The sequence below is a fragment of the Pseudophryne corroboree genome, chromosome 2 (assembly GCF_028390025.1).
Source record: "Pseudophryne corroboree isolate aPseCor3 chromosome 2, aPseCor3.hap2, whole genome shotgun sequence".
Lineage (NCBI taxonomy): Eukaryota > Metazoa > Chordata > Amphibia > Anura > Myobatrachidae > Pseudophryne > Pseudophryne corroboree.
The window spans coordinates 344,470,410-344,614,588 of NC_086445.1; the positions used below are offsets into that span (position 1 = coordinate 344,470,410).

At 44.9% G+C, this 144,179-nt stretch overlaps 1 long non-coding RNA gene across 1 annotated transcript; it reads right to left on the minus strand.

The window, feature by feature from the left end:
* Nucleotides 1-57,744: 57,744 nt before the first annotated feature.
* On the minus strand, nt 57,745-110,000 carry LOC135050794 (uncharacterized). The gene is made up of 3 exons (XR_010241825.1): nt 109,915-110,000; nt 75,728-75,800; nt 57,745-58,508 (listed from the first exon to the last, which is right to left on the minus strand). It is a non-coding gene; the product is annotated as an uncharacterized LOC135050794 (long non-coding RNA).
* Nucleotides 110,001-144,179: the final 34,179 nt, after the last annotated feature.

Consider the following 144,179-nt stretch of genomic DNA (forward strand, 5'->3'; position numbering starts at 1 on the left):
AGGGAAACATCGGTGGTAGAGTGGATCTTGATCCAGAGGCTTTAGGCTGTCCCAGGATGCATTGGGGCCTCCTCTATAAGTCCAACTCCAGGCACTGTGAGCTCAGTTTCAGTTGGTGTCTGCAGCAGTAGGTCACATAACAGGTGGACTGCACTAAGCAGCCCAGAAAAAGCTTTTTCTGACAGAAAATTTATTCAAAACTGGGCTGTCAGCGCTGTATGTCTGTATGACATTCAGTGCAGTGGCTCCATCACCTCCCAAGCGGCGTTGTATACTCCCGTGGCTTGTTCCCAGGTGCTTGCGCAGAGATGCTCTGGCTTTAGACACATGGTCACAGTCGCTCTCCTGGATCACGTGGCTGCAACGGGGAGGAGGTAAGAGGGTCCCCCAGGCAGGACCCACCATTAAATCGCATTCCATCCACGACCTAGGGAGACGGGTCGTGGCACTGGCGTGGACACTGTCACCGAGCAGGGACCCCACTAGACCACCAGTGCAATAGAGCACAGTTTGGGTGTACTAATGCCCCATTTAGTAAGGCTCGCTAGTACCTGGGGTGGAAGTGTAATATAAAATTATTACTACCTTCAACTGGTGCTGCAGGAATACAAGTGTGCCAGAATGCTACCCGAAGTGAACAATACCTTCTCTTTCTCGTAGCTGTTGTTCCCAGTTCTGTCCTGTTCAAGTGTTCCCTTTGGAAAGATAGCAACCTGGGTTTGTGTAACGCACTGTACAATCTTCCTCTGGCTAATCCTGTTAAAATGATAACACTTCCAAATAACAAACTGCTTTTATTCATTGTTCTGGAACCTGTTATCACTGTATTCATCTAGACAGGCACTTAGCTAGCACCCAGTGGAACATACACGGTATAACCAATGTACAACAGAGATATCAACTTAAATGCAACTGGATACAATTTTGAGCCAAATAACAATACAGTTTAAATCGCAAATACCTTGAATACATGTATTCAATGACAATGAACTACTGTTGTATTAATTCCCCAATAAGTTCAACTTGCGCAGACTGATATAGAGCTCTGTTGTTGGTGCACTTGTATTGGGATTCTCATATAGCATAGAAAGAATGCATTCTACTGGTTACTGTAACTCTCTAGTTGTTGCCAATATCCTACAGGTTAAGATCCCTGTGAGCTTTTCTGTCATGTACCGTGGACTGTCCTCTGATGTGGAATATTTATGTAACTCCCTATACAATTCTGTAAAAGTTAATCAATATCTAGGAAATTTAATAGCAGGCTACTGAAGAAAAAGAATAATAGTATGCCCCTTCCTAAATAAGGCACTTTCCAATTCTTCCTCTGTCACTTTCTCTCTGAGGGCCTAATTCAGACCTGATCGCTGCTGCAGGTTTGTTAGCAGTTGGGCAAAACCATGTGCACTGCAGGTGTGGCAGATATAACATTTGCAGAGAGAGTTATATTTGGGTAGGTTATTTTGTTTCTGTGCAGAGTAAATACTGGCTGCTTTATTTTTACACTGCATTTTAGATTGCAGATTGAACACACCCCACCCAAATCTAACTCTCTGCAAATGATATCTGCCTCCCCTGCAGTGTACATGTTTTTGACCAACTGCTAACAAATTTGCAGCAATGATCAGGTCTGATTTAGACCGGGTTCTGACCCGGAATAGGTAGACACTGATATTGGGGCAGTCTTGGGATACCGGAGCCTGTAAACGCTGCAGTAACTCCCGGCACAGCTCCTACTCTCTCCGCCTTCTTAGCATCCATTCAATGGCTCCCCTCAGGTTCCCGGATGCCTTCCACCGAAGTCTTGTGCTGCTCTATAACCAGTATGTGAGTGTCCGGGGAGCACGTGTTGTTTCTGCAGCCCAACATCCACACTGTCACCAATTAAGTAAAGCTGAGGGTACCATGATGCATCTCTTTAAAAAATAACTAGTCCCCCTCCGCAAATATACTCTCCTGAGTCAGGGGCATAGGTGGCAGTCTACGAGCAGTTCATAGGGCACTTTATATTAACGGGATGCCACATAACATGGTGCCACATATGCCGCCTCTAGAATGATGTGTGTCCTCATGCAACATCACTTTGTTCACAGTCCTGAACAATAGTCCTTTACATTTTTTAACAAGTGTCCAGTTTTATCATTTCGCATTATATGGGTCAACCCAACATGTGAGCATTATATATATATATATATATATATATATATATACACTCCTTTAGCAGATACATATTGACGAATATAGTGAATAATTATATGTTTTTCCACATACATTTGTATGGTTATTCACATTTACAAAGGTATACGTTCAAATTAAATACATTTGGATCATATACTTTTACTCACGTTATCTCAAACGAAAGGTACCCCTGTTTTTACATTCTGATATCCAGGGCTGGCATATCACCCCCAGTTGCGCCATCAATAATGTAAGGGGCTTTATCACCTTCTATTGGCCCTTCCAATATAGACTCTGGGGGTACACGCGGGTCTGGACTCTGGGGCACTAAGCCTCCCATAAAGAGTAAGAGCTCAATGGGGTCATGTAGTGGTATGTCCTTGGGGGTTCTCCACCCTTCTGCCACAGACAAGTCCTGTCCTTCCTAAGGAATTCATGCAGTACAGCGTTTGAGTTGGTCTCAAGGCATGACACTGACCGGACCGTCTGAGACTTGGTGGATTTCATAGGATTATCGCTAACCTTCCAGTACTCTGATCACGATATAAGGGAAAGGTTTCCACATGGTATGCAGTTTTCTATAATGATGATTCCGCTTTCTCGAAACCGTATCCCCCAGTTGTAGCCGCAGACCAAATATGTCCATTATAATCTCTCTCTTGACACTGATGGACAATCTCTACTCTCTTTTCGATGATGGCTCGGGCTGTTTTGATCCTCCATTGATGCTCACAGACCCAGTCAGTTTTGAGCCTGTCAGGATAAGTCGCTGTGGGATTCAGCTCCAAGTCTTGGGGTAGTTTGCCTTGTTGGCCGAACATAAGGTAATAAGGTGTAAATCCCATGGAGCAGTGTTTCGTATTATTTTACAGGTAAGTGAGTTCGGGTAATAAAGTTGGCCACATTGACAAACTCCTTAACGTTTAACTCCATTTCCAATAATGGTTTGATTAGCTCGCTCGCACAGTCCATTCCCCCGTGCATGATAAGCTGTTGTTCTAACTTTTCGGCAGCCATAATAAGTGCAAAGTTCATGAAACAGTTGCGACTCAAAGGCAGGGCCCTAATTAGAAAGAATACAGGTGCAAATTCAGTAGGGATTGCAAAAAATTACAAATTAGCAAAAATGGCAAGAAAAATCAAAATTGCGAAAGCACGCCCAAACGGAAAAACTGCAACACTAATTTAATTTAACAAAAACAAGGTGGCCTTGTGAAATGTGCAAATATTGTGAAAACCATCCTAATAATCACAATTTTTGTGTACATATTACAAATGTACGCAATTTTTGTGTACATGTTTCCGATGTTGCATTTTTTGCTAACAACAGTGTTTTTCCCTTAAAAATTGCACAACCTACTTTCCTGCACCCAAATTAAAGAAACTACTCAACAATTGTAAATCAATTCAATCATCACTTAATTGGTCAAATGATCTTGTGGTAATTTAGCAATTATTATCTTAAAGACACCATAGTGTTTTTCTTCAAACATTGACTAATACCCATAACTGTGTTCAAATATATTCAACAAGAGAGAGTGTGAATTCTAGCCTCTAAACCCTACACAACAGCAATTATTGGTACACACTTTTTTGGAGTCAAAATATTTTAATTCGGAAACAGTAAAATTTTTATAAAAAAAAATGTGTTTTTTTTTATAGTGAAGTGGTCAAACATTACATATTATTGTTTCTTTGCTTTTATTTACATACCTTACTTTAAGGAATTATATGTAAATATTTGTATCAATAAGTATACAAATGGAGCAGAATTTGCAAAACTTGAAAATAAAAAGATGGTGTTGCTGTTCTTCAAAATATGTTTATGTGTGTAGTGCACAAATAAAATAAAAATAAAAGTATGTGGGTATGTTTTATTTAACATAAAATTGTTGGTTGTTTAAAAAAAATATTAGGAAGCTAAATGTCATTCAGCAGGTACTACTAAGCAAAATGCTTGTAAAGGTTATTTTACATTTGCTTCTATCAAATAGTGTGGTTGTCAAACCTCGATTGTTAGTAAAAGTAAACACAAATCGGTTAGTAACATATATTTTCACAATCAACATGTGATACAGAGTTAAACAATACCATACATGTTTCTAATTTCCAATACAGCTGAATGAAGTGATTTGTGGTCTGAGGTGTGAGCTTCTTCAGCTGGGTGTAACGAAGCAATGATTGCAGTATACATGCAGTCTACAACTGAGGCCAGCTTGTGCAATTTTTAAGGTAGACCTGTAGTCACTCAGAAACTGCACATCAGAAATGTGCGATCTGTTGTAAAAATTGCGAATGCACCGCCCATCGACCATCAGCATACGCCCACAACACGCCCCACAACACGCCCCTGATCATAGTTTTTGCAAGTCCAGTCCTTAAGTACGCCCCCTACCCGCTTACTTTTCATAGTGCATACGCAGCTTTTGCCAAGTCTCAGAAACAGTTTTTTTTCTCAGTTTTTGATATTTAAGTTGAAGAATTTGCGTTTTAACGCTTTTTTTTGCTAATTTTGCTGATTTGCGATCTTGCTGAATTAGGCCCACAGTCTGGATATCCATAGGGTCTGGTGAAGTGTTTAAGGAAAAGCTCAGCGGTGGTCTTGCAGTGAGGTTTTTAGCCGGCACCACCACAAGGAACTTACTGTAATGATCAGTCATAATGAGAGCATATTGATATCCGCAGGTGCTGGGTTCAAGCTTTACATGGTCCAGAGTGACAATCTGCAAGGGATATTGGGGGTCATTCCAAGTTGATCACTAGCAGCCGATGTTCGCTGCATAGCGTTCATTTAAAAAAATGGCAAAACTATGCATGCGTATGGGCCACAATACGCACGCGCAGTGTACGGGTACAAAGAGCATTGTTGTTTTGCACTGCTTCTAGCAACAATTCCATTCACACAGCCGATCGCAAGGAGATTGACAGGAAGTGGGGTTTATGGGTGTCAACTGACCATTTTCTGGTAGTGTTTGGAAAAACGCAGGCATGTCCATGCGTTTGCAGGGCGGGTATCTGAAGTCAATCCCGGGACCTTCGTCGCAGCAATCATCGCACGGAATAAGTAACTACAGGGCTGGTCTTGTTTTGCACAAAATGTTTTTGTGCTGCTCGGCTGCGCAGGCATTCGCACTCGTGCAAAGCGAAAATACACTCCCCCATGAATATGTGTTTGCACGGCTACTAAAAGTAGCTAGCGAGCGATCAACTCAGAATGAACCTCTTTTACTCTCGATGGGATGTAAAGGGTCTTTCTGATTACCATCGGGATGTCTCTTAAGATGCACGGCACACGGTCTCGGCACCATTCCCTAATGTCCTCCCTAATGCCAATCTAGAAGTATCTTCTCCTTAAGACTGCTTCTATTTTTGGGTGCCAAAGTGTCCATATTTATCATGGTAGGCTTCCAGCAGGAGGGTGGCCCGATCTCTTGGTACGATAACTTGAGTGATAGTCTGATGAGTTCCAAGGTCAATGCTAATGCGCACTAGAAGGCCTTGGTTCAGTTGAATATGATCACGATATCTCAACAAGCTCTCTAGTTCTGACTCCGCTTTAGCTCGTTGGGTTTTGTTCAACCAGCGTTGCTGTTGTAGTAGTGCCGTAAGTTCCTTCAACACTAGGCTTTGCTGCTGGACTCTTGCCTTGTCAATGGTGGATGTGTCACACTGAATGCCGTCAGATTGCAGATTGGCTGAAAAAGACAAGGGGTCTGACGTGACTGTCCTCTCTATTCTCGAGGGTTTAAACATTGGGTTCTCAACATTCTCATTTATGTCCCTACTCTACTCAGCAACATCTGTAGTGGGTAGCTGGGACAGGGCGTCAGCATTAGCTTTCAACTTTTTACTCTATAGGACACAGTGTAGCTAAAATTTGCCAGACAGTATACCCATCTCTGTTCAAGGGCTCCGAGTCGAGCAGTATCTAGATGAGCCAAAGGATTATTATCCGTCATAATAATAAACGGTGTGGCATCTAAATAATCTTTAAATTTTTTCGGTGATGGCCCAGATGAGAGCGAGCAACATCAGCTTAAAGGCGCTATAATTTTCACCGTTTCCCCCCATCCTGCAAAGGCCCCTGCTGGCGTATGCAATAACTCTCTCACGCCCATCCTGCCTTTGAGACAGCACAGACCCCAGTCCCCGGTGACTGGCGTCGATATACACCTGAATGGGTTTGTCATAATCAGGATAAGCAAGTAGAGGAGCTACAGTCGCTGTAGCCTTCAGCTTGTCAAAAACCTGTTGTTGTTGTTCTTTGCTCCAATCAACAAAGGATGGCCCTCTTCTTTCATGGCCAGATCTGCCTCTTAGGAGTTCATATAATGGGGCGGACACGTCGGCAAAGTGTTCCATAAATCGACGGTAGTAGCCCACAAATCCCAGAAAGCTTTGAACATCTCGGACTGTGCTGGGTACCGGCCAACCCTGAGCAACTCTTATTTTTTCCATGTCAGGCCTCACTCCTTCAGCGCTGACGATGTTACCCAGATACCGTACTTCTGGCTTGAGTTGGTGGCATTTTGCTGGCTTGAGTTTCAGCCGGGACTTGGCCAGTAGTTTGAACACTTCCTCCAAGTGCTGTAAATGCTCCTCATAACTTCTCAAAAAGATGATGATATCGTCAAGATATAGTAAAATTGTCTCAAAATTATGATGCCAAAGGCAGTGTTCTAAATAAGCCCATTGGGGTTGTGAAAGCTGTTTTCTCCCTATCTTCATGGTCCATTTGAATCTGCCAGTATCCACAAGTAATATCTAGTGTGGAGAAGAATGCTGCTGACTTTAGGACTGTCAATAACTCCTTATTTCAAGGAAGTGGATAGGCATCCTTATGCGTCACTGCATTTCATTTGTAATAGTCTTTGCAAAACAAGGGTCACCATCTTTCTTTTTCACAATCACCACCAGGGCCGCCCATTGGCTGTGATTTTTGTGATTAATTCCAGCTTACTGCATTTCGGCAATCATGTTTTGTATGGGCTGATACAATGCTGGAGGTAAAGGCCGGTGTTGCTCTTTGATTGGAGGAGTTGTTCCTGTAGGGATATGGTGATAAACTTTCTTAGCCTTCCCAAAGTCAGAAGGATACTGACTAAAAGCCACCGAATTCAGATGTACCACCTGCAGCACACCTTCTCTCTTGTCGTCTGGGGTATCCACATCACCAATTTATATCTCAGCCCACCATGAAGCCTCTTTAATTATATCCGGCGGTTCTCCTGCTGCTGCACATTTTGGGCTATAGTCACACCCTGTCCCACGATGTCCTAAAAATCTACTTGGCTTACTCTTGCCACTGGATAATGTTTGTAAAGGAATATAGGATAATTGTGTGGCTCTAGGAGGTGCACAAGCACTCTTTGATGTTTTACAGTCGCTAACATTCTTGCCACAGCAAATGGCTGTTGTGCATCATAGTCGCAGGATTCCAGCAGGGCCTCATAATCTCTTCCAAGGGGGCCAATCTTCATTTTACACAAAACCACATGCTTGGAGTTGGGCTTTAACAGAACAGGCTGCCAATCTGTAGCTGTAGCCTTTCCGATCTCCCCAAGGACATTGGTAAATCTATTCTGCTTCTCTAGCAACCGTACTGTCTGTTGTAAAGCCTTTCGCTCCCTAGGAGCAGCGGTCCTCATTTCACCTCAGAGAGCTTCTACCAGCTCATCGAGGCAGTTCTTCAGGACATTCATGCCCAAGATCACAGGAGGTAGATGTACGTTAGATGTAGTAGTAACTAGACACCCCTGTCAGTACAACTTGGCTTTACAAATCATCAGATCCGGTACCCAATAACCTTGATATGCGATTGGCTGTACGTTGCTGACCAGAATATGGAGCCAGGTCACTGGTGTAGTCACAATAGCAGTTTCTTCCCAGTGCTGAAGAAACTCTGTGGGTCGAATGGTCGACACTTGAGAGCCAGTATCCAAAAGTGCTGTTACTTCCACTCCATTGACCCGAATCTACAGATGTGGACATTCACCAATATACCTGTGCCACCACTCCTGTGACAATGGACCTATTAATGAGCTTCCTCCTGATGGTCAGTTCCTTGCCTTGGGGTCTCTCAGTTTAAATTAACATTGGGACAATTTCTCTCAATATGTCCACTCTGGTGGCAACCTCTGCAAATCGGCCTCCCCTGGGAGTCAAATTGATTGGTGGACAGTCAGCCTGATTCCCTGAGTACGTCCCAGTGAAGGCGACTCCTCTCACTGCGCCCTTGGTGCCATTCCCTGCGTCTTCATTGATCTTGTCCTCAGCCTGGGCTCATCCAACCTCTGTTCCATCCGAGCCAAGTTTAGTGTTAGTTCTGTAAGCTTACTTCCAAGAAGACTTACAGGATCTGACCCAGTTGGTGTTTGGGCCTGTTGGAGGACTGCTCCTCTCTGGGTCAGGGTTTCAAGCTTGGTGCATGGTTTAATGTCATTGGACCCTTCACCCTCAAGTTTTTCAGATGATGTGTCATCCTCTGCATCATCACTTTGATTCAACCTGAGTATTTGCAGTACGGTTTCCTTAAACTTGGAGAAGGAGCTATTTGGTTGCTGCCATTTCCACATTCACAGTTGTGAATGGATCGCTTATCCCTGAAATCCTTCTATAAACAGGTTGATTAGAGTCTCATTGGCCTGCCCAACCTCAAAAATCCTTTTGTTGGATGGAACGCCAACTGCCAGCAATATCGACTTCCTCAGTCGTCAGGACGTGCATGCCGGCGAGTGGAGTCTTCATCGAGAAGTTTTTTAACTCCTAGTGGACAAGTGCGGTCTATCAAACATAGACCTGATGGGGTCTCGACACAAGCAAAAGGTTCCAGTCTTTGGATCAAGGAGGATTTCTACTTCTAGTCGCTCTGGCGTGGCCCAGACGGCATTGGTTCTCAGACCTGCAGGGTCTATCGACAGAGTGTCCTCTTCTACTTCTCAGCACCCAGACCTCCTCATACAGGGCCCTTTTCTTTATCTGGACCTGGCCAGGCTGGCTTTGATGGCGTGGCTCTTGAAGCATCACTCCTAAGAGCCAAAGGATTCTCCGAGGCGGTCATCCAAACTATGTTAAAAGCCCGTAAACTGGCTTCAGCTCAGACTTATTACAGGGTCTGGAATTCTTACTACACCTGCTGTGCTTATAAGAATTATGATGCATACAGATTCAGAACTTCAGGAATTCTGGCTTTTCTGCAAAGAAGCCTGGACTTAGGCCTTCATCTGGCCTCCCTCAAGGTTCACATATCTGCCTTGTTGGTATGGTTTCAGAGAAAAATTGTGCCTATACCTGACATTAATACATTCACACATTCACTCAGGGTGTCTTACAGATTCAGCCTCCCTATGTCCCTCCTGTGGCTCCAGGGGATCTGTCACTTGTCCTGAATGCCCTTCAAGAGTCTCCATTTGAACCTCTTGAGATGGTGGACCTTAAATGGCTCACGGCAACGGGTTTGTTTTTACTGCCTATTGCCTCTGCTAGAAGGGTGTTGGACTTAGGGCCTAATTCAGACCCGATCGCTGCTGTGCGTATGCACAGCAATACGCAGGCGTGTCGGTCCACAGCGACGGGGAACAACGGGATGGTGCAAACAAAGTGATTGAACTGGCGATTGCAAGGTGACTAACAGGAAGAGGCCATTTGTGGGTTAAAACTGACTGCTTTAGAGGAGTATCCGGAAAAACGCAGGAGGATCCAGCTGTTTGGAGGGAGTGTTTCTGACGTCAGCTCCGGCCCTGATCATCGCAGCAACTGAGTAAGTCCTGGCTGTGCAGAGACTGCACAAACTTATGTTTGTGCAGATCTCTGCACATGCAATCGCACACCTGCACAGCAAATTCCCCCTCCCCCTGTAGGCGGCGACCTACCTGATCGCAGTGATGCAAAAAATGCACCCTAGCGATCAGGTCTGAATTACCCCCTTAGGCTCATTGTCCCATAGTCCACCCTTTCTAATATCTCATTGTGACCCGACAGTTCTTGGAACTCGCCTAGGTTATTTACCTAAGGTGGTGTCATCTTTTCACCTTAACCAAGAGATTGTGGTTCTGGCCTTTATCTCTTCTGATTTGTCCTCCAAAGAGCAGTCTTTGGATGGGGTACGGTCTCTGTGTATATATGTGGAGAGGACTGCCTCAATCAGGAGGTCAGACTCCCTTTTTGTCTTGTTTGGTTTTCACAAATGTTGCTGGCCTGCGAATAAGCAAACCTTGGCCAGATGGATTAGAATGGTGATTGCACAAGCTTATGCGCAGGCTGGTCTCCCAGCTCCTGCTGCTATTAATGCCCATTCTACTCGGTCTTTTGGACCTTCTTGGGCGGCTCGCCATGGCGTGTCCGCAGAACAATTGTGCAAGGCGGCTACGTGGTCCTCTGTGGCGCGTTTATTAGGTTCTATGCCCCTGATACTTCCGCCTCCCAGGATGCTTCCTTTAGACGCCAGGTTCTCATACCCGCTAAGGTGCGTCCCCTCCCTTTAGGAACTGCTTTAGCACATCCCCGATTTTTCCCCGTGGAAACCAAAGTAACCTGTTGCAGAAGAAGAGAGTTATGGTAGACTTACCATTGTTAAACCTCTTTCTGCGCAGTACATTGGGTTCCACAGGAGGCCCACCCTGACGCACCTAACTTCTATGGGTTTGTATGACATTAGCCGCTGGTCCCTTCTCCTGTCGTAAGAATGTGGTTCTATGTGACTTACATCTACCTTCTCTCTTACCTGCTTCTGCATTGGACTGGTTAATGAAACTGAGCTCGCAATGCCTGGAGGTGGGGTTATAGAGGAAGCCCCAATGCATCCTGGGACAGCCTAAATCTTTAGCCTGTTGGTGCCTCTGGATCAAGGTGCCTCTACCTCTGATGTTTCCCTGTGGAACCCAATGTACCTCGCAGAAAGAGAGTTAACAATGGTAAGTCTACCATAACTCTCCTTTTTTCATATGCACCACCTGTCTGTAAATGTATTACACTATGTTGCAAAACCAGAGCATCCAATATGCCCATTTACCTTTGCCCCCATCACCACCATTTACCAATTTACCCCCCATACAGCATCCATTAGACTCCCTCATCCAACACCCATTAACCTATTGCTCTCCAAGAATCCGTCAATCAATAAACCGTCCCAGAACCCATTAACACATTCATCCATACTATCAGCGCCCATTTAATTCTCTCCACTAGGAACTCATTTATCCATTCACCACTATCCCTTTCAAATAAATTAATCAATTCACCCTCACAGCACCCATTAATACATTTGTTCACTGTCAGCAAACTTTAACCTCCCCCACCAAGCACCTATTAATCCATTCACCCCAAAAACTCATTAACCCCTCAAAGCACAAATTACCCCCATCATCTAGCACCTTTGAATTCTTTCATTCTCAACACCATTTAACCCACCCACAGCATAGCACCTAATAATTCATTCACTCCAAACACTCATTAACCCCCTCGCTTCACCCAATAACATATCTCCACCTAACTCCTATTCATACAGTCACTCTCTGCACCAGTTAACCCCACTCTCACATCACCAGTTAACCTCAATCACACCCCAAGATGCCATGAAAATGTTCCCTTGTCTGCCTGACTCCTGCTGCTCATTCAGCTCCTTGTTCTTCTTTTAAAGCCTGGGAGGAGGAGCTTGCATAATTGGTGTCAGAGGGAAGGGGTGGAGAGGGAAGTTGGCAGGAAGCCCACGTTGTTGCTTGCAGGCTGCACCCAACTGATAACACTGATGCCAGAGGAGCAGGCTGCAGCATGTATGAAAGAATAATAGCTGATACAGCTGTAAACATGTTTTTCACCAGCAGTAAGCATAATAAGGATATCAGAGACACCCTTCATATTTCTCACAGGCATTCTCAGTGGGCTGCCCCCTCAGGTCCCAGAGCCCCTAGGCAGCTGCCTAAAGCTGCCTATAATGGCAGAATCAGACATGCTTAGCAGGGTGTCACACAAGTTTAACTAGTTCCTCAGTTCTCTTCATCATTCACAGACATGTGCTTTACACATATATTACACTAGGCAGTGGTGAACTTCCCCTTAGGCACGTGCCTAGGAGAGCACTTCTTGTTTTAGAACGGTCAGACCGAAATTTACCAGTAACTGCAAAATTTTTCCACTCTGCTGTACCATATGGCTTCTTGAGTGGAATGGAAATGAGTAGGACTGCCACTGTAAGTAAGGGCATAGCTACCTTAGGTGCAGGAAGTGCAGCTGCTATGGAACCCTGAGCTAAGATAGGACCACCTTCCCTGTCAAAGTAACGTTTTACAGTATATACATTTTTCACCATTACAAACTTTTGCCTTGGGGCCTACAATATATTTAGTTATGCCCCTGTATCTTTTCCTTGTAATGTGGTATAAAATGTGATATAACTTGAGGGCATTATAATGTTACATAATATGAACTGGGGCACCGCAATGTGGCACAATACGAACTGGAGGCACTTTATTGTGACTATGTGAACTGGGGACACTGTACTATATGTAATAATGTGAATTGGGGGTACCATGTTGCATAATGTGTACTGGTAGTCCTACAATGTGACATAAATAACATGAACAAAGGGGCTACTATGGTTCAGAAAATGCGCTATAGAAGCATTGTGATAGGGAACCATTAAAAAGGTTGCTATGAGGCCCACAAAGTCCTGGCTACGCACCTGCCTGTAAGTTGTTCTACTTAGTAAATATGCATACATAATTAAAAATAAAACGAAATGTTTTACAGTAGTTCATGGCTTTTTTCTTATTATTTTAAATTGGCAATCATCAAATGAAGGCTTATAACCAATCAATGAAACTAATAAATTAGGCATAGGGGGGCAGCCGTTACTGTTGTGCCTTTGGGCACCATGACCCCTATATCCGCCCCTGACAAGGGGTTATGCTGTTTTCTGTTTTCCCAATTGATACTATGGGGTAAATTTACTAAGGTGGGAGTTTTTTTTAGAACTGGTGATGTTGCTCATAGCAACCAATCAGATTCTACTTAACATTTATGTAGCTGCTTCCAGAAGATAATATATAGAATCTGATTGGTTGCTCTGGACAACATCACCAGTTCTAAAAAAAAAACTCCCACCTTAGTAAATTTACCCCACAGTATCAATTGGGAAAACAGAAAACAGCATAACCCCAAAGAGAGATATTTAGTATAAAATAGGGCGACTGTTGAAAATATTGCGTATACATATATTATTTGATATTACCTTTCTACCTAAGCAGACTTAAGGCGCGTACACACTTAGCAATATAGTAAACGATATTGCTTATTTACCCCCTCCTGAGTGATATTGTTTACTATAGTATATCGCACAGAGTGTATGTAGCTGACGTGGCCGATGCTCGGCCCCATGGGTCGTTAACGACCCTCGGTGTCGGCCGTACATGCAGCTCAATTTGCCGTTTTGGACTCATCGTCCAAGATGCATGTACAGCCCGACCGCAGCATGACATCACTGTGCGATGTCACTAGTAATATCACACAGTGTGTGTGCTGGGAGGGGACACTCTAGGCGATGACGCTCACGGAGCACATCGCCTAGTATGTACCCACCTTTGTTGGTCTTCAGGACAAGTATGATTTTCTTTTTTAACATACAAAAACATTTTTTTCTTTTACGTGTCTTATCTAGGGAAAACCCCAGACAAAAATCACACAAAAAAATATTTTCCATGATTTTTTTCAGGTAACTTGTAGATATTCCAGGTAATCCCAGAAAACTACCATAAAATGTTTATACAGTAGTTCTCATAAATATAGGGTGAAACACTATGTGCATTTTTCACTTTTACATAATATTTTTTCACCAGGAAAGATCTTTATGAGTCTGTGATCTAAATGTACTATGCCATCAGTTTCAGCATATTGGGATCAGCCACTGAATGTCGACAGGTTTTAGCTTGTAAACACAGAATTTGCTAAAGGTTATTTTAAATTTCTAAGCTGAACCTGCCATTGATCCCCATCGGTTTCCAGAAGGGTTTTGTAGTGCTGCAGAGATTCTGTGTATAGTGATGCAGCCATGTTCTTTATATGTAAAAAATAAATTAATAAAAAATAAAATGTGGGCCCCTCCCGCACATACAGTACACACACTTTAAAATGAAACATTGCTTCAGCCGGAATGTGGTTATGTGACCGGCACACACTATACCAATGCCGGAATCCGAGCGCAGCAAGCCACCGAGCCCCGCAAAAGGGCTTCATCTCACTCGCCCACCGCCGAGGAATCTAAACACCGTGATCCCGTCGTCGGTATGGTGACCGGCAGTATCCCAACCTCCAGTCACCCATACCCAACCCCTTCAGCCTGTGCTGGTAGCAGAGATTTCAGGAACACACCCCATTCTTTGTTCCCTTGACATTTCCATTACAAGCACTAGGTATCAGGAGCAGATTTGGGGTGAGGGTGCCCTAGGCACTATGGTAATGGCTGCCCCCGCCTGTCTAATGTTATTATTTTTATTGATTGGTTATACATTCTTATTTGATAATAGCCAATTTAATAGAATAAGAATAAAAATCCACTAACTATGACATTTTTTTTATTTTAATTATATATACATATATACTGAGTGGTATATGGGACAGTACAGTGGAAATATTTTGCAGTTACTGGTACTTTTTGGGCTGACAGTACCAACATAAGCATCCAAGTGCCGCCTCCAAACAAGTGCTGCCCCTAGGCATGTGCCTCGTGTGCCTAATGGGTAACTCACCACTGCTAGGCATCATTACCAGCCAGGACTGATGTCACTATAGCAGGAGTATACACAATGTCAGTTCCCCATGCCATAACTATGCCGTGGGGGAATCAGCCCTGTGCTGCTAGATCTAAGGTTCATCCCAACACACCTGGGCTGTAGGTGTAAGGGTGATAAACATTGTTAAATCTTAGAAAATATCAGATTCCAACTGACACATTACAGGCTGATAATGGTTAGTGCTGGTAATGGATATTTCAGGGGTACTGAATACTCTTTCTTTCCCACTAGCAATCCACATGATTTTTCCGCTAGCAGTTTAGGCTGGAGTGTTATTGCCTGTTTAAAATTTGGCGATAAGCACCACTCCTTTTTACCAAAATATTTCTATTTATAAATATAAAAAACACCATGGCTGCATGCTCTGCATACAGAAATCCTGTCAGTTTTGTAAACTCGATGCTTATTAAATTTCCCCCAGAGACACCAATAAGTTTCCCTATTTTGATTATTAATCAGTCCAATGCAAAATGTATCAATGCAACAGCAGTTGTTAGATCCATGTAAGCAATGATCTAATAGTAAAGCCTTACATGGTAAGCTGATTCACCTAACCTGCCAACCTGGAGGAAATCCCTTGTAACTACTGGCATTTCCTTTGCCAATTTCATTGTCACCCCCATCCAAAAATAGTTGCCATATTAGTTACATTTTAATCCACTTGAACACTTCGGGTGGTGTCCAATTAGCTCCCAAGAGCAGGGCCTTCTCCCCTCATGTGTCCTTCCTTTCATTATCTTTTACTCAATACTCTCTTTGGTGGCACCTAACATCTGGTGTTCTGTTTATATCTTCTACCTGTCTTATATTGTCTCATACTTTTTTTGTTCTTGCTTTGCTTATTTGTTTATGTACTCTGTAATGGGCGCTATGGATCCCTTGTGTCGCCATACAGTCATTTATAAGTAAAAGATAATAATAATACTCAATAGTAATGCTGAAAATTTGACAAACCTACTATAGTCTCCAGGGACAAACCAATAAGGTAGAAACATCAAACTGGATCTTTTCTCATTGAAGTGAATTCAGCTTCAGTTCATGATGTTGTTAATAATGTCCTGATTCAGTATATGGGGGATATTCAATTATCCGCAAATTCGCGGCAATTTTGCGCCCGAAAATTTTTCGCGCCAATCGGCCGAAAATTGCCGCGAAAACGCTCCGTTTTTCGACCTATTCAATTCCGACCGGGTTTCACGTGAAAATTCTTGCAGTGAAAAGTGCAGGTGAAAATGGGGAAATCAGCCTGTACCCCAAAAAATGCTAAACTAACATAGGAAAACAGAAGAGAAGTGTGTTAGAGATCACATTAGAGCGTTTTTGGACACTTAAATTGTGTGAAATGGCTGTTATATGCATTTTTTTAAAAATGCAAAAAAATTATAGAAAGCAATTTTTTTTGAGCAAAATAAATGCTCTCATTAAATTTTGGGTACATGAAAATGGGTATAAGTATATATTTGGGTCATTTTAGGGTACTTTAAAAAAAAGTGGAAACAGACCGATTACTCCCATCTGCAAGCCTAAAAAACACCTGTCCCACTCATAAAGCACCCCAATATACCTGTCCCATACCTTGAACCCCAATTTCCATGACTTTTTACTTTTTCACCCCAAAATTGACATGTCATTATTGGCCAATTAAAAAATATTAAAAACTTCAACGTGCCTAATTAGTCATTAAGGGGGGTGTCCCAGGAGTTCTGTACCATATCCAAAGATTTTTACCTTAAAATAGTGACTTTTCCCAACTTTTCACCTGCTTCAGAGAAGGTGAAGTGAAATTAGTGAAAAAATGATCACCGATAAATTTTCCAGGATAATTGAATAGCATGTAATTGCGTTTCACGTGAAAAGTCCGTTTTTTCACCCGAAAACCGGACTTTTCACATGAAAAGTCCGTTATCACTGCTAATTGAATATACCCCAAATATGACTGCTAATATAAAATATTGTTAGAAAATATATGAACTATTCTACGGAATAAGAAAGGAATGGAAACAAATATTATTAAAAAATGTGTGTTATACCATTAGGAAATTAATTCCTGAAAAGTTACCTTTACTGCAAATATACCCCTGGCATCATCATTAATCAAAGTTAGGGCTGCTAATCTCGTGGAATTAATCCCAATATCCTCAAACAGCAAAAACAATATAAAAACAATGAGACTGCACTTCTGACTTTGATGAAAATTTTATCAATAATTAAAACATATACAATATATAGATACCGGCCAGTATCTTAAAATTACACATACAAAATATGATTAGAATATTGATACAAATGAGCCCCTGAGCCTTGGTAATATAATAGCCCAAAATTTCTGCACAAACAATTTCATTTTGATCATAAGCCTCTAAACAAGGTGTTTTATTAAATCTCTGTCCCAATGAGGCCTCCACTTAAGATAATTCAAACTTTGAATCCATGCTTGAAAATGGGTTAATATAGCACAGTTAGTAAGGCATGCAGCTTTCTCCACAGTATTAAGACTTCTAAAGCGGTTAGTAATTCAATTATAAGCATTCATGCAATGCAGCACATGGGTTAAGATAAAATCCAGCAACATGAAGATTATATCCAATCCAGCAGACAATTAGGGCACACCATGCAATTGAACCAATTTGATACCTCTCCCCGTGGCATTTCTTCCCGGGATGACACGCTGGTGGATGGACTGCTGCTTCTCTCCCCTTGGCACTGGGGTCTGGCAGTGAAACAATTAGCTGGCCGGCTCAAGAATGTTTAGAATGAGCAGGTGAATGCTGCAACAGTTAGAATAGTGTCCTCTCCTACAAACACATTTCACCGCCTTCGGGCTGGTGCCAGCGGCTTCCTCAGTGTTAGAAAAAACACCTGCCCAGAGGCGGAGAAACGTATTTGTAGAAGAGGACACTAATTAGGATGGCTAATTGTTTCACTGCCAGACTCGAGTGCCAAGGGGAGAGAAGCAACAGTCCATCCACCAGCGTGTCATCCCGAGAAGAAAGGTGTTTGCTGTTACAGCCACGGGGAGAGGTATCAAATTGGGTGCATCGCATGGTGTACCCTAATTGTCTGTTGGATTGGATATAATCTTCATGTTACTGGATTTTATCTTAACCCATGTGCTGCATTATATGAATTCTTATGATTGAATTACTAACCGCTTTGGAAGTCTTAATACTGTGGAAAAAGCTACATGCCTTACTATCTGTGCTATATTAACCCGTTTTCAAGCATGGATTCAAAGTTTGAATTATCTTAAGTGGAGGCCTTATTGGGACTGAGATTTAATAAAACACCTTGTTTAGAGGCTTATGATCAAATAGGAATTGTTTGTGCAGAAATGTTGGGTTATTATATTACCAAGGCTCAGGGGCTAATTTGTATTAATAATGTGATCATATTCTGTATGTATAATTTTAATATACTGGCCGGTATCTGTGTGTTGTATATGTTTTAATTATTGATAAAAATTTTCATCAAAGTCAGAAGCGCAGTCTCATTGTTTTTATATTGAAAATGTACCTGTTGCTTATTAAAAGAATATTTTGTCATTGGCCTTCTGTTTTCATTGCTTTAAGCCTTTTGCAGAATCACAAATACTGAAAAATTGTTCATAGCACTTTCCTCTTATTTACTGTTACAAACACTTGTTACTATGGGAATATCTATCTCCAGGTTGCTTAGGTAACAGCTATAAAAAAAAAAAAAAAAAAGACTGGATCTATAGAAAAGATCTTTTTGACAGTCTCTGGGCAACAACGTAAAGCTTCTCTGAAGCATTTAGTTAGGTAAGTATATCTTTACCAAAATAATGTATATTATAAAAAAGTAAGTAGGGAGGAAATATATCCATTATATGACCAGCTGCAGGGCCTGTTATTACCCACCCCAGTTCTAGACAGAAGTACTCCCTGTCAAATATGTACAGATTAATAGAACATACTATAAAACTACAAAAACAAGCTTACTTATATGCTATAAACAGTAAACACTTAGAACGGTGCCCTGTTCAGTAATTTTACTTTCTTTTCTCCAAATCTGCCACATTCAGAACCACAGAGCTCTCAGTCTGTAACTGCCAATTAGTAAAAATATATATAGTTAGATATAACCCCAGCAATTTGCACTGTATGTGTCAGTAATTTTCCTTGCAAGCTCCAGAAAGAAAGGTTCCATCCCATAAGCTGCAGGCATGTCTTGTCCATACTGCTGAATATAGGGTAGTTTGAAGTACACTTGGCCACAAGCCTTTGCAATTTTTTCCAGCAGACAAAGTAATTGTGAAATATTTATGTTGGCTCAAAACATACTGTATTCAAAAGGTTTTTTGTTTTTGTTTTGTTTGTTTTTTAATAACACAACTTGCTTAGAATATAGCACATACTTGCCTACTCTCCCAGAAGCTGCAGGAGGCTCCCATTTTTTGAGGTAGCCCCCTGCACCCCCGGAAGAGTAGGCAGGTCTCCCGCATCCTACTCGCACCCTAGTGATGTGGGCAGGATGAAGAGATACTCTCCCATATTCGCAGGTCCGTGGGGTGGGGAAGGGGCTAAAATTATGCAAATTGCCCGCGAATCGCGGCTTTTTGCGATGTGGGGTGGGGTTTGATGATGTCACAACCCGGCCCCACCCCCGAAGTCTCCTGCAGCGCCTCCTCTCTGGGCTTCTTTGGAGAGGGGACATTTAAGGTAGGCAAGCAGGATATAACAGCTTTTATACTTTTCTTTGTGTAGTTACACAAGTAGACATAAATATTGAAGATTAAAATGCAGTAGACTTTGGTTGCTTTATATCCTCAATACGGGGAGGAGTTGCATAGTGAGGGATTCTGCTGCAAAGTACAGAGTAGGAGCTCCAATGTGTCTAGTTTTGTGGAGCACTACAAAAATTAGTTTTCATTTTGAAGATTATTGAAATGAGGGGAGAAGTCATATATCAACCCTACCCCACAAGCTCGCTGCCTAGGTGTCATCCTTGACTCTGATCTGTCCTTTGTTACCCACATTCAATCTGTCTCAAGATCATGTTACATGCGTCTAAAAAACATATCCAAAATACGACCATTCCTTACACAAGACACTGCTAAAACTCTAATCCATGCTCTCATCATTTCTCGCATTGATTATTGTAATAGTTGCCTAACTGGTCTTCCCAAAATGAGACTCTCATCCCTACAATCCATTCTGAATGCAGCTGCGAGGCTAATATTCCTCGCTAGATGTTCATCGTCTGCAGATCCACTCTGTCAGTCCCTCCATTGGTTACCTGTATTCTATCGTATTCATTATAAAATAGTTTTACTCACACACAAGGCCATTAACCAAACTACACCAACGTACATCACTTTGCTTATCTCAAAATATCTCCCAACCTGACCTCTTCGCTCTTCACAAGATCTGTGTCTCTCATCCACACTCATTACTCGCTCCCACTCACTATTACTGGACTTTCTTCGGGCTGCACTCACTCTGTGGAATGCCCTACCACGCACAATAAGACTCTCCTCTAGTCTACAAACCTTCAAGTGTTCCCTGAAAACTCACCTCTTCAAGCAAGCGTATCAAATTCCTGTACCACCCACATAACTTTAATAAACTCTCCTATCAAATTGCATCCACTCTGCACAGTCCACATATATCCTCACATGTCTTCTCATTCTTCACTTTCCCTTCCTCTCGACCCCGGTTCATCATTGCTATGCGACCATATCATACAGCCCACCAAGAACCTTTGCAATCTGGTGGACGACTCTGCAATAGATAGCACCTATCCTTGTGTACCCATGCCTATTTCCCTATAGATTGTAAGTTTGCGAGCAGGGACTTGCTATCTCTATGACTGTTTGTTATTACTAGAGATGTGCACCGGAAATTTTTCGGGTTTTGTGTTTCGGTTTTGGATTCGGCTCAGCGGCCGTGTTTTGGATTCGGACGCGTTTTGGCAAAACCTCCCTGAAAAATGTTTGTCGGATTCGGGTGTGTTTTGGATTTGGGTGGGTTTTTAAAAAAAAACAACCTCAAAAACAGCTTAAAGCATAGAATTTGGGGGTAATTTTGATCCTATAGTATTATTAACTTCAATAACCATAATTTACACTCATTTCCAGGCTATTCTGAACACCTCACACCTCACAATATTATTTTTAGTCCTAAAATTTGCATGGAGGTCGCTGGATGACTAAGTTAAGCGACCCAAGAGGGCGGCACAGACACCTGGCCCATCTAGGAGTGGCACTGCAGTGTCAGACAGGATGGCACTTAAAAAAATTGATGCAACGATAAATAAAAAATAAAAAAAGAGGTGCAAGTTGGAATTGTCTTTGGGCCCCCCCACCCACCCTTATGTTGTATAAACAGGACATGCACACTTTAACAAATCCATCATTTTAGCCACAGGGTCTGCCACACGACTGTGGCTGAAATAACTGGTTGGTTTGGGTCCCCACCAAAAAAAGAAGCAATCATTCTCTCCTTGCTCAAACTGGCTCTACAGAGGCAAGAGGTCTACCTCATCATCATCCTCCGATTCCTCACCCCTTTCACTGTGTACATCCCCCTCCTCACAGAGTATAAATTCGTCCCCACTGGAATCCACCATCTTAGGTCCCCGTGTACTTTCTGGAGGCAATTGCTGGTGAATGTCTCCACAGAGGAATTGATTATAATTAATTTTGATGAACATCATCTTCTCTACATTTTGTGGAAGTAACCTCGTACGCCGATCGCTGACAAGGTGAGTGGCTGCACTAAACACTCTTTCGGAGTACACACTGGAGGGGGGGGGGGCAACTTAGGTAAAATAAAGCCAGTTTTTGCAAGGGCCTCAAAATTGCCTCTTTTTCCTGCCAGTATACGTATGGACTGTCTGACATGCCTACTTGGATGCCGTCACTCATATAATCCTCCACCATTCTTTCAATGGTGACAGAATCATATGCAGTGACAGTCGACGACATGTCAGTAATCGTTGGCAGGTCCTTCAGTCCGGACCAGATGCACTCGCTCCAGACTGCCCTGCATCACCGCCAGCGGGTGGGCTCAAAATTCTTAGCCTTTTCCTCGCAGCCCCAGTTGTGGGAGAATGTGAAGGAGGAGCTGTTGACGGGTCACGTTCCCCTTGAGTTGACAAGTGTCTCACCAGCAGGTCTTTGCAGCTCTGCCAGAAAGAGAGATACAACGTAGGCTTTAAACCTAGGATCGAGCACCGTGGCCAAAATGTAGTGCTCTGATTTCAACAGATTGACCACTCGTGAATCCTGGTTAAGCAAATGAAGGGCTCCATCCACAAGTCCCACATGCCTAGCGGAATCGCTCCATTTTAGCTCCTCCTTCAATCTATCCAGCTGCTTCTGCAAAAGCCTGATGAGGGGAATGACCTGACTCAGGCTGGCAGTGTCTGAACTGACTTCACGTGTGGCAAGTTCAAAGGTTGCAGAACCTTGCACAACGTTTAAATCATTCTCCAGTGTGCTTGAGTCAGGTGCATTCCCCCTCCTTTGCCTATATCGTAGGCAGATGTATAGACTTGAATGGCCTTTTGCTGCTCCTCCATCCTCTGAAGCATATAGAGGGTTGAATTCCACCTCGTTACCACCTCTTGCTTCAGATGATGGCGGGGCAGGGCAGGAGTGTTTGCTGGTGCTCCAGTCTTCGGCACGTGGTGGCTGAATGCCGAAAGTGGACCGCAATTCTTCGGGCCACCGGCAGCATCTCTTGCACGCCCCTGTCATTTTTTAAAAAATTCTGCACCACCAAATTCAATGTATGTGCAAAACATGGGACGTGCTGGAATTTGCCCACATGTAATGCACGCACAATATTGGTGGCGTTGTCCGATGTCACAAATCCCCAGGAGAGTCCAATTGGGGTAAGCCATTCTGCGATGATGTTCCTCAGTTTCCATAAGAGGTTGTCAGCTGTGTGCCTCTTATGGAAAGCAGTGGTACAAAGCGTAGCCTGCCTAGGAATGAGTTAGTGTTTGCTAGATGCTGCTACTGATGCTGCCGCTGCTGTTCTTGCTGCGGGAGGCAATACATCTACCCAGTGGGCTGTCACAGTCATATAGTCCTAAATTTGCCCTGCTCCACTTGTCCACATGTCCGTGGTTAAGTGGACATTGGGTACAACTGCATTTTTTAGGACTTTGGTGAGTCTTTTTCTGACGTCTGTGTACATTCTCGGTATCGCCTGCCTAGAGAAATGGAACCTAGATGGTATTTTGTACCGGGGACACACTACCTCAAGAAATTCTCTAAGTCCCTGTGAACTAACGCCGGATACCGGACGCAAGTCTAACACCAACACAGCTGCCAAGGCCTGAGTTATCCGCTTTGCAGCAGGATGACTGCTGTGATATTTCATCTTACTCGCAAAGGACTGTTGGACAGTCAATTGCTTTCTGGAAGTAGTACAAGTGATCTTCCGACTTCCCCTCTGGGATGATGATCGACTCCCAGCAGTAACAACAGCAGCGCCAGCAGCAGTAGGCATTACACTCAAGGATCCATCGGAGGAATCCCAGTCAGGAGAGGACTCGTCAGACTTGCCAGTGACATGGCCTACAGGACTATTGGCGTTCCTGTTTAAGGAGGAGGAAATTGACACTGAGGGAGTTGGTGGTGTGGTTTACGGGAGCTTGGGTACAAGAGGAAGGGATTTAGTTGTCAGTGGACTGCTTCCGCTGTCACCCAAAGTTTTTGAACTTGTCAATGACTTCTGATGAATGCGCTCCAGGTGACGTATAAGGGAGGATGTTCCTAGGTGGTTAACATCCTTACCCCTACTTATTACAGCTTGACAAAGGCAAAACACGGCTTGACACCTGTTGTCCGCATTTCTGTTAAAATAATTCCACACCGAAGAGGTGATTTTTTTTTGTAATTTGACCAGGCATGTCAATGGCCATATTCATCCCACGAACAACAGGTGTCTCCCCGGGTGCCTGACTTAAACAAACCACCTCACCATCAGAATCCTCCTTGTCAATTTCCTCCTCAGCGCCAGCAACACCCATATCCTCATCCTGGTGTACTTCAACAGTGACATCTTCAATTTGAATATCAGGAACTGGACTGTGGGTGCTCCTTCCAGCACTTCCAGGGGGCGTGCAAATGGTGGAAGGCGCCACCTCTTCCCGTCCAGTGTTGGGAAGTTCAGGCATCGCAACCGCCGACACAATTAGACTTTCCTTGGGGATTTGTGATTTAGAAGAACGCACAGTTCTTTGCTGTGCTTTTGCCATCTTAACTCTTTTCAGTTTTCTAGTGGGAGGATGAGTGCTTCCATCCTCATGTGAAGCTGAACCACTAGCCATGAACATAGGCCCGGGCCTCAGCCGTTCCTTGCCACTCCGTGTTGTAAATGGCACATTGGCAAGTTTATGCTTCTCCTCAGACGCTTTTAATTTATATTTTTGGTTCATTTTACTTAACTTTCGTTTTTTGGATTTTACATGCTCTCTACTATGACATTGGGCATCGGCCTTGGCAGACGACGTTGATGGCATTGAATCGTCTCTGCCATGACTAGTGCAGCAGCTTCAGCACTAGGTGGAAGTGGATCTTGATCTTTCCCTATTTCACCCTCCACATTTTTGTTCTCCATTTTTTAATGTGTGGAATTATATGCCAGTAATATTATTATATCAATAGCAATGGCCTACTGTACTGTACAACTATATACTGTTGGTCACCAAAATGCTGCACTGTACTACTATATATACTGCTCACAAATATGCAGCACAGATATGGAATGGATACTTGCAGTGACACAGAGCTGCAAGATACAGCAATGGCCTACTGTACTGTACAACTATATACTGTTGGTCACCAAAATGCTGCACTGTACTACTATATATACTGCTCACAAAAATTCAGCACAGATATGGAATAGATACTTGCAGTGACACAGAGCTGCAAGATACTGCAATGGCCTACTGTGCTGTACAACTATATACTGTTGGTCACCAAAATGCTGCACTGTACTACTATATATACTGCTCACAAAAATGCAGCACAGATATGGAATGGATACTTGCAGTGACACAGAGCTGCAAGATACAGCAATGGCCTACTGTACTGTACAACTATATTCTGTTGGTCACCAAAATGCAGCACACTGAGCACAGATATTTGCAGCACACTGAGCACAGATATGGAGCTTTTCAGGCAGAGAACGTAGATATTTGCAGCACACTGAGCACAGATATTTGCTGCACACTGAGCACAGATATTTTCAGCACACTGAGCACAGATATGGAGCTTTTCAGGGAGAGAACATAGCCACATCCTCTCCGTTCAATCTCCAATGCACGAGTGAAAATGGCGGCGACGTGCGGCTCTTTATATAGAATACGAATCTTGCGAGAATCCGACAGCGGGATGATGATGACGTTCGGCCGCGTTCGGGTTAACCGAGCAAGGCGGGAAGATCCGAGGCTGCCTCGGAACCGTGTAAAATAGGTGAAGTTCGGGGGGGTTCGGATCTCGGAGAACCGAACCCGCTCATCTCTAGTTATTAACCAGTTTTGTTGCAGTATATCATTGTTATTTGCAATTGTAAAGCAATTGCATCTATGTGTATTCAGCACAATACCCTCATGCCTCTCCAGCCTCACTCCCATTTCTCTCTATCTCCAGCCCCCTACATGTCTTTCAACCTCATCTCCCCCATGTTTCTCAGCCTCATTTCCTCCCTTTGTCTCTCAGCCTCATCCCCCTCTGTCTGTCTAGCACATCCCCGGCTCTCTCTCTAGCACATCACCAGTGTCTCTAAACCTCATCCCCCTCTGTCTCTCCAGCACATCCCCCTCTGTCTTTCCAGCACATCCCCCTGTGTCTCTGGGAACGCACAGTCCACTCCCCTCAACACACACATCCTTTGTTTCTCCACCCCTAGCCCCTGCCCCGTGTTTCCCCAGCTGACACATTCATTCTGATACCTGCTTCTCTGTGCAGCTCCGTTGAGACTCAACAGTGCAATATCATGAGGTCACGTGTGCTGTGCAAGGAAAAAATAAAAACTAAATTGCACCGGCCACCCTGCTGCCAGCAACCTGTTACCTGACTCAGGTTAAATCCCCAAAGGGAGGGGAAAGAAAAAAATAAATCAGTTTTTGTGCGGTGCACACAACCCAATATCCAATATATTAAAATTAATTTCTTTATTGATAATTCGTTAAAAAATCCCTATATTGTTCGCACTTATAGGCAAAAATGCCACAATTAATGTTTATAGATTTTATGTATAATTGAGATAATTTATCAGACTAATATTGTCCTTTATTTATAATCAAGCGAAGTAATAAAAGATAGTAAGGAAGGTGAGAAAGAATGAAAAATAAGTGAATAAAGATTAAAAACAAAGCTGGTGTGTCGAGTGCATTTTGTATTTATATTATGAGATAATCCTAATGTGCGTGGACCGTACTAGTTCCTACTATGTTGTATTGAAATTAAACGTTCTCACTGGGAGATCTGTGGATAGTTGAATTCAATAATATTCATTAATAAGATGTATTCCATAGGTACAGTGTAGTATTAATAATTGTGATAATGAATATATGTCAATTTACAGATGACTTCAAACAGAAAACAAATCCTGTATTTTAATAATTATTGAAAATTCCACAAGATCCTACCCATGGGATGTTACATATTATGCCTGCAAAGTTTGTTTATTAGAGATGATTTATTATATGTTTTATTGTAGTGCAACAAATATATATATAAGGTGAGAGCCAAATCATTCACTGTGACACCTAAAATTATTGCACTGCCCACATCTCGTATTATATAGGCACAGTTGCCTTGGTAGTACTGGCAGCCTGGACTGTGAATCTGCTATAATATACTATTAATATAATATCATATGTTGTTAAACCACCATATTGTGTTTACCATATGATCTGTAGCTCAGAAAAAACCTAAATATGGTCAATTGATTAAGTAGTTGGGGCTAACGAGCTCCTATATAATCATCTGATGCTGCACTTAGTATAATATGCACGATGTATATGTATCAATGTGCAGTCTGCAGTTACAACTAGTGCCTCTATGATTGAATTATTGCTTTGGCAATGAACACATAGGATTATTAATCACTGCAGCTGCTACCACATAATTCAGAGTATCGTCACGGATATTTCATATATAGTGACCTCATATGTTATAAAACTGAATCAGCATATTTAATAAACCATTAGGTATTCACTCTAACGGTTACTATACAGTACAGCACGTCAGTGAGATGTCACAATGGAAGTTCTTAATTCCTAAAACTACTGCTGTGAGTTTGACAGTGCCGTGGTTGATTTCTAATTTCTAACAGTCACATATGTTTTACAACAAGACGGGCAGTTGCACCGCTCGTCAGGTACGCTGTCTACAGGCTACAAACTGGACAGGTGCAAATGCCAATAAATCTTTAATGCCTGCAGGATTATGTCTAGTGATTGTTTAAAAGAGAAACTCTATCACCAAAGTAGGAAATTTGACGTATAATAAATCAACCCTTAAATGTTGTGCAAGAAAAAGAAAAAGAACAAGATGAGAGTTTGTGAGGATTAATTAGATGGTAAAAGGTTGATTAAATAGTAAAGGTGAAACAAATGAATGTATATGTAAGAATGGAATAGTAGAATAAACTTCATAATACTGTATGTGAGAAACAGGCAATACGGAAGTGGGTAGTACGGATGGTGTAATGGTTAGCATTACTGCCTCACAGCACTGAGATCATGGGTTGAAATCCCACCATGGCTCTAACTGTGTGGAGCTTGTATATTCTCCCCGTACTTGCATGGGTTTCCTCCGGGTACTCCGGTTTCCTCCCACAATCCAAAAATATACTGGTAGTTTAATTGGATCCCAACAAAATTAACTCTAGCGTAAATGTGTGTGTGTACATGTAGTAGGGAATATAGATTGTAAGCTCCTCTGGGGCAGGGACTGATGTGAATGGGCAAGTATTCTCTGTAAAGCGCTGCAGAATATGTGTGCACTATATAAATAACTGGTAATAAATAAATAATACACTCACCATTTCTTGTCTGTGAGTTTCTTTATTATTTAATTAAACTTGTTTGCATTTACTTTTGTAAGTGTACTGTGCAATCTAATTTTATCATGTATTGCACATTGCCTTATCTTTACAATATATGCTAAACCTTAAGGATGGAACTTATGGAGGGGCCAGGCAAGTCCCCCACTCTAGAGCTGCGAGGTATTAGTACTTTTTATTATTTTTTCTTCTTAAGGGGACGTGGTCATGCAATACCGGATTTGACCAAGCCACCTCTGTATCTTCTGAGTCTGCTGTATATTTATAGGAACTTCTACACTCTGGATAAGTGCAGAGATTTGTTTTATTCATTTGTAGAATGACTTTAACTGACTTTCTCAAGTTTCTGGAATTTATAAGAATTAAAATTTAGTTCCCTGGCTGACTGACTAACTGACAGACTGATCAACCCTTAGCCCAAACCTCTGGACCTGGAAACATGGAGATTATATTCCTTCCATGAAGTAAGTACTCACTAAGCAGGGATTCTTGCAGGGGGTGAAAGAGGGTAAAATGTATTTTCACTAGAGATGTGCACCAGAAATTTTTCGGGTTTTGTGTTTTGGTTTTGGATTCGGTTCAGCGGCCGTGTTTTGGATTCGGACGCGTTTTGGCAAAACCTCCCTGAAATTTTTTTGTCGGATTCGGGTGTGTTTTGTATTCAGGTATTTTTTTCAAAAACCCCTCAAAAACAGCTTAAATCATAGAATTTGGAGGTCATTTTGATCCTATAGTATTATTAACCTCAATAACCATAATTTCCACTCATTTCCAGTCTATTCTGAACACCTCACACCTCACAATATTATTTTTAGTCCTAAAATTTGCACCGAGGTCGCTGGATGACTAAGCTAAGCGACCCAAGAGGGCGGCACAAACACCTGGCCCATCTAGGAGTGGCACTGCAGTGGCAGACAGGATGGCACTTAAAAAAATTGGCCCCAAACAGCACATGATGCAAAGAAAAGAGAAAAAGAGGTGCACTGTGGTCCCTGGACGGCTAAGCTAAGCGACACAAAAACCTCAATATCACAGGAATTATTCGTTCTAATCAATGGTATTATTGGTCCAAATCACTGGAAGAAAATGACAAAATCACAGGAATTATTCGTTCTAATCAATGGTATTATTGGTCCAAATCACTGGTAGAAAATGACAAAATCACAGGAATTATTCATTCTAATCAATGGTATTATTGGTCCAAATCACTGGCAGAAAATGACAAAATCACTGGAATTATTCATTCTAATCAATGGTATTATTGGTCCAAATCACTGGAAGAAAATGACAAAATCACTGGAATTATTTGTTCTAATCAATGGTATTATTGGTCCAAATCACTGGAAGAAAATGACAAAATCACTGGAATTAAATGGCAATAATGTCGGGAATTATATCAAATGGCAGTACCACTGGACATATACGGAAGTGTCAGACAGGATGGTACTTAAAAAAATAGTCCCCAAACAGCACATGGGTGGTCATTCCGAGTTGATCGCTCGTTTTTTTTTTTTTGCAACGGAGCGATTAGTCGCTAATGCGCATGCGCAATGTCCGCAGTGCGACTGCGCCAAGTAAATTTGCTATTAAGTTAGGTATTTTACTCACGACATTACGAGGTTTTTTCTTCGTTCTGGTGATCGTAGTGTGATTGACAGGAAGTGGGTGTTTCTGGGCGGAAACTGGCCGTTTCATGGGTGTGTGCGAAAAAACGCTGCCGTTTCTGGGAAAAACGCGGGAGTGTCTGAAGAAACGGGGGAGTGTCTGGGTGAACGCTGGGTGTGTTTGTGACGTCAAACCAGGAACAAAACTGACTGAACTGATCGCAGTGGCAGAGTAAGTCTCGAGCTACTCAGAAACTGCTAAGAACTGTCTATTCGCAATTTTGAGAATCTTTCGTTCGCAATTTTGCTAAGCTAAGATTCACTCCCAGTAGGCGGCGGCTTAGCATGTGCACTGCTGCTAAAAGCAGCTTGCGAGCGAACAACTCGGAATGAGGGACATGATGCAAAGAAAAGAGAAAAAGAGGTGCACTGTGGTCGCTGGATGGCTAAGCTAAGCGACACAAACACCTCAATATCACAGGAATTATTTGTTCTAATCAATGGTATTATTGGTCCAAATCACTGGAAGAAAATGACAAAATCACAGGAATTATTCGTTCTAATCAATGGTATTATTGGTCCAAATCACTGGAAGAAAATGACAAAATCACAGGAATAATACGTTCTAATCAATGGTATTATTGGTCCAAATCACTGGAAGAAAATGACAATCACTGGAATCATTTGGCAAGATCACTGTAATTAATAATTAATTATAAATCACTGATATTAATTGGTAAAATCTCGCTATCGCCTGCCTAGTGAAGTGGAATCTAGATGGGATTTTGTACCGGGGACACAATAACTTCATCAATTGTCTAAATCCCAATGCACTAATGACGGAAAATGGGCGCATGTCTAACAGCGCACTGATTATACTGAGCACTGATTTTACTGAGCACTGATTATACTGAGCACTGATGATACTACGGAGAACTGACACTGAGCAGCGAGAACAGCACTGGACTATTGTACTGTAGTATACTGGTCACCACAATGCAGCACTGACACTGAGCACAGATATTAAGCACTGATCAGGATACTAGAAGTGACACAGAGCAGCAAGAAACAGCAATGGCCTACTATACTGTACTACTATATACTGGTGGTCACCAAAATGCTGCACTGTACTACTATATAGTATATACTGGTCACACAACAATGCAGCAGATATTGAGCACTGATCAGGATAGTAGAACTGAGTCTGACACTGAGCTGCAAGATACAGCAATGGCCTACTGTACTGTACTACTATATACTGGTGGTCATCACAATGCTGCACTGTACTACTATATTTTGCTCACAACAATGCAGCACAGATATGGATACTTGCAGTGACACGGAGCTGCAAGATACAGCAATGGCCTACTGTACTATACTACTATATACTGTTGGTCACCAAAATGCTGCACTGTACTACTATATACTGCTCACAACAATGCAGCACAGATATGTATACTTGTGGTGACACGGAGCTGCAAGATACAGCAATGGCCTACTGTACTGTACTGTACTGTACTACTATATACTGGTGGTCACCAAAATACTGCACTGTACTACTATATACTGCTCACAACAATGCAGCACAGATATGGATACTTGAAGTGACACAGAGCTGCAAGATACAGAAATGGCCTACTGTACTGTACTACTATATACTGGTGGTCACCAAAATGCTGCACTGTACTACTATATACTGCTCACAACAATGCAGCACAGATATGGATACTTGAAGTGACACGGAGCTGCAAGATACAGCAAAGGCCTACTGTACTGTACTACTATATACTGGTGTCACCAAAATGCTGCACTGTACTACTATATACTGCTCACAACAATGCAGCATAGAAATGGATACTTGAAGTGACACAGAGCTGCAAGATACAGCAATGGCCTACTGTACTGTACTACTATATAATGGTGGTCACCAAAATGCTGCACTGTACTACTATATACTGCTCACAACAATGCAGCACATATATGGATACTTGAAGTGAAATGGAGCTGCAAGATATAGCAAAGGCCTACTGTACTGTACTACTATATACTGGTGGTCACCAAAATGATGCACTGTACTACTATATACTGCTCACAACAATGCAGCACAGATATGGATACTTGAAGTGACACAGAGCTGCAAGATACAGCAATGGCCTACTGTACTGTACTACTATATACTGGTGGTCACCAAAATGCTCCACTGTACTACTATATACTGCTCACAACAATGCAGCACAGATATGGATACTTGAAGTCGCACGGAGCTGCAAGATACAGCAATGACCTACTGTACTGTACTACTATATACTGGTGGTCACCAAAATGCTGCTCAAAACAATGCAGCACTGATATGGATACTTGAAGTGACACAGAGATGCAAGATACAGCAATGGCCTACTGTACTACTATATACTGGTGGTCACCAAAATGCTGCACTGTACTACTATATACTGCTTGCAACAATGCAGCACAGATATGGATACTTGAACTGACACAGAGCTGCAAGATACAGCAATGGCCTACTGTACTGTACTACTATATACTGGTAGTTACCAAAATGCTGCACTGTACTACTATATAGTATATACTGGTCACACAACAATGCAGCAGATATTGAGCACTGATCAGGATACTAGAACTGAGTCTGACACAGAGCTGCAAGATACAGCAATGGCCTACTGTACTGTACTACTATAATATACTGGTGGTCACCACAATGCAGCACACTGAGCACAGAAATTGAGCTTTTCAGGCAGAGAACGTAACCACGTCCTCTCCGCTCAATCTCCAATGCACGAGTGAAAATGGCGGTGACTCGTGGTTCTTTATATGGAATACAAATCTCGCGAGAATCCGACAGCGGGATGATGATGTTCGGCCTCGTTCGGGTTAACCGAGCAAGGCGGGAAGATCCGAGGCTGCCTCGGACCCGTGTAAAACACGTGAAGTTCGGGGGGGTTTGGATCTCGACGAACCGAACCCGCTCATCTCTAGTTTTTACAGATTCCTCAATATCTCTTAGGCCTGATGAGATATCAACTTGGTTTAGCTTACAAAGGTTTCCCACACAAAAACATACTCTTCTTGAGTCGTTCAAAGGGGCAGAAATGGAGAAAAGGTCTGCATACAAATGGATGATGTGGTCCACTACCCTATAGTGTTCCTCAACATCCTCATCCCTCCCGGCCTCCCAACCCACAAGCTTCTCCTCAAAGTGGGGGTTCCAGTGATGTTACTGTGGAACCTCAACCTGCCCAAACTCTGTAAAGGCACCAGGCTGCAAGTGAAGGCCCTCCACAGGAACGTCATTGAGGCCACAATGTTCACCGACTGTTCTTGAGGAAGTAATTGTTCATACCCCACATACCACTGATGCTATTAGAGTAACTCTTCAAGTTCAAGAGGCTGCAGTTCCCCTAAAGGTCTGCTTTACAGTGACCATCAATAAGTCCCAGTCACTGAAGGAGGCAGGAATTATGTTGAGGGAAAACTGCTTCTCACATGGGCAGTCTATGTAGCGTGCTCCAGAGTAATCTCACTCAGTAGCCTGGTGATTCTAGCACCTGAGGGGAGAACCAATAATGTGGTTTACAAAGAGATCCTTAAGTACAGAAAAAAAGGTTAACCTTCTTAACCCACCTTCAATTCATTCATATTAAAAAAAATTAAATATCTTTACTTATTTAATCTTGATACTACCATGCTTCTGTACTCCAGAGGCATAACATTTACTAAAGCATATAAATTAAGTTGAGATTGGATGAAGGAAATGGAAACAGTAAATATTGAAGGTCTACCCAGGTGAAACCAGACACAGTGTGTATATATTATAAAAGACATCAAAAAGAAAAAGAAAAAGAAAAAGAAACGATGACTTCCAAATTAAACTGAAATAATATACAGTAGCTTAATCACATCTAAATCACTGTTATTTACTACAGCAGTAAAAAATCTCTCTCTGAGAACTTGCTTGGAACAATTTAGATAGATGAAAGTAGATTGAATAGCAATATCCAATAAAAGGCATAAAGCAGCAGTTCCAAACAAAGGGTGCTTGGAGCCATAAAGAAATATCCTTCTAGTCTGACATTCCCGCTGTATACTATAACACTTTCAACATCAGCACAATGGTTCTCCACCAGTGAATAGAAACATCACCATGCAGTGCCTGATGTAGAATTACTGTCACGATCCGGGTATCTGGACGCCATTACTTACCCTTCAGATGCCTCCTAAGGCGGGCTCAGCGTTCCAGGACCGGATTCCGCTGTTCCTGAGTTTCCACATGCAGAGTGGTCTTTTCATCAGCCGCGGCCTCCGCTGTGCCCGCGTGGTTAAATGTGCATCTATCAGCCTGGCGTCTCCTGTCTCCGGTGGCCGGCGCCGCCATTACTGTTTCCCAGACCACATGGATTACAAACCAAACTTCCCTCCAAGTGTCTGCATGGGCGCAGCCATCTTGGATTCTGTCATCTGATCATTTCCACCAATCTGCTGTCTGTGTTGTTGATTTGCATAATTGCCTAGCCAACCCCTTCCTTGCTGCAGGTATAAGTAAGCTGTACCTGAGCAAGGAAGACGTCAGTGCTTTGGTTGTCAAACCTAGTTCCTGTTTGTCTCTCTTCTATGATTGTCTTCCAGGTTCCAGCTCCTGTCTCAAGACTTCCACCATAGAGACCCGCACCAGCATTCCACCTGCGGTGTAGCCTGACTCTCCAATCCATTGTGGATTCATCTGTTTCCAGCTACAACACTACCTGCTTCCAGCCTCAGCTTCCAGCAGAGTACAGCTTCCCTTAAAGGGCCGGTGTCCTTTCTACACTTTACCACTCTCCACCGGAATTATTATTTCTCCGCTCTCAAGTTCTACATTTCAGTTCACATTTCATCGCTCCCAAAGTTCATTTATTATTTAACTGGTTCCAGCCAGTATCCACTCCGTGCTAACAACAGTCTGGTTCCAGCCAGTATCCACAGCAGCTGTTTTACCTTCAGCAACCCAGCTCTTCCTGGAACACCAGCTGGTACAATCCTGGGTTATCTCCATTGCTACAGCCGGGCCTGGTAAGGACTTTCCATCTAGAAGATCATAAGAACTATCTCACACTACCAGTGCCCTGTGGCTCCTGCCATGCTGTAGTACTCAGGAACTGTATTTATTCTTTGCTGACTTTTGCGTTTTCTTTTATTGCTGCTGTGATGCGGAGTGGTCATAATAAACATCATTGACTTTTATCTAAGTTGTCGTGGTCACGCCTTCGGGCAGTTATTGTTCATGTTACTTACATGTCCAGGGGTCTGATACAACCTCCCAGGTTCCGGTACATCTCAGCCCCTACAACTGAGGCTGCCTCCCGTCAGCTCAGGCCCTCAGTTGTGACAGTAAGCACTGACCTAATGAATCCAGCCGGAGACCAGGATCAAGCGGCCAGGCCGATGCAAGAACTGGCAGCCCGACTAGAACATCAGGAGGCTGCACAGGGCCACATCATCCGCTGTCTCCAGGATCTCTCTACTCGGCTGGATGGGATTCAGACAACTCTCCGTGGATCAGGCGCGTCTGGTGCGTCAACCACAGTGACTCCAGCTATAACCCCACCCACCTTACCCATTTCTGCTCCACGTCTTCATCTTCCAACGCCAGCAAAATTTGACGGATCTCCAAGATTCTGCAGGGGATTTCTCAACCAGTGTGAGATTCAGTTTGAGCTACAACCTGGCAATTTTCCCAGTGACCGTACAAAAATTGCCTACATTATTTCTCTTCTCAGTGGCTCAGCCCTTGATTGGGCATCACCGTTATGGGAGAGGTCCGACACCCTGCTATCTTCTTACACTGCATTTGTGTCAACATTCAGGCGCATCTTCGACGAGCCAGGCCGGGTAACTTCAGCTTCGTCTGAGATTCTCCGTTTACGCCAGGAATCACGTACTGTAGGACAATATCTTATACAGTTCCAGATCCTGGCATCCGAACTGGCATGGAACGACGAGGCCCTGTATGCTGCATTCTGGCATGGTTTATCCGAGCGTATTAAAGATGAGTTAGCTACCAGAGACTTACCCTCCAAGTTAGATGAGCTAATCTCACTTTGTACGAAAGTTGACTTACGTTTCAGAGAGAGAGCAACTGAGCGTGGAAGATCATCTGCTCCAAAATCTTCTACTCCTCCTCCTCGCCAACTGTCACCAACTACAGATGAACCCATGCAAATTGGCCGTTCCCGTTTAACTCCTGCTGAGCGCCGAAGACGTCTCTCCGAGTTTCTCTGTCTGTATTGTGCAGCTCCGTCTCACACCATTAATGCCTGTCCCAAACGTCCGGGAAACTCCAAATCCTAGCTCGCCAAGGAGAGGGCCGGCTAGGAGTAATGATCTCCTCTCCATCTCCTCAAGATTGTAACCTCCCAGTCTCGCTTCAAGTTGCTCAACGTTATCAGAACGTCATTGCCCTCCTGGATTCCGGAGCAGCTGGGAACTTTATTACTGAAGCCTATGTTAAACGGTGGTCCCTACCCACCGAGAGACTTCCTTCGTCCTTTTCCTTAACTGCTGTGGATGGCAGTAAAATTTTTGATACAGTTATTTCTCTAAGGACTCTACCAGTTCGTCTGAGAGTGGGAGTTCTTCATTCCGAACTTATTTCATTTTTAGTGATTCCAAGAGCCACACATCCTGTGGTCCTGGGCCTTCCATGGCTCCGTCTTCACAATCCTACAATTGATTGGACGACTACGCAAATCCTGGCATGGGGTTCCTCCTGTACTAAGACATGTTTGTTTAAAGTGTTGCCTGTCTGTTCTTCCTCCCCCAGGTCGTCTGATGTTCCACCTCCTCCATATCAAGATTTCACGGATGTGTTCAGTAAAGCTTCTGCTGATATCCTTCCTCCTCATAGAGAATGGGACTGCCCGATTGATCTCGTTCCAGGGAAGGTTCCACCTCGAGGCCGAACTTATCCGTTGTCTCTCCCCGAGACACATTCTATGGAGGAATACATTAAAGAGAACCTAGCAAAGGGGTTCATTCGACCTTCTTCTTCTCCAGCCGGCGCAGGCTTCTTTTTTGTAAAGAAGAAAGATGGTGGTCTGCGGCCGTGCATCGACTACAGAGGTTTGAACGACATTACCATCAAGAACCGCTATCCTTTACCCCTGATTACTGAGCTCTTTGACAGAGTTAGCGGAGCTACCATCTTTACAAAGCTGGACCTGAGAGGTGCATACAATCTCATCCGGATCCGTGAGGGTGACGAGTGGAAGACCGCATTTAACACCCGTGACGGACATTATGAGTACCTCGTCATGCCCTTCGGATTGAGCAATGCTCCAGCTGTCTTCCAGCATTTCGTCAATGAGATCTTCAGAGACATTCTATACCGTCATGTCGTGGTCTATCTAGATGATATCCTCATTTTTGCCAACGATTTAGAGGAACATCGTTTCTGGGTAAAGGAGGTTCTGTCCCGTCTCCGTGTCAATCATCTCTACTGCAAATTAGAGAAATGCGTCTTTGAAGTCAAGTCCATTCCGTTTCTAGGGTACATTGTGTCCGGTTCCGGACTAGAGATGGATCCTGAGAAACTACAAGCAATCCAGAATTGGCCGGTACCCTTAACCCTCAAAGGGGTCCAGAGGTTCTTAGGGTTCGCCAATTATTACCGAAAGTTTATACGAGACTTTTCCACCATTGTGGCGCCTATTACTGCTTTCACCAAGAAGGGTGCTAACCCGTCCAAGTGGTCTGAAGAAGCCATGCAAGCTTTTCATCTTTTAAAACAGAGGTTCATCTCTGCACCTGTCCTGAAACAGCCTGACATCGACTCTCCTTTCATCTTAGAGGTGGATGCCTCCTCCGTTGGAGTAGGAGCGGTGTTATCTCAGAGGGCTAAAGATGGTCATTTACATCCTTGCAGTTTCTTCTCACGGAAGTTCTCCCCAGCGGAGCGCAACTATGCCATTGGCGACCAGGAGTTGCTAGCCATCAAGCTCGCTCTAGAGGAGTGGAGATATCTGTTGGAGGGAGCTTCTCATTCAATCACCATCCTTACAGACCACAAGAACCTTCTATATCTAAAAGGCGCACAATGTCTCAACCCTCGTCAGGCCAGATGGGCACTTTTCTTTTCCAGGTTCGACTTTAAACTCCAGTTCTGTCCGGGCTCTCAGAATCGCAAGGCCGATGCCCTTTCCCGCTCATGGGAGCAAGAAAATGAGTCAGAGTCTTCAGACAAGCATCCTATTATAAATCCGTTGGCATTCTCCACGGTAGGGATGGACTCTACGCCCCCATCAGGGAAAAGTTTTGTGAAGCCGACACTAAGGAAGAAGCTCATGCATTGGGCCCATGCTTCCCGTTTTGCCGGACATACAGGTATCCAAAAAACCCTGGAGTTTATCTCTAGGTCCTATTGGTGGCCAACTCTGAAAAAGGACGTTTTGGAGTTTATTGCATCTTGCCCAAAGTGTGCTCAACATAAAGTATCTCGCCAGTCGCCTGCGGGGCAACTGGTTCCACTATCTGTTCCCCGTCGACCATGGACCCATTTGTCGATGGATTTTATTACAGATTTGCCCATGTGCAACAAGTTCAATACCATCTGGGTGGTAGTTGACCGGTTCACCAAGATGGCACACTTCATTCCTCTCACCGGTCTTCCGTCAGCTTCCAAGTTGGCTCAAGTATTCATACAAGAGATCTTCCGACTCCACGGTCTTCCAGAAGAAATTATCTCAGATCGAGGAGTTCAATTCACAGCCAAATTCTGGCGAAGTTTATGTCAAGTCCTCCAAGTCAAGTTAAAGTTTTCCACGGCTTACCATCCTCAGACCAATGGTCAAACTGAGAGGGTGAATCAGGACTTGGAGGCCTTCCTCCGCATCTATGTGTCCTCCTCTCAAGATGACTGGGTTCAATTACTTCCCTGGGCCGAGTTCTGTCATAACAACCAGTATCATTCTTCATCTTCCTCAACACCATTCTTCACCAACTTTGGATTCCACCCTAAAGTCCCTGAGTTCCAACCGCTTCCAGCAACTTCTGTTCCCGCAGTGGATATCACCTTGCATCAGTTTGCCAATATCTGGAAGAGCGTACGATCAGCTCTGCTCAAGGCATCGTTCAGGTACAAGAAGTTTGCGGATAAGAAGCGTCGAGCAGTTCCTGCTCTCAAGGTGGGTGATCGGGTATGGTTATCCACGAAGAATTTGAGGTTAAGAGTTCCCAGTATGAAGTTTGCACCTCGCTACATCGGTCCTTTTAAAATTGATCAAGTCATCAATCCTGTTGCTTACAGACTCCAGTTACCTCCCTTCTTAAAAATACCCAGGACATTCCATGTTTCCCTGTTGAAACCGCTAATCTTGAATCGGTTTCATTCCTCACTTCCACCAACTCCGAAAGTCCAAACTCAACGAGGCGTTGAGTATGAAGTGGCCAAGATCCTGGACTCACGTCACCGTTACGGTCAACTTCAGTATCTCATTGACTGGAAGGGCTATGGTCCTGAAGAACGCTCTTGGACCAATGCCTCTGACGTCCATGCTCCTGCCTTGGTCCGAAATTTCCACGCAAAGTTTCCTTTAAAGCCTAAGAAGTGTCCTGGGGCCACTCCTAAAGGGGGGGGTGCTGTCACGATCCGGGTATCTGGACGCCATTACTTACCCTTCAGATGCCTCCTAAGGCGGGCTCAGCGTTCCAGGACCGGATTCCGCTGTTCCTGAGTTTCCACATGCAGAGTGGTCTTTTCATCAGCCGCGGCCTCCGCTGTGCCCGCGTGGTTAAATGTGCATCTATCAGCCTGGCGTCTCCTGTCTCCGGTGGCCGGCGCCGCCATTACTGTTTCCCAGACCACATGGATTACAAACCAAACTTCCCTCCAAGTGTCTGCATGGGCGCAGCCATCTTGGATTCTGTCATCTGATCATTTCCACCAATCTGCTGTCTGTGTTGTTGATTTGCATAATTGCCTAGCCAACCCCTTCCTTGCTGCAGGTATAAGTAAGCTGTACCTGAGCAAGGAAGACGTCAGTGCTTTGGTTGTCAAACCTAGTTCCTGTTTGTCTCTCTTCTATGATTGTCTTCCAGGTTCCAGCTCCTGTCTCAAGACTTCCACCATAGAGACCCGCACCAGCATTCCACCTGCGGTGTAGCCTGACTCTCCAATCCATTGTGGATTCATCTGTTTCCAGCTACAACACTACCTGCTTCCAGCCTCAGCTTCCAGCAGAGTACAGCTTCCCTTAAAGGGCCGGTGTCCTTTCTACACTTTACCACTCTCCACCGGAATTATTATTTCTCCGCTCTCAAGTTCTACATTTCAGTTCACATTTCATCGCTCCCAAAGTTCATTTATTATTTAACTGGTTCCAGCCAGTATCCACTCCGTGCTAACAACAGTCTGGTTCCAGCCAGTATCCACAGCAGCTGTTTTACCTTCAGCAACCCAGCTCTTCCTGGAACACCAGCTGGTACAATCCTGGGTTATCTCCATTGCTACAGCCGGGCCTGGTAAGGACTTTCCATCTAGAAGATCATAAGAACTATCTCACACTACCAGTGCCCTGTGGCTCCTGCCATGCTGTAGTACTCAGGAACTGTATTTATTCTTTGCTGACTTTTGCGTTTTCTTTTATTGCTGCTGTGATGCGGAGTGGTCATAATAAACATCATTGACTTTTATCTAAGTTGTCGTGGTCACGCCTTCGGGCAGTTATTGTTCATGTTACTTACATGTCCAGGGGTCTGATACAACCTCCCAGGTTCCGGTACATCTCAGCCCCTACAACTGAGGCTGCCTCCCGTCAGCTCAGGCCCTCAGTTGTGACAATTACATGCAAATCAACTGCATTATGTGCTTGGAATACATGTAAAGCTTCACCTGTATACAGAGTGGTCGCAACACCCCGTATCGATCCTCTTATGAAGATAGCTGTCTACACAATCCCTAACCTTAGTGCAAGAGATCCATCTGAAATCAGATCTCTGTATACACTCACCTCAATAGCTCGCAATACCACCCACATGCCCATGACACACCTTCAGAACACAACCACAACTAGTTGCAGCTCATTATACTAACTCATGCAGTGTGGCTATGTACAACTCAAAATCACATCTAGTTGCTCAAAGTTGTGTTTGCTCAGTTATACAGCACAGTGCCAAAAAAAAATTCCAAAGTGTATTTGCAAAACAGAATTGCCGACAACTCTGCCCTTGCATATTTGAAATATAAACTATGATGGAGCTTTAAGCTGCAGATCTACTCGCAATTTTTGAGATATGCCTTTGCAAATTAAAGGGTATGTAGAAAGTCTGGAAGAGCGCACTTCACAGAGGTAGTAATATCACACAAAAATTCCAATACCCAATAGTCTAGCAGGGAGGAGTTGTTAACACTTAAAGAGCAGCATGATGAGTTATATTCCAACCAGGGACCTATATATGGGATTTGGATGTTCAACCAACTTTTGGTAATTTTCCACTGGCTGCTTTGCGTTTCTCTCACACTCAAAATACATACAGTACTGGTAGGTTAAATTGGATTCAGATCAATTGAAAACTTGCGTGTGTGCCTATGTGTGTCTGTGTGTTAACACACACAGATTTTAATCTCCATTGAGTCAGAAACTAAGAGGGAGATGTACTAAGCCTTAGAGAGTTTTAAAGTGAAGAGAGATAAATTACCAGCCACTCAGCTCCTGTCATGTTACAGGCTGTGTTTGAAAAATGACAGTTATTAGCTGATTGGTTTGTAGTTTATCTCTCTCCACGTTATCACTCTCTAAGGCTTTAGTACACCTGACCCTAATTAAATATTGTGGGTAAAGCGCTTCATAATTTGCTGCCACTGTTATAATTTGTAGGTGTTAGTATCTGTTTAACTTTGAACTGCATTCTACAGTAAGTCTCAATTATCAGGGCAAGTATCACTTAGCAGGCAATAGAGATCATAGGGATATGAGAAAAAGGCTATATACTATATATACTATATATAGGCTATATAAAGGTGTCACATCTAGGCACAAGACACTGAATGCTGGGGCAGATCTCCTAAAGTAGGCTGGAGTAGGATGATGTTATTCATGCAATGTATTAAAAAGTCAGAATGACTGTGACACCAGGCAGCCATTTCCAGGGCAGTAGAGAGCCTGGCTGGACCCAGGTACTTTTCAGGGTTCGTGGCTTAATCACAGGAGGTGAGGCCATACACCCTTAGAAAAAATATAGAAAAAAAAAATTGAGCGCCTCTCTGGCCACACTGCAGTCCTGAGGAGAAGAGCTGGCAGGTAAGGGGGAGGGGGCCCTAACTGGGCCCATCCATCAGACCTGGGCCTGGGTAATTAGTACCCTCTACTTCCATCTCTCGGCACCACTAGCCATTTCATGGGATTGTTGTCCACAAACTGTAGCAATCCATTTTGGCAGCCAAGCCACCAAACCCAAGAAATCCATGCTGGAAAGCAACTAAACACCTGCAGAGTCTAGGGAAGTGTCTTTTTTTCTTGTATGACACAATAGTAACCCTTGGATGTTCCAGCATCATGGGTGATACCACTGTTGAACTTAATTGCTGCTTGTGGCAGGCATAAGTAAATGTCATTAAATAACATTATCATTGGTTTGAAGCTGTTGTATACATTATGTGCTCTATGATATATTTTAGTTGTGTATAAAATTTTGGCTGTTTAAATGGGTTTAATAATCACAAAAAAATAAAATAAATGAAGCGCTGTACAACCAGAATATATATTATTGATTTAATATCACATTACAAACAAAAACATACAATTACATACACACGGACGGTGTTTAAAATATATAAATATAAATATCTCATAAAACACCAAAAATTCACGGTGATCAATTAATGATATATATGTGTCTAAACTACTTATATCAGACACCATAAAAAAAGTCTCTGTACCTAAGGGAGGTCCTTAGAGTGATCAGTCCATGATTAGTAATTAATAAATCACTGAAGCAATGTATTAACAGATGGTTGGTCTCAGTCCTTACTAGTGATGAGCGGGTTCGGTTTCTCGGAAACCGAACCCCCCCGAACTTCAGCCTTTTTACACGGGTCCGAGCCGTGCTCGGATTCTCCCGTGTGGCTCGGGTAAACCGAGCGCGCCCGAACGTCATCATCCCGCTGTCGGATTCTCGCGAGATTCGGATTCTATATAAGCAGCCGCGCGTCGCCGCCATTTTCACACGTGCATTGAGATTGATAGGGAGAGGACGTGGCTGGCGTCCTCTCCGTTATAGTCATAATAGAAAAGACTAAGAGTGACATTGTTATAATTGTGGGGAGGATTGGGGACGGGGAGCAGCTGTTAGGAGTACAGTGCAGGGTTTTGCTGATAGTAGTGAGAGTGACCACCAGTTTAATCTGTTCTCTGCCTGAAAAAAATGCTCCATACCATATCTGTGCTCAGTGTGCTGCATGATATATCTGTGCTGAGTGCACTGCTCACACTGCCTAATTGTGGGGACTGGGGAGCAGTTATAGCAGGAGTACAGTGCACAGTTTTGCCGACAGTGACCACCAGTCCAGTATACGTTTGTCTGCCTGAAAAACACTCCTGTGGTGGCTTTTTTTCTTTATACTAGTAGTTTAGCAGTCTGCTGACAGTGTCCACCAGGTCCATTTATTATACAGTATATTATATATATAGCAGTATGGTAGGCCACGGCTGTACCTACCTCTGTGTCGTCACTCGTCGTCCATAAGTAATAATAGTATACTATCCATCCATCTACATTGTATACCTATGGTGGCTTTTTTTTCTTCATACTAGTTTAGCAGTCTGCTGACAGTGTCCACCAGGTCCGTTATTATTATTCTGTATATATTATATATATAGCAGTACGGTAGGCCACGGCTGTACCTACCTCTGTGTCGTCACTCGTCGTCCATAAGTAATAATAGTATACTCTCCATCCATCTACATTGTATACCTGTGGTGGCTTTTTTTTCTTCATACTAGTTTAGCAGTCTGCTGACAGTGTCCACCAGGTCCGTTATTATTATTCTGTATATATTATATATATAGCAGTACGGTAGGCCACGGCTGTACCTACCTCTGTGTCGTCACTCGTCGTCCATAAGTAATAATAGTATACTATCCATCCATCTACATTGTATACCTGTGGTGGCTTTTTTTTCTTCATACTAGTTTAGCAGTCTGCTGACAGTGTCCACCAGGTCTGTTATTATTATTCTGTATATATTATATATATATAGCAGTACGGTAGGCCACGGCTGTACCTACCTCTGTGTCGTCACTCTTCGTCCATAAGTAATAATAGTATACTATCCATCCATCTACATTGTATACCTGTGGTGGCTTTTTTTTCTTCATACTAGTTTAGCAGTCTGCTGACAGTGTCCACCAGGTCCATTATTATTATTCTGTATATATTATACATATAGCAGTACGGTAGGCCACGGCTGTACCTACCTCTGTGTCGTCACTCGTCGTCCATAAGTAATAATAGTATACTCTCCATCCATCTACATTGTATACCTGTGGTGGCTTTTTTTTCTTCATACTAGTTTAGCAGTCTGCTGACAGTGTCCACCAGGTCCGTTATTATTATTCTGTATATATTATATATATAGCAGTACGGTAGGCCACGGCTGTACCTACCTCTGTGTCGTCACTCGTCGTCCATAAGTAATAATAGTATACTATCCATCCATCTACATTGTATACCTGTGGTGGCTTTTTTTTCTTCATACTAGTTTAGCAGTCTGCTGACAGTGTCCACCAGGTCCGTTATTATTATTCTGTATATATTATATATATATAGCAGTACGGTAGGCCACGGCTGTACCTACCTCTGTGTCGTCACTCTTCGTCCATAAGTAATAATAGTATACTATCCATCCATCTACATTGTATACCTGTGGTGGCTTTTTTTTCTTCATACTAGTTTAGCAGTCTGCTGACAGTGTCCACCAGGTCCGTTATTATTATTCTGTATATATTATATATATATAGCAGTACGGTAGGCCACAACTGTACCTACCTCTGTGTCGTCACTCGTCGTCCATAAGTAATAATAGTATACTATCCATCCATCTACATTGTATACCTGTGGTGGCTTTTTTTTCTTCATACTAGTTTAGCAGTCTGCTGACAGTGTCCACCAGGTCCGTTATTATTATTCTGTATATATATTATATATATAGCAGTACGGTAGGCCACGGCTGTACCTACCTCTGTGTCGTCACTCGTCGTCCATAAGTAATAATAGTATACTATCCATCCATCTACATTGTATACCTGTGGTGGCTTTTTTTTCTTCATACTAGTTTAGCAGTCTGCTGACAGTGTCCACATGGTCCGTTATTATTATTCTGTATATATTATATATATATATAGCAGTACGGTAGGCCACGGCTGTACCTACCTCTGTGTCGTCACTCGTCGTCCATAAGTAATAATAGTATACTATCCATCCATCTACATTGTATACCTGTGGTGGCTTTTTTTTCTTCATACTAGTTTAGCAGTCTGCTGACAGTGTCCACCAGGTCCGTTATTATTATTCTGTATATATTATATATATATATAGCAGTACGGTAGGCCACGGCTGTACCTACCTCTGTGTCGTCACTCGTCGTCCATAAGTAATAATAGTATAATATCCATCCATCTACATTGTATACCTGTGGTGGCTTTTAGTTGTGCGCAAAATATGGAGAACAAAAATGTGGAGGTTAAAAAAATAGGGAAAGATCAAGATCCACTTTCACCTCGTGCTGAAGCTGCTGCCACTAGTCATGGCCGAGACGATGAAATGCCATCAACGTCGTCTGCCAAGGCCGATGCCCAATGTCATAGTACAGAGCATGCAAAATCCAAAACACAAAAGATCAGTAAAATGACCCAAAAATCTAAATTAAAAGCGTCTGATTTGAGGAGAAGCGTAAACTTGCCAATATGCCATTTACGACACGGAGTGGCAAGAAACGGCTGAGGCCCTGGCCTATGTTCATGGCTAGTGGTTCAGCTTCACATGAGGATGGAAGCACTCAGCCTCTCGCTAGAAAAATGAAAAGACTTAAGCTGGCAAAAGCACAGCAAAGAACTGTGCGTTCTTCGAAATCACAAATCCCCAAGGAAAGTCCAATTATGTCGGTTGCGATGCCTGACCTTCCCAACACTGGACGGGAAGAGCTTGCGCCTTCCACCATTTGCACGCCCCCTGCAAGTGCTGGAAGGAGCACCCGCAGTCCAGTTCATGATAGTCAAATTGAAGATGTCAGTGTTGAAGTACACCAGGATGAGGATATGGGTGTTGCTGGCGCTGGGGAGGAAATTGACAAGGAGGATTCTGATGGTGAGGTGGTTTGTTTAAGTCAGGCACCCGGGGAGACACCTGTTGCCTGTGGGAGGAATATGGCCATTGACATGCCTGGTCAAAATACAAAAAAAATCAGCTCTTCGGTGTGGAATTATTTAAACACAAATGCGGACAACAGGTGTCAAGCCGTGTGTTGCCTTTGTCAAGCTGTAATAAGTAGGGGTAAGGACGTTAACCACCTCGGAACATCCTCCCTTATACGTCACCTGCAGCGCATTCATCATAAGTCAGTGACAAGTTCAAAAACTTTGGGCGACAGCGGAAGCAGTCCACTGACCAGTAAATCCCTTCCTCTTGTAACCAAGCTCACGCAAACCACACCACCAACTCCCTCAGTGTCAATTTCCTCCTTACACAGGAAAGCCAATATTCCTGCAAGCCATGTCACTGGCAAGTCTGATGAGTCCTCTCCTGCCTGGGATTCCTCCGATGCATCCTTGAGTGTACGCCTACTGCTGCTGGCGCTGCTGTTGTTGCTGCTGGGAGTCGATGGTCATCCCAGAGGGGAAGTCGGAAGACCACTTGTACTACTTCCAGTAAGCAATTGACTGTCCAACAGTCCTTTGCGAGGAAGATGAAATATCACAGCAGTCATCCTGCTGCAAAGCGGATAACTGAGGCCTTGGCAGCCTGGGCGGTGAGAAACGTGGTTCCGGTATCCATCGTTACTTCAGAGCCAACTATAGACTTGATTGAGGTACTGTGTCCCCGGTACCAAATACCATCTAGGTTCCATTTCTCTAGGCAGGCGATACCGAGAATGTACACAGATGTCAGAAAAAGAGACACCAGTGTCCTAAAAAATGCAGTTGTACCCAATGTCCACTTAACCACGGACATGTGGACAAGTGGAGCAGGGCAGACTCAGGACTACATGACTGTGACAGCCCACTGGGTAGATGTATTGCCTCCCGCTGCAAGAACAGCAGCGGCGGCACCAGTAGCAGCATCTCGCAAACGCCAACTCGTTCCTAGGCAGGCTACGCTTTGTATCACCGCTTTCCAGAATACGCACACAGCTGAAAACCTCTTACGGCAACTGAGGAAGATCATCGCAGAATGGTTTACCCCAATTGGACTCTCCTGGGGATTTGTGGCATCGGACAACGCCAGCAATATTGTGCGTGCATTACATCTGGGCAAATTCCAGCACGTCCCATGTTTTGCACATACCTTGAATTTGGTGGTGCAGAATTATTTAAAAAACGACAGGGGTGTGCAAGAGATGCTGTCGGTGGCAAGAAGAATTGCGGGCCACTTTCGGCGTACAGGCACCGCATACAGAAGACTGGAGCACCACCAAAAACACTTGAACCTGCCCCGCCATCATCTGAAGCAAGAAGTGATAACGAGGTGGAATTCAACCCTCTATATGCTTCAGAGGATGGAGGAGCAGCAAAAGGCCATTCAAGCCTATACATCTGCCCACGATATAGGCAAAGGAGGTGGAATGCACCTGTCTCAAGCGCAGTGGAGAATGATTTCAACGTTGTGCAAGGTTCTGCAACCTTTTGAACTTGCCACACGTGAAGTCAGTTCAGACACTGCCAGCCTGAGTCAGGTCATTCCCCTCATCAGGCTTTTGCAGAAGAAGCTGGAGGCATTGAAGGAGGAGCTAAAACAGAGCGATTCCGCTAGGCATGTGGGACTTGTGGATGGAGCCCTTCATTCGCTTAACCAGGATTCACGGGTGGTCAATCTGTTGAAATCAGAGCACTACATTTTGGCCACCGTGCTCGATCCTAGATTTAAAACCTACGTTGTATCTCTCTTTCCGGCAGACACAAGTCTGCAGAGGTTCAAAGACCTGCTGTGAGAAAATTGTCAAGTCAAGCGGAACGCGACCCGTCAACAGCTCCTCCTTCACATTCTCCTGCAACTGGGGGTGCGAGGAAAAGGCTAAGAATTCTGAGCCCACCCGCTGGCGGTGATGCAGGGCAGTCTGGAGCGAGTGCTGACATCTGGTCCGGACTGAAGGACCTGCCAACGATTACTGACATGTCGTCTACTGTCACTGCATATGATTCTGTCACCATTGAAAGAATGGTGGAGGATTATATGAGTGACCGCATCCAAGTAGGCACGTCAGACAGTCCGTACGTATACTGGCAGGAAAAAGAGGCAATTTGGAGGCCCTTGCAGAAACTGGCTTTATTCTACCTAAGTTGCCCTCCCTCCAGTGTGTACTCCGAAAGAGTGTTTAGTGCCGCCGCTCACCTTGTCAGCAATCGGCGTACGAGGTTACTTCCAGAAAATGTGGAGAAGATGATGTTCATTAAAATGAATTATAATCAATTCCTCCGTGGAGACATTCACCAGCAGCAATTGCCTCCAGAAAGTACACGGGGACCTGAGATGGTGGATTCCAGTGGGGACGAATTAATAATCTGTGAGGAGGGGGATGTACACAGTGAAAGGGGTGATGAATCGGACGATGATGATGAGGTGGACAGCTTGCCTCCGTAGAGCCAGTTTGTGCAAGGAGAGATTGATTGCTTCTTTTTTGGTGGGGGCCCAAACCAACCAGTCATTTCAGTCACAGTCGTGTGGCAGACCCTGTCGCTGAAATGATGGGTTGGTTAAAGTGTGCATGTCCTGTTTATACAACATAAGGGTGGGTGGGAGGGCCCAAGGACAATTCCATCTTGCACCTCTTTTTTCTTTCATTTTTCTTTGCGTCATGTGCTGTTTGGGGAGTATTTTTTTGAAGGGCCATCCAGCGTGACACTGCAGTGCCACTCCTAGATGGGCCAGGTGTTTGTGTCGGCCACTAGGGTCGCTTAGCTTAGTCACACAGCTACCTCATTGCGCCTCTTTTTTTCTTTGCGTCATGTGCTGTTTGGGGAGTATTTTTTTGAAGGGCCATCCTGCGTGACACTGCAGTGCCACTCCTAGATGGGCCAGGTGTTTGTGTCGGCCACTAGGGTCGCTTAGCTTAGTCACACAGCTACCTCATTGCGCCTCTTTTTTTCTTTGCGTCATGTGCTGTTTGGGGAGTATTTTTTCGAAGGGCCATCCTGCGTGACACTGCAGTGCCACTCCTAGATGGGCCAGGTGTTTGTGTTGGCCACTTGGGTCGCTTATCTTAGTCACACAGCTACCTCATTGCGCCTCTTTTTTTCTTTGCGTCATGTGCTGTTTGGGGAGTATTTTTTTGAAGGGCCATCCTGCGTGACACTGCAGTGCCACTCCTAGATGGGCCAGGTGTTTGTGTCGGCCACTTGGGTCGCTTAGCTTAGTCATCCAGCGACCTCGGTGCAAATTTTAGGACTAAAAATAATATTGTGAGGTGTGAGGTGTTCAGAATAGACTGAAAATGAGTGTAAATTATGGTTATTGAGGTTAATAATACTATGGGATCAAAATGACCCCCAAATTCTATGATTTAAGCTGTTTTTTAGGGTTTTTTGAAAAAAAACACCCGAATCCAAAACACACCAGAATCCGACAAAAAAAATTCGGTGAGGTTTTGCCAAAACGCGTTCGAACCCCAAAACACGGCCGCGGAACCGAACCCAAAACCAAAACACAAAACCCGAAAAATTGCCGGTGCACATCACTAGTCCTTATTGGTAATCGTATTTGTCATCAATGGTCATCCATCTCTGAAAACCACAGTCCCAATATAAATGCTGATCACTATAGGCCACCAGTTCTCAAACTCGGTCCTCAGTACCCCACACAGTGCATGTTTTGCAGGTCTCCTCACAGAATCACAAGTGAAATAATTAGCTCCACCTGTGGACCTTTTAAAATGTGTCAGTGATTAATTAATACATCTGTGCACCTGCTGGGTTACCTGCAAATAATGCACTGTGTGGGGTCCTGAGGACCGAGTTTGAGAACCACTGCTATAGGCAGTCAGCCAATTTAAATCAAACCTATTTCCACAGCTGTTAGTTGAACTTCTGTCACATGCATAACCATATGTTAGTGGTTTGAATAACCAGCAATGTCCATGATCAGAACTGTGATTAGTGCAGTCTATTCACAATCAGTGCACTTACTTATATTCACTTAGATTATTATACATCAACAAACACCCATAAATGGATGCTTAACCCTTGTGCTTAGGTTAAATCACTCTATTGTTGACATTGGTCCCTCGGTCGTCTTACTGTGTAATGGTTTCCCCATGCAGCTGTAAATGGCATTGGAACAACTTTCCTTGGGGTCCCGCCACACCAAAGGTCCATTTATATGATGCCCTACCAAGCGTGATCAGAGTACCGGATCCGTGCAGAGATGATCTCTAAACGCATTTCTCCGCCTTTGCATTTGGCGGCTTTGCGTTTCTCAGCCTTTGCATTCGGCGGCTTCCTCAGGAGTCCCTGCCAGGACAATCCGCCCTGCCGCAGAGCACAGCATGTGCAGAACGGGCAGTCCAGCACTGCCCAATCACATCTGCTCTAGTCGCAGGGGTGTGCTTTCATATGATCTGAAAGCACACCCCTGTCTAAGAGGCACTTCTAGAGATGCTGCTTCTTCTGTTTTTTTCAATGGGCTATTACTGCCCAATGCCTGGCCCCACCCCCCGCTTCTGGCCCTTTCACAGAGACAGCGGGAGGCACCAAAAGCAGTGCCTTCAAAACACGTTTTAAACTTTTTTTCACACAATAAAAATGGTTAAAATAATATAAATGCTAAAGCAGATACTTATGACACAGTAGCTGTGTCATAAGTATCTTCTTTGTATTATTTTAATTATCAATGGTCCCCTGCCTCCCCTGACTGCACGTCCCTGCTTCATAGTGGTCCAATTCTAAAATATTAATCTCTAATATGTTTTATTCTATGAGAAAATATATTGGTCTAATTTTTTCTTTTAAATTGTACATGCAAAGCTACAGTATGTAAGATTTTATTCATGTTCCAGATATTTTATCCATCTGGCTTCTAATTTAGAGTATAAGCCTTCAGAGCCCATTGATTTATCCATTGCATCATCTAAACTACAGAAATCTGTCTTCACACATTTTGGCAGCTGGTTATAAATATATGCAACAGAATGATGTGCATTCCTTAAGGGGGGTACACACAGGGAGATGTGTGCTGAGTGATCTAACACAGACCGCTCAGCACACATCTCTCCCCCCGCACAGCACTCAGGGGTAAACGTATGAAGCAGTGATAAGAGTGGAGAAGTGAGCCAGTGGAGAAGTTGCCCATGGCAACCAATCAGCATTGAAGTAACATTTACAATTTGCATACTATAAAATTATACGGAGCAGCAACTTCTCCACTGGCTTACTTCTCCACTCTTATCACCAGGGCTTAAAGTGATCCTGGAGAGGTGGGGGAACTCATTCACCCCACCACCTCCCCACACACACACACACACACACACACACACATTAAGCGAAGCCAGGGCCGGTGCTAGTGTTTTCGGCACCCCCCTCCAAACTAGAAGTTAGTGCCCCACTTCCTATATTTATTAAGGGACATTGATCTCATAAAGAAGCAGCGTGGTCACATAACAGTACCCATTTATTCATAGTAATACCCCTTATTCAGGTTACATCACTCAGTAGTGTCCTTTATTCACATTGCACTACGCATTGGTACACTCTATACATGTTATACCACACAGTAGTGCCCCTTAGATACAACGCCTATAGTAGTGACCCTTACACATAATGCCCACGATTGTAACGCCCCTTACACATAATGACCACAGTAGTGTCACTTACACATAATGCACACAGTAGTAGTGCCGCTTATATACAGAATTCACAGTAGAAGTGACCCTTACACACAATGCCCATAATAGTAATGCCCCTTACACACAATGACCACAGTAGTAGTGCCCCTTACACACAATGCCCTGTTAGGATCTCCTGCTCTGTGCTGCCACGTCGTCATGGCAACCGGGAGACAAGTGCTAGCGGAGTAACCTGAGCGTAGCGGATACTCCGGTTCGGGTCTTTTGCTGTGCAGTGGTTACAGGCTCTGTGCACGGCAGGGGATCCGGTGCTGGTTTTTGTGCTCACAGTCTGTGAGGTCTGAGTGGGGCGTGGACAGCACCTGCTATATAAACCCTCTTCTCAGGTTAGGCAGATGCTGCTGAATCTTTGTTGGTTAGTCAGTTCCTGAAAGCTAGCTAGTACTGTGTAAACTTTGTAATTGTTTGTTGCTTACTGCAAATAGGCCTTGGGATTTGGTATTACACTCTGCCAATCCAGACCTAGCAGTAAGACTGGAGTCAGTCGTTTAACCTGCTGGGGTTCTTTTGCTACTCTGTGAACCTAGCAAGTTTGCGGCTGTATTCTCAGACTTGCCTGCCAAAATCCTTTCTCACTGTGCAAGGTGTTCAGGTGTCAGTTTAGTGGCAGTAAACTGAACCAGTGCACTGCAAGTGAGGACTAGGATTGTGGAGACTCTCCTTGTGTCTATTATTCCATCTCTGACCAAGGAGTTTACTGCCACACCCGTTGGTAACCCTTTAGGGTTTTGCTGTTGCCCTTAGCAACAGCATTTTGGGTTCTCTACGTATTAAATCACAACATCTAGCTTCTTTCCATCTCAGCATTCCTAATACTAGGGAGACACCCAGTTTCTTAGCCTTTGGGCTTCTCTGTTCACTTTGTGTTTATTTTGTTACCCTATCACCTTCTGTGAATGTAATGTCATATTCCCCAGTCTGTCTGTGAGTTCATTTGTTTTGCATCCCTCTCCGTTCAGACACCACTACATTCCTGCTGGCACTGGTGTGCATAACATGCCCACAGTGTGCCACTTATTCACATCTCTGCCTCTGTTACTCCTGCAGCTGACCACCTGTATCCCTCTTGCATCTCCATGCCCTGTATCCCTCCAGCAGTTTCCCCACCATTCTTGTCCCTCCAGCCTCTTTCATCTTGTCTTCAAGATGCACAGAGCCTGCTACTCTTCATGGCTCATCTTCACATCATTGACAGCATGACATCACATACGCTCTGCTGGAAAAAAATCCACTGGGACCTGCGGAGGGGATGAATCCTGTCCAACAGACACAGCGTGTGTTTATACCAGGACGGGTGGTTTGTAAATGGAGGAGGACCATGGAGCAACCAGGACCTGAGGAAGAGGAAGGTGGCTGCATCCCATCAGTAACACTAGTGCCACCTGCATCATTTATTGGTGTTGGTGATGGGGCAGTTTTTTCTGTTGGAATAACTGTGCATGGAAATGGAGGTGATGGAACTAGTTCCCCCTACCATTAAAGGTGGTAGAACTCCGTTCCACCTCGTTCCCCCTCGTTCCCCCCCACTTTAACCCCTGCTTATCACTTCTTCATACATCTACCCCTCAGCGCGATCTGTGCTGAGCGGTAGGGGGTGGGGTGCTCAGTTCACACAGCGCTGAAGTGAGTGACCTGACTAGATTGTGCCCGCATGCAGGCACAATCTACAACTGCCGATAGCGACGAGTGGGGCCGTGCATTGCTATCGCTATGGGCATACACACAGAGAGATCCGTGCTTAATTTCTAAGCAATCTAGTCAGATTGCTTAGAAATTAAGCACGGATCTCTCCATGTGTACCCCCCTTAAGTCTGTATAAAATTAGGTGGTATGAGTTCAGTGCCGGATTAAGGTCTACATGGGCCCGGGGCTGAAATTGATCAAGGGCCTATTGTGAGAAGTTGAGGAGGTGTGGCTAATGCTGTGTGTGGGTGTGACCAGTGCCATGGGAACATGTTCACTCCATACACTATAAGCCCCAATGTCTTTCAAAATACGTAAAAGTTGACAAATGTCGTAACTTTGTGAGGAAATGAGAAATATAATTTAAATTCTTATGAATTATGGCAACCATATGACCATCTGGGCAGTTAATCATCATAATGATGTCATGGTGATGGGCCTATTTTTATCTGGGGCCTGGCACTGTAGCGCCATCCTACTCATTTTTAATCTGGCCCTGTGGTAGAATGGTTATAGGGCAAAGCTATGGTACAAAATGGCAGTACAGCGCAAACAGGGGAGATGATAGGCATGCATTTACGGGCTTTCCATTGCCCAATGCACTCAAATCTCCACCTCCTGATAGCCACAGCGGTGCAGCCTCAGTATGCTCATGCCGACAACAGTAGCAAGGGGTACGTGAAGGGAATGGGTCGCAATGTTTAACCAGGCTATAGTGCATTATCAGCAATGGGTGACCTAGTATTGCAGAAGTATTAAAACAACCATAACTATGCATTTTGGAAAAATTTAATTCTTTGCAGCCACAGGATTCTGTGGAAGGGCGTTTTGGATTTTGCGGGTTCAAATTCACCCGTTCATGTATACATTTAGTTAGAAATGTTTTTTATGCTGACTAAATACTAATCACCTACCAGTTCTCAAATTGTTGTCCTTATAATCTGTGTATACTTGAAAGATACATTTGCCTCATTTCTTTAATTTATGAATACCTGATTCAACCACAACAAATTTACAATTACTCATACTGTAGTTAATCTTAGCAGAAAAAAAAAACTTTTTCGAGAAAAAAGCAAAAGGGTGTCACTTGGTATTTATGATTGATAGCTTTGGTAAGAAAACTCCTTCATTTAACGCATGAACTTCAGTGATTCCTGGATGCAGAATTTCATTTTTTTTATTTTTTTATTTTACAGTTGGTTCTCTGTAAGTATATGCACTGATGGTAGACAAACGCATTAAGTGGTCATCACAGCTATTTGGAGTACTGTGCTGTTGACACTCTTCTGTTAGATCCATTACTGAGTACTGAACACAAGCAACCCTCCTGAAGACGGCAATATAATAAGCCCCAACAGTTGGGAGGTAGTGTCGGACTGGGACATAAAGGGCCCTCCAGGGAAGTACAGTGGTAGGGGCACATGCTTAGAGGCTTGGCTAACCATTATTGCATGGGCTGGGCCCCCTGATAAATATATATAGTAAATACTGCTACTGCATGCTTGATAATGTACCAGACTAATAACAACAATGCACTGTAGCGAATACACCATAGTATTGTGCAGTATAATGTAACATACAGTATGTATAATGTATAATTCAAGTGCAAAATCTGGAACCTGATCCTAGAGGAGGGGGTGGGGCCCCAGGCAGTGGGGCCCCCTGGGGGTGTCCCCTGTACCCCAGAGGGCCAGTTCGAACCTGTTGGGTGGTAAGGGACTGGTTACCATTACTCTTTAAAGCAGGATGAATACACACCAATACAGTGGGCATGGATGGTGTTAATTGGAAGTAATATATCCACTACATGGGACCTAACACCACCTGCTTTTTATTGGACTCAATTCATAAATAGCAAATGCCATTGCTGGAACCTGTGAGTGTAGAGTTTAAGTTCCTTTATCGCATACAGACTGAATGATCTATTAGCCTCAGGTGGCATTTCTTAAAGTGTTGCATTAAGTGGAACTGTGGCTATTAATCTTTTACCAATATGCACTTGCTATTGGAGTGGTTATTTGCATACAAGAGTGACTTTTGGACAGCCCAGTTACTCCAATAACCATTTACTAACAACGTTGATAATAAATAACTGTTCAAGTTTACATAACTATACTATATGCTTCAGAGATGAAATTGATTGTTTATATTTGTGGTTGTATGTTATTTTATGCTGTTCTCAAGCCATTTGATTTCATTGTTTTATGATTTAATTTAATAGTCTGACGGACAGCATTTAGGATTATTTAGGAGGTTACAGTGTTTCCCTCTTTCTGGAGGCAGTAGTTTGTCAGAAATAATTGTTCCAAGTCTGTCTGCCCAATATTTTTTCTGTTTTGAATCCCAAGAATATCCATATGCCCTTCAAATTAGTACTGAGGTTCCAATCCACTACAGCTCATACTTTGGCTGGGTCCATGGAAAATAATCATAAAAAGAAGAAAAAAAGTCATAAATGCCACTGTGGAGAAATTTAATTTTCTTTTTTACCCAATTTACTTTATATTTAGTTCTCTCTGAGTCTTTGCAAACCAAACATACATGATCATTATATTGAAAAGGCAAATTAGAGTATATAAGGATATCAGCCAGTTACACAATGACAGATTTAAGGATATCAGCCAGTTACAAGATGACAAATTTGCCAGGAAAATTTTCAAATGATACTTTAATCAAATCCTCAAAACAGCAGGACATTACATAGTCCAAATGCATAACAGAGGTTAATTATAGTTCTCCAGAGTGAGTCTTAAAAGCAATTTTCCATTCATCACCTTCCATTATGCATTAACCTTGTACACTCTACTACAATCAATCTTGTAAAATATGGCTGTTCTCTTCATATAATCAAAAAGCTGTGAGATCAATGGAAGTGGGTATGGTGATTTGGTTCAGACCTCTAAAGTCAATTCATAGACAGAAGTCACCATCCTTCTGGCCAGAAGAAAAGAACTTGGCTACCAAAGGTTGTCTGAATTGTCTAATAACTACCTTCTTTAAATTTTCTGTGTATTGTTCCTCCATAGTTGTGGTCTCATTAGCCTAGAGAGAACATAGTCCAGCATTGGGATATAATAAACAAAATCAGTTCCATAATTATATGGATGGTGCAGTGGCATGGTGTTAGTAGCTGTTTACAGGGAACAGTAGTGTAATCCTGATACTGCTGTGGAAATTTAGCTAGTTTTAAGGACTAGAATAGGTATATGTACAAACAACCTTTACTCCATGTAGTTCTCCCAAAGGTCAGTCAATTGTGGGAATTTATTTCTCCAACCATGAATATCCATGAATCCATGGATAGATGGGCAACTCAACAACTTTATAGTTAGGGTGACATTTGTTGTACTTTAAAGTTTTGGTTTTTTATCAGAAAGCCATCTGCAGATGGCAAATGCTACCGCACCCCTGCTGCTTACCTTTAGGAAGCAGTCCTGACTTGTGAAGAGGGAACCTCCTAAATTTCTCCATCACTGTCTAGCTTCTTCCGCTAGACGCCGGGGGCTTTTTGCGCCCGTGTGAACCCTTGGTTCATGCAGGCGCAGTAGTACTAGCACTGACAATTTTTTTCACTGCTACTAAAGTAGCAGTGAAAAAAGTTTGTGGAGACAGCTGATTTTCAGATCAGCGGATCAGCTGTCTCCATGTCGGAGCAATGATGAATTGCTCTGATGCTCATGGATAGTCAGAACGTTAATTATCAGGGATAACATGATGAATATGCCCCTATATTTGATTTTTCACTTCCATATGAGATCTGATGTTTCACTTCCATATGAGATTTTCATAAGTATACCAAGCAAATGAAAACAAAATAAACTTTATTTCAGATTGTAATAGATATATTTTCATAAATAACTATTTGAATTTCAAGAAATTTTGTTTTTATTAAAAGTGTGGTACAGAGATGGGTACACCATTTATGATAACTAGTACTAATTTATATATGGGACAGTGGGAGAACAGAAATAAAAAATGAGAATCCATGTGAGGGAAATTATTTAAATGTAATATCGATGATCTCAATAGTGTGAGATGCATCATACTGATTTTAAAAAAATGGTGATGTTTTTAAGTTATAATAATTTTAATTTGAGGTTTACGTTTAATTTTTAAGAATTAAAAAGTGAGTTTTAATATTTAATCTCAGCTACTATCAATCGGACAATAGATGTTAAAAATCCATACATATACGTATATTACAAATTGAATAGCAAAAACTATCTGCAATTTTATAGTTGCCATTTGAAGTAATGGAAAAGTACTTTAGGATGCTAAAGTGCTTAGTATATGAATAGGAAAAAACCTTGGCGCACCATGAGTAAAGAAGAGAGTGTCAGAGAGAAATGGTCAGACTGATTCTAGATTTATTTGTACATATAAAACATATTCATAAAATAATAAAATTTCATCCAAAGAAAATAGCACGCTTTCTCTTATAAAAAACTGATGAACACAACAATGTGATGATAATGACAATCTATTGTCTTTCACAAATGGTCATATCAGTGTGCCGATGCTCATAATTGTAATTCAATGCTCGCCCCAAAGGGCATAGGAAAAGAGTCCCGAGACCTGCTTATCCCACGTGGATGAAAATGTCCTTTAGAAAAGCAGTTTTTTAAATTTGTAAGGGTCTTCCTATACGAATGTGCCACCGTGTATCACCTCGTCCCAGCAGCTTAAGTTTAATGGCTGATAGGTTTCTTGGGAGGATCACGGTTTAATCTGCCCTTGTCCACTGTGACTGTTTATGTTATATGGGTAACTTCCAGCACTCTACTTTTTTTGCACGCCACACATATGTGAACTAGTGCTTATCGGGTAACAGTACCTGTGAACCGAGAGTGTCCAGAGTCCTCCGTTCCCTCCTCTCCCGGGTCCGTATCTGCAGGACCTCCGGTGGGGCCGGGCAGCCGATTCCCAGAGCTCCGATACCGCTCGTATCGTCTGGCCCGCAAGCGTGGAAAGCAGGCCAGTCGCTTCCGGTTTCGCGGCTTCCGGGATTCACGTGTCGTCAGCAAATCAGTGGAAATTAGGGTTGAGCTCCGGCTCCTGAGATTGACATGCAGCGATCCAACGCGTTTCTCCCATCTAGGGCTTCGTCAGGGATCTGCTTAGTATATGAAGTGCATATTATAAAGTGGCAGCTAAAAATCAATAGCAGCGTTACACCTGCATGCCATTAGTTACAGCTTTAAATGATATTTATTTCAAATTGACTCCTTCTCTCTCCTCATCAACAGGTAAATCTACTCAGATCACTATTGCAGAGTATTTTAACTGCTTTCACTAAAGTACTACCAGGTAATCCTATTCCGATCACTATTGCAAAGTATTTCAACTGCTTTTACTGTGGTATTACTAGATAAACCTATTCAGATAACTATTACAGAGTATTTCAACTGCTTTTACTGTGGTATTACTAGGTAAACCTATTCAGATCACTATTACAGAGTATTTAAACTGCTGTTACTGTGGTATTACTAGATAAACCTATTCAGATAACTATTAAATAGTATTTCAACTGCTTTTACTGAAGTATTACAGGTTGAGTATCCCTTATCCAAAATGCTTGGGACCAGAGGTATTTTGGATAAGGGATTTTTCCGTATTTTGGAATAATTGCATACCATAATGAGATATCATGGTGATGGGACCTAAATATAAGCACAGAATGTATTTATGTTACACATACACCTTATACACACAGGCTGAAGGTAATTTTAGCCAATATTTTTTATAACTTTGTGCATTAAACAAAGTGTGTCTACATTCACACTATTCATTTATGTTTCATATACACCTTATACACACAGCCTGAAGGTCATTTAATACAATATTTTTAATAACTTTGTGTATTAAACAAAGTTTGTGTACATTGAGTCATCAAAAAACAAAGGTTTCACTATCTCACTCTCACTCAAAAAAGTCCGTATTTTGGAATATTCCGTATTTCGGAATATTTGGATATGGGATACTCAACCTGTACTAGGTAATTTGATCAACTAGTACTTTCATTGAATTTTTGTGATCTGGGTTTTTATAACATAACAGTGATTACATTGCACAGTTAAAACTTTAGACTGCCGTTATAAGTGGATTTATATCTACACTATGTAAGGAACGTATGGTGATTGAGCGTGGTTTACTCACCTTATGTTTGTTAGATTTGATAGCACCTTTTGCTGGAGGTGGAAGGTTGCTGTGTGGGGGTTGTAATTAGTGATCTGCACCGGAAATTTTCGGGTTTTGTGTTTTGGTTTCGGATTCGGTTCCGCAGCCGTGTTTTGGATTCGGACGCGTTTTGGCTAAACCTCCCTGAAATTTTTTTTGTCGGATTCGGGTGTTTTTTTACAAAAAACCCTCAAAAACAGCTTAAATCATAGAATTTGGGGGTCATTTTGATCCCATGGTATTATTAACCTCAATAACCATAATCTCCACTCATTTTCAGTCTATTCTGAAAACCTCACACCTCACAATATTATTTTTTAGTCCTAAAATTTGCACCGAGGTCGCTGGATGGCTAAGCTAAGCGACACAAGTGGCCGACACAAACACCTGGCCCATCTAGGAGTGGCACTGCAGTGTCAGGCAGGATGGCACTTAAAAAAATAGTCCCCAAACAGCACATGATGCAAAGAAAAATTAAAGAAAAAAGAGGTGCAAGATGGAATTGTCCTTGGGCCCTCCCACCCACCCTTATGTTGTATAAACAGGACATGCATACTTTAACGAACCCATCATTTCAGCGACATGGTCTGCCACACGACTGTGACTGAAATGACTGGTTGGTTTGGGCCCCCACCAAAACAGAAGCAATCAATCTCTCCTTGCACAAACTGGCTCTACAGAGGCAAGATGTCCACCTCATCTTCATCCTCCGATTCCTCACCCCTTTCACTGTGTACATCCCCCTCCTCACAGATTATTAATTCGTCCCCACTGGAATCCACCATCTCAGATCCCTGTGTACTTTCTGGAGGCAATTGCTGGTGAATGTCTCCACGGAGGAATTGATTATAATTCATTTTGATGAACACCATCTTCTCCACATTTTCTGGAAGTAACCTCGTACGCCAATTGCTGACAAGGTGAGTGGCTGCACTAAACACTCTTTCGGAGTACACACTGGAGGGAGGGCAACTTAGGTAGAATAAAGCCAGTTTGTGCAAGGGCCTCCAAATTGCCTCTTTTTCCTGCCAGTATACATACGGACTGTCTGACGTGCCTACTTGGATGCGGTCACTCATATAATCCTCCACCATTCTTTCAATGGTGAGAGAATCATATGCAGTGACAGTAGACGACATGTCAGTAATCGTTGGCAGGTCCTTCAGTCCGGACCAGATGTCAGCACTCGCTCCAGACTGCTCTGCATCACCGCCAGTGGGTGGGCTCGGAATTCTTAGCCTTTTCCTCGCACCCCCAGTTGCGGGAGAATGTGAAGGAGGAGCTGTTGACGGGTCACGTTCCGCTTGACTTGACAATTTTCTCACCAGCAGGTCTTTGAACCTCAGCAGACTTGTGTCTGCTGGAAAGAGAGATACAACGTAGGTTTTAAATCTAGGATCGAGCACGGTGGCCAAAATGTAGTGCTCTGATTTCAACAGATTGACCACCCGTGAATCCTGGTTAAGCGAATTAAGGGCTCCATCCACAAGTCCCACATGCCTAGCGGAATCGCTCTGTTTTAGCTCCTCCTTCAATCTCTCCAGCTTCTTCTGCAAAAGCCTGATGAGGGGAATGACCTGACTCAGGCTGGCAGTGTCTGAACTGACTTCACGTGTGGCAAGTTCAAAAGGTTGCAGAACCTTGCACAACGTTGAAATCATTCTCCACTGCGCTTGAGTCAGGTGCATTCCCCCTCCTTTGCCTATATCGTGGGCAGATGTACAGGCTTGAATGGCCTTTTGCTGCTCCTCCATCCTCTGAAGCATATAGAGGGTTGAATTCCACCTCGTTACCACCTCTTGCTTCAGATGATGGCAGGGCAGGTTCAGGACTGTTTGCTGGTGCTCCAGTCTTCGGCACGTGGTGGCTGAATGCCGAAAGTGGCCCGCAATTCTTCGGGCCACCGACAACATCTCTTGCACGCCCCCCGTCGTTTGTTAAATAATTCTGCTCACCAAATTCAATGTATGTGCAAAACATGGGACGTGCTGGAATTTGCCCACATGTAATGCACGCACAATATTGGTGGCGTTGTCCAATGTCACAAATCCCCAGGAGAATCCAATTGGGGTAAGCCATTCTGCGATGATGTTCCTCAGTTTCCGTAAGAGGTTGTCAGCTGTGTGCCTCTTATGGAAAGCGGTGATACAAAGCGTAGCCTGCCTAGGAACGAGTTGGCATTTGCGAGATGCTGCTACTGGTGCCGCCGCTGCTGTTCTTCTGCGGGAGGCAATACATCTACCCAGTGCGCTGTCACAGTCATATAGTCCTGAGTCTGCCCTGCTCCACTTGTCCACATGTCCGTTGTTAAGTGGACATTGGGTACAACTGCATTTTTTAGGACACTGGTGACTCTTTTTCTGATGTCTGTGTACATTTTCGGTATCGCCTGCCTAGAGAAATGGAACCTAGATGGTATTTGGTACCGGGGACACAGTACCTCAAACAAGTCTCTAGTTGCCTGTGAATTAACGGTGGATACCGAAACCACATTTCTCACCACCCAGGCTGACAAGACCTGAGTTATCCGCTTTGCAGCAGGATGACTGCTGTGATATTTCATCTTCCTCGCAAAGGACTGTTGGACAGTCAATTGCTTACTGGAAGTAGTACAAGTGGTCTTCCGACTTCCCCTCTGGGATGACGATCGACTCCCAGCAGCAACAACAGCAGCGCCAGCAGCAGTAGGCATTACACTCAAGGATGCATCGGAGGAATCCCAGGCAGGAGAGGACTCGTCAGACTTGCCAGTGACATGGCCTGCAGGACTATTGGCTTTCCTGTGTAAGGTGGAAATTGACACTGAGGGAGTTGGTGGTGTGGTTTGCAGGAGCTTGGTTACAAGAGGAAGGGATTTAGTGGTCAGTGGACTGCTTCCGCTGTCATCCAAAGTTTTTGAACTTGTCACTGACTTATGATGAATGCGGACCAGGTGACGTATAAGGTAGGATGTTCCTAGGTGGTTAACGTCCTTACCCCTACTTATTACAGCTTGACAAAGGCAACACACGGCTTGACACCTGTTGTCCGCATTTGTGTTGAAATAATTCCACACCGAAGAGGTGATTTTTTTTGTATTTTGACCAAGCATGTCAATGGCCATATTCGTCCCACAGACAACAGGTGTCTCCCAGGGTGCCTGACTTAAACAAACCACCTCACCATCAGAATCCTCCTTGTCAATTTCCTCCCCAGCGCCAGCAACACCCATATCCTCATCCTGGTGTACTTCAACAGTGACATCTTCAATTTGACTATCAGGAACTGGACTGCGGGTGCTCCTTCCAGCACTTGCAGGGGGCGTGCAAATGGTGGAAGGCGCAAGCTCTTCCCGTCCAGTGTTGGGAAGGTCAGGCATCGCAACCGACACAATTGGACTCTCCTTGGGGATTTGTGATTTAGAAGAACGCACAGTTCTTTGCTGTGCTTTTGCCAGCTTAAGTCTTTTCATTTTTCTAGCGAGAGGATGAGTGCTTCTATCCTCATGTGAATCTGAACCACTAGCCATGAACATAGGCCAGGGCCTCAGCCGTTCCTTGCCACTCTGTGTCGTAAATGGCATATTGGCAAGTTTACGCTGCTCATCAGACGCTTTCAATTTTGATTTTTGGGTAATTTTACTGAACTTTTGTTTTTTGGATTTTACATGCTCTCTACTATGACATTGGGCATCGGCCTTGGCAGACAACGTTGATGGCATTTCATCGTCTCGGCCATGACTAGTGGCAGCAGCTTCAGCACGAGGTGGGAGTGGTTCTTGATCTTTCCTTATTTTAACCTCCACATTTTTGTTCTCCATTTTTTAATGTGTGGAATTATATGCCAGTATCAATAGCAATGGCCTACTACTATATATACTGCGCACAACTGAAATGCACCACAGGTATGGATGGATAGTATACTTGACGACACAGAGGTAAGTAGAGCAGTGGCCTTCCGTACCGTACTGCTATATATACTGGTGGTCACTGTCCGCAAACTGCAAAACTAAAATGCACCACAGGTATAGAATCTAGATGGATAGTATACTTGACGACACAGAGGTAGGTAGAGCAGTGGCCTTCTGTACCGTACTGCTATATATACTGGTGGTCACTGTCAGCAAACTGCAAAACTAAAATGCACCACAGGTATAGAATCTAGATGGATAGTATACTTGACGACACAGAGGTAGGTAGAGCAGTGGCCTTCCGTACCGTACTGCTATATATACTGGTGGTCACTGTCAGCAAACTGCAAAACTAAAATGCACCACAGGTATAGAATCTAGATGTATGGTATACTTGACGACACAGAGGTTAGTAGAGCAGTGGCCTTCCGTACCGTACTGCTATATATACTGGTGGTCACTGTCAGCAAACTGCAAAACTAAAATGCACCACAGGTATAGAATCTAGATAGATAGTATACTTGACGACACAGAGGTAGGTAGAGCAGTGGCCTTCCGTACCGTACTGCTATATATACTGGTGGTCACTGTCAGCAAACTGCAAAACTAAAATGCACCACAGGTATAGAATCTAGATGGATAGTATACTTGACGACACGGAGGTAGGTAGAGCAGTGGCCTTCCGTACCGTACTGCTATATATACTGGTGGTCACTGTCAGCAAACTGCAAAACTAAAATGCACCACAGGTATAGAATCTAGATGGATAGTATACTTGACGACACAGAGGTAGGTAAAGCAGTGGCCTTCCGTACCGTACTGCTATATATACTGGTGGTCACTGTCAGCAAACTGCAAAACTAAAATGCACCACAGGTATAGAATCTAGATGGATAGTATACTTGACGACACAGAGGTAGGTAGAGCAGTAGCCTTCCGTACCGTACTGCTATATATACTGGTGGTCACTGTCAGCAAACTGCAAAACTAAAATGCACCACAGGTATAGAATCTAGATGGATAGTATACTTGACGACACGGAGGTAGGTAGAGCAGTGGCCTTCCGTACCGTACTGCTATATATACTGGTGGTCACTGTCAGCAAACTGCAAAACTAAAATGCACCACAGGTATTGAATCTAGATGGATAGTATACTTGACGACACAGAGGTAGGTAGAGCAGTAGCCTTCCGTACCGTACTGCTATATATACTGGTGGTGACTGTCAGCAAACTGCAAAACTAAAATGCACCACAGGTATAGAATCTAGATGGATAGTATACTTGACGACACAGAGGTAGGTAGAGCAGTAGCCTTCCTTACCGTACTGCTATATATACTGGTGGTCACTGTCAGCAAACTGCAAAACTAAAATGCACCACAGGTATAGAATCTAGATGGATAGTATACTTGACGACACAGAGGTAGGTAGAGCAGTGGCCTTCCATACCGTACTGCTATATATACTGGTGGTCACTGTCAGCAAACTGCAAAACTAAAATGCACCACAGGTATAGAATCTAGATGGATAGTATACTTGATGACACAGAGGTAGGTAGAGCAGTGGCCTTCCGTACCGTACTGCTATATATACTGGTGGTCACTGTCAGCAAACTGCAAAACTAAAATGCACCACAGGTATAGAATCTAGATGGATAGTATACTTGACGACACAGAGGTAGGTAGAGCAGTGGCCTTCCGTACCGTACTGCTATATATACTGGTGGTCACTGTCAGCAAACTGCAAAACTAAAATGCACCACAGGTATAGAATCTAGATGGATAGTATACTTGACGACACAGAGGTAGGTAGAGCAGTGGCCTTCCGTACCGTACTGCTATATATACTGGTGGTCACTGTCAGCAAACTGCAAAACTAAAATGCACCACAGGTATAGAATCTAGATGGATAGTATACTTGACGACACAGAGGTAAGTAGAGCAGTGGCCTTCCGTACCGTACTGCTATATATACTGGTGGTCACTGTCAGCAAACTGCAAAACTAAAATGCACCACAGGTATAGAATCTAGATGGATAGTATACTTGACGACACAGAGGTAGGTAGAGCAGTGGCCTTCCGTACCGTACTGCTATATATACTGGTGGTCACTGTCAGCAAACTGCAAAACTAAAATGCACCACAGGTATAGAATCTAGATGGATAGTATACTTGACGACACAGAGGTAGGTAGAGCAGTGGCCTTCCGTACCGTACTGCTATATATACTGGTGGTCACTGTCAGCAAACTGCAAAACTAAAATGCACCACAGGTATAGAATCTAGATGGATAGTATACTTGACGACACAGAGGTAGGTAGAGCAGTAGCCTTCCGTACCGTACTGCTATATATACTGGTGGTCACTGTCAGCAAACTGCAAAACTAAAATGCACCACAGGTATAGAATCTAGATGGATAGTATACTTGACGACACAGAGGTAGGTAGAGCAGTGGCCTTCCGTACCGTACTGCTATATATACTGGTGGTCACTGTCAGCAAACTGCAAAACTAAAATGCACCACAGGTATAGAATCTAGATGGATAGTATACTTGACGACACAGAGGTAGGTAGAGCAATGGCCTTCCGTACCGTACTGCTATATATACTGGTGGTCACTGTCAGCAAACTGCAAAACTAAAATGCACCACAGGTATAGAATCTAGATGGATAGTATACTTGACGACACAGAGGTAGGTAGAGCAGTGGCCTTCCGTACCGTACTGCTATATATACTGGTGGTCACTGTCAGCAAACTGAAAAACTAAAATGCACCACAGGTATAGAATCTAGATGGATAGTATACTTGACGACACAGAGGTAGGTAGAGCAGTGGCCTTCCGTACCGTACTGCTATATATACTGGTGGTCACTGTCAGCAAACTGCAAAGCTAAAATGCACCACAGGTATAGAATCTAGATGGATAGTATACTTGACGACACAGAGGTAGGTAGAGCAGTGGCCTTCCGTACCGTACTGCTATATATACTGGTGGTCACTGTCAGCAAACTGCAAAACTAAAATGCACCACAGGTATAGAATCTAGATGGATAGTATACTTGACGACACGGAGGTAGGTAGAGCAGTGGCCTTCCGTACCGTACTGCTATATATACTGGTGGTCACTGTCAGCAAACTGCAAAACTAAAATGCACCACAGGTATAGAATCTAGATGGATAGTATACTTGACGACACGGAGGTAGGTAGAGCAGTGGCCTTCCGTACCGTACTGCTATATATACTGGTGGTCACTGTCAGCAAACTGCAAAACTAAAATGCACCACAGGTATAGAATCTAGATGGATAGTATACTTGACGACACAGAGGTAGGTAGAGCAGTTGCCTTCTGTACCGTACTGCTATATATACTGGTGGTCACTGTCAGCAAACTGCAAAACTAAAATGCACCACAGGTATAGAATCTAGATGGATAGTATACTTGACGACACGGAGGTAGGTAGAGCAGTGGCCTTCCGTACCGTACTGCTATATATATACTGGTGGTCACTGTCAGCAAACTGCAAAACTAAAATGCACCACAGGTATAGAATCTAGATGGATAGTATACTTGACGACACAGAGGTAGGTAAAGCAGTGGCCTTCCGTACCGTACTGCTATATATACTGGTGGTCACTGTCAGCAAACTGCAAAACTAAAATGCACCACAGGTATAGAATCTAGATGGATAGTATACTTGACGACACAGAGGTAGGTAGAGCAGTGGCCTTCCGTACCGTACTGCTATATATACTGGTGGTCACTGTCAGCAAACTGCAAAACTAAAATGCGCCACAGGTATAGAATCTAGATGGATAGTATACTTGACGACACAGAGGTAGGTAGAGCAGTGGCCTTCCGTACCGTACTGCTATATATACTGGTGGTCACTGTCAGCAAACTGCAAAGCTAAAATGCACCACAGGTATAGAATCTAGATGGATAGTATACTTGACGACACAGGAGGTAGGTAGAGCAGTGGCCTTCCGTACCGTACTGCTATATATACTGGTGGTCACTGTCAGCAAACTGCAAAACTAAAATGCACCACAGGTATAGAATCTAGATGGATAGTATACTTGACGACACAGAGGTAGGTAGAGCAGTGGCCTTCCGTACCGTACTGCTATATATACTGGTGGTCACTGTCAGCAAACTGCAAAACTAAAATGCACCACAGGTATAGAATCTAGATGGATAGGATACTTGACGACACAGAGGTAGGTAGAGCAGTGGCCTTCCGTACCGTACTGCTATATATACTGGTGGTCACTGTCAGCAAACTGCAAAACTAAAATGCACCACAGGTATAGAATCTAGATGGATAGTATACTTGACGACACAGAGGTAGGTAGAGCAGTGGCCTTCCGTACCGTACTGCTATATATACTGGTGGTCACTGTCAGCAAACTGCAAAACTAAAATGCACCACAGGTATAGAATCTAGATGGATAGTATACTTGACGACACAGAGGTAGGTAGAGCAGTGGCCTTCCGTACCGTACTGCTATATATACTGGTGGTCACTGTCAGCAAACTGCAAAGCTACAATGCACCACAGGTATAGAATCTAGATGGATAGTATACTTGACGACACAGAGGTAGGTAGAGCAGTGGCCTTCCGTACCGTACTGCTATATATACTGGTGGTCACTGTCAGCAAACTGCAAAACTAAAATGCACCACAGGTATAGAATCTAGATGGATAGTATACTTGACGACACAGAGGTAGGTAGAGCAGTGGCCTTCCGTACCGTACTGCTATATATACTGGTAGTCACTGTCAGCAAACTGCAAAACTAAAATGCACCACAGGTATAGAATCTAGATGGATAGTATACTTGACGACACAGAGGTAGGTAGAGCAGTGGCCTTCCGTACCGTACTCCTATATATACTGGTGGTCACTGTCAGCAAACTGCAAAACTAAAATGCACCACAGGTATAGAATCTAGATGGATAGTATACTTGACGACACAGAGGTAGGTAGAGCAGTGGCCTTCCGTACCGTACTGCTATATATACTGGTGGTCACTGTCAGCAAACTGCAAAACTAAAATGCACCACAGGTATAGAATCTAGATGGATAGTATACTTGATGACACAGAGGTAGGTAGAGCAGTGGCCTTCCGTACCGTACTGCTATATATACTGGTGGTCACTGTCAGCAAACTGCAAAACTAAAATGCACCACAGGTATAGAATCTAGATGGATAGTATACTTGACGACACAGAGGTAGGTAGAGCAGTGGCCTTCCGTACCGTACCGCTATATATACTGGTGGTCACTGTCAGCAAACTGCAAAACTAAAATGCACCACAGGTATAGAATCTAGATGGATAGTATACTTGACGACACAGAGGTAGGTAGAGCAGTGGCCTTCCGTACCGTACTGCTATATATACTGGTTATATATACTGGTGGTCACTGTCAGCAAACTGCAAAACTAAGATGCACCACAGGTATAGAATCTAGATGGATAGTATACTTGACGACACAGAGGTAGGTAGAGCAGTGGCCTTCCGTACCGTACTGCTATATATACTGGTGGTCACTGTCAGCAAACTGCAAAACTAAAATGAACCACAGGTATAGAATCTAGATGGATAGTATACTTGACGACACAGAGGTAGGTAGAGCAGTGGCCTTCCGTACCGTACTGCTATATATACTGGTGGTCACTGTCAGCAAACTGCAAAACTAAAATGCACCACAGGTATAAAATCTAGATGGATAGTATACTTGACGACACAGAGGTAGGTAGAGCAGTGGCCTTCCGTACCGTACTGCTATATATACTGGTGGTCACTATCAGCAAACTGCAAAACTAAAATGCACCACAGGTATACAATCTAGATGGATAGTATACTTGACGACACAGAGGTAGGTAGAGCAATGGCCTTCCGTACCGTACTGCTATATATACTGGTGGTCACTGTCAGCAAACTGCAAAACTAAAATGCACCACAGGTATAGAATCTAGATGGATAGTGTACTTGACGACACAGAGGTAGGTAAAGCAGTGGCCTTCCGTACCATACTGCTATATATACTGGTGGTCACTGTCAGCAAACTGCAAAACTAAAATGCACCACAGGTATAGAATCTAGATGGATAGTATACTTGACGACACAGAGGTAGGTAGAGCAGTGGCCTTCCGTACCGTTCTGCTATATATACTGGTGGTCACTGTCAGCAAACTGCAAAACTAAAATGCACCACAGGTATAGAATCTAGATGGATAGTATACTTGACGACACAGAGGTAGGTAGAGCAGTGGCCTTCCGTACCATACTGCTATATATACTGGTGGTCACTGTCAGCAAACTGCAAAACTAAAATGCACCACAGGTATAGAATCTGGATGGATAGTATACTTTACGACACAGAGGTAGGTAGAGCAGTGGCCTTCCGTACCGTACTGCTATATATACTGGTGGTCACTGTCAGCAAACTGCAAAACTAAAATGCACCACAGGTATAGAATCTAGATGGATAGTATACTTGACGACACAGAGGTAGGTAGAGCAGTGGCCTTCCGTACCGTACTGCTATATATACTGGTGGTCACTGTCAGCAAACTGCAAAACTAAAATGCACCACAGGTATAGAATCTAGATGGATAGTATACTTGACGACACAGAGGTAGGTAGAGCAGTGGCCTTCCATACCGTACTGCTATATATACTGGTGGCCACTGTCAGCAAACTGCAAAACTAAAATGCACCACAGGTATAGAATCTAGATGGATAGTATACTTGACGACACAGAGGTAGGTAGAGCAGTGGCCTTCCGTACCGTACTGCTATATATACTGGTGGTCACTGTCAGCAAACTGCAAAACTAAAATGCACCACAGGTATAGAATCTAGATGGATAGTATACTTGACGACACAGAGGTAGGTAGAGCAGTGGCCTTCCGTACCGTACTGCTATATATACTGGTGGTCACTTTCAGCAAACTGCAAAACTAAAATGCACCACAGGTATAGAATCTAGATGGATAGTATACTTGACGACACAGAGGTAGGTAGAGCAGTGGCCTTCCGTACCGTACTGCTATATATACTGGTGGTCACTGTCAGCAAACTGCAAAACTAAAATGCACCACAGGTATAGAATCTATATGGATAGTATACTTGACAACACAGAGGTAGGTAGAGCAGTGGCCTTCCGTACCGTACTGCTATATATACTGGTGGTCACTGTCAGCAAACTGCAAATCTAAAATGCACCACAGGTATAGAATCTAGATGGATAGTATACTTGACGACACAGAGGTAGGTAGAGCAGTGGCCTTCCGTACCGTACTGCTATATATACTGGTGGTCACTGTCAGCAAACTGCAAAACTAAAATGCACCACAGGTATAGAATCTAGATGGATAGTATACTTGACGACACAGAGGTAGGTAGATCAGTGGCCTTCCGTACCGTACTGCTATATATACTGGTGGTCACTGTCAGCAAACTGCAAAACTAAAATGCACCACAGGTATAGAATCTAGATGGATAGTATACTTGACGACACAGAGGTAGGTAGAGCAGTGGCCTTCCGTACCGTACTGCTATATATACTGGTGGTCACTGTCAGCAAACTGCAAAACTAAAATGCACCACAGGTATAGAATCTAGATGGATAGTATACTTGACGACACGGAGGTAGGTAGAGCAGTGGCCTTCCGTACCGTACTGCTATATATACTGGTGGTCACTGTCAGCAAACTGCAAAACTAAAGTGCACCACAGGTATAGAATCTAGATGGATAGTATACTTGACGACACAGAGGTAGGTAGAGCAGTGGCCTTCCGTACCGTACTGCTATATATACTGGTGGTCACTGTCAGCAAAACTCTGCACTGTACTCCTCCTATATAATACTGCTGGTCCCCAGTCCCCACAATAAAGCAGTGTGAGCACAGATATATGCAGCACACTGAGCACAGATATGGAGTGTTTTTCAGGCAGACAACGTATACTGGTGGTCACTGGTCAGCAAAACTCTGCACTGTACTCCTCCTATATAATATACTGGTGGTCCCCAGTCCCCACAATTAAGCAGTGTGAGCACAGATATATGCAGCACACTGAGCACAGATATGGAGTGTTTTTCAGGCAGACAACGTATACTGGTGGTCACTGTCAGCAAAACTCTGCACTGTACTCCTCCTATATAATACAGCTGCTCCCCAGTCCCCACAATTAAGCAGTGTGAGCACAGATATATGCAGCACACTGAGCACAGATATGGAGTGTTTTTCAGGCAGACAACATATACTGGTGGTCACTGTCAGCAAAACTCTGCACTGTACTCCTATATAATACAGCTGCTCCCCAGTCCTCACAATTAAGCAATAAGCACAAATATTTGCATCAACATTAATAAACGGAGAGGACGCCAGCCACGTCCTCTCCCTAACATTTCCAATGCACGAGTGAAAATGGCGGCGACGCGCGGCTGCTTATATAGAATCCGAATCTTGTGAGAATCCGACAGCGGGATGATGACGTTCGGGCGCGCTCGGGTTAACCGAGCCATACGGGAGAATCCGAGTATGCCTCGGACCCGTGTAAAATGGGTGAAGTTTGGGGGGGTTCGGTTTCCGAGGAACCGAACCCGCTCATCACTAGTTGTAATCAAGATGAACACATGTTTCTGTAGGCTTATTTATTCAGTATAGGCAAGGACGCCAGTCCTTTAGCATGCTAGAGTGCCTAGTATATGAAGTGTCTATTATAAAGTGCTAGCTTAAAATCAATAGCAGCGTTATACCTGCATTAGTCCGAAAGAAAACAGAAGGCAAACAAACAACAAAGCAACATTACTACAGAAAGACTGCATTACAAACACAAAACAGCCATTAAGTGACACCTCCACACCTCTGCTTGGGCCAGACTTACCACCCCTCCAGCTGGTCTGCCCCCAGGCCTAACCCTCTAGATGAGCAGGGAGCTGTGGGGGGAGAGCACCAGGACCAGGCTCAGCAGGGACATTTCCATCGGACTTGAGTGTGCTCCCCACACTCTTATACCCACCCATACTGCTCCCAAGAGACCAGGACAATGATCTCATATCCCAATTTTCCCCTTCCATAGGTTACCTGCAAATGTTTTCTGACCATATGTGTTCTTTTTTTGTTTGTTTTTTTCTCTTACAACCCGCTGTGTGCTATTCCTGTAATGTGTATCTCCACTGATTGCACACCTTGTCAGTGTGATTTATACAGTGCACCCCAGTTGGTGGCCTCGGATGGTTCCTACACGAGTAGGCTGTTCTTCATAAGGATATTTCCATACTAGGTACATTATACTACTACTACTACTACACAAGTGCCAGTTTTTCCATATATGCACTGGACTCTTGTGTGGCTCACCTCCCACAGTGTAACCTAACTAGTGCGCCCAACATGGCTGTCTCATCTGGTACGCTTGTGGATGGAATGAAAAATAAATGGACCTGGTGGTTTTGTTGGTACCCTACTCTGAGCATTAGGACACTATAATATCCCCATTTTGTGATATCTCTTCTAGGGGTAGACTATTCCACCCAGGGTAATCCTATGCAGTGCACCCAAGATTGCTGCCTCACCTGGTACCTTGTGAGGGTGGATTACGCAACTCTTTGAATTATTACCCAAAATGTCTACATCAATCCTGCATTATGTTTACCGTGCGCGCAAGATTTTCTTTTTATGTCTCTGTGGCCTCTCTATTGCTGTAGTACTTAAATCTTCTGAATTATGTGCATTATGTGCATTGTTTTTGATGTCTGTAAGGCGCCTTGAGTCCTTTTGGAGAACAAGCACTATATAAATAAAATTATTATTATTATTATTATTATTATTATTACAGGTTGAGTATCCCTTATCCAAAATGCTTGGGACCAGAAGTATTTTGGATATCGTATTTTTCCATATTTTGGAATAATTGCATATCATAATGCGATACCATGACGATGGGACCCAAGACTAAGCCCAAAATGCATTTATGTTTCATATACACCTTATACACACAGCCTGAAGGTCATTTCAGCCAATATTTTTAATAACTTTGTGCAATAAACAAAGTGTTGTATATTCACACAATTCATTTATGTTTCATATACACCTTATACACACAGCCTGAACGTCACTTAATACAATATTTTTAATAACTTTGTGTATTAAACAAAGTTTGTGTACATTGAGCCATCAGAAAATAAAGGTTTCACTGTCTCACTCAAAAAAATTTGTATTTCGCAATATTCCGTATTTCGGAATATTTGGATATGGGATACTCAACCTGTATTACTAGAAATAGAAGAAATTATTCTAATGAAATTCTATTAGAAGAACAAGCAGAATTGTATTGCTCAAGTTTTCAAGCAATGAAATAGCCATAAAAAAGTGTTTTAATGACAGTAAAATAAATGCTCGGAATCGCTAGGATCTACTTGTATATAAACAGAAAAAAACTGATAATGATGATAACAATTACTTTTCTTTCCTTTTTCACTACAATGTATAATGTTAAAGAAAAACAAATTGAAGACAATGGGATATTCTTAAATTACAGTAGATTCAGTACATACTTGCCGACTTTGTGACTGCCCCCTTGGCACAACAGGGGGGTGTCTTCGGCATCTGTGGGTGGGGGGCATGGAGGCATGATTGTCTTCGCAGCCCTGCCCACCAGTGGCATCACAACGTGGGTGCGGGGGGTGCGGCCCGCACCCGGGTGTTACCCTCTGATGGGTGACACCAAAGTGCCGGCTCCTGCTCAGTGGCAGGAGCTGGATGCTGCAACCCGGTTTCTGTCACAGTGCAGAAGCCAGCACTGCAGATTCAGCAGTCTCCGGGTGAAGCCCGCATTCCCCGGACCCGCAATGTGCCGAAAACGGAGGTCGGACCGTGAAGCCACGCCCCTTCCACGAAGACACGCCCCTTCCACGGAACCACGCCCATTTTCACCCGCGACCGCACCGGGTGTTTTAAAAGTAAGTGACGCCTCTGCTGCCCACCACTATATAATCCACAGATTACAGGCTTTGTAAAGTGGACAACAGGGCTATGATGACGCGATTCAGCATGAATTAAGTCATAATGCCGCCCACTGAACGGGTAAGCGGATGCCTGCGGCGGGGTAGGCAAGTATGATTCAGTGTTAAAAGATATCCTCCATAAAAAGCGATACCCTGCAGTTTCAATTTTGGAAAGGGTTACAGTAATTTTAAAATAAAGTAGATTTTAAAATATATTGGTTGGCAGAATGACAGTTTGAGCAGTGGAGAGAGGAGAGTGGAGGGGATGCCATTGCTTTTTGGAGGGGAAGCATTTAGATCCTTACATTTGATAAGAGGAATCCATTGTTACACACAACTTCTGTGTGATATAGAGACACTGCTCCTGCTTTATATATCAGCACTGCATCATTGCTGTTTCACATTCAGTATTAGTAGATACACTTTAAGGGCCCTAATGTGCACATTTAGAGTTAACCATAACCCAGGTTATCCCTGTTATGCAGTCTGTATTGCGTTATTTGGACATTCTAATAATGTGCAAAGGACGTTGCTCATTTAGTTTAGGGAATAGTCAATTACAGAAACTGTAATAGCCTTTCTTATTGTCATTTGTGTAATTTATTGTTTATTGAAAGAAACCTATTATTTTATAACATTGACCCATTCCAGTAATATAGGGTTACTAGAAATAAATCTAGACTACTTTTGCATAACTTTTGTCTCCTATTGTCTGTATATGGTTGAGAAACCCTTGCCTCTCTGCCAGGTGTGGACTGAGTTAGGAATTGCCAACAGCTTTCACCTGAACTACACCATCTGTATCCTTACCAACAGAGTATTATACTAGTACCAAGTAATTTAGCAATATGTAAATAAGTTAGCTCTAAATGCCTTAGTAAAATAAAATATTTTTTTCCATAAAATATGCAAAGAACAAACTGGGTTTTCTAATTATGACACTTCTAAGGAAAGAAATACTGAGTTAGATGAACTGTCGGACTACATTTATAGTATATTTACTATAATTGAATGCAAATGTAGGAGAAATATATAGGAAAAAGAAAACACCAGCTAAACATCCAAATGAACATACTGTACTAGGAACATTAATCATATAAAGTCACAGAATCCCAAGAGAATGTGGTTGACTAGTTTAATACTCTGTGATTTCCCCATATTCTCACATATTTCTATGCTAAAAATGTATAAAATGTAAAAATTATTAAAATAAACCAACATTTTAGAAGATAAAGATTATCTACCATTGTGTTTGATCCATTTTGCCACACGTGGGTTTTTGTGAATCCAAGATTGAGTCTTTGTCAGATGCAAGTCCTGAAGTACAGTAGGTAATGTTAAAGTAGCCATCTTGATACAATTCTTGTTCATAGAATGCTGGAACTAAAACCAATACTAAGTGGTTGGCTGGTATCCCGGAAAAGGGGTGGGGAGTCTAATAATATGGTGCAAGGGGCATTGCTGTATGGGGCATAATAGGGTGCAAGGGGCATTACTGTGTGGGGCATAATAGGGTGCAAGGGGTATTACCGTGTGGGGCATAATATGGTGGAATTGTTTTTTCCTGTGGTGGCCAATGTCTGGGTTGCAGGGTCAAAAACTGAGGTGTAAGGTAGTCTTTTCCTGCAAAGACACGCCCACTACAATGAGGGCATGCCCGTTAACCTTTACATTTACAATATCTAAGGGGAGGATGTGCATTTTTGTAACTGTTTGCACTGGAAGCCAAATTGTCTAGAAATGGCCCTGAGGATAGGTGATGTTCAAATTGTGCCACAGTAGTTCAGTTTTTTGCAGGCACCCAATGGATTATATATATATATATATATATATATATATATATATACCATGTATATTCCTGCACTCACATCAGTACTATAAACAACAGTAGGGTGCTCCCTAGTGGAAATCTCCCCAAACCGGGTGGATCCACAATATTTAACCCAAAGTCCAACAATATGGAGGTGCACTCATCAGGTTCAAACAGTCAACGGTTCTGGTTTATTCATAACAGCTTTATTGCAGTGTATATTCGGCTCAATTAGTCGACGTTTCGATCCACGAATTAGGATCGAAACGTCGACTAATTGAGCCGAATATACACTGCAATAAAGCTGTTATGAATAAACCAGAACCGTTGACTGTTTGAACCTGATGAGTGCACCTCCATATTGTTGGACTTTGGGTTATATATATATATATATATATATATAAAAAATCTCCAAAAAAGAACGGTGCTGGGTGCACTTCAAAAAAGAACGGCACTGGGAGCACTTCTTGCTAGTGAAAGCGAAGTGCTCCCAGTGCCGTTCTTTTTTGGAGATTGTATTTATTTATATGAGCTGGCACGGGGGCCTGTTGTCTTTTGAGCTGAGGAGTGCCGACTGCTGTGTGTGTGTGTATGTATGTATGTATGTATGTATGTATGTATGTATATATATTTTTTTTTATATATATTTTTTTTTAAATCCCCATGTTTTATTTAACTTGCATGATTACCTAAATCACATAATCATTTACTCTGATTAACTACTAAATACAATTGTTTAGGGAACTGAGGTAATACTTTCATACACAACAGCCTGCCATCAACAATGATAAAACGAGTTTTATGGTAAGAACTTACCCTTGTTAAAACTCTTTCTGCGAGGTACACGGGGCTCCACAAGTCTGGACAATGGGGTGTAGAGTAGGATCTTGATCTGAGGCACCAACAGGCTCAAAGCTTTGACTGTTCACAGAATGCACAGCGCCGCCTCCTCTATAACCCCGCCTCCCAGCACAGGAGCTCAGTTTAGTTAACCAGCCCAATGCAGTAGCAAGAAAAGAGACGACAACGGTTAGTAGCTACATACACCACACTCTCACGACAAGAGAATTGTCAGCGGCTAATGCCATATCAACCCAAAGAAGCTAAGTGCGTCAGGGTGGGCGCCTTGTGGAGCCCAGTGTACCTCGCAGAAAGAGTTTTAACAAGGGTAAGTTCTTACCATAAAACTCATTTTCTGCCATCAACAATGACAAAACGAGTTTTATGGTAAGAACTTACCCTTGTTAAAACTCTTTCTGCGGGGTACACTGGGCTCCACAAGTCTGGACAATGGGGATGTCCTAAAGCAGTTCCTTATGGGAGGGGACGCACTGTAGTGGGCACAAGAACCCGGCGTCCAAAGGAAGCATCCTGGGAAGCGGCAGTATCGAAGGCATAGAACCTTATGAACGTGTTCCTGGAGGACCATGTAGCCGCCTTGCACAACTGATCAAGGGTCGCACCACGGTGGGCCGCCCAAGAAGGCCCAACAGACCGAGTAGAATGGGCCGTAATCTGAACAGGAGCTGACAGACCAGCCTTCACATAAGCATGCGCAATCACCATTCTAATCCACCTGGCCAGGGTCTGCTTGTGAGCAGGCCAGCCACGTTTGTGAAATCCAAACAAAACAAAACAAAGAGAGAATCAGACTTTCGAATAGAAGCAGTTCTCTTCACATAGATACGGAGAGCCGTATCAGGAGAAACAAAAGCTGGAACCACAATCTCCTGATTAAGGTGGAACAAAGAAACCACCTTAGGTAAATATCTGGGACGAGTCCTAAGAACCGCCCGGTCACGGTGAAAAATCAGATATGGGGAACTACAAGACAAGGCACCCAAATCCGACACTCTTCTAGCAGAGGCAATAGCCAGCAAGAACACCACCTTAAGGGAAAGCTACTTAAGGTCAGCTTGAACCAAGAGGTTCAAATGGAGTCAACGCCTCCAAAACCACCGACAAGGCAGAAATATGAACCTTGAGGGAGGCCAGACGCAGGCCTAAATCTAGGCCCTGCTGTAGAAAAGCCAAAAGTTTGGCTGTACTAAACTTGGAAGCGTCATAATGGTTAGATGCGCACCAAACAAAGTAGGAATGCCAGACCCGATGGTAAATCCAAGCAGAGGCCGGTTTCCGGGCCCGCAACATAGTTTTAATGACCTCTTCAGAAAAACCCTTAGCTCTTAAGACGGAAGCTTCAAGAGCCACGCCGTCAAAGACAGCCGGGCTAGGTCCTGGTAGACACAGGGGCACTGAACGAGGAGGTCTGGGCGTTGTGGAAGTATAAGTGGACGCTCTGACGATAGGCCTTGCAGGTCTGAGAACCAGTGCCGTCTGGGCCACGCCGGAGCTATGAGAAGCAGATTTCCTTTTTCTTGCTTGAACTTCCGAATTACCCTGGGCAGGAGTGACACCGGAGGGAACACGTACGGCAGCCGAAACCTCCACGGCACTGCCAGCGCATCCACGAATGCTGCTTGAGGATCCCTTGTCCTTGCTCCGAAGACCGGAACTTTGTGATTGTGTCGAGACGCCATCAGATCCACATCTGGAAGACCCCACATTTCCACGAGGAGTAGACACACTTCTGGATGGAGGCCCCACTCGCCGGCATGCACGTCCTGACGACTGAGAAAGTCCGCTTCCCAATTCAGGACTCCCGGAATGAATATTGCCGATATTGCCGGCAGATGGTGTTCTGCCCAACGTAGGATCCGTGAGGCTTCCCTCATTGCCAAACGGCTTTGAGTGCCGTCTTGATGATTTATGTAAGCCACTGTGGTGGCGTTGTCCGACTGTACTTGAACAGGACGGTTCTGAATCAAATGCTGGGCTAGGTTCAACGCATTGAAGACCGCCTGCAATTCCAGAATGTTGATCGAGAGGAAAAAGATTCCTCCTTGGTCCACCGACCCTGCAAGGAGTGCTGCTCCAGCACCGCGCCCCAACCTCTTAGACTGGCATCTGTCGTCAACAAGACCCAGTTGGATATCCAGAAGGGACGACCTCTGCACAATTGTCAGTCCAGGAGCCACCAGAGCAGCGACAGATGGACCATCAAAGAGATCATGTGAGACCTGATCCGGTGAGGCAGGCCATCCCACTTGGCTAGAATCAGCTTCTGGAGGGGACGAGAATGGAATTGAGCATACTCCACCATGTCGAATGCTGACACCATGAGGCCCAGCACCTGCATTGCCGAATGTATCGACACTTGCGGACGAGAAAGGAAGCAACGAATCCTGTCCTGAAGTTTCAGGACTTTCTACTGAGACAAGAACAATCTCTGGTCTCTGGTTGTGAGTGTCCAACAGCGCTCCCAGAAGCACCATGCTCTGAGCAGGGACCAGGGAGGATTTCTTCCAGTTGATGAGCCACCCGTGGCCTTGTAGAAATCGGACCGTCATATCCAGATGACGCAGGAGAAGATCTGGGGAATTTGCCAGGATTAACAAGTAGTCCAGATACGGCAGTATCCTGACTCCTTGACGGCGAAGTACCACCGTCATCACCGCCATAACTTTGGCGAAGACTCGCGGAGCCGTTGTTAAACCAAAAGGTAACGCCCGAAACTGGTAATGGAGGTTGCCAATAGCGAACCTCAGGTATTGTTGATGTGACACTGCTATAGGAATATGCAGGTAAGCATCCTGTATGTCCAGGGAGACCATGTAGTCCCCAGGTTCCAAGGCCAGAACTATAGAGCGAAGGGTTTCCATACTTGGAAACCTTCACAAATTTGTTCAGTGCCTTGAGGTTGAGAATGTGCCGGGAGGACCCATTCGGTTTCGGGACTAGAAACAGCGGAGAATAGTACCCCCGGCCCCTCTGAACAAGAGGCACCTGTACTACGACTCCTGGAGGGTCTGTACCACCGAATGCAGAGTGTTTGCCTTTGTCTGGTCCGACAGGATGTCTGTCTGGCAAAATCGATGAGGGGGTCGGTTTTTGAAGGCTATGGCGTAACCTCGAGTGACGACTTCCCGTACCCAGGCATTTGAAGTGGTCTTCAACCACTCCTGGGTATACCCTAGAAGCCGGCCCCCCACCCTGGGATCCCCCAGGGGGAGGCCCGCCCCGTCATGCGGCAGGCTTATCGGTCTTGGCTGCTGGCTGACGGGCAGCCCAGGCTCTTTTGGGCTTCAGCTTACCAGGTTTGGAAGTGCGGGCCTGCTTAGGTACGCCTGACCTTTTGCTTTACCTGAAGGGCGAAAGGACGTGCCTTTGGCCTTCGACACAGAAGGAGCTGTATCAGGCAGACAGGCAGTTTTGGCAGTAGCCAAGTCAGCCACTATCTTATTTAAGTCCTCCCCAAACAGAATATCCCCCTTGAAAGGGAGTACCTCCAGGGTTTTTCTAGAGTCCAGATCCACAGACCAGAATCTCAGCCACAATATCCTGCGAGCCAGGATGATCACCTTTCCAAAATTGTTGTACCCAATTCAGGTCTTACCTGTAGTATTCACCAAGACAGATATTAAACGACTTGATGCAGCCTTTAGGCAATTTATTTGGAGAAAACAGAAGCCTCGTTTAAGCCTCCGATTGCTACAACGAAATAGATCTGAGGGTGGTATTAATTTTCCCAACATGGAAATTTATAATTATGCAACTGTCTGCAGACATATCAAAGATTGGATTTCACATTCTGAATTATATTCTAATTATGTGGTTGAAAAATCCTTTCTTACTAATACAGATTTAGTTTGTTTTTTGCATCTCCATAAATTTGAAATCCCATCCGAAATACTGGATAATCCTTTGCTAATGTCTGCATGGTCAGTGTGGCATACGGTCCGCAATAAATGGAATCTTAATGCCTCTTATTCTTTATTTCTTCCTCTATTGGATAATATAAATTTCCAACATGGGCTAGCCTCTACTCCTTTTAATATGTGGGCAGCAAACGGTCTTACAATGCTTCGACATCTCACAAACCAAAAGGAACATCGTACTCTTACTTTTTCTCAGGCACAATCCCACTTCTCCTTTCTACAAATTCATAATCTAGCCTTTCTTCAGACACAACATTATGTCTCTAAGGTGATATCTTACCTTTCTCCTATGGACTGGGTGAACCAATTGGACTTGGCTTTCCAATCCTCGAATATCACTAGCAAAGCCATCTCTATATTTTACAAAATATTGCGTATACCATATTACGAGGGACATTATGAAACTGGCATAACTCGATGGCAGAAACACTTCCCCAATCTTAATGAATCAACCATCCTAAAAGCGCTTTTATATTCTAATCGTGTTTTACCATCCATTATGTACCAAGAAATGTTTTTCAAAAATTTTTATAGGGGCTATTTGTCACCTACTCAATGCCGGTTTATAGGAATATCGCCTACTTTCACTTGTTTAAAATGTGTTCGGCCCGATGCTACTTTGTACCACTGTTTATGGGATTGCATTTACATTAAAAAATTCTGGATTCAGATTAAACAATTTGCACTCTCAGAATTAGTTAATTTTTTACCACTGTCCCCAGAATGGGCCGTTTTTGGCATATTAATAACAACCTCTAGAATATCTCCAGGCTGTCGTAAATTATTTCTGATTATTTCTGCAGTCGCAAAAAAATATATCCTTCAGCAATGGATAAACCCTTCCCCTCCTTCATTACAAATGTTCAGAGAAAAACTTCTATATGTATTTAAAATGGATTGGATGGAGACTTCATTACATAAAGAACAACGAATTGAACAATTCTTTGAGATTTGGGAATCTTTTATTGACGCATTAGATATTTCTTTAAAATAACGAATCCACAATTGTTTTAAAATGACCATGTGGTATGAGACGAAAATATTTCTATCCGACCCTCCCATACAGTTTCATTGATATCTGATATCTGATGTTGTGTGTGAATGTGTGGGGGGTCATGGGGCTAAAGGCGATCCTTCTTCTCCTCTTTTCTTTCTTTTTCTTCTATTCTTTTCTTTCTCTTCTGTTCTATTTCTTTCGCTATCCCCTTTCCCCCCCCTTTTCTTTTCTTCTCTTTTCTTAAACATAACCTTTTTGGGAAACTGCTACAAATAATTAACAAAGAAAGAAACTTGCATATATATGTAACTGTACTATGCAAATACTTCATATTTCTGTAACTTTTACATTATGTAACAAAAGCTTTAGGGTTTTTGATTTGTATTGTCTTGCATCTACTTAATATTGCAATTGCAATGTTGTTATTGTGAATTAATATGTTTAAAACCCAAATAAAAACATTAAAAAAAAATTGAATTTACTCACCGGTAATTCTATTTCTCGTAGTCCGTAGTGGATGCTGGATACTCCGTAAGGACCATGGGGGTATAGACGGGCTCCGCAGGAGACTGGGCACTCTTAAAAAAAAAGATTAGGTACTATATCTGGTGTGCACTGGCTCCTCCCTCTATGCCCCTCCTCCAGACCTCAGTTAGGGAAACTGTGCCCGGAAGAGCTGACATTACTAGGAAAGGATTTGGAATCCAGGGTAAGACTCATACCAGCCACACCAATCACACCGTACAACTCGTGATAACTATACCCAGTTAACAGTATGAACAATAACTGAGCCTCTCTCAACAGATGGCTCATACAATAACCCTTTAGTTAAGCAATAACAATATACATGTATTGCAGAGAGTCCGCACTTGGGACGGGCTCCCAGCATCCACTACGGACTACGAGAAATAGAATTACCGGTGAGTAAATTCTTATTTTCTCTGACGTCCTAGTGGATGCTGGGTACTCCGTAAGGACCATGGGGATTATACCAAAGCTCCCAAACGGGCGGGAGAGTGCGGATGACTCTGCAGCACCGAATGAGCAAACTCAAGGTCCTCCTCAGCCAGGGTATCAAACTTGTAGAATTTTGCAAAAGTGTTTGAACCCGACCAAGTAGCAGCTCGGCAAAGTTGTAAAGCCGAGACCCCTCGGGCAGCCGCCCAAGAAGAGCCCACCTTCATCGTGGAATGGGCTTTTACTAATTTAGGATGCGGCAGTCCAGCCGCAGAATGTGCAAGCTGAATCGTGCTACAGATCCAGCGAGCAATAGTCTGCTTTGAAGCAGGAGCACCCAGCTTGTTGGGTGCATGCAGGATAAATAGCGAGTCAGTTTTTCTGACTCTAGCCGTCCTGGAAACATAAAGTTTCAGGGCCCGGACTACGTCCAGCAACTTGGAATCCTCCAAGTCCCTAGTAGCCGCAGGCACCACAATAGGTTGGTTCAAATGAAACGATGATACCACCTTAGGGAGAAATTGGGGACGAGTCCTCCATTCTGCCCTTTCCATATGGAAGATCAGATATGGGCTTTTACATGACAAAGCCACCAATTCTGACACACGCCTAGTGCAAGCTAAGGCCAAAAGCATCTCCACGTGAGCTAAGGCCAAAAGCATCTCCACGTGAGATATTTTAGCTCCACGGTCTTAAGTGGCTCAAACCAGTGGGATTTTAGGAATCCAACACACGTTAAGATCCCAAGGTGCCACTGGAGACACAAAAGGGGCTGAATATGCAGCACCCCTGTAACAACGTCCGAACTTCAGGCAGTGAAGCCAGTTCTTTTTGAGAGAAAAAAGGGATAGGGCCGAAATCTTGGCCTTTATGGATCCTAATTTTAGTAGAGATGAGCGGGTTCGGTTTCTCTGAATCCGAACCCGCCCGAACTTCATGTGTTTTTACACGGGTCCGAGCGACTCGGATCTTCCCGCCTTGCTCGGTTAACCCGAGCGCGCCCGAACGTCATCATCACGCTGTCGGATTCTCGCGAGGCTCGGATTCTATCACGAGACTCGGATTCTATATAAGGAGCCGCGCGTCGCGGCCATTTTCACACGTGCATTGAGATTGATAGGGAGAGGACGTGGCTGGCGTCCTCTCCGTTTAGAAATTAAAATAGATAGAAGAGTGAGAGTGAGACACTTCATTTACTTACTGGAGCTTAGGAGGAGTTATACTAGTGACTGATGACCAGTGACCTGACCACCAGTGCAGTTTTATAATTTATTATTATTTAATAATCCGTTCTGTTCTTGTTCTCTGCCTGAAAAAAACGATACACAGTGACTCAGTCACACTCACATACCATATCTGTGCTCAGCCCAGTGTGCTGCATCATCTATGTATAATATCTGACTGTGCTCACACAGCTTAATTGTGGGGGAGACTGGGGAGCAGTTATAGGTTATAGCAGGAGCCAGGAGTACATATTAAACAGTGCACACTTTTGCTGCCAGAGTGCCACTGCCAGTGTGACTGACCACTGACCACTGTGACCAGTGACCTGACCACACTGACCACCAGTATAGTATATTGTGATTGTCTGCCTGAAAAAGTACACTCGTCGTGTGACTTGTGTGGTGTTTTTTTATTCTATAAAATTTAAAAAACTCATTCTGCTGACAGACAGTGTCCAGCAGGTCCGTCATTATATAATATATACCTGTCCGGCTGCAGTAGTGATATATATATATATTTTATATCATTATTTATCATCCAGTCTATGCTAGCAGCAGACACAGTACGGTAGTTCACGGCTGTAGCTACCTCTGTGTCGGCACTCCATCCATAATTGTATACCACCTACCCGTGGTTTTTTTTTTCTTTCTTCTTTATACATACTACATCTCATTATCATCCAGTCTATATTAGCAGCAGACACAGTACAGTACGGTAGTCCACGGCTGTAGCTACCTCTGTGTCGGCACTCGGCAGTCCATCCATAATTGTATACCACCTACCCGTGGTTTTTTTTTTCTTTCTTCTTTATACATACTACATCTCATTATCATCCAGTCTATATTAGCAGCAGATACAGTACGGTAGTCCATGGCTGTAGCTACCTCTGTGTCGGCACTCGGCAGTCCATCCATAATTGTATACCACCTACCCGTGGTTTTTTTTTTCTTTCTTCTTTATACATTACATACTACATCTCATTATCATCCAGTCTATATTAGCAGCAGACACAGTACGGTAGTCCACGGCTGTAGCTACCTCTGTGTCGGCACTCGGCAGTCCATCCATAATTGTATACCACCTACCCGTGGTTTTTTTTTTCTTTCTTCTTTATACATACTACATCTCATTATCAACCAGTCTATATTAGCAGCAGACACAGTACGGTAGTCCACGGCTGTAGCTACCTCTGTGTCGGCACTCGGCAGTCCATCCATAATTGTATACCACCTACCCGTGGTTTTTTTTTTCTTTCTTCTTTATACATACTACATCTCATTATCATCCAGTCTATATTAGCAGCAGACACAGTACAGTACGGTAGTCCACGGCTGTAGCTACCTCTGTGTCGGCACTCGGCAGTCCATCCATAATTGTATACCACCTACCCGTGGTTTTTTTTTTCTTTCTTCTTTATACATACTACATCTCATTATCAACCAGTCTATATTAGCAGCAGACAGTACGGTAGTCCACGGCTGTAGCTACCTCTGTGTCGGCACTCGGCAGTCCATCCATAATTGTATACCACCTACCCGTGGTTTTTTTTTTCTTTCTTCTTTATACATACTACATCTCATTATCATCCAGTCTATATTAGCAGCAGACACAGTACAGTACGGTAGTCCACGGCTGTAGCTACCTCTGTGTCGGCACTCGGCAGTCCATCCATAATTGTATACCACCTACCCGTGGTTTTTTTTTTCTTTCTTCTTTATACATACTACATCTCATTATCAACCAGTCTATATTAGCAGCAGACACAGTACGGTAGTCCACGGCTGTAGCTACCTCTGTGTCGGCACTCGGCAGTCCATCCATAATTGTATACCACCTACCCGTGGTTTTTTTTTCTTCTTTATACATACTACATCTCATTATCATCCAGTCTATATTAGCAGCAGACACAGTACAGTACGGTAGTCCACGGCTGTAGCTACCTCTGTGTCGGCACTCGGCAGTCCATCCATAATTGTATACCACCTACCCGTGGTTTTTTTTTTCTTTCTTCTTTATACATACTACATCTCATTATCATCCAGTCTATATTAGCAGCAGACACAGTACAGTACGGTAGTCCACGGCTGTAGCTACCTCTGTGTCGGCACTCGGCAGTCCATCCATAATTGTGTACCACCTACCCGTGGTTTTTTTTTCTTTCTTCTTTATACATACTACATCTCATTATCATCCAGTCTATATTAGCAGCAGACACAGTACAGTACGGTAGTCCACGGCTGTAGCTACCTCTGTGTCGGCACTCGGCAGTCCATCCATAATTGTATACCACCTACCCGTGGTTTTTTTTTTCTTTCTTCTTTATACATACTACATCTCATTATCAACCAGTCTATATTAGCAGCAGACACAGTACGGTAGTCCACGGCTGTAGCTACCTCTGTGTCGGCACTCGGCAGTCCATCCATAATTGTATACCACCTACCCGTGGTTTTTTTTTTTTCTTCTTTATACATACTACATCTCATTATCATCCAGTCTATATTAGCAGCAGACACAGTACAGTACGGTAGTCCACGGCTGTAGCTACCTCTGTGTCGGCACTCGGCAGTCCATCCATAATTGTATACCACCTACCCGTGTTTTTTTTTTCCTTTCTTCTTTATACATACTACATCTCATTATCATCCAGTCTATATTAGCAGCAGACACAGTACAGTACGGTAGTCCACGGCTGTAGCTACCTCTGTGTCGGCACTCGGCAGTCCATCCATAATTGTATACTAGTATCCATCCATCTCCATTGTTTACCTGAGGTGCCTTTTAGTTGTGCCTATTAAAATATGGAGAACAAAAATGTTGAGGTTCCAAAATTAGGGAAAGATCAAGATCCACTTCCACCTCGTGCTGAAGCTGCTGCCACTAGTCATGGCCGAGACGATGAAATGCCAGCAACGTCGTCTGCCAAGGCCGATGCCCAATGGCATAGTACAGAGCATGTCAAATCCAAAACACCAAATATCAGTAAAAAAAAGGACTCCAAAACCTAAAATAAAATTGTCGGAGGAGAAGCGTAAACTTGCCAATATGCCATTTACCACACGGAGTGGCAAGGAACGGCTGAGGCCCTGGCCTATGTTCATGGCTAGTGGTTCAGCTTCACATGAGGATGGAAGCACTCAGCCTCTCGCTAGAAAAATAAAAAGACTCAAGCTGGCAAAAGCAGTAGCACCGCAAAGAACTGTGCGTTCTTCGAAATCCCAAATCCACAAGGAGAGTCCAATTGTGTCGGTTGCGATGCCTGACCTTCCCAAAACTGGAGGTGAAGAGCATGCGCCTTCCACCATTTGCACGCCCCCTGCAAGTGCTGGAAGGAGCACCCGCAGTCCAGTTCCTGATAGTCAGATTGAAGATGTCAGTGTTGAAGTATACCAGGATGAGGAGGATATGGGTGTTGCTGGCGCTGGGGAGGAAATTGACCAGGAGGATTCTGATGGTGAGGTGGTTTGTTTAAGTCAGGCACCCGGGGAGACACCTGTTGTCCGTGGGAGGAATATGGCCACTGACATGCCTGGTGAAAATACCAAAAAAATCAGCTCTTCGGTGTTGAAGTATTTCAACAGAAATGCGGACAACAGGTGTCAAGCCGTGTGTTGCCTTTGTCAAGCTGTAATAAGTAGGGGTAAGGACGTTAACTACCTCGGAACATCCTCCCTTATACGTCACCTGCAGCGCATTCATAATAAGTCAGTGACAAGTTCAAAAACTTTGGGCGACAGCGGAAGCAGTCCACTGACCAGTAAATCCCTTCCTCTTGTAACCAAGCTCACGCAAACCACCCCACCAACTCCCTCAGTGTCAATTTCCTCCTTCCCCAGGAATGCCAATAGTCCTGCAGGCCATGTCACTGGCAATTCTGATGATTCCTCTCCTGCCTGGGATTCCTCCGATGCATCCTTGCGTGTAACGCCTACTGCTGCTGGCGCTGCTGTTGTTGCTGCTGGGAGTCGATGGTCATCCCAGAGGGGAAGTCGTAAGCCCACTTGTACTACTTCCAGTAAGCAATTGACTGTTCAACAGTCCTTTGCGAGGAAGATGAAATATCACAGCAGTCATCCTGCTGCAAAGCGGATAACTGAGGCCTTGACAACTATGTTGGTGTTAGACGTGCGTCCGGTATCCGCCGTTAGTTCACAGGGAACTAGACAATTTATTGAGGCAGTGTGCTCCCGTTACCAAATACCATCTAGGTTCCACTTCTCTAGGCAGGCGATACCGTGAATGTACACGGACGTCAGTAAAAGACTCACCAGTGTCCTAAAAAATGCAGTTGTACCCAATGTCCACTTAACCACGGACATGTGGACAAGTGGAGCAGGGCAGGGTCAGGACTATATGACTGTGACAGCCCACTGGGTAGATGTATGGACTCCCGCCGCAAGAACAGCAGCGGCGGCACCAGTAGCAGCATCTCGCAAATGCCAACTCTTTCCTAGGCAGGCTACGCTTTGTATCACCGGTTTCCAGAATACGCACACAGCTGAAAACCTCTTACGGCAACTGAGGAAGATCATCGCGGAATGGCTTACCCCAATTGGACTCTCCTGTGGATTTGTGGCATCGGACAACGCCAGCAATATTGTGTGTGCATTAAATATGGGCAAATTCCAGCACGTCCCATGTTTTGCACATACCTTGAATTTGGTGGTGCAGAATTTTTAAAAAAACGACAGGGGCGTGCAAGAGATGCTGTCGGTGGCCAGAAGAATTGCGGGACACTTTCGGCGTACAGGCACCACGTACAGAAGACTGGAGCACCACCAAAAACTACTGAACCTGCCCTGCCATCATCTGAAGCAAGAAGTGGTAACGAGGTGGAATTCAACCCTCTATATGCTTCAGAGGTTGGAGGAGCAGCAAAAGGCCATTCAAGCCTATACAATTGAGCACGATATAGGAGGTGGAATGCACCTGTCTCAAGCGCAGTGGAGAATGATTTCAACGTTGTGCAAGGTTCTGATGCCCTTTGAACTTGCCACACGTGAAGTCAGTTCAGACACTGCCAGCCTGAGTCAGGTCATTCCCCTCATCAGGCTTTTGCAGAAGAAGCTGGAGACATTGAAGGAGGAGCTAACACGGAGCGATTCCGCTAGGCATGTGGGACTTGTGGATGGAGCCCTTAATTCGCTTAACAAGGATTCACGGGTGGTCAATCTGTTGAAATCAGAGCACTACATTTTGGCCACCGTGCTCGATCCTAGATTTAAAGCCTACCTTGGATCTCTCTTTCCGGCAGACACAAGTCTGCTGGGGTTGAAAGACCTGCTGGTGAGAAAATTGTCAAGTCAAGCGGAACGCGACCTGTCAACATCTCCTCCTTCACATTCTCCCGCAACTGGGGGTGCGAGGAAAAGGCTCAGAATTCCGAGCCCACCCGCTGGCGGTGATGCAGGGCAGTCTGGAGCGACTGCTGATGCTGACATCTGGTCCGGACTGAAGGACCTGACAACCATTACGGACATGTCGTCTACTGTCACTGCATATGATTCTCTCAACATTGAAAGAATGGTGGAGGATTATATGAGTGACCGCATCCAAGTAGGCACGTCACACAGTCCGTACTTATACTGGCAGGAAAAAGAGGCAATTTGGAGGCCCTTGCACAAACTGGCTTTATTCTACCTAAGTTGCCCTCCCACAAGTGTGTACTCCGAAAGAGTGTTTAGTGCCGCCGCTCACCTTGTCAGCAATCGGCGTACGAGGTTACATCCAGGAAATGTGGAGAAGATGATGTTCATTAAAATGAATTATAATCAATTCCTCCGCGGAGACATTGACCAGCAGCAATTGCCTCCACAAAGTACACAGGGAGCTGAGATGGTGGATTCCAGTGGGGATGAATTGATAATCTGTGAGAAGGGGGATGTACACGGTGATATATCGGAGGATGATGATGAGGTGGACATCTTGCCTCTGTAGAGCCAGTTTGTGCAAGGAGAGATTAATTGCTTCTTTTTTGGTGGGGGTCCAAACCAACCCGTCATATCAGTCACAGTCGTGTGGCAGACCCTGTCACTGAAATGATGGGTTGGTTAAAGTGTGCATGTCCTGTTTATACAACATAAGGGTGGGTGGGAGGGCCCAAGGACAATTCCATCTTGCACCTCTTTTTTCTTTAATTTTTCTTTGCGTCATGTGCTGTTTGGGGAGGGTTTTTTGGAAGGGCCATCCTGCGTGATACTGCAGTGCCACTCCTAGATGGGCCCGGTGTTTGTGTCGGCCACTAGGGTCGCTTATCTTACTCACACAGCTATCTCATTGCGCCTCTTTTTTTCTTTGCGTCATGTGCTGTTTGGGGAGGGTTTTTTGGAAGGGCCATCCTGCGTGACACTGCAGTGCCACTCCTAGATGGGCCCGGTGTTTGTGTCGGCCACTAGGGTCGCTTATCTTACTCACACAGCTACCTCATTGCGCCTCTTTTTTTCTTTGCGTCATGTGCTGTTTGGGGAGGGTTTTTTGGAAGGGCCATCCTGCGTGACACTGCAGTGACACTCCTAGATGGGCCCGGTGTTTGTGTCGGCCACTAGGGTCGCTTATCTTACTCACACAGCTACCTCATTGCGCCTCTTTTTTTCTTTGCGTCATGTGCTGTTTGGGGAGGGTTTTTTGGAAGGGACATCCTGCGTGACACTGCAGTGACACTCCTAGATGGGGCCGGTGTTTGTGTCGGCCACTAGGGTCGCTTATCTTACTCACACAGCTACCTCATTGCGCCTCTTTTTTTCTTTGCGTCATGTGCTGTTTGGGGAGGGTTTTTTGGAAGGGCCATCCTGCGTGACACTGCAGTGCCACTCCTAGATGGGCCCGGTGTTTGTGTCGGCCACTAGGGTCGCTTATCTTACTCACACAGCTACCTCATTGCGCCTCTTTTTTTCTTTGCGTCATGTGCTGTTTGGGGAGGGTTTTTTGGAAGGGCCATCCTGCGTGACACTGCAGTGCCACTCCTAGATGGGCCCGGTGTTTGTGTCGGCCACTAGGGTCGCTTATCTTACTCACACAGCTACCTCATTGCGCCTCTTTTTTTCTTTGCGTCATGTGCTGTTTGGGGAGGGTTTTTTGGAAGGGACATCCTGCGTGACACTGCAGTGCCACTCCTAGATGGGCCCGGTGTTTGTGTCGGCCACTAGGGTCGCTTATCTTACTCACACAGCTACCTCATTGCGCCTCTTTTTTTCTTTGCGTCATGTGCTGTTTGGGGAGGGTTTTTTGGAAGGGACATCCTGCGTGACACTGCAGTGCCACTCCTAGATGGGCCCGGTGTTTGTGTCGGCCACTAGGGTCGCTTATCTTACTCACACAGCTACCTCATTGCGCCTCTTTTTTTCTTTGCGTCATGTGCTGTTTGGGGAGGGTTTTTTGGAAGGGACATCCTGCGTGACACTGCAGTGCCACTCCTAGATGGGCCCGGTGTTTGTGTCGGCCACTAGGGTCGCTTATCTTACTCACACAGCTACCTCATTGCGCCTCTTTTTTTCTTTGCGTCATGTGCTGTTTGGGGAGGGTTTTTTGGAAGGGACATCCTGCGTGACACTGCAGTGCCACTCCTAGATGGGCCAGGTGTTTGTGTCGGCCACTAGGGTCGCTTAGCTTAGTCATCCAGCGACCTCGGTGCAAATTTTAGGACTAAAAATAATATTGTGAGGTGTGAGGTATTCAGAATAGACTGAAAATGAGTGGAAATGATGGTTTTTGAGGTTAATAATACTTTGGGATCAAAATGACCCCCAAATTCTATGATTTAAGCTGTTTTTTAGGTTTTTTGGAAAAAAACACCCGAATCCAAAACACACCCGAATCCGACAAAAAAAATTCGGTTAGGTTTTGCCAAAACGCGGTCGAACCCAAAACACGGCCGCGGAACCGAACCCAAAACCAAAACACAAAACCCGAAAAATTTCCGGCGCTCATCTCTAAATTTTAGGCCCATAGTCACTCCTGACTGTAGGAAGTGCAGGAATCGACCCCCCTGGAATTCCTCTGTAGGGCCTTCCCGGCCACACACCAAGCAACCTATTTTCGCCATATACAGTGAAAAAGTCTTGCTGTCACGTCTTTCCTAGCCTTTATCAGCGTAGGAATAACTGCACCCGGAATGCCCTTTTCCGCTAGGATCCGGCGTTCAACCGCCATGCCGTCCAACGCAGCCGCGGTAAGTCTTGGATCAGACAGGGTCCCTGTTGCAATATGTCCTGACTGAGAGGCAGAGGCCATGGGTCGTCTAAGCGCATTTCTTGCAGTTCCGGGTACCGAGTCCTTCTTGGCCAATCCGGAGCAAAGAATATTGTTCACACTCCTCCGTTTATTACAATTCTCAGCCCTTGGGTCTGAGAGGAAGAGGAGGGAATATATAGACCGACTGGAACACCCACGGTGTTACTAGTGTGACCACAGCTATCGCCTGAGAGTCCCTTGACCCAGCGTAAAACCTTTTTTATCTTTTTATTGAGGTGGGACGCCATGTAGTCCACCTGAGGCAGTTTCCATCAATTTGCAAAACTGCGTGAAGACTTCCTGATGAAGTCACCACTTTCCCGGGTGGAGGTCGTGTCCACTCCCGGAATGAACACTGCTGACAGTGCGCTTACTTGATTCTCCGCCCAGCGAAGAATTCTGGTGGCTTCTACCCTCGCCACCCTGCTCCTTGTGCCACCCTGGCGGTTTACATGAGCCCCTGCGGTCTGACTGGATCAGAACTGGTTGGTCTCGAAGCAGGAACTCCGCTTGACTTAGGGCGTTGTATATGGCCCTTAGTTCCAGGATATTGATGTGAAGGCAAGTCTGTTGGCTTGACCACAAACTTTGGAATTTTCTTCCCTGTGTAACTGCCCCCCACCCTCGGAGGCTTGCATCCGTGGTCACCAGGACCCAGTCCTGAATGCCGAATCTGCGGCCCTCGAGAAGGTGAGCACTCTGCAGCCACCACAGGAGAGACACCCTGGCCCTGGGGGATAGGGTGATTAACCGATGCATCTGAAGATGTGATCCGGACCACTTGTCCAGTAAGTTCCATTGTCCTTGCATGGAACCAGCCGAAGGGGATGGCCTCGTATGATGCCATCATTCTTCCCAGGACTCGAGTGCAGTGATGCACTGACACCTGTTTTGGTTTTCAATGGATTCCTGACCAGTGTCATGAGCTCCTGAGCTCTCTCTATCGGGAGATAACCCCTCTTCTGGTCTGTGTCTAGGATCATGCCTAGGCGAGGCAGATGAGCTGTAGGAACAAACTGCGACTTCGGAATATATAGAATCCAGTCGTGTTGCCGTTTCACTTCCAGAGAAGGTGATACGCTGTCCAGCAACTGCTCTCTTGATCTCGCTTTTATGAGGAGATCATCCAAGTATGTGATAATAGTGACACCTTGCTTCCGCAGGAGCACCATCATATCCGCCATTACCTTGGTGAAATTGGTAATGACAATCCCGTACCGCAATTCTGAGGTACGCCTGATGAGGTGGATAAATGGGGACACGAAGGTATGCATCCCTTATGTCCCGATTCATTTCAGGCTTGCAATGACCGCTCTTAGCAATTCCATCTTGAACCTGAACCTTTTCAGGTATATGTTCAGGAATTTTAATACAATATGGGTCTAACCGAACCGTCTGGTTTCGGGATTATAACATGGTCGAATATAACACCCTCTTGTTGAAGGAGGGGACCCTTGACCACCACCTGTTGAAGATACAAATTACGAATTGCAGTTAACACTGGCTCCCTCTCTTGGGGGGAAGCCCGCCGGGTCCTCGGTGAGGGGGCATCTTCTCACAGTCCAGCCTGTATCCCTGCGATACAATTTCTATTGCCCAGGGATCTAACAGGGAGTGAACCCACTTGTGGCTGAACTTACGAAGGCGTGTCCCCACCGGGCCTAGCTCCGCCTGTGGAGCCCCAGCGACATGCGGTGGATTTTTGTAGAGGCCGGGGAGGACTTCTGTTCCTGGGGACTAGCTGTGTTGTACAGCTTCTTTCCTCTGCCCCCAACTCTGACAAGAAAGGACGCACCTCAGACTTTCTTGTTTCTTTATTCGAAAAGCTGCATTTAATAATGTCGTGCTTTCCTAGGCTGTGCAGGAATATAAGGCAAAATATCAGAATTACCAGCTATAGCTGTGGAGACCAGGCCCGAGAACCTTTCTCCACACAATCCTCAGCCTTCCATATGCCTCTTAAGTCGGCATCATCTGTCCAATGTATATTCTACAGGACACGTCAAGCAGAAATCGACATAGATTTTGTCTCTAGGACCCAGTATACTCATGTCCCTTTGGGTATGCTTTATAATTATATATCTATCACTTAAGACAGCATCTTAAAATATTTATATGCATACTAGGGTCTCAATCTCTGCTGATAAGGTACCTGTCCACGCTGCCACAGAGCTATAAACCCATGCCGACACAATCGCCGGTCTGGGTAGTATACTAGAATGTGCACACTATCTGCAGGATCCCTGAGAATAGCTAGTGCAAACAGGACACCCAAGGGGAAGATTCTCAACACATCCTGGCCCTAGTGGGGAAAGGATACAGCCTGAGAATTCTCTTGTGGGAAGCTGCCGTCTCTTGTCTGGAGATTCCCGCTCTTTTTCCTCATGAGAGGAGGGAAATTTACCTCAGCATTCTTCCCCTTAACATGTGTACTCTCGTGTCAGGGACAGATGAGTCATCAGTGATATGCAAATCATCTTTTATTCCAATAATCATATATTGAATATCTTTTAGCCCTCTTGGCTGTAACTTTGCATTATCGTAGTCGACAGTGGAGTTAAACTCCGTGTCGATACTTTGTTATTTTGGACAGTGAACATAGAGAGACTCTGAAGGACTCTGTGACATAGGGACAGACCAGGGTAGATTTCCTTTCTGTTCCCTAACCTTTTGTGCAATAATTTTACCTCAGCACTTAAACATATCCAAACAGGTGTCGGCGTTGTCGACGGAGACACCCTCCCACACACATATCCGCTCTATCACCTCCTTAGAGGAGCCTTTTACCTCAGACATGTCGACACACGCGTACCGACACACCACACACACAGGGGATGCTCTATTTGAAGACAGTTCCCCCACCAGGCCCTTTGGAGAGACAGAGAGAGAGTATGCCAGCACACACCACAGCGCTATATAATACAGGGATGTACACTATACTGAGTGATTTTTCCCCTATAGCAGCTTATATATACAGTTTTGCGCCTAAATTTATGTGCCCCCCCTCTCTTTTTTACCCTTTGTGTACCAGGATACTGCAGGGGAGAGCCTGGGGAGCTTCCTTCCAGCTGAGCTGTGAAGAGAAAATGGCGCCGGTGTGCTGAGGAAGAAGGCCCGGCCCCCTCAGCGGCGGGCTTCTGTCCTTTTATGTACTTTAATGGCGGGGGTTAATGCACATACACAGTTTATCAGACTGTATTATGTGCTTTTCGCCAAGTAAGGTAATCTAATTGCTGTATCAACATAAATGTCCCATGCAAAAAAAACTTTTTTCGGAAGCAGTATCTTCTACAGGTCACCGAACCTCTTGTAGAAGATGTATCAGTCCTTAATCGTCAGTCCATATGATTCCTTCCAGTGATGGATGTACCTCAGAACAAACCAGATGGAAATGATATGGTGTAGTATGTCTATATGGAAATGGTAACACCCATGTGCAGACAAAGATGGTATATATTATTCTGCGTACCAAAACTCACACTCGTTAAGAAGGAGTGACTCCCATAAAGGTATCTCAATCTCAAACAACATGATTGAATCAGTCGCACAAACTCCTTTAACCAATGATCTCAAATATTGTGACGTACCGTACTCACATGATAGATAGTGAGTACACTCCCATAAAGGTATCTTTGGTCACCGGTATCCAAGAGTATCTTCTACTGATCACCGACCTCTTGCAAATGATATATCCTTATTCAGCAATCCTTATGGTTCCCTCAGATGAAAAATTAACCTCAGGACAAACCGGATATGAATAATATAGTGTAGTATATCTACTGAAGAGTGATAGCACCCATGTGAGAATGTGAAAGGGAAGAAATATTCTGCGTACCGAAACTCACACTAATTGGAAGTAAGTGACTCCTATAAAGGTTTCTTTAGCCACCGTTCTCCAATACCGTGAATAAGCTAACCATGCGGACACCTTCATGCACAAATCCCAGTAAAATGACGTACCGTACTCACACAATATGCTGCGAATACGCTCCCATAAAGGTATCTTTAGCCACCAGTATTCAGTCGTGTGTGTAGAATCCCCAAAAAACCCCTCCAGATTATTCAACAGGTGCGGGACGTACCGTATTCACATGACACGTGACAGTTGTACTCATATAGCGGTTTCTTTGGTTTTCTTCTAGGACAATATGATGTATATTGATTCTCCCAAATGGGGGATTATGACCCAAAAAAAACCAAAAGGGCACTCTTAAAATCCATAAAATTTATTTATAAACAATGATTAAAAACATGGGGTGACAGATGGCAGATGAAAAAACAGTGTACCTGAGAGGCAATCTCGGCCGTGAATACCAAACAGGAATAACTGAACCGTCTGTGCCCAAATGTACGATGATGATCAGTAGCACTCCTGGACCAACATGTTTCGACTATAAAGTCTTTTTCAAGGTGAAGGAGAGCTACTGAATGGAGATACTTTTATCAGTTCCTGTGTATACTTCAATTTCCGGATGCCACATGCACGTGGCCGTTTATTTTCCCCTATGTTCGCCGCACTTCTGCCAACCAGCCAACCACAGCCGGATGCCGGAAGTGAGGAAAACCTATACAAAAAATCAGAGCCTGCAAAATAGACTTAATCGGGTTCGCAGCATAAAGAAACAGTAGAGGCATATCCATAACAATAAAGAATAAGTTCATACTAAAATATGAACACATACATCAGTCGTTCCTAGTATCGCCGGGTGACTTCCGCCAACCACCGGCATGCTGATTCCTGCCAGCCGCAGCCGGATGTCTTCATAACCGGATGTGACATCTTTAATGTTGTGCACGATTATTAAACCTTTTTGCCCATTACTAATAATATGCTGAACATGGCATAGCTGTTTATATTTCATCCATATGAAACATGCATAAAAACCTACTCTCGATTTCAGAGTCCCGTATTAGCTTATTACGGTGTATCACTTCCGCCCTCCAACCTATAAACGTCTTGCCAACCATGTCTGAAATTACATGCAAAATGACATATACAAATGACAGGGGTCTAAAAGGGAATAACTATAGGTATAGAATTCTTATATGGTTACATAATGAATCCATTCCACATGCACATATATATGGAATTACAAATAAAAATAAAAACAAAAATCAAAATCAAAATAAAAGCGTAAAGTTGGAAGGCATAATGTATGTGCCTATAAATATAAAATTATATAAAACTACAAAAACTATTTTAATTCAAATTCATGATTCAGTCCTCTGGGGGCCAGTGTATTTAAGTCATAAATCCACTTCATCTCTTTCTTAGCTAAAGCGGAATCTTTATTGTGGTTCCTCCAACTATCCTTTACCTGATCTATACCCCAAAAATTCTTTATATGTTTAACTGAACTATTGTGCACATTTTTAAAATGTAAAGAGAATGGATGATTTTCATTGCCCTTTTTTATATTGCGTACATGTTCAGACCAACGCACTCCCAGTGTCCTGGTGGTCTTACCGACATACAATTTATCGCAAGTGCATCTAATAGCATAAATACAGTATTTAGAATTACATGTAATGAATGGTTTGATCTGGTAAACAGAGCCCTCATGACTGAAACTTAGTATCTTTTTCCCGTCATTAGTGCATGCTTTACACATGCTACAGTCATGGCATTTATGGAAGCCCTTTTGGCGAGTATGCATTCCTCCCTTGTCATTAGAGAATGCACTCTTAACTACTCTATTCTTAATGTTATCTGCTTTCCTATAAATGAACTGGGGACGCTCTGGTAGTATGGTGGACAGTAGGGGATCTTTAAGCAAGATATGCCAATTTTTATGAAAAATGGCTTCTATGGATTTATGTTGGCTATTGAATTTCGTGTTCAGAGCTAGTGCATACGGATTTTTTCCTTTTTCTTTTTCCTTTATCTGTAAAATACTCTTTCTATCCGTATCAGATAGTTCATGGATCGAACCATCAATTTTCTTTGGGTCATAACCCTTATTTATGAAGCGATGCTTTAAAAGATGAGCTTCCTTTTCAAAATCCTCAACTTTACTACAGTTCCTTCGTAGACTTGTCAACTGACCCTTAGGGACATTATTGAGCCACCTAGGTAGGTGATTGCTTGAAGTATGTATATATGTATTAGAGTCAGTCGGTTTGATATAGGTAGTTGTCTCTAATCTTCCTTCTCGAATCATAATATTCAAATCTAAAAAGTTCACTTTTTCTTGACTGATAGAAAACATGAATTTGATGTTGAGTTCGTTCCTATTAAGGTATTGACAGAATTCCTCCAAGGACATGAGATCTCCTTTCCAAAGAAACATGACATCGTCTATGTATCTCCACCAATGGGCCAGGTTCGCACCCCAGTCATGCCCATGCCAAACGTGGGTCTCCTCCCAGTTGGTCATGAATATATTGGCATAACTGGGGGCGAACCTGGTACCCATTGCGGTGCCAACGTCCTGATTATAAAAAACCTTGTTGAAACTGAAATAATTATTATTAAGAATAAGTTCAATCCCCTCTGCAATCATCTTTTGCAAATCATTCTCTATACTACTATTAAGTCTATTTTGCAGGCTCTGATTTTTTGTATAGGTTTTCCTCACTTCCGGCATCCGGCTGTGGTTGGCTGGTTGGCGGAAGTGTGGCGAACATAGGGGAAAATAAACGGCCACGTGCATGTGGCGTCCGGAAATTGAAGTATACACAGGAACTGATAAAAGTATCTCCATTCAGTAGCTCTCCTTCACCTTGAAAAAGACTTTATAGTCGAAACATGTTGGTCCAGGAGTGCTACTGATCATCATCGTACATTTGGGCACAGACGGTTCAGTTATTCCTGTTTGGTATTCACGGCCGAGATTGCCTCTCAGGTACACTGTTTTTTCATCTGCCATCTGTCACCCCATGTTTTTAGTCATTGTTTATAAATAAATTTTATGGATTTTAAGAGTGCCCTTTTGGTTTTTTTTGGGTCATAATCCCCCATTTGGGAGAATCAATATACATCATATTGTCCTAGAAGAAAACCAAAGAAACCGCTATATGAGTACAACTGTCACGTGTTATGTGAGTACGGTACGTCCCGCACCTGTTGAATAATCTGGAGGGGTTTTTTGGGGATTCTACACACACGACTGAATACTGGAGGCTAAAGATACCTTTATGGGAGCGTATTCGCAGCATATTGTGTGAGTACGGTACGTCATTTTACTGGGATTTGTGCATGAAGGTGTCCGCATGGTTAGCTTATTCACGGTATTGGAGAACGGTGGCTAAAGAAACCTTTATAGGAGTCACTTACTTCCAATTAGTGTGAGTTTCGGTACGCAGAATATTTCTTCCCTTTCACATTCTCACATGGGTGCTATCACTCTTCAGTAGATATACTACACTATATTATTCATATCCGGTTTGTCCTGAGGTTCATTTTTCATCTGAGGGAACCATAAGGATTGCTGAATAAGGATATATCATTTGCAAGAGGTCGGGTGATCAGTAGAAGATACTGTACTCTTGGATACCGGTGACCAAAGATACCTTTATGGGAGTGTACTCACTATCTATCATGTGAGTACGGTACGTCACAATATTTGAGATCATTGGTTAAAGGAGTTTGTGCGACTGATTCAATCATGTTGTTTGAGATTGGTGGCTAAAGATACCTTTATGGGAGTCACTCCTTCTTAACGAGTGTGAGTTTTGGTACGCAGAATAATATATACCATCTTTGTCTGCACATGGGTGTTACCATTTCCATATAGACATACTACACCATATAATTTCCATCTGGTTTGTTCTGAGGTACATCCATCACTGGAAGGAATCATATGGACTGACGATTAAGGACTGATACATCTTCTACAAGAGGTTCGTGACCTGTAGAAGATACTGCTTCCGAAAAAAGGTTTTTTTGCATGGGACATTTATGTTGATACAGGACTGAGCGCTCAGATACATTCTTTTCTTTGCAATATTGTCTCCATTTTATGGTATTGGTGGTCCCTTTGTTTGTATTTAGCTGCATAAGTTTGTTTTGCGCCTTGGGACAGTTCATTTTCTGTATTCTTAATCTAATTGCTGCCCAGGGCGCCCCCCCCCCCAGCGCCCTGCACCAATCAGTGACCGGAGTGTGTGGTGTGCTAAGGGAGCAATGGCGCACAGCTGCAGTGCTGTGTGCTACCTTAATGAAGACCAGAGTCTTCAGCCGCCGATTTTCAACTTCTCTTCGTTCTTCTGGCTCTGCAAGGGGGACGGCGGTGCGGCTCCGGGACCGGACGACCGAGGACTGGGCCTGTGTTCGATCCCTCTGGAGCTAATGGTGTCCAGTAGACTTAGAAGCCCAAGCTAGCTGCAAGCAGGTAGGTTCGCTTCTCTCCCCTCAGTCCCACGTAGCAGTGAGTCTGTTGCCAGCAGATCTCACTGAAAATAAAAAACCTAACAAATACTTTCTTTTCTAGGAAGCTCAGGAGAGCCCCTAGGGTGCATCCAGCTCTGGCCGGGCACAGATACTAACTGAGGTCTGGAGGAGGGGCATAGAGGGAGGAGCCAGTGCACACCAGATATAGTACCTAATCTTTCTTTTAAGAGTGCCCAGTCTCCTGCGGAGCTCGTCTATACCCCCATGGTCCTTACGGAGTACCCAGCATCCACTAGGACGTCAGAGAAAAATAATTAAATTATCCAAAGACAAACCAGACCCTTATTGTTCTAAGCCAATTTAAATGCAAAACACAAATACAATCTAAATAATGTTTTACACAAAACAATGCATTAAAATATAACAAATTTCAACGCTGGGGCCCCATATACTAATTATGGCCAGTTACACAGTTCTCGTTGGAGTACTCAGAAGTTCCTTATTACATTTCCCAGTTTATCAAGCTCAGAGCCTTAATGTACTGTACTTTACATATAGAAGGATAGCAGGGAGGGGCTTCCAAAAGTTCCTGGGTCTCCTCCACAGGCAATAACAGCTGAATACTGTATCAATATGTTCCCTGAAATGCTGACACTTTATTAACTCACTTTGTGCTGTACTAGTAGACTATTAAGAAATCCTGCCAGGTAGGGGAGGGTAAAAGGGTCTCCTGCTGTTCATCAACATATAAGTAACAGATATTAGAAGTAGTGATGAGCACCGGAAATTTTTCGGGTTTTGTGTTTTGGTTTTGGGTTCGGTTCCGCGGCCGTGTTTTGGGTTCGAACGCGTTTTGGCAAAACCTCACCGAATTTTTTTTGTCGGATTCGGGTGTGTTTTGGATTCGGGTGTTTTTTTCAAAAAACCCTAAAAAACAGCTTAAATCATAGAATTTGGGGGTCATTTTGATCCCAAAGTATTATTAACCTCAATAACCATAATTTCCACTCATTTTCAGTCTATTCTGAACACCTCACACCTCACAATATTATTTTTAGTCCTAAAATTTGCACCGAAGTCGCTGGATGGCTAAGCTAAGCGACCCAAGTGGCCGACACAAACACCTGGTCCATCTAGGAGTGGCACTGCAGTGTCACGCAGGATGGCCCTTCCAAAAAACACTCCCCAAACAGCACATGACGCAAAGAAAAAAAGAGGCGCAATGAGGTAGCTGTGTGAGTAAGCTAAGCGACCCTAGTGGCCGACACAAACACCTGGCCCATCTAGGAGTGGCACTGCAGTGTCACGCAGGATGGCCCTTCCAAAAAACACTCCCCAAACAGCACATGACGCAAAGAAAAAAAGAGGCGCAATGAGGTAGCTGTGTGAGTAAGCTAAGCGACCCTAGTGGCCGACACAAACACCTGGCCCATCTAGGAGTGGCACTGCAGTGTCACGCAGGATGGCCCTTCCAAAAAACACCCCCCAAACAGCACATGACGCAAAGAAAAATGAAAGAAAAAAGAGGTGCAAGATGGAATTGTCCTTGGGCCCTCCCACCCACCCTTATGTTGTATAAACAGGACATGCACACTTTAACCAACCCATCATTTCAGTGACAGGGTCTGCCACACGACTGTGACTGAAATGACGGGTTGGTTTGGACCCCACCAAAAAAGAAGCAATTAATCTCTCCTTGCACAAACTGTCTCTACAGAGGCAAGATGTCCACCTCATCATCATCCTCCGATATATCACCGTGTACATCCCCCTCCTCACAGATTATCAATTCGTCCCCACTGGAATCCACCATCTCAGCTCCCTGTGTACTTTGTGGAGGCAATTGCTGCTGGTGAATGTCTCCACGGAGGAATTGATTATAATTCATTTTAATGAACATCATCTTCTCCACATTTTCTGGATGTAACCTCGTACGCCGATTGCTGACAAGGTGAGCGGCGGCACTAAACACTCTTTCGGAGTACACACTTGTGGGAGGGCAACTTAGGTAGAATAAAGTCAGTTTGTGCAAGGGCCTCCAAATTGCCTCTTTTTCCTGCCAGTATAAGTACGGACTGTCTGACGTGCCTACTTGGATGCGGTCACTCATATAATCCTCCACCATTCTTTCAATGGGGAGAGAATCATATGCAGTGACAGTAGACGACATGTCCGTAATCGTTGTCAGGTCCTTCAGTCCGGACCAGATGTCAGCATCAGCAGTTGCTCCAGACTGCCCTGCATCACCGCCAGCGGGTGGGCTCGGAATTCTGAGCCTTTTCCTCGCACCCCCAGTTGCGGGAGAATGTGAAGGAGGAGATGTTGACAGGTCGCGTTCCGCTTGACTTGACAATTTTGTCACCAGCAGTTCTCTGAACCCCAGCAGACTTGTGTCTGCCGGAAAGAGAGATCCAAGGTAGGTTTTAAATCTAGGATCGAGCACGGTGGCCAAAATGTAGTGCTCTGATTTCAACAGATTGACCACCCGTGAATCCTTGTTAAGCGAATTAAGGGCTCAATCCACAAGTCCCACATGCCTAGCGGAATCGCTCTGTGTTAGCTCCTCCTTCAATGTCTCCAGCTTCTTCTGCAAAAGCCTGATAAGGGGAATGACCTGACTCAGGCTGGCAGTGTCTGAACTGACTTCACGTGTGGCAAGTTCAAAAGGTTCCTGAACCTTGCACAACGTTGAAATCATTCTCCACTGCGCTTGAGACAGGTGCATTCCACCTCCTATATCGTGCTCAGTTGTATAGGCTTGAATGGCCTTTTGCTGCTCCTCCAACCTCTGAAGCATATAGAGGGTTGAATTCCGCCTCGTTACCACTTCTTGCTTCAGATGATGGCAGGGCAGGTTCAGGCGTTTTTGGTGGTGCTCCAGTCTTCTGTACGTGGTGCCTGTACGCCGAAAGTGTCCCGCAATTCTTCTGGCCACCGACAGCATCTCTTGCACGCCCCTCTCGTTTTTTAAATAATTCTGCACCACCAAATTCAAGGTATGTGCAAAACATGGGACGTGCTGGAATTTGCCCAGATTTAATGCACACACAATATTGCTGGCGTTGTCCGATGCCACAAATCCACAGGAGAGTCCAATTGGGGTAAGCCATTCTGCGATGATTTTCCTCAGTTGCCGTAAGAGGTTTTTAGCTGTGTGCGTATTCTGGAAAGCGGTGATACAAAGCGTAGCCTGCCTAGGAAAGAGTTGGCGTTTGCGAGATGCTGCTACTGGTGCCGCCGCTGCTGTTCTTGCGGCGGGAGTCAATACATCTACCCAGTGGGCTGTCACAGTCATATAGTCCTGAGCCTGCCCTGCTCCACTTGTCCACATGTCCGTGGTTAAGTGGACATTGGGTACAACTGCATTTTTTAGGACACTGGTGAGTCTTTTTCTGAGGTCTGTGTACATTTTCGGTATCGCCTGCCTAGAGAAATGGAACCTAGATGGTATTTGGTACCGGGGACACAGTACCTCCAACAAGTCTCTAGTTGCCTCTGCAGTAATGATGGATACCGGAACCACGTTTCTCACCGCCCAGGATGCCAAGGCCTCAGTTATCCGCTTTGCAGCAGGATGACTGCTGTGATATTTCATCTTCCTCGCAAAGGACTGTTGGACAGTCAATTGCTTGGTGGAAGTAGTAAAAGTGGTCTTACGAGTACGACTTCCCCTCTGGGATGACCATCGACTCCCAGCAGCAACAACAGCAGCGCCAGCAGCAGTAGGCGTTACACGCAAGGATGCATCGGAGGAATCCCAGGCAGGAGAGGACTCGTCATAATTGCCAGTGACATGGCCTGCAGGACTATTGGCATTCCTGGGGAAGGAGGAAATTGACACTGAGGGAGTTGGTGGGGTGGTTTGCGTGAGCTTGGTTACAAGAGGAAGGGATTTACTGGTCAGTGGACTGCTTCCGCTGTCGCCCAAAGTTTTTGAACTTGTCACTGACTTATGATGAATGCGCTGCAGGTGACGTATAAGGGAGGATGTTCCGAGGTGGTTAACGTCCTTACCCCTACTTATTACAGCTTGACAAAGGCAACACACGGCTTGACAAATGTTGTCCGCATTTCTGTTGAAATACTTCCACACCGAAGAGCTGATTTTTTTGGTATTTTCACCAGGCATGTCAATGGCCCTATTCCTCCCACGGACAACAGGTGTCTCCCCGGGTTCCTGACTTAAACAAACCACCTCACCATCAGAATCCTCCTGGTCAATTTCCTCCCCAGCGCCAGCAACACCCATATCCTCCTCATCCTGGTGTACTTCAACACTGACATCTTCAATCTGACTATCAGGAACTGGACTGCGGGTGCTCCTTCCAGCACTTGCAGGGGGCGTGCAAATGGTGGAAGGCGCATGCTCTTCACGTCCAGTGGGAAGGTCAGGCATCGCAAATGACACAATTGGACTCTCCTTGTGGATTTGTGATTTCGAAGAACGCACAGTTCTTTGCTGTGCTTTTGCCAGCTTGAGTCTTTTCATTTTTCTAGCGAGAGGCTGAGTGCTTCCATCCTCATGTGAAGCTGAACCACTAGCCATGAACATAGGCCAGGGCCTCAGCCGTTCCTTGCCACTCCGTGTGGTAAATGGCATATTGGCAATTTTACGCTTCTCCTCCGACGATTTTATTTTAGATTTTTGAGTCCTTTTTTTACTGATATTTGGTGTTTTGGATTTTACATGCTCTGTACTATGACATTGGGCATCGGCCTTGGCAGACGACGTTGCTGGCATTTCATCGTCTCGGCCATGACTAGTGGCAGCAGCTTCAGCACGAGGTGGAAGTCGATCTTGATCTTTCCCTATTTTTGGAACCTCAACATTTTTGTTCTCCATATTTTAATAGGCACAACTAAAAGGCACCTCAGGTAAACAATGGAGATGGATGGATACTAGTATACTTATGGATGGACTAGCGACTGCCGACACAAAGGTAGCTACAGCCGTGGACTACCGTACTGCGTCTGCTGCTAAAATAGACTGGATGATAATGATGTAAAAAATATATATATATATATCACTACTGCAGCCGGACAGGTATATATTATATAATGACGGACCTGCTGGACACTGTCAGCTCAGCACTGCAGACTCCTAAAGTAAGCTACTAGTATCAAGAAGATAGAAAAAAAAAACACCACAGGTAGGTGGTATACAATTATGGATGGACGAGCGACTGCCGACACAGAGGTAGCTACAGCTGTGGACTACCGTACTGCGTCTGCTGCTAATATAGACTGGATGATAATGATATAAAATATATATATATATATATATATATATATATATCACTACTGCACCCGGACAGGTATATATTATATAATGACGGACCTGCTGGACACTGTCAGCTCAGCACTGCAGACTCCTAAAGTAAGCTACTAGTATCAAGAAGATAGAAAGAAAAAAAAACCCACAGGTAGGTGGTATACAATTATGGATGGACGAGCGACTGCCGACACAGAGGTAGCTACAGCCGTGGACTACCGTACTGCGTCTGCTGCTAATATAGACTGGATGATAATGATATAAAAAATATATATATATATCACTACTGCAGCCGGACAGGTATATATTATATAATGATGGACCTGCTGGACACTGTCAGCTCAGCACTGCAGACTCCTAAAGTAAGCTACTAGTAGTATCAAGAAGATAGAAAGAAAAAAAACACCACAGGTAGGTGGTATACAATTATGGATGGACGAGCGACTGCCGACACAGAGGTAGCTACAGCCGTGGACTACCGTACTGCGTCTGCTGCTAATATAGACTGGATGATAATGAGATATAAAATATATATTTATCACTACTGCAGCCGAACAGGTTTATATTATATAATGACGGACCTGCTGGACACTGTCAGCTCAGCACTGCAGACTCCTAAAGTAAGCTACTAGTAGTATCAAGAAGATAGAAAAAAAAAACACCACAGGTAGGTGGTATACAATTATGGATGGACGAGCGACTGCCGACACAGAGGTAGCTACAGCCGTGGACTACCGTACTGCGTCTGCTGCTAATATAGACTGGATGATAATGAGATATAAAATATATATATATCACTACTGCAGCCGGACAGGCATATATTATATAATGACGGACCTGCTGGACACTGTCAGCTCAGCACTGCAGACTCCTAAAGTAAGCTACTAGTATCAAGAAGATAGAGAAAAAAACACCACGGGTAGGTGGTATACAATTATGGATGGACGAGCGACTGCCGACACAGAGGTAGCTACAGCCGTGGACTACCGTACTGCGTCTGCTGCTAAAATAGACTGGATGATAATGAGATATAAAATATATATGTATATATCACTACTGCAGCCGGACAGGTATATATTATATAATGACGGACCTGCTGGACACTGTCAGCTCAGCACTGCAGACTCCTAAAGTAAGCTACTAGTATCAAGAAGATAGAAAAAAAAAAACACCACAGGTAGGTGGTATACAATTATGGATGGACGAGCGACTGCCGACACAGAGGTAGCTACAGCCGTGGACTACCGTACTGCGTCTGCTGCTAATATAGACTGGATGATAATGAGATATAAAATATATATATATCACTACTGCAGCCGGACAGGCATATATTATATAATGACGGACCTGCTGGACACTGTCAGCTCAGCACTGCAGACTCCTAAAGTAAGCTACTAGTATCAAGAAGATAGAAAAAAAAAAAAACACCACGGGTAGGTGGTATACAATTATGGATGGACGAGCGACTGCCGACACAGAGGTAGCTACAGCCGTGGACTACCGTACTGCGTCTGCTGCTAATATAGACTGGATGATAATGAGATATAAAATATATATATATATATATATATATATATATATCACTACTGCAGCCGGACAGGTATATATTATATAATGACGGACCTGCTGGACACTGTCAGCTCAGCACTGCAGACTCCTAAAGTAAGCTACTAGTATCAAGAAGATAGAAAGAAAAAAAAACACCACGGGTAGGTGGTATACAATTCTGGATGGACGAGCGACTGCCGACACAGAGGTAGCTACAGCCGTGGACTACCGTACTGCGTCTGCTGCAGTGCTAATATAGACTGGATGATAATGATATAAAAAATATATATATATCACTACTGCAGCCGGACAGGTATATATTATATAATGACGGACCTGCTGGACACTGTCAGCAGAATGCGTTTATAGAATAAAAACACCACACGACGAGTGTTTAACTTTTTCAGGCAGACAATCACAATATACTGGTGGTCACTGGTCACTGGTCAGTCACACTGGCAGTGGCACTCTGGCAGCAAAAGTGTGCACTGTTAAATATATGTACTCCTGCTATAACTGCTCCCCAGTCTCCCCCACAATTAAGCTGTGTGAGCAGTGAGCACTCAGCACAGTCAGACATACAGTATTACATAGATGATGCAGCACACTGAGGGCACACTGAGGCTGAGCACAGATATGGTATGTGACTGTGTCACACTGTGTATCGTTTTTTTTCAGGCAGAGAACGGATTAATTAAACTGGTGGTCACTGGTCACACTATCAGCAAGTAGTACTCCTAATATGCTCCCCAAAATTAGTAAATCAAGTGTCTCTACTACTCTCTAGTCTACTCTAAACGGAGAGGACGCCAGCCACGTCCTCTCCCTATCAATCTCAATGCACGTGTGAAAATGGCGGCGACGCGCGGCTCCTTATATAGAATCCGAGTCTCGCGATAGAATCCGAGCCTTGCGAGAATCCGACAGCGGGATGATGACGTTCAGGCGCGCTCGGGTTAACCGAGCAAGGCGGGAAGATCCGAGTCTGCCTCGGACCCGTGTAAAAAGCGTGAAGTTCGGGGGGGTTCGGTTTCCGAGAAACCGAACCCGCTCATCACTAATTAGAAGTAGTGCCAAAGTCTCTCTTACTCAGTGTGATGCCTATTTACTTTTGCCTTACTTTCAGCAGCCTTTAGGCAGTGTCCCCTGCTAATGTATCTCCCTGTCACAGTTACTGCCCTAGGAGAGTGTGATCTGTCCTCTTTGCTCTCCAGCTGCAGCTCTAAAGGAGGAGGTGCTTCCTGACCCTCCTACACTGGGAGGTGAGTAGCTGCATCACTGTCCTTTGATGCCAGAAGATGTCCCTAAACACAGCCTCAATTGTCTCTGCTGCTGCCATCATCCACCAATTCTCAGGGATATGCGCGGCTGATCACCGAGTCCCCTAGCTGCAGCCGTCAATCTCCTTTCCTTCCAGTCACCGGGAACATCCCAACACACTGCAGCTATTAGCGCTGCTCCACTCTTTGCTCGCTGTCCTTCTAAGATGGCCGCCACCCAACTGCCAACTGTCCCAGCCCTCAGCTGTTAACTGTCCCAGCGCATGCCAGCTACAGCACAGAGCATATCTTTAACCCTTTCCCTGCAGCAAGTCACAAAGCGTTCAGCCAGGCTGCATTTTGTAGAGGGGGGAAAGGGCACAGAAGTCACATAAATATCCGTGGCAGCCCTGATGGGGTGCCACAATATTACTAAGTTTCTGCACCTAGTGAGCCTGCCACACGGGCGCTGCATACTGTGCAGTTCCCAGTTCTTGTCACCATGGTTTGTCTGTCTGAACATCACATCTGTTCCTGAGTCCTGGTTCCTTGCTAGTCCCAGGACACGTACCTCACTGGATCCTGGTCAGTACCTGCCATCCTGTATCTGTTTCAGCTCTGTGCAGCAATAGCCCTCCAGTTATTCTCATGCATGGTCCTGATACTTGTCTAACTCCTGCCAAGTCTTCGTGAGCTTATCCTGCCACCTCAGGTCACGTGAACATCCAGCCTGTGTGTCCTTGGTTGTCGGTAACAAACTTTATTCACTCCAGCCGTGCCTGTATTCACAGGCCTGCAGCAATTGCTGGATATCTGTATTAGTACTAAAAGCTACAACTCTGCCTCTGTATGTTATTACAGCCAAGTCACTTTTCATCAAGCAAGTCTCTCTGCTCAAGCTGACAGAACTTTGCTTTTAATCAACTCACACACACACACTGACCTGCAGATATCACCTCATTCATTCAGTTACCATTGTTCAGTTACCAGTGCATATTCAATCATGTGGCTTCCAGTTATCATACCTTGTCAAGCCTGCCTGCAGTAACCATTTCAGTATCCTGTTAACCAGTGTTGGACTGGGGCATGTAGGGCCCACCGGGGGATCGGAGTGGTAGTGGCCCATGTTTAGGGGTGTGGCCAGTCTGCAGAGGGGGAGGGGTCTGCCACCTCATTGGTTTGACTAACTATCAGAGAGTGCAATGTCTGGGCCCCTTCATAAATATTTACAGTAATTCAGATGCTACATTCATGATAATGTATCAGATTAATAACAGATTAATAACAGCAATGCACTGTAGAAAATAAACCATAGTCCAGTATAAGGTAACATATGTAATATGTATAATTCAAGTGCACAATAGCAGTAGGTGGGGCCCCAGGCAGTGGGGCCCACCGGTGGTTTCCCCTGTACACCTGTGGGCCAGTCCAAGCCTGCTGTTAACCCGACCTGCAATAAACCCATGCTTTGCTATCTGGTTAATCAAGGCTTGCTGTCTTCACTTGCATCGCCTTGTCAGTATCACCTAGCCAAAGTGTGCAATCAATCCCAGCCTTGCAAAGTCATCTTGCATCCAGTCTGCCTGCAATTAACCCTTGCCTTGCCAGTTGCTATACTCCAGGTAAATTAACCTAGTTGATCTCTGCTAATCCCGAACTTGGCTCAAGCATATCCTAACATATATTCCCTACCACATGCACACACATTCACCTGGGTTCATTTTGGTGGGAGCCAATTAACCTACCAGTATATTTTAAGTATTGTGGGAGGAAGCCGGAGTACCCGGAGGAAATCCACGCAAGTACGGGGAGATTATACAAACTCTGCATAGTTCGGGCCAAAGTGGGAATCGAATCCATGACCAAAGTGCTGTGAGGCAGTAATGCAGTAGCGGATCTTGCCACGGGCAAGCAGGACTTTTGCCCGGGGCGCCGCCTTCCGGAGGGCGCTGGCGCCATCCGGAGGGCGACGCACCATGGCAAGATCTGCTAACGCTGTGCTCTCCACTGCCCGCTGTGTCCCACGGCTGTGTCCCCCTGTGAAGGGAACTAGACGCTACGCGTCTAGTTTCCCTTCGTGGAGATGACCTTTGCTGTACGGTGCGCAATGACTTCATCGCGCACCGCACAGCAAAGGTCCTCTCCATGAAGGGAAGTAGACGCTGCGCGTCTAGTTTCCCTTCGTGGAGAGGACCTTTTGCTGTGCATTTAAGCAGCGCTACTACTGTACAGGGGGGCGTAACTGACCACGCCCCCTGTATTAAGCCACGCCCCATTTCCTGCCCGGGGCGCAGAGAGGGCTCGAACCGGCCCTGCAGTGATGCTAACAATTACACCGTCTGTGCTACTTTAAATTCACTTTCTTAACTTTCTTTGATTTTAATAATTTGTCTTTTAGAATCCTAGCGGCAAATAATTTTTTTTATTTAAAACAAGAACGTTTATTGTTTTCAATAAATGTTTTGCTGCTGACTGCACAAACAGAATAACTAATTTGGTCTTTAGTTTCATTGAATTGTAACCTTTAAAGGGGGGTACACACGGAGAGATCCGTACTTAAAATCTAAGCAATCTTGCTAGATTGCTTAGATTTTAAGCACGGATCTGCCGTGTGTATGCCCTCCAGCGATAGCGATGCGCAGCCCCGCGCATCGCTATCGCCGATGCTAGATTGAGCTGCATGCAGGCTCAATCTAGCGGGTCGCTCACTTCACCGTTGTGTGAAGTGAGCGGCCCCCCGTCGGCTTTCCCCCTCGCTCAGCACATCTCGCTGTGCTGAGCGGGGTGAGAGATGTGTGCTGAGCGGTCTGTGTTAAGATCGCTCAGCACACATCTCTCCCGTGAGTACCCCCCTTAAGAGTTCAATGATAGCACAGTTAGTGAAATGTGTGCATGTTGGGTTCAGTGCAGGAATAACTCTGTGGGTAAGCCTTAGCATCATGGCAGATCCCTGATGTCAGTCACATTTATAGTACAATGGGGCAGATGTATTAACCTGAAGAGGGAATAAGGAAGTGATAAACCAGTGATAAGTGCAAGGTGATAAACACACCAGCCAGTCAGTTCCTAACTGTCAATTTGCATATATGATTGGCTGGTGCGTTTATCACCTTGCACTTATCACTAGAGATGTGCACCGGAAATTTTTCGGGTTTTGTGTTTTGGTTTTGGGTTCGGTTCCGTGGCCGTGTTTTGGGTTCGAACGCGTTTTGGCAAAACCTCACCGAATTTTTTTTGTCGGATTCGGGTGTGTTTTGGATTCGGGTGTTTTTTTCAAAAAACCCTAAAAAACAGCTTAAATCATAGAATTTGGGGGTCATTTTGATCCCAAAGAATTATTAACCTCAATAACCATAATTTCCACTCATTTTCAGTCTATTCTGAACACCTCACACCTCACAATATTATTTTTAGTCCTAAAATTTGCACCGAGGTCGCTGGATGACTAAGCTCAGCGACCCAAGTGGCCGACACAAACACCTGGCCCATCTAGGAGTGGCACTGCAGTGTCACGCAGGATGGCCCTTCCAAAAAACACTCCCCAAACAGCACATGACGCAAAGAAAAAAAGAGGCGCAATGAGGTAGCTGTGTGACTAAGCTTAGCGACCCAAGTGGCCGACACAAACACCTGGCCCATCTAGGAGTGGCACTGCAGTGTCACGCAGGATGGCCCTTCCAAAAAACACTCCCCAAACAGCACATGACGCAAAGAAAAATGAAAGAAAAAAGAGGTGCAAGATGGAATTGTCCTTGGGCCCTCCCACCCACCCTTATGTTGTATAAACAGGACATGCACACTTTAACCAACCCATCATTTCAGTGACAGGGTCTGCCACACGACTGTGACTGAAATGACGGGTTGGTTTGGACCCCCACCAAAAAAGAAGCAATTAATCTCTCCTTGCACAAACTGGCTCTACAGAGGCAAGATGTCCACCTCATCATCATCCTCCGATTCATCACCGTGTACATCCCCCTCCTCACAGATTATCAATTCGTCCCCACTGGAATCCACCATCACAGCTCCCTGGGTACTTTGTGGAGGCAATTGCTGCTGGTGAATGTCTCCATGGAGGAATTGATTATAATTCATTTTAATGAACATCATCTTCTCCACATTTTCTGGAAGTAACCTCGTACGCCGATTGCTGACAAGGTGAGCGGCGGCACTAAACACTCTTTCGGAGTACACACTTGTGGGAGGGCAACTTAGGTAGAATAAAGCCAGTTTGTGCAAGGGCCTCCAAATTGCCTCTTTTTCCTGCCAGTATACGTACGGACTGTCTGACGTGCCTACTTGGATGCGGTCACTCATATAATCATCCACCATTCTTTCAATGGTGAGAGAATCATATGCAGTGACAGTAGACGACATGTCCGTAATCGTTGTCAGGTCCTTCAGTCCGGACCAGATGTCAGCATCAGCAGTCGCTCCAGACTGCCCTGCATCACCACCAGCGGGTGGGCTCGGAATTCTGAGCCTTTTCCTCGCACCCCCAGTTGCGGGAGAATGTGAAGGAGGAGATGTTGACAGGTCGCGTTCCGCTTGACTTGACAATTTCTCACCAGCAGTTCTTTGAACCCCTGCAGACTTGTGTCTGCCGGAAAGAGAGATCCAAGGTAGGTTTTAAATCTAGGATCGAGCACGGTGGCCAAAATGTAGTGCTCTGATTTCAACAGATTGACCACCCGAGAATCCTTGTTAAGCGAATTAAGGGCTCCATCCACAAGTCCCACATGCCTAGCGGAATCGCTCAGTGTTAGCTCCTCCTTCAATGTCTCCAGCTTCTTCTGCAAAAGCCTGATGAGGGGAATGACCTGACTCAGGCTGGCAGTGTCTGAACTGACTTCACGTGTGGCAAGTTCAAAAGGTTGCAGAACCTTGCACAACGTTGAAATCATTCTCCACTGCGCTTGAGACAGGTGCATTCCACCTCCTATATCGTGGTCAGTTGTATAGGCTTGAATGGCCTTTTGCTGCTCCTCCAACCTCTAAAGCATATAGAGGGTTGAATTCCACCTCGTTACCACTTCTTGCTTCAGATGATGGCAGGGCAGGTTCAGGCGTTTTTGGTGTTGCTCCAGTCTTCTGTACGTGGTGCCTGTACGCCGAAAGTGTCCCGCAATTCTTCTGGCCACCGACAGCATCTCTTGCACGCCCCTCTCGTTTTTTAAATAATTCTGCACCACCAAATTCAAGGTATGTGCAAAACATGGGACGTGCTGGAATTTGCCCATATTTAATGCACACACAATATTGCTGGCGTTGTCCGATGCCACAAATCCACAGGAGAGTCCAATTGGGGTAAGCCATTCTGCGATGATCTTCCTCAGTTGCCGTAAGAGGTTTTCAGCTGTGTGCGTATTCTGGAAAGCGGTGATACAAAGTGTAGCCTGCCTAGGAAAGAGTTGGCGTTTGCGAGATGCTGCTACTGGTGCCGCCGCTGCTGTTCTTGCGGCGGGAGTCAATACATCTACCCAGTGGGCTGTCACAGTCATATAGACCTGAGTCTGCCCTGCTCCACTTGTCCACATGTCCGTGGTTAAGTGGACATTGGGTACAACTGCATTTTTTAGGACACTGGTGAGTCTTTTTCTGAGGTCTGTGTACATTTTCGGTATCGCCTGCCTAGAGAAATGGAACCTGGATGGTATTTGGTACCGGGGACACAGTACCTCAAACAAGTCTATAGTTGGCTCTGCAGTAATGATGGATACCGGAACCACGTTTCTCACCGCCCAGGATGCCAAGGCCTCAGTTATCCGCTTTGCAGCAGGATGACTGCTGTGATATTTCATCTTCCTCGCAAAGTACTGTTGGACAGTCAATTGCTTGGTGGAAGTAGTAAAAGTGGTCTTATGACTTCCCCTCTGGGGTGACCATCGACTCCCAGCAGCAACAACAGCAGCGCCAGCAGCAGTAGGCGTTACACTCAAGGATGCATCGGAGGAATCCCAGGCAGGAGAGGACTCGTCAGAATTGCCAGTGACATGGCCTGCAGGACTATTGGCATTCCTGGGGAAGGAGGAAATTGACACTGAGGGAGTTGGTGGGGTGGTTTGCGTGAGCTTGGTTACAAGAGGAAGGGATTTACTGGTCAGTGGACTGCTTCCACTGTCACTGACTTATGATGAATGCGCTGCAGGTGACGTATAAGGGAGGATGTTCCGAGGTGGTTAACGTCCTTACCCCTACTTATTACAGCTTGACAAAGGCAACACACGGCTTGACACCTGTTGTCCGCATTTCTGTTGAAATACTTCCACACCGAAGAGCTGATTTTTTTGGTATTTTCACCAGGCATGTCAATGGCCATATTCCTCCCACGGACAACAGGTCTCTCCCCGGGTGCCTGACTTAAACAAACCACCTCACCATCAGAATCCTCCTTGTCAATTTCCTCCCCAGCGCCAGCAACACCCATATCCTCCTCATCCTGGTGTACTTCAACACTGACATCTTCAATCTGACTATCAGGAACTGGACTGCGGGTGCTCCTTCCAGCACTTGCAGGGGGCGTGCAAATGGTGGAAGGCGCATGCTCTTCACGTCCAGTGTTGGGAAGGTCAGGCATCGCAACCGACACAATTGGACTCTCCTTGTGGATTTGTGATTTCAAAGAACGCACAGTTCTTTGCTGTGCTTTTGCCAGCTTAAGTCTTTTCATTTTTCTAGCGAGAGGCTGAGTGCTTCCATCCTCATGTGAAGCTGAACCACCAGCCATGAACATAGGCCAGGGCCTCAGCCGTTCCTTGCCACTCCGTGTGGTAAATGGCATATTGGCAAGTTTACGCTTCTCCTCCGACGATTTTATTTTAGATTTTTGAGTCCTTTTTTTACTGATATTTTGTGTTTTGGATTTTACATGCTCTGTACTATGACATTGGGCATCGGCCTTGGCAGACGACGTTGATGGCATTTCATCGTCTCGGCCATGACTAGTGGCAGCAGCTTCAGCACGAGGTGGAAGTGGATCTTGATCTTTCCCTATTTTTGGAACCTCAACATTTTTGTTCTCCATATTTTAATAGGCACAACTAAAAGGCACCTCAGGTAAACAATGGAGATGGATGGATACTAGTATACTTATGGGTGACGAGTGACTGACGACACAGAGGTAGCTACAGCCGTGGACTACCGTACTGCGTCTGCTAGTATAGAGATGATAATGATATAAAAAATATATATCACTACTGCAGGTATATATAATATAATGACGGACCTGCTGGACACTGTCAGCAGACTCCTAAACTACTAGTATGAAGAAGATAGAAAAAAAAAACCACCACAGGTAGGTATACAATTATGGACGAGCACTGACGACACAGAGGTAGCTACAGCCGTGGACTACCGTACTGCGTCTGCTAGTATAGAGATGATAATGATATAAAATATATATATATATATCACTACTGCAGGTATATATAATATAATGACGGACCTGCTGGACACTGTCAGCAGACTCCTAAACTACTAGTATGAAGAAGATAGAAAAAAAAAACCCACCACAGGTAGGTATACAATTATGGACGAGCACTGACGACACAGAGGTAGCTACAGCCGTGGACTACCGTACTGCGTCTGCTAGTATAGAGATGATAATGATATAAAATATATATATATATCACTACTGCAGGTATATATAATATAATGACGGACCTGCTGGACACTGTCAGCAGACTCCTAAACTACTAGTATGAAGAAGATAGAAAAAAAAACCCCACCACAGGTAGGTATACAATTATGGACGAGCACTGACGACACAGAGGTAGCTACAGCCGTGGACTACCGTACTGCGTCTGCTAGTATAGAGATGATAATGATATTAAAAATATATATATATCACTACTGCAGGTATATATAATATAATGACGGACCTGCTGGACACTGTCAGCAGACTCCTAAACTACTAGTATGAAGAAGATAGAGAAAAAAAAACACCACAGGTAGGTATACAATTATGGACGAGCACTGACGACACAGAGGTAGCTACAGCCGTGGACTACCGTACTGCATCTGCTAGTATAGAGATGATAATGATATAAAAAATATATATATATCACTACTGCAGGTATATATAATATAATGACGGACCTGCTGGACACTGTCAGCAGACTCCTAAACTACTAGTATGAAGAAGATAGAAAAAAAAAAACCACCACAGGTAGGTATACAATTATGGACGAGCACTGACGACACAGAGGTAGCTACAGCCGTGGACTACCGTACTGCGTCTGCTAGTATAGAGATGATAATGATATAAAAAATATATATATATATCACTACTGCAGGTATATATAATATAATGACGGACCTGCTGGACACTGTCAGCAGACTACTAAACTACTAGTATGAAGAAGATAGAAAAAAAACCCCACCACAGGTAGGTATACAATTATGGACGAGCACTGACGACACAGAGGTAGCTACAGCCGTGGACTACCGTACTGCGTCTGCTAGTATAGAGATGATAATGATATAAAAAATATATATATATCACTACTGCAGGTATATATAATATAATGACGGACCTGCTGGACACTGTCAGCAGACTCCTAAACTACTAGTATGAAGAAGATAGAAGAAAAAACCCCACCACAGGTAGGTATACAATTATGGACGAGCACTGACGACACAGAGGTAGCTACAGCCGTGGACTACCGTACTGCGTCTGCTAGTATAGAGATGATAATGATATAAAAAATATATATATATCACTACTGCAGGTATATATAATATAATGACGGACCTGCTGGACACTGTCAGCAGACTCCTAAACTACTAGTATGAAGAAGATAGAAAAAAAAAACCCACCACAGGTAGGTATACAATTATGGACGAGCACTGACGACACAGAGGTAGCTACAGCCGTGGACTACCGTACTGCGTCTGCTAGTATAGAGATGATAATGATATAAAAAATATATATATATCACTACTGCAGGTATATATAATATAATGACGGACCTGCTGGACACTGTCAGCAGACTCCTAAACTACTAGTATGAAGAAGATAGAAAAAAAAACCCCACCACAGGTAGGTATACAATTATGGACGAGCACTGACGACACAGAGGTAGCCACAGCCGTGGACTACCGTACTGCGTCTGCTAATATAGAGATGATAAAGATGATAGAGATGAACAAAAAAAATATAACACTACTGCAGGTAAATATTTATATAATATAATGAATGACGGACCTGCTGGACACTGTCAGCAGAATGCGTTTATAGAATAAAAAAAAAAAACACCACAGGAGTGTTTAACTTTTTCAGGCAGACAATATACTGGTGGTCACTGGTCAGTCACACTGGCAGCAAAAGTGTGCACTGTACTCCTGCTATAACTGCACCCCAGTCTCCCCCACAATTCAGCTGTGTGAGCAGTGAGCACTCAGCACAGTCAGATATACATATAAATGATATTATCATGCAGCACACTGAGGCTGAGCACAGATATGGTATGTGACTGTGTATCGTTTTTTTTTCAGGCAGAGAACGGATTATATTAAATAATAAATAAAACTGGTGGTGGTCAGTCACTAGTAACTATCAGCAAAACTCTGCACTCTGAGTACTCCTAATGCTCCCCAAAATTACTAAGTAATCAACTCAAGTGTCTCTATCTATTCTAACGGAGAGGACGCCAGCCACGTCCTCTCCCTATCAATCTCAATGCACGTGTGAAAATGGCGGCGACGCGCGGCTCCTTATATAGAATACGAGTCTCGCGATAGAATACGAGCCTCGCGAGAATCCGACAGCGGGATGATGACGTTCGGGCGCGCTCGGGTTAGCCGAGCAAGGCGGGAAGATCCGAGTCTGCCTCGGACCCGTGTAAAAAGGCTGAAGTTCGGGGGGGTTCGGATTCCGAGGAACCGAACCCGCTCATCTCTACTTATCACTGGTTTATCATTTCCTTATGTCTTTTCCAGGCTAATACATCTGTCCCACTATTCCCTGAGGAGGATCCAGCTACCAGGAAACACCACAAATCAGGAGCTAGCCCTAATCTGCCCTGCCTGCTGAGACCAGAACCTAGGCTTGCTACTCCACACCAACATGGCACTGGGTGTAATGTGGGCCCATAAATCTACAGAATAGCAATGTGGCACCCTTCACTCATAGGTACATATGTACTGCACATGTGTACATAATTGGCATGCCTTATAAATAAAATGTAATATATAATTGAACTGAATTTCTAATATCTACTTTTTAATGGATAAGCACACCTGGTTTAATATTTGAAACTGTGACACAATGCATCATTAAGCAGCTCTAATTATCGCCTAACAGAATAGCATGAAAAGTTTGCTATGGCAACGCTTTCATTTCAATCACATTATTTTATTCAAGTATTGCTGCGTGGACACATAATAAAGCAGTGTTAAGAATTAACTACACCTAATATTTTATCTAAATCCAAATGTGAGCAATGAATAAGCACTATGAATACAGTATGAATAGGATAGGGATTGGACCTTAAAGAACCTAATTAGTCCTTTTCGAAGACAATATTGAAAAACTCATCATGTTTTATTGATTTTATTATGTGTGTAACATGAAAGAAAATCTTCAGCCTTGCCTTATCATTCTTGTTATCACTGATATGCTTTTGTGAACTAAATTATGTATGAAATGGCCTGTATTTTAATTGTTTGTATCCAGTGGGAAGAAAATATCACTGCATATTTTGGAAAGGATTACAGCAGACACCAAGGGACTGACATGAAGCACATCAACTAGGGATTTCTGCTTCATCCTGTACTATAATCCATGGTACTGTATTTCTGTGTAGGGTAATACTCCAAACACATAAGATGAGGATTCAGACATTTCTATCTACTGAAAACCTTTGCATACAGTATTTCATTTCCTTGATGTAGCTATAGAGACATGTAATACGTGTACAAAGTATACTACACTAAAGTGCCAAAAGTCATGGGATAGGTGTAGGTGCGTATCTAGAGAGGAGTGCAGTCTCTGGGTGTGGGCCCCCTCCTCTCCCATCCCGTATCCAGCAACAGCGCTGTTAGTGCTTTAATGACTAGAGACTCTGGCACAGCGACAGAGTCTACAGCGCATGCGCAAGTCTCCGGAAAAATGGCACGGCGGCCATTTTTTCGGAGACCTGCGCATGCGCTGTATACTCTGGCACTGTGCCAGAGTCTCTAGTACTCAGACAGAGCGCTAACAGCGCTGCTGCGGCCACAGTGATGGGAGAGGAGGGGGCCCATGCACGGACACCAGGAATGTAAGTACAGAAGAAATGGGTGCAGCGTGTGCAGTGTGGGATTGGGATACAGAGGCCTGTGCACACAGCACACACATAGCACCCATTATAGATACGCCACTGGATAGGTGCATAGTATTGTGTAGGACCCCCTCTAGCCCGCAGTCCTATAACTACTCAATTGGGTTTATGTGGGTGAATGTGGTAGCCACACCATTCGTTGGAACTCTCCAGAATGCTCCTCAAACCAAGTGTGGACAACTTGGGACTGATGACATGGTGCATTATTCTGCTGGAATATTCCATCGTTGTCCACGAAAGGCTGCAAATGATCACCAAGCACTGCAACCTACCGGTTACTGGTCAATGATATGTTAAGACAGACCGGCAGATGTGTCCTCATATGTCTTAGCAGCGATGCGAATGCATGTCAGGCTTTGTTTCCTGGCACAGCATATCGTAGCAGGAGAAAACAGCGACAGCATCCGCAGGCAGTGGGGGAGTGACAATCATTACGAAAGGGTAGCAGGGAGTTAAACTCCCGTAATCCGTTCTTACCAGCAGTGTTTGTCCGTGGCATTCACCGCTGATAGTAGTAAGACAATGGAGTACTTCTGGTATGTTGTCAATGCCACACCAAGAAGCAATTTGTGGCAAAGAAGGTTTGAGAAGTGTGAGGACACATCTGTAACCCATGCCACGTGAACACACTCAACAACATTATGGCAAATAAGGTGTTAGTGTGCATTAAAAGGGGAATTGAGACAAGGGGTGAGAGCGTACAAATCTTTGATACGGCCGCATCTTGAGTAATGTGTACAGTTCTGGGCACCACACTATAAAAGAGACATATTAGAATTTGAAAAGGTTCAGAGGCAAGCTACCAAATTGATTAAGGGGTTGGAGACACTGGACTATGGGGATAATTCCAAGTTGATCGCAGCAGGATTTTTGAAAGCAAATTGGGCAAAACCATGTGCACTGCAGGGGAGGCAGATATAACATGTGCAGAGAGAGTTAGATTTGGGTGTGGTGTGTTCAATCTGCAATCTAATTTGCAGTGTAAAAATAAAGCAGCCAGTATTTATCCTGCACAGAAACAAAATAACCCACCCAAATCTAACTCTTTCTGCACATGTTATATCTGGCCCCCCTGCAGTGCACATGGTTTTGCCCAATTGCTATCAAAAATCCTGCTGCGATCAACTTGGAATTACCCCCTATGAGGAGAGACTTTCTAGGTTAGATATGTTTACACTAGAAATGAGATGAGTAAGAGGAGATATGATTAATATTTACAAATATATAAAGGGGCAATATGCGGTGCTATCATGTGAGTTGTTTACTAAGAGACCGCTACACAAAACGTGCGGACACCCGCTAAGGCTTGAGGAGAGGAAATTTCATACGCCGCGCAGGAAGGGATTCTTCACTATATGGGTAATACAAATATGGAATACACTGCCAGAGAAGGTTGTAATGGCGGACTTAGTCAATGCGATTAAAAATGGGTTAGACAAATTCCTAATTGAAAAATATGTACATGGATATAGCCTTTTAACCTAAATAGAATAGGGAATGCAATATAATTCATGTTGAACTCGATGGACTACTAGTCTTTATTCAACCTCACCAACTATGTTACTATGAGCCACCCCCAGCCTGCACAGTGCCTTGTTGACAACTGGGGTCCATGGTCTCATGAGATCTGCACCACACCCGAACCCTACCATCATCCCAAAACAACTTGAACTCATCGGGCCACGTCACATGTTGCCAGTCCTCCATGGTCCAATTAGCTATGTCACAAGCCCACTGAGTGACTGTGTCCGGTGTCATAGTGTTAACAGAAGCACTCTCATGGGTCTTTTGCTTCCATATTCCATGGAATCTAAAGAATGTTGCACTGATCTGCTGGATATGTGTCTGGTACCTCCTGCATTGAATGTGGATATGATTTGAGCCAGTATCACATATCTGTTACCATGGACACTGCTGGCCAGATGCCGCTTGTCACAACCATTAAACACTCGTTGTCAGCCACTGTCTTCTATAAGGTATTGCCAGCACACACATGGCATCATAGATTGAGGAATGTTGAATGTCCGCACAACTTCATAAATGGAATGTCAAAACCATTGTGTACCCACTATCATAACCTGTTTAAACTCCAATAATTCACATCACCTTGACATGAACAGCCTAGCCAGTGTTCAAGTTTACTCACGAGATGTCAAATTACAACTGATGCAGGTCTGGGCACTTCCAAGACATCACAGTATGGTGGTGCAATACACCATTCCCTTTACATATTGCTATCCCATGACTTTTGGCACTTCAGTATATTTTGCAGTGCAAAACTGCTTGGGTTCACCAGTGTGCCAGGATGGTCAAAGTGCATGTCAACTGTAAGGAGACACCTTTGCAACAATAAAAGAGCACCTAGATGTGCCAAGAGACAGAAAAATAAGAGGAGGTGCACTAATATATGCACAAGTGTAAATCACAGTAATCAAGTAATTGTCTAACCTCTTGCCACTTTATAAACACCACTTTCACTCAATTAATCGTTTCCGTTTTCTATATACAGAGGCGTAGCGTATAGCCATGTTACCCGGAGCAAGCTCGTGCCATGGCGCCCACCCCATATATACACAAACACATCCCCTATATACACAAACACATCCCCATCACCTTCCTCAGCCCCCATACACATATTACGCCATGCAGCCCCATACACACATTACGCCAGGTAGCCCTATATACACATTACACCAGGTAACTTCATATACACATTACACCAGGTAGCCCTATATACACAGTACGCCAGGTAGCCCCATATACACATTACGCCAGGTAGCCCTTATATATACATTACGCCAGGTAGCCTATATATACACAATGCACCAGGTAGCCCTTATATATACAATACACCAGATAGCCCTTATATACACAATATGCCAGGGAGCCCTTATATACACAATACACCAGGTAGCCATATATACACAATACAGTACACCAGGTATCCCTTATATACATAATATGCCAGGTAGCCCCATATGCACATTATGCCAGGTAGCCCTATATACACATTACGCCATTGTTATGATTCCAGTACTTCTGACCAGAGGAGATCTTATGACAGAGGCCAGAGTACTGGAAGGAAATGCTGGTTACGGGAGCGGGAAAGCCTAGTAACCCCTGGCGCCCTAACTCCGTTGTCTCGCCCGTGTAATCAGAAATCCCCTGCGAGACTATGGTTGCTTGAGCCCATGGCAGCCGCGTTTGAAGGGCGGATTATGTCTGCCCAACTCCGATGCCCCCTCAGGTCTTAATGGGAGACAAAGGGAAATCCGAGACAGGGTGATAACAAGGGGCCCTCTGACTAAGCAACCAGGCCAGGGGCTACAAGCTACTAACTTAAACCAGAAGTATGTGCGGATAAACCGCCAGGGAAAAGGACAACCAAAAATCCACTAATCCGTTACTCCTATCCAGCACCGCTGGATACCAGAGTGGATTTGTGGGAGCGGAATCCTCCGCAAAAAGCTCCGAAACACAATATAACCAAATAATAAATAGTAAGCGGTCAAGCCGCAACACACGGCTACGCCGCGACTCACGAACACCACAGGATGTTAAAGGTGCTCGGTCTGGACTCCAGGAAAGGATGACAACTTCCGAGTACTGGATCACTGAGGACAGGAACGACCGGATAGAACAGGACTGGAAAACTCTCTGCAACTGACACAGCAAACAGGAAGCTATAACCGGCGTCTGTGAGAAGTCCTGAGAGTGCCTTTAAATGGAAGCCCTCCAATCAGGAGCCAGACAGGGCTAATTACAACATGCCGTGCAGCTGCATGCTGCACGGCCAGGAACCAATGAGGTGATTAACTTAGACCCAGCAACGGGGAACGCGGTCCGACAGTGGCGTCCCCGTTGCTAGGGTCTGTGCGGCTCCGTGCGCCCGGCGTCTAGCGTTGCTAGGGAGCCGGCGGCTGTCCGCATGCGGCGTCCCTAGTTGCTAGGCGCCGGGCCGCACTGACGAGCGGACCCTCGGCGCCTAACAGTACCCCCCCCCTTGAGGAGGGGTCAAGGAACCCCTAAGGCCAGGTTTCTGAGGAAATTCTCGAAAAAATGCCCTCTTGAGCCTCGGGGCATGGAGATCCTTATCCAGGACCCAAGACCTTTCTTCTGGACCATAACCTCTCCAATGTACCAGAAAATAAAGCCGACCCCGGGACAACTTGGAATCGAGAACCTTCTCCACCAAGAACTCCTGCTGACCCTGTACATCTACTGGTGATTTCCCCTGAGAGACCTTTCGAGGAAATCTACTGGAAGAAACGTATGGTTTCAACAAGGAGCAATGGAACGTATTTCCGATCCGGAGAGTTCTTGGTAAACGTAACCGGAAAGCAACTGGATTGATTTTTTTTATAATATGAAATGGTCCAATAAATTTGGGGCCCAATCTGGCTGAGGTTTGTCGAAGTTTAATGTTGCGAGTCGACAACCATACCCTATCTCCTACTTTAAAAGTGCAAGGCCGCCGGAGACTGTCAGAAAAATTTTTCTCCCGAAATGCCGCTTTTCTGAGAGCAAGGTGCACTTTTCTCCAAATGAGTCTGAGATGAGAGGTCAAGGTCAGCGAGGAGACAGAGGAATGTTGAAAAAAGGAATTAGCCCTGGGGTGAAAACCGAAAACTGTAAAAAATGGAGACACATTGGTGGAGGAATGACAGGCATTGTTGTAAGCAAACTCCGCCAAAGGAAGAAACTCGGACCAATCATTTTGGAGTTTGGCAGAGTACAAACGCAAATACTGTTTTAATGATTGATTAACTCGCTCAGTCTGCCCGTTGGATTGGGGATGGTAGCCGGACGTTAAAGACAATTTCATCTTTAATGAGGCACAAAAAGACTTCCAAAATTGTGCAATGAATTGTGGACCCCGATCAGAAACAATATCAGTGGGTAATCCATGGAGTCTGAAAACATGGCGGAGGAACAAAACTGCCAATCCCTGGGCAGATGGCAGTCGGGGAAGAGCAATGAAATGGGCCATCTTGCTAAAACGGTCCACTACTACCCATATGACTCGGCATCCGGCTGACAGAGGGAGGTCTACCACAAAATCCATGGAAATATGAGACCATGGCCTGAGAGGAACATTTAAGGGCATAAGTTGACCGATAGGCAAGGAACGGGGAACTTTATGCTGTGCACAGACTTGACAAGAAAAAACAAACTCCTTAATGTCTTTGGAAAGACCAGGCCACCATACTGAGCGGGAGACTAATTCCAAAGTCTTAGAGATCCCCGGATGCCCGGCAACTTTGCTATCATGAAACTCAGTCAAAACAGTTGCTCTCAAAAACTCAGGGACATAAAGACGACCAGCAGGAGTATTTCCAGGAGCTTGATGTTGAAGCTGCTTTAACTGGGTGAATAAATCTTGTGTGAGACCTGCCCGAATGACTGAAGACGGAAGTATGGGAGTAACAGGACTGTTATCATGAACTGGAAGAAAACTGCGTGACAGGGCATCCGCCTTGGTATTCTTGGAACCTGGCCTGAAGGTGATAAAAAACTTGAAACGAGTAAAAAATAAAGCCCAACGAGCCTGCCGGGCATTCAGCCGTTTAGCTGATTCGATGTACTGAAGATTTTTGTGATCAGTCAAAACTGAAATGGTATGTGTTGCTCCCTCAAGCCAATGCCTCCACTCCTCGAAAGCCCATTTAATAGCCAGTAATTCCCGGTTACCAACATCGTAGTTGGATTCAGCAGAAGAGAATTTCCTGGACATAAAGGCACAAGGATGTAATTCTAGAGAGTCCGGATCCTTCTGAGACAGGATAGCCCCTACTCCAACCTCCGAGGCATCAACCTCAACAATGAAAGGCAATTCTGGGTTGGGATGTCTGAGGACTGGGGCTGAGATGAAGGCTTGTTTCAAGGCCTGAAAAGATACTTCAGCTTCACGTGACCAGTTGGTTGGATCCGCTCCCTTCTTAGTCAGTGCCACAATGGGAGCAACCAGGTCGGAGAAAGAATGAATAAATCTTCTATAATAATTCGCAAACCCTAAAAAGCGCTGAATTGCTTTTAAGTTGGTGGGTTGCGCCCAACTAAGGATGGCTTGGAGCTTCTTTGGTTCCATACAGAATCCCGAGGGGAAATAATGTACCCTAAAAAGGATACCTCCGTGACATGAAATTCACACTTCTCCAGCTTGGCATATAGGTGATTTTCACGTAATTTTTGAAGAACCTGACGCACCTGGGTAACATGTTGTTCAATAGAGTCAGAATAGATCAAAATATCGTCTAAGTAGACGACTACGAATCTTCCAAGAAAATCACGGAGCACATCGTTAATGAGATCCTGGAAAACTGCCGGAGCGTTAGACAGGCCGAATGGCATAACCAGATACTCGTAGTGACCCGATTGAGTACTGAATGCCGTTTTCCACTCATCTCCTGACTTGATTCGGATGAGGTTATACGCTCCTCTCAGGTCAATCTTAGAAAAAATCACAGCCGAACGTAGCTGATCAAAGAGGACAGAAATCAGCGGCAAAGGGTAAGTATTTTTTACTGAGATCTTATTCAAGGCTCTAAAGTCAATGCAGGGTCTGAGTGATCCATCTTTCTTCTCCACAAAGAAGAAGCCTGCACTTAAAGGGGATTTAGATGGCCTGATAAATCCTTTCCCTAGGCTCTCTTTAACATACTCATTCATGGCCACAGTTTCTGGTCCGGACAATGCATATAACCTTCCCTTTGGCAATGTGGCACCAGGAATTAGCTCAATAGCACAATCATAAGGCCGATGGGGAGGCAGAATGTCCGCATTGCCCTTGGAAAATACATCAACAAAATCCTGGTATTCCACAGGAATAGGTGCGGGAATGACAGCAGCAATTCTGAGGGGAAGCGTAATACATTCCTTATTACAGATGGTACCCCATTGTGAGATCTCCCCCGACTGCCAATCAATGATGGGATTATGAGCCAAGGGTGACCCAGAACCACTGGAACTGCTGGGCAATGGGTAAGGAAAAATTCAATTTTTTCGGAATGAAGAGCTCCAACCGAAAGTAGAACAGGGGGTGTACAGAGAGAAATAACCCCATTGGATAAGGGACTCCCATCTAAACCATGCATGGTGATATGCCTACCCAAGGTTAACTGAGGAATACCTAAGGCCTTGGCCCACGTTAAGTCCATAAAGTTCCCTGCAGCTCCACTGTCAACGAAAGCCGACACCGAAGAACAGAGGCTGCCAAAGGAAACTTTAGCTGGGACTAACAGGGAATTGTTCGAGGAGATAAGCTGCAGACCAAAGTGAACCCCCTCACAATTCACTTGGTCGAGGCGTTTCCCGACTTGCTCGGACAATTACGGGCAAAATGTCCTTTACCCCCACAGTACAAACAAAGACCAGAATTTTGCCTTCTGGTTCTTTCTTCAGGAGACAGCTTGGAGAGACCCATCTGCATGGGCTCCTCTATGTCCACAGGAATGGAAAAAACACAAGGGGTAGACCCGACAGGTGCTCCTTTTTCAGCCCTCCGCTCTCTGAGACGACGATCAATCTTAATAGAAAGCTCCATGAGTTTATCGAGAGTCTCAGGAGCGGGATACTGAAGGAGACTGTCTTTTATAGACTCAGATAAGCCGAAGCGAAACTGACTGCGCAGGGCTGGGTCATTCCATCCACAGTCGTTCGACCAACGGCGAAACTCCGTACAATAAATCTCTGCGGGATTCCTACCCTGTCTGAGAGCACGTAACTGACTCTCGGCGGATGCCTCTCTATCAGGGTCATCATACAATAGCCCTAAAGACCCCAGAAAGGCGTCTACAGACAACAATGCCGGATCCTGTTCTTAAACCAAAAGCCCAGGTCTGGGGATCCCCCTGAAGTAAAGAAATAATAATTCCGACCCGCTGAGATTCCGTACCTGAGGAGACTGGTCTTAAACGAAAATAAAGTTTACAAGACTCTTTAAAATTAAAAAACTGCTTCCTATCACCAGAAAAACGGTCAGGCAAATGCATTTTCGGTTCAGGAACGACCCTCGGGAAAGTCCGTAAAAGATCTTCCTGTGACCTCACCCGAAGGGAAAGATCCTGAACCATCTGAGTAAGTTCTTGAATCTGGCTAACTAGAAGCTGGCCAGGATTTGGCCCTAAACCAGTGGGATTCATGAGGCCGACAAATCTTCTAAACTGAATAAGGGAAAAAATCAAACCCTGTTGAATTTTAAGTTTTGGTCTGGCCGGTTATAATGTTATGATTCCAGTACTTCTGACCAGAGGAGATCTTATGACAGAGGCCAGAGTACTGGAAGGAAATGCTGGTTACGGGAGCGGGAAAGCCTAGTAACCCCTGGCGCCCTAACTCCGTTGTCTCGCCCGTGTAATCAGAAATCCCCTGCGAGACTATGGTTGCTTGAGCCCATGGCAGCCGCGTTTGAAGGGCGGATTATGTCTGCCCAACTCCGATGCCCCCTCAGGTCTTAATGGGAGACAAAGGGAAATCCGAGACAGGGTGATAACAAGGGGCCCTCTGACTAAGCAACCAGGCCAGGGGCTACAAGCTAACTAACTTAAACCAGAAGTATGTGCGGACAAACCGCCAGGGAAAAGGACAACCAAAAATCCACTAATCCGTTACTCCTATCCAGCACCGCTGGATACCAGAGTGGATTTGTGGGAGCGGAATCCTCCGCAAAAAGCTCCGAAACACAATATAACCAAATAATAAATAGTAAGCGGTCAAGCCGCAACACACGGCTACGCCGCGACTCACGAACACCACAGGATGTTAAAGGTGCTCGGTCTGGACTCCAGGAAAGGATGACAACTTCCGAGTACTGGATCACTGAGGACAGGAACGACCGGATAGAACAGGACTGGAAAACTCTCTGCAACTGACACAGCAAACAGGAAGCTATAACCGGCGTCTGTGAGAAGTCCTGAGAGTGCCTTTAAATGGAAGCCCTCCAATCAGGAGCCAGACAGGGCTAATTACAACATGCCGTGCAGCTGCATGCTGCACGGCCAGGAACCAATGAGGTGATTAACTTAGACCCAGCAACGGGGAACGCGGTCCGACAGTGGCGTCCCCGTTGCTAGGGTCTGTGCGGCTCCGTGCGCCCGGCGTCTAGCGTTGCTAGGGAGCCGGCGGCTGTCCGCATGCGGCGTCCCTAGTTGCTAGGCGCCGGGCCGCACTGACGAGCGGACCCTCGGCGCCTAACAGCCATGTAGTCCTATACACAGATTACGCCAGGTAGCACTTATATACACATTACGCCAGGTAGCCTATATATACACAATACGCCAGGTTGCCCTTATATATACAGAACACCTATTAGCCCTTATATACACAATATGCCAGGTAGCCCTTATATACACAATACAGCAGGTAGCCATATATACACAATACACCAGGTAGCCCTTATATACATAATATGCCAGGTAGCCCCTATATACACAATATGCCAGGTAGCCTCTATATACACAATATGCCAGGTAGCCCTTATGCTGTATACACAATACGCCAGGTAGCCATATATATACAATATGCCAGGTAGCTAGGAGAGAGTGAGAGTGTGTGTGTGTCTCACACTCCCTGTAGCTCCTGGACCTGCCACCCACCGCTCCTCTATTCACCCTCCCTGCAGCTCCAGGATCCCCCGCTCCTCTCTACTCACCCTCCCTGCAACTGTGGGATCCGCAGCTCCTCTCTACTCACCCTCCCTGCAGCTCCGGGATCCGCTGCTCCTCTCTACTCACCATGCCTGCAGCTCCGGGATATGCCGCTCCTCTACTCCCGCTCCCTGTAGCTCTGGGATCCACGCTCCTCTACTCCCGCTCCCTGCAGGCTGCAGCTCCGGGATCCGCCCCTGCTCTACCTCTGCTCCCTGCAGCTCCGGGACCCGCCGCTGCTCTACTCCCACTCCCTGCAGCTCCAGGATCCAGTGGTGCCCTCTGATGGTTTCGACGCCAGGAGCTTGCGCTCTGCCAGAACCACCCTCCCTACGCCCCTGTCTATATAATACTGCTGCTTTAGCCTCATTTATGGGCTTCATTAATCATGAGTGCAATGGGACATTGTGACTGTTTTTATTGCTTGTGTCACTTTTGTTGGTGTGAAGCTTTTTGTCACATAGCTCAGAAAAACTCTACTCCACCAAAGAGCAATATGGAGGTATAATGATGTCCAATTAAAATGCAGGAGAATTCTAGATTTTAAAATAAAGTATTTTATTATTGCACAGTGATAATGGCCCTGTGCTCTTCCGTACAGTTAGGAACGAAAATACAAATATGTCCTCTCACCCCCTTATATAATTAAATTTTTAGTCCTTTGGAAATTAATTCCACTGACTTGTACTTAGTGATAACCACAATGGTCTTGCAAAAAATAAATTGTAATTGTGTGGGGAGAGGAGGGTGGCAACTAAAGTCATACAGATAGGTATACCGTAGGGACACAAGTAAGTTACATGTATGTCTAGTCAGTTAATGTTCAGGATATCAGCAGGTGTAATGCCTGTAATACCTGCCTGAAGGAAACAAGTTAAACATGTTGTGGCCGGGGTGTAGCTGGTCCTTTACTATCTATGTTGCCCAATTTTTAGCTCTGGACAGGTACAGGTCTGGACTGAGGGAAGGTCAGCCCCGATGATCTTTTCTGTGGATCTGACCACCTTTTGGAGCCTGCATCTGTCCCTCGCGCTGGCGGAGCTGTACCATACTAGTATCGAGGAGCACAGTACCAACTCCACAATTGTGGAGTAGTGGAGTAGAAGAGTAGCAGAAGCTTCTGTGGGATGTTGAATTTCCTTAGTTGCCAGAGAAAGATCAACCTCTGCTGTGCTTTCCGGACAGTTGCGTCAGCGATGGACCCCCATTTAAGGTCCCGGGAGATTATGGTCCCTAGAAACTTGAAGGGGTCCACTAGCAATACCACACTGTCAGCTATCGTTAGTGGTGGTGCACTAGCTGACTTCTTCCTGAAGTCCACTATCATCTTGACAGTTTTGAGGGGGTTGAGCTCAAGGTTGTTGTGGATGCACCACTGGGCCGACCGGTCTACTTCCCGTGTTTAGGCCAGTTCATCCTCGTCCTTGATGAGGCCGATGACGGTGGTGTGGTCGGCGAATTTGATGATCTTTAATGATTGCGCCTCCGAGGTGCAGTCATTTGTGTACAGGGAAAAGACCAGGGGTGAGAGGACACAGCACTGAGGGTCACCTGTACTAATGGGCCGCACTTGAGTGTTGAATTCCATCACTTTCACCACCTGTGTCCTATCTGTCAGGAAGTCTACTATCCAGGAATAGGTAGCTTCTGGGACCCCTAGGTGAAGTAATTTGGGGTGGAGGATGATGGGGACGATTGTATTGAAGGCCGAATTGAAATCGATAAACAGGACCCTCACGTAGGTACCAGGAATGTCTGTCCATGCGTATATACTGTATAAGGAAAACCCAGGCACTGGGGCACAATACAGTACAAATGGAGGGGGGGGTCTTTAATGTACTTACAGAAGGGGGGATGGAACACAATAAGGAGCATACAAATATATGTATGTCTATGCTTAAATAATGTATGCATGTATACATATAAAATTAAAGGGATGTAGTTGACATTCTGTCGGACAGTATGCCAGTGTTCAGAATACCAGAGCCGGAATCCTGGTACCTATCAGAATGCTGACACCGGAATCCTGAATGTTAGTATGCCGGGGAGGGTTAGAGTTAGGCTGCAGGAGGGGAGGGGTAAGGTTAATTCATTTCATTCAAAATGTCGGTATTATGGTGGTCGGATTGCTGCTGACGGTATTCTGACCAGCAACATCTCATACACAATCCCAATTAAATATCCCCACCAGACCCCATGTTCAGTGTGTGTGTATATATATATATATATATATATAATAGGATTTTAACACCTACCGGTAAATCCTTTTCTCTTAGTCTGTAGAGGATGCTGGGGACTCCGTAAGGACCATGGGGTATAGACGGGATCCGCAGGAGGAGACATGGGCACACTATTAGACTTTGAATGGGTGTGAACTGGCTCCTCCCTCTATGCCCCTCCTCCAGACTCCAGTTAGAGAACTGTGCCCAGGAAGACGGACATTTTGAGGAAAGAATTTATTGTTTAAACACAGTGAGTGTCATACCAGCTCACACCTCAAACACGCCGCAGAACATGGCATTCAATAGAACACCAGCCAACGACATGAAAAAATACAGCCATATGCTGCGATAATTTGTAACACAACCTGTGTGTGAACACAACCAATAATAAGACACCGCATGCCCTGGCATGCACAACGTCAGCAACAGCCTGACTGAAAAGAAACACCACAAGAGTGTAACCATAATCAACAACTGCAGATACAGTACGCACTGGGACGGGCGCCCAGCATCCTCTACGGACTAAGAGAAAAGGAGCCGTAAAACGAGCACGCCGAATCGTATCACAGATCCAGCGTGTAACAAACTGCATAGACGCAGGCGCCCCAATCATGCTGGGAGCATACCGGACAAACAGAGGCTCTGTTTCCCCAATCTGAGCCAAATTGGTGACATAAATTTTCAAAGCCCTGACCACATTGAGAGACTTTGAATCAGCCAATGCTTAAGTAACCACAGGCATCAAAAAAGGCTGGTTTCTGCGAAACACAGAAAACCACTCTTGGCAGAATTATTATCCAAGTTCTCAATTCCGCTCTATCCACATGGAAGATCAAACCGGGGCTCTTGTGAGACAAAGCCGTTACTTCCTACACCCGCCTTGCGGACGCCAAGGCCAATAGCATGACCACTTTCCAAGAGAGAAATTTTAAGACAACCTTTCATAAAGGTTCCCATCAGTGTAACACAAGAATATGCGACACCACGTCAAGGTTCCACGGTGCCAATGGGGGCACAAATGGAGGTTGGATGTGCAGTACTCCTTCCAAGAAAGTCCGAACTTCCGTAAAAGTGGGCAATTCCTTTTTTTTTTTTTTTTTTAAGAAAGATATTTTAGAAGGCCAAAACTGCACTGAAATGGACCCTAACTTTTAGGCCCTCATCCACACCTGCTTGCAAAGAATGGAGAAGAACGACCCAGCTGCAAGTCTTCTTGGTGTCACGATCCGGGTATCTGGACGCCATTTCTTACCTATCAGATGCCTCCTAAGGCTGGCTCAGCGCTCCAGGACCGGATCCCATCTGTCATCCTGATGTGCACATTCCCGCATCCTCGCCTGTCTCTCTGGACGCAGTCACAGTAACGCCTTATACATCTGGCATGGCGTCTCCCGCGGCCTCCGCCGCCGTCCCTGAGCTTCTGCATTCAGAGTGGCGATTGCATCGGCCGCGGCCTCCGCTGTGTCCGCGTGGTTGGATGTGCATCTGTCAGCCTGGCGTCTCCTGTCTCCGGTGGCCGGCGCCGCCATTACTGTTTTCCAGACCACATGGATTACAATCCAAACTTCCCTCCAATTGTCTGCATGGGCGCAGCCATCTTGGATTCTGTCAGCTGATCATTCCTACCAATCCGTTGTCAGTATTATTAATTTGCATAATTGCCTAGCCAATGCCTTCCTTGCTGCAGGTATAAATAGGTTGTGCCTGAGCAAGGAAGGCGTCAGTGCTTTGGTTGTCAAACCTAGTTCCAGTTTGTCTCTCTTCTGTGAATGTCTTCCAGGTTCCAGCTCCTGTCTCCAGACTTCTGCTATAGAGACCCGCACCAGCATTCCATCTGCGGTGTAGCCTGACTCTCCGATCCATTCTGGACTCACCTGTTTCCAGCTACAACATCACCTGCTTCCAGCTCAGCTTCCAGCAGTGTACAGCTTCTCTTAAAGGGCCGGTGTCCTTTCTGCAGTTTACCACTCTCCACCGGTATTATTATTTCTCCGCTCTCAAATTCTACATTTCATCTACATTGCATCGCTCTCAAGCTTTATTTATTATTTAACTGGTTCCAGCCAGTATCCACTCCGTGCCAACACCTGTCTGGTTCTAACCAGTACCCACAGCAGCATTTTATCTACAGCAGTCCAGCTTTTCCTGGAACACCAGCTGGTACGACCCTGGGCTTTCCTCATTGCTACAGTTGAGCCTGGTAAGGACTTTCCAACTTGCAGATAATAAGAACTGTCTCATACCACCAGAGCTCTGTGGCCCCTGCCACCCTGTAGTACCCAGGAACTGTATTATTATTTCTCTGCTGATTTTTATGTTACTTTTTACTGCTACTGTGATGCATGGAGTTTGTCATAAATAAATATCATTGACTTTTACTCAAGTTGTCGTGGTCACGCCTTCGGGCGGTTTCTCTTCATGTTACTTACATGTCCAGGGGTCTGATACAACCTCCCAGGTTCCGGTACATCTCAGCCCCTACAACTGAGGCTGCCTTCCGTCAGCTCAGGCCCTCAGTTGTGACAGTAAGCACTGACCAAATGAATCCAGCCGGAGACCAGGATCAAGCGGCCAGGCCGATCCAAGAACTGGCAGCCCGACTTGAACATCAGGAGGCTGCACAGGGCCACATCATCCGCTGTCTCCAGGATCTCTCTACTCGGCTGGATGGGATTCAGACAACTCTCCGTGGATCAGGCGCATCTGGGGCGTCAACCACAGTGACTCCAACTATAACCCCACCCACCTTACCCGTTTCTGCTCCACGTCTTCATCTTCCAACGCCAGCAAAATTTGACGGATCTCCAAGTTTCTGCAGGGGATTTCTCAACCAGTGTGAGATTCAGTTTGAGCTACAACCTGGCAATTTTCCCAGTGACCGTACAAAAATTGCCTACATCATCTCACTTCTCAGTGGCTCAGCCCTTGACTGGGCATCACCGTTATGGGAGAGGTCCGACACCCTGCTATCTTCTTACACTGCATTCGTGTCAACATTCAGGCGCATCTTCGACGAGCCAGGCCGGGTAACTTCAGCTTCGTCTGAGATTCTCCGTTTACGCCAGGGATCACATACTGTAGGACAATATCTTATACAGTTCCAGATCCTGGCATCTGAACTGGCATGGAACGACGAGGCCCTGTATGCTGCATTCTGGCATGGTTTATCCGAGCGTATTAAAGATGAGTTAGCTACCAGAGACTTACCCTCCAAGTTAGATGAGCTAATCTCACTTTGTACAAAAGTTGACTTACGTTTCAGAGAGAGAGCAACTGAGCGTGGAAGATCATCTGCTCCAAAATCTTCTGCTCCTCCTCCTCGCCAACTGTCACCAACTAAAGATGAACCCATGCAAATTGGCCGTTCCCGTTTAACTGCTGCTAAGCGCCGAAGACGTCTCTCTGAGTCTCTCTGTCTGTATTGTGCAGCTCCGTCTCACACTATTAATGCCTGTCCCAAACGTCCGGGAAAACTCCAAATCCTAGCTCGCCAAGGAGAGGGCCGGCTAGGAGTAATGATCTCCTCTCCATCTCCTCAAGATTGTAATCTCCCAGTCTCGCTTCAAGTTGCTCAACGTTATCAGAACGTCATTGCCCTCCTGGATTCCGGAGCAGCTGGGAACTTTATTACCGAAGCCTATGTTAAACGGTGGTCCCTACCCACCGAGAGACTTCCTTCCTCCTTTTCCTTAACTGCCGTGGATGGCAGTAACATTTTTGATACAGTTATTGCTCTAAGGACTCTACCAGTTCGTCTGAGAGTGGGAGTTCTTCATTCCGAACTTATTTCACTTTTAGTGATTCCAAGAGCCACACATCCTGTGGTCCTGGGCCTTCCATGGCTCCGTCTTCACAATCCTACAATTGATTGGACGACTACGCAAATCCTGGCATGGGGTCCCTCCTGTGCTGAGACATGTTTGTTTAAAGTGTTGCCTGTCTGTTCTTCCTCCCCCAGGTCGTCTGATGTTCCACCTCCTCCATATCAAGATTTCACGGATGTGTTCAGTAAAGCTTCTGCTGATATCCTTCCTCCTCATAGAGAATGGGACTGCCCGATTGATCTCGTTCCAGGGAAGGTTCCACCTCGAGGCCGAACTTATCCGTTGCCTCTGCCCGAGACGCATTCTATGGAGGAATACATTAAAGAGAACCTAGCAAAGGGGTTCATTCGACCTTCTTCTTCTCCAGCCGGGCAGGCTTCTTTTTTGTAAAAAAGAAAGATGGTGGTCTGCGGCCGTGCATCGACTACAGAGGTTTGAACGACATTACCATCAAGAACCGCTATCCTTTACCCCTGATTACTGAGCTCTTTGACAGAGTTAGCGGAGCTACCATCTTTACAAAGCTGGACTTGAGAGGTGCATACAATCTCATCCGGATCCGTGAGGGTGACGAGTGGAAGACCGCATTTAACACCCGTGACGGACATTATGAGTACCTCGTCATGCCCTTCGGATTGAGCAATGCTCCAGCTGTCTTCCAGCATTTCGTCAATGAGATCTTCAGAGACATTCTATACCGTCATGTCGTGGTCTATCTAGATGATATCCTCATTTTTGCCAACAATTTAGAGGAACATCGTTTTTGGGTAAAGGAGGTTCTGTCCCGTCTCCGTGTCAATCATCTCTATTGCAAATTAGAGAAATGCGTCTTTGAAGTCAAGTCCATTCCGTTTCTAGGGTACATTGTGTCCGGTTCCGGACTAGAGATGGATCCTGAGAAACTACAAGCAATCCAGAATTGGCCAGTACCCTTAACCCTCAAAGGGGTCCAGAGGTTCTTAGGGTTCGCCAATTATTACCGAAAGTTTATACGAGACTTTTCCACCATTGTGGCGCCTATTACTGCTTTCACCAAGAAGGGTGCTAACCCGTCCAAGTGGTCTGAAGAAGCCATGCAAGCTTTTCATCTTTTAAAACAGAGGTTCATCTCTGCGCCTGTCCTGAAACAGCCTGACATCGACTCTCCTTTCATCCTAGAGGTGGATGCCTTCTCCATTGGAGTAGGAGCGGTGTTATCTCAGAGGGCTAAAGATGGCCATTTACATCCTTGCAGTTTCTTCTCACGGAAGTTCTCCCCAGCGGAACGCAACTATGCCATTGGCGACCAGGAGTTGCTAGCCATCAAGCTCGCTCTAGAGGAGTGGAGATATCTGTTGGAGGGAGCTTCTCATTCAATCACCATCCTTACAGACCACAAGAACCTTCTATATCTGAAAGGCGCACAATGTCTCAACCCTCGTCAGGCCAGATGGGCACTTTTCTTTTCCAGGTTCGACTTTAAACTCCAGTTCTGTCCGGGCTCTCAGAATCGCAAGGCCGATGCCCTTTCCCGCTCATGGGAGCAAGAAAATGAGTCAGAGTCTTCAGACAAGCATCCTATTATAAATCCGTTGGCATTCTCCATGGTAGGGATGGACTCTACGCCCCCATCAGGGAAAAGTTTTGTGAAGCCGACACTAAGGAAGAAGCTCATGCATTGGGCCCATGCTTCCCGCTTTGCCGGACATACAGGTATCCAAAAAACCCTGGAGTTTATCTCTAGGTCCTATTGGTGGCCAACTCTGAAAAAGGACGTTTTGGAGTTTATTGCATCTTGCCCAAAGTGTGCTCAACATAAAGTATCCCGCCAGTCGCCTGCGGGGCAACTGGTTCCACTATCCGTTCCCCGTCGACCATGGACCCATTTGTCGATGGATTTTATTACAGATTTGCCCATGTGCAACAAGTTTAATACCATCTGGGTGGTAGTTGACCGGTTCACCAAGATGGCACACTTCATTCCTCTCACCGGTCTTCCGTCAGCTTCCAAGTTGGCTCAAGTATTCATACAAGAGATCTTTCGACTCCACGGTCTTCCAGAAGAAATTATCTCAGATCGAGGAGTTCAATTCACAGCCAAATTCTGGCGAAGTTTATGTCAAGCCCTCCAAGTCAAGCTAAAGTTTTCCACGGCTTACCATCCTCAGACCAATAGTCAAACTGAGAGGGTGAATCAGGACTTGGAGTCCTTCCTCCGCATCTATGTGTCCTCCTCTCAAGATGACTGGGTTCAATTACTTCCCTGGGCCGAGTTCTGTCATAACAACCAGTATCATTCTTCATCTTCCTCAACACCATTCTTCACCAACTTTGGATTCCACCCTAAAGTCCCTGAGTTCCAACCGCTTCCAGCAACTTCTGTTCCCCCAGTGGATATCACCTTGCATCAGTTTGCCAATATCTGGAAGAGCGTACGATCAGCTCTGCTCAAGGCATCGTTCAGGTACAAGAAGTTTGCGGATAAGAAGCGTCGAGCAGTTCCTGCTCTCAAGGTGGGTGATCGGGTATGGTTATCCACGAAGAATTTGAGGTTAAGAGTTCCCAGTATGAAGTTTGCACCTCGCTACATCGGTCCTTTTAAAATTGATCAAGTCATCAATCCTGTTGCTTACAGACTCCAGTTGCCTCCCTTCTTAAAAATACCCAGGACATTCCATGTTTCCCTGTTGAAACCGCTAATCTTGAATCGGTTTCATTCCTCACTTCCTCCAACTCCGAAAGTCCAAACTCAACGAGGCGTTGAGTATGAAGTAGCCAAGATCCTGGACTCACGTCACCGTTACGGTCAACTTCAGTATCTTATTGACTGGAAGGGTTATGGCCCTGAGGAACGTTCATGGACCAATGCTTCTGATGTCCATGCTCCTGCCTTGGTCCGGAGATTCCATTCCAAGTTTCCTCAAAAGCCAAAGAAGTGTCCTGGGGCCACTCCTAAAGGGGGGGTGCTGTCACGATCCGGGTATCTGGACGCCATTTCTTACCTATCAGATGCCTCCTAAGGCTGGCTCAGCGCTCCAGGACCGGATCCCATCTGTCATCCTGATGTGCACATTCCCGCATCCTCGCCTGTCTCTCTGGACGCAGTCACAGTAACGCCTTATACATCTGGCATGGCGTCTCCCGCGGCCTCCGCCGCCGTCCCTGAGCTTCTGCATTCAGAGTGGCGATTGCGTCGGCCGCGGCCTCCGCTGTGTCCGCGTGGTTGGATGTGCATCTGTCAGCCTGGCGTCTCCTGTCTCCGGTGGCCGGCGCCGCCATTACTGTTTTCCAGACCACATGGATTACAATCCAAACTTCCCTCCAATTGTCTGCATGGGCGCAGCCATCTTGGATTCTGTCAGCTGATCATTCCTACCAATCCGTTGTCAGTATTATTAATTTGCATAGTTGCCTAGCCAATGCCTTTCTTGCTGCAGGTATAAATAGGTTGTGCCTGAGCAAGGAAGGCGTCAGTGCTTTGGTTGTCAAACCTAGTTCCAGTTTGTCTCTCTTCTGTGAATGTCTTCCAGGTTCCAGCTCCTGTCTCCAGACTTCTGCTATAGAGACCCGCACCAGCATTCCATCTGCGGTGTAGCCTGACTCTCCGATCCATTCTGGACTCACCTGTTTCCAGCTACAACATCACCTGCTTCCAGCTCAGCTTCCAGCAGTGTACAGCTTCTCTTAAAGGGCCGGTGTCCTTTCTGCAGTTTACCACTCTCCACCGGTATTATTATTTCTCCGCTCTCAAATTCTACATTTCATCTACATTGCATCGCTCTCAAGCTTTATTTATTATTTAACTGGTTCCAGCCAGTATCCACTCCGTGCCAACACCTGTCTGGTTCTAACCAGTACCCACAGCAGCATTTTATCTACAGCAGTCCAGATTTTCCTGGAACACCAGCTGGTACGACCCTGGGCTTTCCTCATTGCTACAGTTGAGCCTGGTAAGGACTTTCCAACTTGCAGATAATAAGAACTGTCTCATACCACCAGAGCTCTGTGGCCCCTGCCACCCTGTAGTACCCAGGAACTGTATTATTATTTCTCTGCTGATTTTTATGTTACTTTTTACTGCTACTGTGATGCATGGAGTTTGTCATAAATAAATATCATTGACTTTTACTCAAGTTGTCGTGGTCACGCCTTCGGGCGGTTTCTCTTCATGTTACTTACATGTCCAGGGGTCTGATACAACCTCCCAGGTTCCGGTACATCTCAGCCCCTACAACTGAGGCTGCCTTCCGTCAGCTCAGGCCCTCAGTTGTGACACTTGGATTCACACCAAGACACATATTTACGCCAAAAACGGTGGTAAGGCCTTGCCTTTACTTCTTTTCTAGCCTGAAGAAGTGTGGAAATGACTTCACTGGGAATACCCTTTCGGGCTAGAATATGGCGCTTGACCGCCACGCCACCAAACGCAGCTGCGGTAAGGCTTGATCCACGCCCGGATCTTGCTGTAATAGTTCCTCACGTAGAGGAAGAGGCCAGGGATCTTCTATGAGTAAATCTTGAAGATCTGGATACCAAGCCCTCCTTGGCTAAACTGGAACAATGAGGATCGCCTGAACTTTTGTTCTTCTTACGTTTATCACCTTCATAAAGAGTGAAAGCGGAGGGGACACATAGACCGACTGAAAACACCCAAGGCGTCACAAGGGCGTCCTCTACTATAGCTTGAGTGTCCCTTGACCTGGAACAATATTCATGAGGTCTCTCGTTGAGGCGAGACACCAACATGTCCGATTGAGGCACACCTCAAAGACTTGTCACTTCTGTGAAAACTTCTCGATGACGACTGTATATCTCCCGACGGAGGTCGCGTCTGCAGATGAAATCTATTTCTCCGTCGTTCACATCCGGAACGAAGACAGCAAATATAGCGTTTACCAGTCTTTCCACCCAGCGGAAAACTCTTTGCGACTTCTGCCATTACGGCTTTGCTCCTTGTTCTGCCCTAGCGGCTTACTTACACCACTGCTGTCAAGTTGTCCGACAGAATTTACACGGGCAGATCACGAAGTATATGTTCATTGAAAATAGCTCTTAATTCAAGAAAGCTTATTGCAGACAATCTTCACAGCTTGACGTTTTCCTCTGGAAATACTTCCCTTGCACGGACTGCTCCCCAGTCTCGGAGATCTGCATGCATGGACACCAGAATCTCATCCTGTATTCCGAACCTTCGTCCCTCTAGGAGGTGAGAACTGAGCCAACACCACAGGAGGGAAAACCTGGCCATTAGGATTATATTCCGGCGCATGCACAGGTGAGACTCGGACCACATTTCCAACTGGCCCCGTGAAAACCAGTCTGGCATTTGACCTGCTCACCGAAAAGACCTCTTAGGCCGCACCGATATTCTTCATCAACGGAACATATTGATGGATTGTCACTGCAAATCTGATCCGACTCCAGAGCCTCAAATCTCTTTCCACAGGAACACCCAGAACATCAACCGTTCCGTATCTACTCTGATACCCACCTCCGACGCCTGTGTTAAAGAACAGTCAGAGAGAAAACAACGATTTGCACCACTTGTGTCTTGACCTCACCTTAATCAGGAGAGTGTCCCAGTACAGAACAACAATGGCTCTTACTAATGAAAGAATACCATCCCACTGCCATCACTTCGGTGAAATGGCAAAGACACTCCAGGATATCCACCCAGGTAATCTGAATGCGAACAACGCATTCAAACCTCTTATATATATATTTTTTTTTTAAACAGGGACAGCAGGACAATGCCCTGAACCTGACGCACCTCTGGTATGGCGTCGCGTACTACCTCCCCTTCCAGAGGGGAAACGGCGAGATCTATTAGAAAAATCAGTGAGGGGAAACATCTGTAATGCCAGAATGTCCCCCTTTGGATTCTATAATTAACTCACAGGTCCTAGTCTATTCCCGGACTGACTGAAAAGTAGTAGACGAGTTCCCACCGGAGTCGGCCCCAGGCAGATAGACTCAGCGACATGCGGTGGATGTGGTGGAAACAGAAAACGACATCCGCTTCTGCGAACCTCCCAAGGCTGCAGAACTCTTATCTTTTCACCTTCCACTGTCTGCACAGAAAAGGAAAAAAGGAACGGTATCTAACCGGTTAAAATGACTGCCTCCCACAAAAGAATGCGTCACCAACCTATGTGAAGGAGACTAACAAACGAAGTTCGATTTACCAGCAGTATCCACCGAGATTGGCTGAACTGAGGCATGCCCAAACAGCGGTACGCCATCACAGAGAAAAAACTCCAGTATCTCTCGGAGTCAGCCTCAGCATTCTCCCGGCTACACCTCCTGTATACGCCCGGCAGCCTGTCGCAATGTTATAGAGAAGAATCAACATAAGAAACATCCCCTCTCTTTAGGGTAATTCTATCGGATGCCTTTCCGAATATAACCACTCCCCCATATGCATGTAATGCAAATAACTCCAAAGCATATAAATAAAATATCACTTAGCTTCCTGGTTACGATCCTTTGTTGACAGGGCCCCGTGTCGACCAGGAGTTGACTTTCACAGTATTCCATCCGCGGCAGGAAAAGAATAACATTCGGACTCCTTGAGAGGAACTGAGACCAACTCATCACGGCCGACCTAGAGCTTTATCAACAGAGCGAGCAGCACATGAGAAGGAATACTATTACTTCAGTATTCATTATAATATGAATATACATAATGTAATACACAATTTACACACATATCATATATATATATATATATATATATATATATTTAACATACATATAAGCGGATTGTCCGGAACCGTCGGGTCCGTAGTGACAGTAATGTGTTCTGAATGTGTATGTCATGTACTGAATGCCCCAGTCTACCAGGAAACGTTATGGTCGACAGAAAAACCAGAATTCGTCGACAGCAGGAAGCAGTAACCAGACAAAATAACATTCTTGCGACCCCGAGGGGTCCGAGGAAAGTATACATACATATATAGTGCTAGAAACAGTCCCCCACATATACTACCATGTCTATGCCAGAGCTACATGGCTATGGAACCGTACCATACCTTTACCTATAATTATATATATACAGGTAGAAGGCACCTACAGCATGTTACTGTACACCCAGTAATAACAGTCGGTGCCGACAGGATCACCCACATAGTACTGTGTCTCCCATACAGTGTTTACTTCTTACAAGTATACAACTACCGACCTGCTACTGTTAGGCGCCGGGGTCCGCGATGTTCTCGCGGCCCGGCGCCTAGCAACTAGGGACGCCGTGCGTACGTAGCCGCCGGCTCCCTAGCAACACAGGGACGCCGAGCGGCTGAGCCGCCTGGACCCTGGCAACGGGGACGCCATGGACGGACCGCGTTCCCCGTTGCAGGGTCAGATTTCAACATACACGCTGGTCTTGTGGGCGTGCAGCAGGGCAGCTGCACAGCATTTGGGGCAATTAGACTGGGGGCATCTGATTGGAGGACTCTTTGTTAAATGCTTCTCAGTGCTTCACACAGACGCCGGTAAAAGCTTCCTGCATACTGTTTTGGTTTGCTGAACGTCTGTTCCAGTCCTGCTGTGTCCGGTCATTCCTGTCCTCAGAAGTCCTGTATCTTGGAGTTGTCATCTCATCTCAAGAAGTCGTTTGGTCCCCTGTAGTCCTCATCGATCACCAGAGAATATCGAGTGGTGTTCGTGAGTTGCGGCTCTGCCGTGTGTTGCGGCTCAGCCGCTTTATCTTTATATTCTGTTTCGGAGCATTTGCGGAGGGTTCCGCTTCCACAAGTCCTCTCTGGAACTCGGCGGTGCCGGGTAGGAGAGTGGACAAGTGGATATTTTGGTTGTCCTTTTCCCTGGCGGTTTTTCCGCACATATTCTAGTTTCCAGTTAGCTTGTAGCCCCTGGCCTGGTTGTTTAGTCAGAGGGCCCCTTGTTATCACCCTGTCTCGGATTTCCCTTTGTCTCCCATTAAGACCTGAGGGGGCATCGGAGTTGGGCAGACATAATCCGCCCTTCAAACGCGGCTGCCATGGGCTCAAGCAACCATAGTCTCGCAGGGGATTTCTGACAGCACGGGCGAGACAACGGAGTTAGGGCGCAGGGGCTATTTTCCATTCCCGCACCCTTCCCCAGCATTACGTTCCAGTGCTCCGGTCCTTGCAATAAGATCTCCTCAGACCAGAGTGCTGGAATCATAACAGCTGATACAGTATAAAATACCAACAGGCGTCGGCGATGCCGACAGTGACCCCCAATAGCTCTTTGTGACAGAGCCTCTCGCATGTCGACACACGTGGACTAAAAAACCATAGTGGGTATATCTGACAGGGAAC